We start from the raw sequence: 144,179 nt of genomic DNA on the forward strand, positions 1-144,179 counted from the left end.
GTTGTAGGGAACAAATGGTTGTTGAATTGATAGCCGTTGTAGGCATCCTACAATACATTTCTTGTGAGTTGACCATTTTGATAGTAGCTATATGCATTCTACAATACATTGCTTGCCAGTTCACAATTTTGGCTTCCTATCTTATAGCTTTTAAAAAAAAATTTGGTTAATAGAATAGATTATAAGTTTGAATATAACTATTATTGTTCATATTTCTAATTGTAGATAGGATTGTCAAGGTGCTACATATAATAGTAGGGTTGTTCTTCCTCTCAGGTATTTTGGCTATCTTAAAAGATTTTTTTTTGCAGTGAATGAAAAATTAAAATGGTTATATTTTTATTCAAACCCCTCCATGAGATTCAGCAACAAGATCAACATCAAACAAACACACGCCAACATTTGGTTTCGTAGAACATCAACAAGAACTTCAAGGGTTAAGGAAGAGGAATTATGCGGAGGGAAATGCATACTTCCCTTGAAATATTGATAGCATAAAATAGCCATAAAGATCAAATAAATTATCAAATCCATCCCCTTGATCTCTATTAGCACTTGTACAACAATCACCTTCTAAAAAATCTCATGGACTAAGGCCTGATCAATATCAATGGTCTAGATTGGAGAGGAGTGATGTGTGTGTTGGCAACATTTCGCCATCACTAATATAGTTTTAAATAGATGAGCATGATCTCAAGGTACTCAATCTCTTCCAGCATCGCAAGTACCATGCCAAAGCACATCCCCTTGGGATAGACAATTTTCAACCCCATGGTCTAAACAAAGGCCTAGTCTTACAAAGGAGGAAATGCCGATGGAAGAAAAGCTTGAAGAGTTTCTCGAAAATGTGGAATAAAAATTGTCAGAGTATGTTTCAAAGGCAGCAACTGTTACCGGGAAAAGTGTCTATTTAGAACTTCTCTATCCCACTAAGGTGTGACAGCTGCCTTAGAAACAAACAGAGAAAACTACTTTTGTATTTCCTTTATGAATTAAAGATAGAAGGGGATAGAAATAACCGACCTGTGTCTTGCGCTAGTCCTTTGATCCAATCCCTCTCTTCTTTGACAGCTTCCAGCTACCTGCTCCCTTACTTGCCCAGCTTCACCAAGTTCCTGTAAGATCACAAAAGAAGGAAACTACACAAAGACATGGATCTATATTCATAAAAAGCTTAGGATCAGATTTAAGCTAAACATACAAATGTAACAAGCATCAATGGTACACAAGAATGTAGGAGAAACTCAAATAGTTTTATTAATATAACAAGAAGATCTAGGAGGAGTTACAACCGATGATTCCCGATCTAGCATCAACCTCCCAGCAAAGAAGCCCCTTTTTCACCTCCAACAAAGCATAAATCACCCAATACTCTGATATATATCTCAAAACCAACAGCAATTCTTTGCAATGTACAAAATTCCAACCCTTGGATCTCTGGGATGAGGGATCAATATATAGATGTATGCAAGGAGGATGAATCAGCTTATGATTTGACTAGTGTCTTCTCTCTGTCAGTTCTTGCTTCCACTTGGAGACTGAGAGCCTCTTACTCATCCTTGGTCGAACTCAGTGAGGCAAGTGTCATTGGAGAAGATTCTGGAAGCTTCCATTGTCTTTCCACCTCGCGGAATGGCACTGCCATTTGTCATTTCCCGCTCAACGCACCCTGATAGTGCATTTAGGTGTGTTGCAATGCACCTAGCTAGTGTATTTAGGTGCTATGCAGCGCAGCTAGCCAGTGGAGCAGCTGAAATGATCCTGATTTGACTGATTCTGAGCAGTTTCTGGTGGAGAACTTCTGGGAGAAGCTGTAATTTGTTGACCTTGTTCCTTTAGGGGTTGGAACAACACTTTTAGGGACTTAGGAGCCCTTGGTTTATGGACATTTCATGCTTGGTGCTGCAAGGCACAAAAATGTCTATAACAGTTGCCCCCTAAAGTATGAGGTTGTTAATCGGGTGAAACTCTTTATTATGAGGATCCGAAGTTCTTTCAATGTTGGGAGGAGACATGTAATAAGATACAATACAATACATTATCTTCATATTGTTTTTCATGATCTAGCTGAGGCGGGCATTCCCATGCTCAGCTTTATAAATTCATTTTCATGTACATAGGACAGACAATCGTCTGAGTGTAGATTGATGATTCTGATAGAGCCATCATCCTTTTGGTAGGATTATTATCTGCGCTGCAATGCTATACATTTAATGTCTTTATTTTCCTGAATATATATCGCAGCCCGGATGGATGAAACTAGATTCGGGGTCTTCAATCTCGTCCGATCTTCACTCGAAGTACAAGTCGATCCATGTGAGAAATGTTCTGAAGTCGAACATGGAAAGACATCGCTTGATTACCAGTCAATGATGTAAACGGTTAACAAGCGCGAGAGGAATCACCGATAATGATAATGACCCTCAAGGTACTACAGTACAATTCACGTGGTGTGAATAAAGGACTTGGCGTCGAACACCACGCAAAATCTTTCGGTCGAAGGCCATTGATGTAAACCTGTCGCTGGAAGTGAGAAACTTGCCATTAAGGCATGCAAGCTTCAAAGTACTGAATGGGGGTGTTCCTAGATCAACTTCTTGTATAATGAGCTGATGTCGACAAGAAGCGATCCGTCAAAGGAGGGCCTTAATGAATCCCACATCAATGACATGGAACAGAGCAAATGATTTTGATGGAGGTGAAAACAATCTGATGATATACGGTTCAGGATGGCGGTCATGAAAGAATGAAGTATAATGTATGGTAGTGGATGGGACACAGGTGACTTCTCTGGATGACTTCTCTTGAACATGTCGGCGACACTTATGTGATGGATTGGTAGCATTTACCCCAAATGTGTATGGTATGGCGTGACCATGGTGATGTGACCGGTGAATGAAACAACCCAACCTAACTCGGACACGGAGTGGAAGTGTCATGTTCAAGAGCGACTTGCTACCAATAAAGATTCTTTGAGTTTTCTTCCCAATTTTTCCCCAGTAATTGCTGACCAGTACCTCTTTATTTTTGTCAAGCTTGAGGAGGATAACATATGCTTGTTCTATAATTTTCCCTTCAGGCAAACCCATCGCTATGTTTTAATGAGCCTAGCAATAGTGAAACTCGTTCTCGTCTAAAGACAACTTTGTTGCTATTAATCTTTTTAACGAGTTTAACGACAAAGATAACTCGATCCTTTTCATTTTTAGAGAGTCTAAAAAGGTACGTAAAGGTAACTCCAAAATTCATTTTTCTTCATCTAATCCCTTAAGTCCGAAAAAGTATAAACCAATACAGAAGGGATGAATTTTCGATAGTTTTAACGAGCCGAAGAAAACAAGCGCTCCATCATTTTGTGCAATAATCCCTTAGGTCCAAAAAGATTAAAATCTAGAGGAGGGATAGCACTTCCTGTCCCTTTAACGAGCTAGAAGGCCAAGGACTCGGCAATCTTTTCATATTTTACGAGTCAATTGAAAAGAGCTTAAAGAAGACTCTTCTTTTGAGGAACGAGTGATAAAATGGGTAGCAGCTGGTTCCAGGTAAGGTTTGGAATTTTCCAATCACGGTAGTGTCACAAGGATGGCTAGTGAAATCACTCTTCGCAGTTGTTCCTAAAAATGGGTAAACAATCAAATGGAGGTGAATGATCGGCCAATGGAAAAGTGGAGGTGACGGTGCAAACACGACCAAGGCTTTAATGGCTGAAGTACTACATTCACGGTGGTTATTTACCGGGGAATAGTTCATTTTTTAACGAGCTTAAACGCGGGTGGAAACATTTGCTCGGTCCGGGTTTATTTTTTAACGAGCTTGAACCTCGCAGTAAACACTGCTCGATTAATCCAGTCATATGATAAGAATGTCTCATATAAAAATGGCAACTTTTAGAGTTTTGCCCCACATCCTTTCTTTATGCAAGTTAGGAGACGACCAATCCTACGAGTTTAAAGGGTTAGAGGTCCTAAAAATTTAAAAAATAAATAGTCGCTCTTCGCTTGCATTCCAAAAGGTTTGCATGCCCCCAGGTATAAAACAGAGTTTCAAGGTTACCCCTTCTTTAGTCCGTTAAAACATTTGTTTTACCGAGAGAGGCCTACCTCTTACAGGTTACCCAAAGATTGTTCTATTCGTGGCGCAAATAAAACACTTCTTCGGCGATATCTACCTAGATAAACAAAGGCGAGTGGCGGCGCTCGCCAACTCACATAAATTTGACAAGAGAATCTTGTTCTAGAATAACCCCTCTTCCAATCACGGACGGGGTACAGACTAGTCATATTCTCCCGCGGAAACCTACCCTATACCTGAAGTTTTCCTGCCGAAGCAGACCAGGATGCATGCCCCCTGGGTTTCAGTCATATCCCTCCGAATTACTCGTGCTCATCGAGAGGACGGATTGGTGATTGAGACATTTCTTGCGTGAAAAGACCATTTAGGGATGGTATATGACTATTTGCTATGCTTGATCTGGGAAATGAAAGCTGGTCCACGAGCTTGACCACTCTTCCTTCGTGCGGAAAACACATTACTCTAAAGAGTGAAGAGACAATTGCTCCCATGCAATAAATATAGTCTCGTCCAAGGAGTAGATTGTAATCCAGGGGTCCTTGAACTACCATTACGTTCAGGTGAACGATTTTCCCTCTCAATGTTATGGGCACATCGGGAAGGATCCCTAAAGGTCGACTGGTTCCTTTATCAAAGCCTGTCAGATTTCTCATCTCAGGCAAAAGCGATGGCGAACCAAGCGCTTTCCAAGCAGTCGAGGAAAGGATACTCACAAAAGCCCCCTCATCTATGATGGTACCAGCCATGACCATTCTATATATTTGAACGATAATTCGGAATGGTACGCTTGCTGGTAAACGGGGTCTGCCTAGTTGATTCCAGTTGAAGGAGACAACTAGGTTGCTTGGACGTGGGACCGAATAGACGGCCGAGTACGGCTCTGATGAACTTCCTTCCTGCAGTAAAGGAACGGGTATATTTCCCCCATGTTCATTGGAGTCTGTGTTTATGAAGAGAATTTGGACAGTGTCATCCTTGTTCTCCTCAGTGACTGTATCATCTAAAGATGAAACCCCTGAAGGCAAGACCGGGTCAACTGCTGCCTCAACCTTTTGACTTTCGTCTGGTATGGATCCAGATGGTTTATCTTCAATGATAGGCGCTTCAGCCGACCACCTGAGCGGGCCAGCTGGATTTTTGACTAGTGATGGACTCGGCAAGAGTTTTTTATATCCAGGAGGAAGTCGTAACGGTGAAACCGGACGATCATCCAAAACTATTTTAGCTTCGTCTAAGAAGAGAAAACGGTGGATGGCATGATCGCCTTCGCACAGTTTGTAAGGAAATCTATATTTTCCTTTTTCTCTTGGGACTTCACTTTCACTAGTCGATGGTGTGCTTTCAACATGATCATCAGAGGTTGATGACACCGAGTTGTGCAATCTAGGAGACCAGTCCTTTAATATTCGAGGGATGCAAGGACAATCTCTGTGAAAGTGGTCTCCTTTGCAAATGACACATGGAAATTTAGGCCTGGTCGGTGCAGTGTGTGGATTTTCGTTAGACGACACTCGTTTTCCCCCATTCGCCCTTGGCTCCTTCTTCTTCTTCTCTTTCTTCTTCTTTTCCTTCTTCTCCTTAGGAACTTGACTTTTGGCTTTACCAGCCCCATCAAGCGAAGAGGAAGGAGGAGAGGAAGAATTAGAGGAAGTAGAAGGTTGGTGGGTAACTCTGGACTCATCTAATTGCGGATTCGATTGTTCAAGAATAGTGGTATTCTGAATGACAGTGGTTGAGAAGAGCCATATAGGCAAACCAATTGTCAGTCCTGGAAGCGACAATGTGGCCATATGGGGTGCACCAACATCTCCCCGAGAGGAGAAGGGACTAGGCTTTCCTCCATAGGGAATTCCTTGGTTGGTAGACTCCATTTTCTCAACCCAAGATCAACGTAGGAAAGGGGTAATGAATATTCCGTTTAAAATAAATTTTTAGATGCTTTGACACAACTTGTTTTTTCAGTTTTAAAGAGTCAAGAAAAAACAAAAGATGACTCTAGTCTCCTTCGATTTTTAATGAGCCTGATGTGACAAGTGCTCAGATGGACCTTTTCCGTTAAGGAGTCTGAAAAGGAACGAAAGGGACTGCTCTGGAGATCTAGGTAGAGGGAGTACCAAACCAATCGAAAAACTGCAGAATACTTTTTACGGTACGGCAGTCAATCTTCCCAAATGCTGTGTTCAGTGCATTGCGATCGATAGGGCGGCAGACACGACTTCCTATGGATAAAGGATTTAAGCCTATAGGGGTCTCCCAATATATACTCGACGGTACGTGGGAGCACAAGTCCGTACTGGCACTTATTGTCTCAAAGTGGAGGAATCACCCAACCATCAGTGAGGACAACAGTTACCAGGCTTTATGACGCCGGAATACGTCTCTAGCCTAGACCTCTAAATGTTGTGAGTTAAGTTCCAAAGCGTTGTTAGATTCATTGAATTTATTTTAAGTTGATATTTCTTATGAAGTTTGCCTTTTGGGTTCACCACGAGATGTAGATGTAATTCCTAAAATGCAATCTAAAGATGATAAGCAAACTTTTATCTCTTTTCAGCAATGAAAATCCTGGCTACAAGGGGAAAAGAAAGACACAATCTTTTCACAAAGAGCAAAGAGCACACTGTAAATGCACTTTCCTAGATCAAGCCAAACAGACTGTCAATATGCAAATGCACATGTGCATGTATTTTTTTTTGACTTTCTTAATATTGATGCTAAAAAAAAAGTTGATGTACAAATCTGAATTTGCTTTCAAGTGACAAACACAAACAAGCTTCTTTTCGAAATCAAAAGATAAAGACGATTACGACGCTTTACGATTTTGAAATAAACACTCGTTTTTGACACTAGAAAAACATAAATTCAGACCAAAGGCAAAAGTAAAAGTATAGTCAACCATCAACAACAATCAAACTTTCTCCTATGATCGAAATCGACACTTGCGACAGATCTAAATCAAAGGACGACAGTACGACTATTCTACTTTTGCAATGGAAAACTGTAAACGACTCAACAAACACACAAAAACATCTACAGTTCTTTTGTACAAAGGAGGCGGAATTACAGCAAGGAAAAGGGGTTTTTAAACAGACACATACACTGATCACAGGCTGCAAAAATCAGAGACAAAACTGGAAAGAATGAAGCACAAGAACCTCAGCTGCATAAGGCTAGTTTGATCAGCACACCTGTAACACAGAGAAACTGGATTGCAGCGCAGGTTGCCCTTTCGGTAACTGCGCTGAAATGCAGGAACTATTCACAGTACCTGTGCTGGGGCAGAAACGAGAATTCTATCCCGGTTCTGGCTCACGGTTTACAGTTTAATATTTGGTTTTTGGCCGAGTAAAAGCAATCAGTAATGCACAATCAGGGGGTAGATCTAAGGAGGGTCTAAGAGCTATCACAAAGGGCAATCAGATCATTTGTGAATCAACTGTTCAAATCATAAACAAATCCAGTGAATGTATTGAAGTAGCAGATGTCTACTTTGCATTTGTTATGGCAAATGCAGTTCGAATGCTACTTATAAGTTTATGAAACAAACAACAAAAGATACACAAACAAACTAATTAGACAAACTTCCCCAGTGGAGTCGCCATTTTGTTACCGGGAAAAGTGTCTATTTAGAACTGCTCTATCCCACTAAGGTGTGATAGCTGCCTTAGAAACAAACAGAGAAAATTACTTTTGTATTTCCTTTATGAAGTAAAGATAGAAGGGGATAGAAAGAACCGACCTGTGTCTTGCGCTAGTCCTTTGATCCAATCCCTCTCTTCTTTGACAGCTTCCAGCTACCTGCTCCCTTACTTGCCTAGCTTCACCAAGTTCCTGTAAGATCACAGAAGAAGGAAACTACACAAAGACATGGATCTATATTCATAAAAAGCTTAGGATCAGATTTAAGCTAAACATACAAATGTAACAAGCATCAATGATACACAAGCATGTAGGAGAAACTCAAATAGTTTTATTGATATAACAAGAAGATCCAGGAGGAGTTACAACCGATGATTCCTGATCCAGCATCAACCTCCCAGCAAAGAATCCCCTTCTTCACCTCCAACAAATCATAAATCACCCAATACTCTGATATCTATCTCAAAACCAACAGCAATTCTTTGCAATGTACAAAATTCCAACCCTTGGATCTCTGGGATGGGGGATCCATATATAGATGTATGCAAGGAGGATGAGTCAGCTTATGATTTGACTAGTGTCTTCTCTCTGTCAGTTCTTGCTTCCACTTGGAGACTGAGAGCCTCTTACTCATCCTTGGTCGAACTCAGTGAGGCAAGTGTCATTGGAGAAGATTCTGGAAGCTTCCATTGTCTTTCCACCTCGCAGAATGGCACTGCCATTTGTCATTTCCCGCTCAACACACCCTGATAGTGCATTTAGGTGCGTTGCAATGCACCTAGATAGTGTATTTAGGTGCTATGCAACGCAGCTAGCCAGCAGAGCAGATGAAATGATCCTGATTTGACTGATTCTGAGCAGTTTCTGGTGGAGAACTTCTGGGAGAAGCTGTAATTTGTTGACCTTGTTCCTTTATGGGTTGGAACAAAACTTTTAGGGACTTAGGAGCCCTTGGTTTATGGACATTTCATGCTTGGTGCTGCAAGGCACAAAAATGTCTATAACAGCAACACCTTCAAACCAAGGTCTTACAACACCATCACCAAGCCTTCATGGAATAGGTGGCAACACTCCAAGTCTTGTTCCAAATTCACGATCTTTCTTTGGCACTCCAAAAAACACCTCCCTGAGGATAGTTAGGATGTCTCCAATCTCACAAAATTTTAATGCACCACCTAAACAAGGAGATGGTGACCTCCCCCCTTCGATGTCATTGGAGAAATCCATGGAATCCTTTCAAAACTTGGGTGCTTAACCTCATATTGAGTAATGGAGCAATCATATATGGAAGTGGTTATCTCAAGTTTTGCTTAATCCTCTTGTTCAAAAAATTGAAACTAGTCATATCCAAGTAATATATTGCTCAAAATATACTTACTCTCAAATGTATGATTTTAATTTTTTACATATCAAATTTGATTTTGAATATTGATTTGTGTTATTTCCAAGATAGGTTATGCAAACAGCAGCAAAGCTTGGGATTTCTATCACCTTAACATAAGTAGGTAGTAATGTACCAAATTTTGGAGTCTCTTTTGTTGCTTCATCTGATAATGTTGCTAATGAGTGGTAGACAATATTTACCATTGATGAGGATGGAGTTCCTCATCAATTGTGTGCTACTCACATACAAGCACGAGATGCTCCTCTGAGTAATTTACATTACTTAAAAGTGTTGGGTATGTATTTTATGTTGTTAAAAGGTTGAGAACTTCATTATAAGTTAGTCTAAAACCTCAATGTTTCTATCTATGGTGAGTTCTCTGCAAGCTCAATGTTTAAGTCCTTGATGTTGGGTCACTTTTAGGATTGAAATGTTTAGATTTCAAGTAAATAATGCAATGCTCCACCTTTGAACATTTTTTTTTGTTTAACTTATTTTAATAATTTATATTCAAATTGTATTCTTTATTTCTATAATGATTGCGTGTTGCATTCTATCTTGAATGTAGTTCCACAACCATCTTTACTAGGCCTTCAACCTCCAAAAGTGAAACCTTCCAATCCTCTTGTTCAAGAATTTTTTTATGTTGTGATTGAGCATCAAAGGTTGTGTGCGTTAATGAAAGGAGAGTGGGTTAAGGGGTTATTACGACAATGTAGTGTTTGTGCAGATTACACAATACATCGGATTAAAGGTAAAACGTATATAAGTGTGATTTTGAGTAATGCCAACCAGGCTTGCTAAATTTCTCAATCATTCCGAAGAACAATTTTAATTTGTATGGGGAAATGTGTAGAACTTGCAAAGGAACATGTGTGCGAGTTTCAGGGAAGAGGGGAAACTTATAACAAAGTAAACAAAAGATGGACTTTGGAACTGCCCACATATTCATATCTTCTTATGTATCTTTTCTGTTCACTTTTGGAGCATCTACAGTGGATGTTGCATGTGGAAACTACCTTTTATCCAAATACATAGTCAATCAATAATCCTTTATTTGTCAGTATCCTGCTGCCCAAAGAAATATTTCTTGAGAAGTATGTTATATTTTTGTCCTTTGTTCCTATTATTTTTCATCCTAGAGCATGTGTGCTAGTAGTGGGAAAGAAAAGATGTCATGTGTTTGCACTATACTCGGATAAAAACTTCCAGTTCTCTCTTCAGGTACATTGACCAAAGCTAAATTATCTAAGGACTGGTCAATATTAATGGTCTAGATTGGAGAGGTGAGATGTGGGTGTTGGAAACATTTCCCCATTCACTACTTTGGTTGCAAAGAGATCACCAGGATCTCAAAGTACCCAATCCCTTCTAGGATTGCAAGTACTGTGCCAAAGCACATACCCTTGGGACAAACAATTTTCAACACCATGGTCTAAACCAAGGCATAGTATTACAAAGGAGGAAATACTAATGGAAGAAAGTCATGAAGAGTTTCTGGAAAATGTGGAAGAAAAATTGTCAGGGTCTATGTCAAAGGTAGCAACACCTTCAAACCAAGGTCTTACAATTCCATCACCAAGCCTTCATGGAATACTAGTCTAGCTTGCTGATTTTCTCAATATAGTGATAACTGCCAAAGAACAGTTCTAGTTTGTATGGGAAAATGTGCAAAACTTGTAGAAGGAACATGTGTGTGAGTTTGAGGGAAGAGGGGAATTTTATAAAAAAGTAAACAAAAGATGGAATCTAGAACTACCCATAGATTCACATCTTCTTATGCATCTTTTTTGTCCACTTTTGGAGCATCCACAGTGGATGTTGCATGTGGAAACTACTTCGTATCCAAATACACAATCAAGCAATAATCCTTTATTTGTTAGCATCCTTCCACCCAAAGAAATATTTCCAAAGAATTATGTTGCATTTTTTTCCTTTGTTCCTATTATTTTTCATCTTGGAGCATCTGTGTTGGTAGTGGGAAAGAAGAGTCGTCGTGTTTTTTCACTATCCTGGGATAAAAGGTTGCAGTTCTATATTCATGTACATTGACCAAAGATAAATTATCTAGTTTGAATGAGATCAATTCGCTCACATGCAATTGGAATAAATCCCTATTGGATTCTGTATAAATTATACTAGAAAATATGCCCAGAAAAGCTCCAAAACATATAACATGTAGACTACAACTTGTATATATAGGGTGAAGGTAAGACGATTGACAATGATGTTAAGGATCTTATGTGAAACTACAACATGGTTATTTTTATTCAGCATCAAATGATAGATAGATGAAATTTTCATTTTTTCTTTATTATTTGTGTCCTTTCTGTTATCAGCTAAATATAGGCATTGAATTTGAGCCAAAGTACAAATTCAAGAGACCAAAGTTTATGTACATTTCTATGTATGACATGTATGAAACTTATACATATGAAACAAGAATATAGAAGTTAATGAAAGAAAATATGGATAATATTTGCAGAATGACTCTTCCAACACAGAGAAATATACTCATCCTCCAAATGCATCTCCCAATTTGAATCATGTTTACGAAAAATGGCTCTTGCACAATGAATTATTTTGTCACTAGGTATACGATGCACAAATCCCCCTTCCCTACCTCTAGTATCCCACTTCAATTAACTCTCTTTTCTCTCCATATGAGAAGTATTGTCATATCCTACATTATTAAATAATCCCATGCTAGCCTCACCTTCAACCATAAACCTCTCCTTGTGCTATTTCCCCTTCAAACATATGCTTTTGGAATCCAATAATATCCATAGATGATCTACAAATTTCTTAAATATTTCTATGAAATCAAGAGATGAATGGTCTATATCATTATCAATCAAGAAAAACACTTGGGGATTTAGGTCCTTTATGAATTTGATGAAATTGTCATGAGGGTCAATTGATATTAGCTTATTGTCTTTTACTTCATTTTTTTCCAAGCCCTCTCCTAAGAGTTGATGAAGATGAAATTGTGCACAAATAGCTAATGCCTTGTCTTCTTTGACCCCAAAAGATTTCACTGGTAAGGGAATCTAGGGGTTGTGCAATGACATTGACTTTCATATCAAGATTCAAAGTCTTTGCATACCTCTTTAAATGGTTAGGGAAGTTGTTGGAAGGAGTGTTAGCTAAAAAGGGTTCCCCAAGAGTGTCTAATATGATAGTTAGCCTTTGGAAACTAGGAGGCTCACGTGGTCTTCTAGCCAATGCCTCCATGAATGTGGGCCATTGTATTCCATGAGAAACACCAACATCTATTACATCAAGAGATTTATTGTTCTTGTCTTCAAAGGCTTCGAGCAAATATTTACTATCTATGGTGTACAACAACTAATACCATGGAATTACCTCATGAAACATGATGAGAGCCCTATGTAAAAACTTTGTATCTGTAGAGAGGAATTCTAAGCAAGGAAGAGACACCTCAAGATGCATGATCTCAGCAATGAAAGCTCTTAGCCCATGTGTTGCAAGCATATGGTTCGCATCACCTGATATTGATGCAATATTATGGAAGACCCATATGAGATGTTGAATGCAAACAATGTTATTGTTGACTATAACTACTACACAAGAGTTTAGTAGTTTGTCAACCCATCTCGATTCCTTGGGAAGATGAGGTGGACTACTATGGCATCCACCTAATCTACCTTTGTTGTTACTATTACTATCGTTGTTATTATTGTTGTTGTTGTTTCCTGTGGTGTCCAAACATAATTGATTTTATTATTCTTCTCCATGCATAGAACTTAGTTTCTAGGGTCGGGAATTGGTTTCCATGACCCTAACTCTCTCATGTGTACACATTGCGCAAGAACATTTAGGTGAGAAATTTATACAGTACATGTTTTTTAGATCTATGTAATTAATTTCGATTAATGCACTATGCTAGATGAGATGTTGTACACATTAAATTCTACAAGACTTATTATTGATTTCACTTACTTGGCAGGGTGGTATGAGTCAAGTGTGATTTCAAATAGGAGTTGGTATACTTCTTATGGCCACTATAAAAAATGTTGTACCATTTTTTGATGTTGAGGCTGAGTATTATTTGCATACTTTATAAGTATGTCTCTCTTATCTTGCGTTCTGTTGGGTCCCCATAATACTAGTGATTACCCCATTACTATTGTAGTTATACCCCTTATTAATATTGTTGTGCCCCTATTTCCCCCATATTGTTATTACTGTGCCCCATAGAATCCCTCTATTGTTATTTTTGTGGCTTTATATTATTATTGTTAGGTCGGCTGGATTATATTTTGACTCCTTAGACTCCTATATATAGAAAGGAGGTTTTGTCATTTGAATCATCCAGGAATTGTTCATTTATGTAATGTAAAGGAGGTTGCGCCCTCGAAGAGGCTGAATTCTAAGGCGTTGATCTATCTTTTCTGTCTTTTCTTGAGCTGGTTTCATAACATTTGGTATCAGAGCTTTGGATTCTAGGGTTTTGCTGCTCTAAACAGGTCATCGTGCAATTTTTGCTATAACTTTTTTCTATGATGTTTCAGAAGTCACAAAAAAAAAACCCATTTGAGAAGAAATTGCGCTGAACCTTGGGTCTGAATTTCAGAGCTTTTCGCACTATATTTTCCGAGATATGATCTGAGGAAGTTGGTCTTTTTGCAGACTCCTGGATTACATTCAAAACAGGTGACCTAGGGAAAATCTTCATAACTTTCTTTCTGAGCATCGGATTGAAATTTCACAAGAAGGTATAGAAAGAGGATGGACTTTACTTTTCTTGTATATATTTTTAGAGTCAAAGGTTGAAACAGTGACACGTGGCACTTCATACAAGTTCACTCTACTGAACTAGTCTACAATCAGGTCACTGCAGGAGATTGTGCATAACTCTTTCTTGGAGAATCCAATTTGGATCAGACTAGTGGCATTGGAAAGAGGACATAGAACGCTACTACAAGTCACAATTTTAGAACTGGATGATTCGAAATTACAGAGATACATCAAATTCAATATCAGGCTCTACAAGGTGAAAAAAGGTGTGTAGTTTTTTTTCAAATTTTTGCGTAAACTTGGTTTGAAGGAATTAAAAGGGCATAGTAAAGCATTATTATCGGTAATTTATTCCCCGAGGAAAGAAAATGCAAACACCTAGTAAGCAACCTGAAAGCTCTAGCATGACTTATGAAGAAGAGGAAGAAATGCAACATGATATAGCAAAATTACGAGACCAAGTGCAACAAGTGTCACTTGCACAAAAAGGAATAGAATCTAAGATGGATGGTTTAAAGAAAAGCGTAGAAGCTAAGATGGACAATCTGAATATATATTTGAAGATAGACATGGAAGAATTGAAGAAGTTGCTACAAGAAAGTGTCACTAATGGTGAAAAGGTAGTAAAGGAAACTCATGATGAGAACAAAAGAAATGTTAATCATAATTCCATAGACTCTAATGTTGGATTGAAGACCCACCATGTTATCACTCAGGTTGTCCCTCAGGTTGGAGTAAAAGGATACGGCCGAGGTAACCACAAACCAACTTTGGACTGCAGGTTCTAGCCCACCTACAGTCAGAGAGGGCTCTCTCTCTTTCTGATTTAGCTTTGTTGATGATGATTTCAGGCTAGCTATTGAGCTCGGGGGTATTGTTTGTGTTTTGGTGAGAAGATTAATGTTTTCAGGTAAAGAGGCAGTGCATATTCTAGTAAGTTTCAAACCATTGGGCATGGAGTCAAGGAGTAAGACTGCTGGTGCGTTTTCTTGGTCACGGGAGGAATAAGGAGCAAGGTAGCTGCACATAGAACAATTTTTCAAGTTTAAAGGATGGAAAGAATGCTAAGGGAGGAGAGGAAATTAAGAATCTCTCAGTCAGCTTAATAGAGAAGGGCGGATGAGCTCTATCTAAGGGCAGTAAAGAATCCCTAGATAACTGTCAAACACATGTGAATTAGGGTAACTATGAGCCAGGGGGAATTCATATTCATGTCCAATTCATTTTAGATGAAAATATAAAGAAACAACAGAAATTGAGCCTAGGGTGCAGTTAAACAAATTCTAAGCTAATCATTCTTTCTATTATTTAGAGGGTGAAAAATGAAAACAGAGGTAAGAGGCACTTATTGATTCATGTTGCAGCACAAGAATTCCATCATTCAGTCTCCAGAGACCATTAATAACACATCAGACAGTCATTCCTCCAATCTCTTCAGCAATCTTTGATTAAAGAAAAAGTATCAGATATACGGTGCGAGTCTCTAATGAAAAGCTATCAATCGACCAACCCTTGAAACAATGCAGAGGGTGATATATATAGGAAAAATTCTCCAAAATTGTTTATTACAGCTGTGACCTAAACAGGTCTGAAAGTAAAAGATTACTTTAACCTAAACCTATCAGGAATAAATGCAAGAAAATATCTATGGGCTGCACTGAGGGTAGCCGTATCAAAACTGAATTAAATGCGTTGTCCTTGCTAGCTTGGTGCAGTGCCTCTGCAATAACTGTGCATGGACGTCTGCTCCATTGTAGTTTAGTGGCTTTAAGTGCTTTAATTGTGATTTGAAAGCTGGGATGGGCTTGCACCATCTAATTTGACTTTGTTGGAGGCCATTCAATGCTGACTTGCTTTGGGAACTGAAGATTTCTATTAAAAATTCAACTGATACTCTTTGTCGCTTCATCTTTCCTCTGATACTCTTTGACAAATGAATCGGGTCGGTTCTCTTCTTCGCTGTGGGTCAAATCAAAACTTAATGGCCACTGTTCAGCACTTTGTTTCCTTTAGAACTGTCTTTTGATCCCTTCTGCATGCCTCGCAAAGAAAAACAGGTCATTCGGCGCCTTTCGGGCTTGCTGGGGGCTGCGCAATGAGGGGTTTTCCATTTCGGTCCTTTTCCCGTATCTATGCCCGATTAGCGCTAGGCGCTAATCTCGCATGAAAAACTGCCTCGGAATTTTAATTCGGGCTTCCTAAGCACGATTTTCGCCTTTTGCTCCAAAAATTGATGATGACGTCAGCAGGCGGGACCCAGTATGGCGGATTACGTCATCATGATGACGTCAGCAAGATGACATCAGCATGTACAGAGGGTGACGTGGCAGCGACACGGTGGCAGTGACGTGGCAAGGGTGACTCGGCAGGAGGCCGATGCTGTGCAGACGACGCGGTGCGGTGACGCGGCGTACACGTAGAACAGGACAAGTGACATGGGGCGCGCGCACAGAAGGCGGAAAGCGGTTTCATCGGACCGCTTTCTGTATGGGAGCGGCATCCGTCAGAGCCCTTCCGATGCAATAGAAGGCGAACAGGTGTCTTTGGTACGGTGGAGAAACCGCCTCGCCATCAGAAGCTAACGGCCGAGCAGCGGGGCGCCTCCGAAATCGCCGAGAGCCGTCGGATGGGGAGGGCCCGATCCGATGGTGGACAGAACAGGTGAATCAGCGGGGGAATAATGGATCGGCGCGCGAATATTCGGATTTTGATATAGCGCGGCGAGGAGGGTAAAAACTTAGGAAATGTGGGTTTTCGTGGGTTAGTTTAGGCGGGTGGGGGCATAACTTAACATCTAATCAAGCTTTTGAACTTTAAGCTTTAGAAAAAGACTGCGGAGGGGTAAAATGTGGGGTTTTAAGGGGTAAAGGGGCGGTGAAGGTTGTTATTCTGACCAGGTGTCAAAGTAACTCCTGCTAGGACATGGATGGGTTAAAAACGGCCCCAGATGGACTGTTTTCTCCTAGACTTAGGAGAATAGGGCTATAGTGCCAGGGAGGGGATATTTAATATATTTTTTGGGGATTTTTATACATAGTTTTAGTAGGGGAAGGGGAAGAATCTAGGGAGTTAGATAATAGAATTAGTAGTCAATATGGAGATGATGAGAAAGCACTAAGGTAAGGAAGCTTGGGCTATTTTGGGGGAATAGAACTTTGTAACAGAAGAGTGGAAATCCTTGAGTGAGGCATGTTAGTGTCAGTCTTCCCAGCCTTCCTCCAGTGATCAAATATGCTCTTACAAAGTGGTCTCAGAGTTTCCAAATCAAATTTTGTCATTTCAAAGAGTTTTCAAGCAAAATTTGGTCACTAGGCATTAGGTCTAGGGTTTGCCTTAACTCCTTCTAAAGTTGTCAAAATGTTGGTCCATGTCACCATTCAGCTGACTCTATCATCATTCATAGGGTTTTCATTGTCATGTCAGTGTCGAATGAGTCATTTTACACCTTATTCATGCTTCAGTTGCGCCCAGGCAAGCTCATTTCCCTCTCCTAGGGTTTTGAAGGCAATTTCTCTTGGATGGTCAAATCACTGGAAAAACTTGTAGCCAGATGCTCATACACCTTCCCCTATCCTTAAAATAACTTACTAAATGCTTCCCATCCCTTAGATCCGCCAAATTCCTCATTTTTGCACAAACCCTAGTTTCTAGCTACAACCTGGCAATTTTCTAGGTTTGGCCTGTGTTTTGCCCTTTTCGACCCCTTCCCCTCACTCAATCTCGAAGATTCCACTTTCCCCTGCTTCCTAACATCCCTCCCCACTCCCAAAAATTTCCCCAAGAATTTAGAAGCCCCCTATCCCCTTCATTTCGCTCCATTTCGACAAAATTCCTTGTTTCACACATCGGGACAAGTCGCACTCAAATGATGTTCCAGAGCAATAAAAGATGAATTTTGGAAAACTAAGAGAGATTTTTGTCCAAAACATGCCAACGAAGAAAAACCTCCTTCACTTTTTGCACAAGTGTCATCGTTTTAGAGAAATGTCAAAATTACAATCGCCGGATCCAAGGCGGTTGGCGAAGGCACAAAAACAGAGAAAGAAGCCAAATCCCCTCCGTATCTTAGAGGAGGAATCCCTAAAATATCATGGCACTCACTAGCTCAGCCACAGCACAAATCCCAAAAAAAATTGAGAATTTTGGGTAATTTTGGCATTTTTTGGAAATTTACAGGTTTTGGCTCCTCAACGGGTCTCACCCCCGGTGAGACCCTTTGTCATGACAGCTCCTTTTTGCAAAAACTCAGCATTTCTAGATTTTTTATGCAAATTTACATATGCCTATGGATGGACTTGAGTTTTTATGGGGTTTTGGGCCTCCAGAAGGTCAAAATACATGCAGAATTTGACTTTCTGCCCCTTTTTTGAGTTGCAGAAGTAGTCTTGGGAGAATTGAGTTTTGACTAGGCCAATGAACTCCAAAATCAAAAACTCCAGTTGGGTTGGAAATTAGACTCGCAGAACTTTCCAACGAGCTATCCTGCACCCAATTCTGACACCTGGAAGTGCCCCAAACAGAGCTCCAAAGTGCGCGACCCGTTGAGAAAAGGGGTGCGACTCGTTGAGGAAATTTTGCCAGATTTGACCAGTTCAGCCCAGAAATTGCAGATTTGACTCTTTTCGACTTTCTGAGGTTAATGATGGTCTTCATGGATGTAATTGTGACACTTTTTGGATACTTTTACTCTTGTTTAACATTTCTAGGAGATTTATTCATGTAAAGGGTAAAAATTGAATGTAAGAACTGTTTTCCAAGTTTATAGAGGCAAGTTGTTTTGACTACCTAGTTTGTAATGCTTAGTTTAGAAGTGGTTGAAACAGCTCCTAGGATAGTGACATCGACCCATGGAGGTAGGGAAACAGGTTAGATCATCTATATTATGTACTTTCTTGCTCATTTTCATGGTTGGACGGTTGGACTCTTGAGGGAGAAGCTATCATTGTATTATTTCACTTGTATCTCTGCAATTTTTGGCTAAGGAAGACCAAGGTTTTTCAGTCCTCTTTGGGATTCTTGTGGACTCATGTGTTGATGGTGTGTTTCTCAATGTTCTTGTAAGCTTGTTATGTGATTCATTTCCTTTCTTTTACTTCTGCACATTAAACAAATGAAGTGTTAAAGTAAGAATTCATGCTTGCCATGCTCTGCTTTTAAGTTTGTTTAATTTCAATGTTTTCTACTGTCTAAAGAGAATTCAAAGTTATTTTTTGCTCTCTTTAGCTCTTCACCTTTCATTCTTGACCATCCACCTCAATCAAAGGCATCAACATTGTCTCCTACCTTTCCCCAAGGAACCCCCTGCAGAAACTGTGTCCAATCCCCGCACCCAAAATTGCAATTCCTCAATTTGCCACCAAAAACCCAAAAACCCCAAATCAACCCTTTGATCAGTTTACTAGCCTAATATCAGTGTTACTTTGTTGGTCATCTCATCTCATTGAATATCTACCGAGATTGACCGGAGAGAGCCTTCTCCTGCCCCGTAGGGCTAGCTACGAGGCTAAATGGTTTGATGTAGCCTTGAGGTTTGCCTTTTTCAGCCTGAGGTGAAATTTCAAGCGCTAACATACTGGCGACCATACTGGGGAGAACAATTGATCATTTGTTCATTGACGTGTTATTTCATAAGTCTTAGACGGAGCCTGAAGTTACGCCAGGTAGCCTTCGAAAACGCTCTTGTTTTACATCAGCGTTAGTAGATAAACGCTGCTTCAGTCAATCTCCGTGAGCTTGTGGATACAGCACTTCATTCGCATTTTACCCCAGTACATGTATCAAGTTCAGATCTGATTGTTGATAGTGGACAACGATCAGACACTTGAAAGGCTGAAATCATTCACTTGGCGACTCTAAATCAGTTTCGAGATCAGATCCAAAGACTCCACTGGAGGATGATCCCGACCAGCAAAAACATGAAAGGAGAATATGGCAAGATCAGGTATTCAAGTTGGAATTTCATCCAAGACATTTTGTTCTTTGTCATAAATTATTTCTTCTCTTTTCCCAAGAATGTCAAGAAGGCTTTGCAAAGTATACTATGCTTGAGAAAAGATCCTCGGCCTGCAGTTGATTCTTTTCCTTTGAAGATTGTGAGTACCAAAGATTTGCATACCTTTGAGCTTGATCAAGATCCTTTTTCCGAATTTTGTGATGACCATCTGCAAATTGATGAATCTCAAGAGACCAAGACTGATTATATACCTGCTGTACATACCCCTACACCTTGTAAAATTCCAGATCGGTATAAACCTCTTGTTTTACCTTCTTTTCTTCATCCTTTCCCCAAAAACTATGATCTATACTTGCCGATGTTTGATAGTGAAAGTAAGAATGTCAATGCTGAGCAACATGTGCAGAATTTTGAGAATTTTCTAGATATTTTTGAAGTTGATGAAGAAGATGTCAGTATTAGGCTTTTTTCTCTTTCTTTGCAAGCCAAAGTGAAGAGTTGGTTCAAAGCCTTGCCTGATGCAAGCATTTCAGATTTCCAGCAGTTTGTCAAAGTTTTTCTCGACAGGTGGATGATCGGGCAGAACCTTCTCTTGATCGTAGAAGAGTATAACCAGCTGAAAAGATTTTCAGGGGAGACAGTACAACAGTTTTCAGCCAGATTTAACCAAGTTTATTATTCAATGCCAGTTGATATAAGGCCTACTACTAGATGTGCTCTCTTGCACTATCCGGGTGCCTTTGATCCGGATATGGAGTTTCAGCTGAGAGAAAGGGATATTGCAACACTTCATGAGATGCAAAACAGTGCAGTAAATGTAGAGGCTCATCTGCTGATCCGAAGGGCAAGGTTGAAGGAAGAAGAGATGAAAAACATAGATCCAGAAAAATCAACATCTCTAGAGGTAAAGCTTGACATTTTGGTAAGTGCCGTGGAAAAGATGATGGACAAGATCAACACAAGAAATGCTTATGATGTTCAAGCTCATGGCTCGCTGATTGAAGAAGAACAAGTTGCTGATCCAAAACATTTTGTTTCCCATCCTAGTTGTCATAGCACTGATAATGATTGTTTTGTAGATCATCTTGGAGAAGAAAGAACTGTTGATATGACCTGCATGCTTGATGATATGTTTTATACCGATGATTTGCCTCAGTATGATCAGTATGATGATGATTATGTTCTCCAAAAAGAAGCTAATCTTACAGACAAATCAGCAGCTAGTTTGTGGGAGGAAAAAGTTCATTTTCAGCAGCTTGAATACAATGTTCAGCCATCACATATCAGCTTTGACATTGACGAGGAAAGTGCAGCAAATTTTGAAGTAAGTGAAGGATCTTTGCCTTTTTGCTTTGATTTGTTTCAGTTCATGAGAGATAACTACCATGCAATCAGAAATCAAATGTCAACAAGTCTTGATTTGGACCATCTTGAGAGTAATGAAAATTTTGTTCAAGACTTCTCATATTCAGATTTGCAGCCCCCAAATGCCATTGGTTTTCAAGTTGCAGATGAAAGCATGGAAGCTGACATATTTGATCAAATGATACAAGAAGGTGACTCCGTACCATTTTGTTTTGAAGCATTTCAGTTTATAAGGAAGAATTCTCATAAAATCTCTCACGAACAAGATGAACAGCTAGAAGGATGTCATACATTTTCAATGGATACATTGCAGCAGTCTTTTCAAGTTTTTCATGATCCAATAGCTGATGTTTTGGATGAGGTTTGCAGTCAAATTCTTTCTCCATTGACCACATGTGAGCTTGAAACATGTGCTGATATGAATGTGATCCGGCAGCCGGTTTCTTTGTCATTTTCAGCAGAGGTCTCATCACAAGGCTTAGATCAAAGTTTGCATTCATGGTATGAGGAGAAAAGTAATCCATTGGATGAGCTAAGTTCCAGTGTGCATGAACTTCAAGATCCTTATGCAGTGTTTTTGGAGGTGGATAGAGAATTCATATCTTTCAACGAATCTGTTTCTAAGTTGTCATGGGAGTTGCCTTTCAGTAGTTCTCTCTTGTTGTTCATAAGAAAGCACTTGTGGAGAATTCGAACAGCAGATGGGACACTTACTTGGTTACATTGGTTGTTTCATTTCACTTAACCAGGTGATGAATGAAACTGTTAGAGTAGGTTGTGATGAATAAGCTCCACTTTGAGCATCATTTTCAGTTTGTCGGTTGTGTTCAAGTATCGAGTGAGTTTTTAGTTGAGTGAGAGTCAATTTATGTTTTCAAGTCCTCTGTCTTTAGTCATGCATTTCAGCTTGAGTTTTTGACTCCATTGCCCAATGGTTGGAAGGCACTAGTCTACTCTCCCAGAGGTCTAAGGTTCTTGGCACCTCCAAGGAGCTACCATCGCCATTGGAGCCAATGTTAGTGTCGGTCTTCCCATCCTTCCTTTAGTGATCAAATATGCTCTTACAAAGTGGTCTCAGAGTTTCCAAGTCAAATTTTGTCATTTCAAAGAGTTTTCAAGCAAAATTTGGTCACTAGGCATTAGGTCTAGGGTTTGCCTTAACTCCTTCTAAAGTTGTCAAAATGTTGGTCCATGTCACCATTCAGCTGATTCTATCATCATTCATAGGGTTTTCATTGTCATGTCAGTGTCGAATGAGTCATTTTACACCTTATTCATGCTTCAGTTGCGCCTAGGCAAGCTCATTTCCCTCTCCTAGGGTTTTGAAGGCAATTTCTCTTGTATGGTCAAATCACCGGCAAAACTTGTATCCAGATGTTCATACACCTTCCCCTATCCTTAAAATAACTTACCAAATGCTTCCCATCCCTTAGATCCGCCAAATTCCTAATTTTTGCACAAACCCTAGTTTCTAGCTACAACTTGGCAATTTTCTAGGTTTGGCCTGTGTTTTGCCCTTTTCGACCCCTTCCCCTCACTCAATCTTAGAGATTCCACTTTCCCCTGCTTCCTAACATCCCTCCCCACTCCCAAAAATTTCCCCAAGAATTTAGAAGCCCCCTATCCCCTTCATTTCGCTCCATTTCGACAAAATTCCTTGTTTCACACATCGGGACAAGTCGCACTCAAATGATGTTCCAGAGAAATAAAAGATGAATTTTGGAAAACTGAGAGAGGTTTTTGTCCAAAACATGCCAAAGAAGAAAAACCTCCTTCACGTTTTTCACAGGTGTCATGGTTGTAGAGAAATGTCAAAATTACAATCGCCGGATCCAAGGTGGTTGGCGAAGGCACAAAAATAGAGAAAGAAGCCAAATCCCCTCCGTATCTTAGTGGAGGCATCCCTCAAAGATCATGGCACTCACTAGCTCAGCCACAACACAAATCCCAAAAAATTTTGAGAATTTTGGGTAATTTTGGCATTTTTTGGAAATTTACAGGTTTTGGCTCCTCAACGGGTCTCACCCCCGGTGAGACCCTTTGTCATGACAGCTCCTTTTTGCAAAAACTCAGCATTTCTAGATTTTTTGTGCAAAGTTACATATGCCTGTGGATGGACTTGATTTTTTATTGGGTTTTGTGCCTCCAGAAGGTCAAAATACATGCAAAATTTGACTTTCTGCCCCTTTTTTGAGTTGCAGAAGCAGTCTTTGGAGAATTGAGTTTTGACTAGGCAAATGAACTCCAAATTCAAAAATTCTAGTTGGGTTGGAAATTATACTCGTAGACCTTTCCAACGAGCTATCCTGCACCCAATTCTGATGCCTGGAAGTGCCCCAAAAAGAGCTCCAAAGTGCGCGACCCGTTGAGAAAAGGGGCGCGACCCGTTGAGGAAATTTTGCCAGATTTGACCAGTTCAGCCCAGAAATTGCAGATTTGACTCTTTTCGACTTTCTGAGGTTAATGATAGTCTTCATGGATGTAATTGTGACACTTTTTGGATACTTTTACTCTTGTTTAACATTTCTAGAAGATTTATTCATGTAAAGGGTAAAAATTGAATGTAAGAACTGTTTTCCAAGTTTATAGAGGCAAGTTGTTTTGACTGCCTAGTTTGTAGTGCTTAGTTTAGAAGTGGTTGAAAATCTCCTAGGATAGTGAGCTCAACCCATGGAGGCAGGAAAAGAGGTTAGATCATCTATATTATGTACTTTCTTGCTCATTTTCATAGTTGGAAGGTTGGACTCTTGAGGGAGAAGTTATCATTGTATTATTTCACTTGTATCTCTGCAATTTTTGGCTAAGGAAGACCAGGGTTTTTCAGTCCTCTTTGGGATTCTTGTGGACTCATGTGTTGATGGTGTGTTTCTCAATGTTCTTGTAAGCTTGTTATGTGATTCGTTTCCTTTCTTTTACTTCTGCACATTAAACAAATGAAGTGTTAAAGTAAGAATTCATGCTTGCCATGCTCTGCTTTTAAGTTTGTTTAATTTCAATGTTTTCTACTGTCTAAAGAGAATTCAAAGTTATTGCTTGCTCTCTTTAGCTCTTCACCTTTCATTCTTGACCATCCACCTCAATCAAAGGCATCAACATTGTCTCCTACCTTGCCCCAAGGAACCCCCTGCAGAAACTGTGTCCAATCCCCGCACCCAAAATTGCAATTCCTCAATTTGCCACCAAAAACCCAAAAACCCCAAATCAACCCTTTGATCAGTTTACTAGCCTAATATCAGTGTTACCTTGTTGGTCATCTCATCTCATTGAAGATCTACCGAGATTGACCGGAGAGAGCCTTCTCCTGCCCCGTAGGGCTAGCTACGAGGCTAAATGGTTTGATGTAGCCTTGAGGTTTGCCTTTTTCAGCCTGAGGTGAAATTTCAAGCGCTAACAAGATAGATCTTCACCAAGGCCAATGTTATAGAAGATGATGAAACTAAGAGGCTCAAGCATATCTTGATCTCTTCAAGGAAGTTAGTGAGTGATTTGGGGAATAAGAGGAAGGGGGAGTTAGTTATGTCCAGTTTGATTTCCTCCAGATGAAAAACTGCATCATGACTATGATCTGAAAAGATATAACACTTTAGAAATACAAAATTGATCATGCATGAACATTCTACAACCTCAAAAACTACCTACCCAGCCTACTTTCCTAGCATTTTTTCTTCTTTTTAGATTGGGTGCACTTAGACTTGCAGACCCAGCTTTACAATTTTTTCTTTTTTGTGTTCTCCTATCTACGCCTACACTTATTTCTGCCAAGGACCCAGATTAAGCAGTTGGGCTCCTTTGATTCTCTACCTATCTACAAATCTGCCAAGATTAAGTTGTTTGGACAGATATCATTCTCTATATTTTAAAACAGGAAATTGAAACCTAGGGAGACCAAGCTTAAGCTGTTTGGCCCTCCCTTTTATAGAACATTCCTTTAAAAATGGTTAAGTTATCAAAATTGGAATTCAGCAGTGGCATTTGGACTGGCACACTTTCATAGCATCTTCTTTGACCTCTTTTGGAAGTATGGAACCTTGCAGCATGAAAGATGACATATTTGGCATGTAAAAATGTCAATCATGAAACATGAACACCTATTGCAACAGGAGGCGAACACACCATATTCCAAAAATCGATATGAGGAAGTTTGATGGCAAGGAATCCGCAACATGGATATTACAGATGGAGCAATTATTCAATCTGATTAATGTGCAAAACACACAAAAGGTACGTATGGAAACTTTATATTTGGAACCAAATAAGTTTGTATGGTATCAATGGCTTTGCTCTTGTAAACAATTTATCACTTGGGCAATTTTTACGGAAGAATTGATATCACATTATGAGGATACAAAAAGCAAGACTTTTTTTAGCCAATTGATAAGTCTCAAACAAAAGGGTTCAATAATGGAGCACATTGAGGAGTTCCAAAAATTGAACATAAGGGTAAAAGATATTCCAGAGGAGCATAGGATTGATGTGTTCATAGGGTCTTTAAAGGATAATATCCAACATGATGTTCGCCTTTGGGAACATGATTCATTAGAGAAGGCATTCAGGTTAGAAAGAAAAATGGAAAGCAAAATTATGGCAACCAGGAAGCATACCACTCACAACTATAAAGACGGAACTGTTGTTGCCCCTAGTCTTCCACAACCTATAAGGTTGACACCACAACAATTGGAAGAAAAAAGAGCAAAGGGGCTTTGTTACAGTTGTGATAACAAATACACTAAAGGTCATAAGTGTGCTGAGAAGAAATTATTCTACAGAGGTTGTGAAGAGGAAGAAGAAAAGGAGAAAGAAAGGTCAAAAGAAGAGGATATACTCCAGGAACAAAGCCTAGATGAAGAACAAATTAATCTGACCATATCTTGTAATGCATTGGCAGGAATTACCACTCCTCAAACCATCAAGATAGAAGGACAAATCAAGAAGAAAATGGTAATAATGTTGATTGATTCAGGAAGCACACACAATTTTATTCATTGTAAGGTAGCAAAAGAATTGAATTGCTTCCTATATCCAGCACCAGAATGTCAAGTGATGATTGCAAATGGAGGAACAATAAATTGCTCTAGAAAGTGCCGTAATATCAAGCTATCCATGGGAGAAAATGTATTGACTAGCCCAATGCTTTCCATTCCAATGGGAGGTGATGATGTTGTACTAGGAGTCCAATGGCTACAATCCTTGGGTACAATAGCTTTTAATTTTCAAGAACTTTTCATCAAATTTTCTATGGAAGGAAAGGAAGTTGAATTAAGGGGTATTGCAGGGAAACGAGGAAAGATAATCAGCTCTAATGGTATGAAAAAGCTTGTAAAAAAGGAGAAAAGAGGTGTAATTGCACAATTATGTTCGCTAGATGTTTCGACATCGGAATCATCTATTTCTCCAGAACTCCAAAAAGTCCTGGACAATCATTCCAAGGTATTTGAGACTCCCAAAGGTCTCCCACCTATGCGTGATCATGATCATGCTATTCATCTGATTCCAGTAAGTGTTCCTCCAAACATCACGCCGTACAGATATCCCTATGTCCAAAAGAGTGAAATTGAACGTATGGTTGCAGAAATGCTAGAGGCTGGTATAATTCAACCGAGTCAAAGTTCTTTCTCTGCTCCGGTAGTATTGGTGCACAAGAAGGATCGATCATGGTGCATGTGTCTGGATTATAGGGATCTCAACAAGCTCACTATTAAAGATAAGTTCCCCATTCCTATCATTGATGAATTAATGGATGAATTGCATGGATCAATTTACTTACCAAGTTGGATCTTCGTTCAGGATATCATCAAATCATAACAAAGATTGAAGACATTCCGAAAATAGCATTTAGAACTGATGAGGGTCATTATGAATTTTTGGTCATGCCTTTTGGCCTTACCAATGCACCTTCAAAATTTAAAGGTTTGATGAATTCAATTTTCAAACCATTCCTTAGAAAATTTGTGTTAGTATTTTTTGATGATATACTAATCTACAGCAAGTCATGGAAGGATCATGTTGAACATGTTGACAGGGTGCTACAACTATTGGAGGAGAAACAATTATATGCAAAAAGATCCAAATGTTTCTTTGGAGTCCAGGAGGTGGAATATCTAGGTCATATTGTATCTCATGAAGGAGTTAAGGTAGACCCTAGAAAAATTAAAGCCATTAAGGAATGGAAAATCCCCACATCCATAAAGCATCTGCGAGGATTTCTCGGGTTGATAGGGTATTATCGCAAGTTTGTTAAGAATTATGGGAGAATAGCAGCACCGCTAACAACATTATTGAAGAAAGATGCATTTTCATGGACTCTGGAAGCAACAAAGGCCTTTGAACATCTTAAAGAGGAAATGTGCCAAGCACCGGTCTTAGCTACACCGGACTTCACAAAAACCTTTATTGTGGAATGTGATGCTTCAGGAAATGGAATTGGTGCTCTTCTAATGCAAGATGAAAGACCCATTGCTTTTGAAAGTCGTCCAATCAAGGGAAAATTTTTAAGCGAAGCTATTTATGAGAACGAAATGTTGGCAATACTCCATGCACTTAAGAAATGGCGACCCTACCTAATGGGAAGACACTTCAAGGTAAAAACGGATCATGATAGCCTTAAATACTTTTTAGAAAAAATATTATCCTCTGAAGAGCAACAAAAGTGGGTCACAAAGATATTGGGTTATGACTTTGAAATCATCTACAAAAAAAGGGAAGCAAAATGTGGTGGCAGATGCACTCTCAAGAAAGGATGAGGATGTGGAAGCATTATTGTGCGACATTTCTATTATCCAACCAGATTGGATAAATGAAGCAAGGGAGGAATGGAAGAATGACGAAGAAGTGTGGGCACTTATTTGAAAGTTACAACAAGATTCTAGTACGTCTGATACATTTAGCTGGCAAAATGATTCGTTATGGTACAAAGATCGCTTATACCTCTGTAAGAATTCCCAGCTAAAACAAAAGATTCTTATGGAATTGCACACTTCTCCCTTAGGAGGGCACTCAGGATTTTTAAAAACTTACCACAGGGTTAAGAAGGAATTTTTTTGGGATGGCCTTAAATCAAATATTGAAAAGTTTGTGGCAGAATGTTTGGTTTGCCAACAAAATAAAGTTGAAACAATTAAGACATCGGGTCTATTACAACCTTTATCCATTCCAAGCCAACGTTGGGAGGAGGTTTCAATGGATTTTATCACAGGTTTACCCAAGTCTGAGGGAAAGAGTGTCATCATGGTGGTAGTTGACAGACTTACCAAGTATTCACACTTTTGTGCATTATCACATCTATTTAAAGCCAGTACAGTTTCTACTGCATTTATGGAAACAATTCAAAAGCTACATGGAAACCCAAAGATTATGGTAAGTGACAGAGATCCCATTTTCACTGGAAATTTTTGGACAGAATTATTTTCTTGTCTTGGTACTCAGTTAGCTCATATCTCATCTTATCATCCTCAATCTGATGGGCAAACTGAGATAGTAAACAAATGTTTGGAAGGATATCTTCGTTGCTTTGTATCTGATAAACAAACACAATGGGTCAAATGGTTGCCTCTGGCTGAATGGTGGTATAACACTTCCTTCCATACAGCAACAAAAATGACCCCATATATGGCACTTTATGGGCATCAACCACCATCCATCACATCATATTTAAGAGAAAATTCTAAGGTTCAGGTAGTGGAACATCACATTGAACATCAACAACAAGTCCTCCAACTCTTAAAGGATAACCTCATGTTGGCACAGAATAGAATGAAACAACAGGCGGATCAACATCACAATGAAAGAAGTTTTGATGTAGGTGATTGGGTATTCCTACGGCTAAAACCATATAAGAAAATGTCCCTCAAGCTGTTGGCATTATGTTTCAAGTGTTGTCCTTGATGGCAACTCACTCAGAGGTTGGTACAGGTGCTCAGAGGTTGGTACAGGTGATGGCAACTTGATCAGAGGACAGATCTCAGTACAGCAGGACAAGAAAGAGATATACGCAGGTTCAGCAAGGAGAATCCGCGTGTACACGCAGGTTGGCTTCAGTAAAAGCGTGTACATGTGAAAAGTACCTTTGGTCCGTGGTAGTTAGACCTTGGAAGTTGTGCCTATGGTTTTGGACCATAATGTCTCGACGGACGTGTTGATCCCTAGTTTCGAGGTTGATGGTATTGTGTTTCTATGGTTTTGGCTCTTGGTATTGAACAAGGCCTAAGGCTATATAAGGAGAAGATCACTAGGCAAAGAAGTATGGATTATGAGTGTCTGACGCAGTGAGAGGATCTGGTATTGCTGGTTATCTGTTCGGGACGCTTGGTAAGGGTCGGATCTGACAGCGAAGGCAGAAGTAATCATTTCTAGATCTGCACGCGGGTTGCCTTTGGAGAAAGCGCGTATACACGCGGTTTTGGTACAGTGAAGTAGCGTATGCATGATAAGGGTTAATATTTCAGGTTGCTGCTGATTCTGGTGGTTGTTGCAGAGTTCTGGATTCTGGTTTGGGTTCTGTGTTCGTGATGACAGGGTTTCAGTGATACGGTATAGGGTTGTTTAATGAATTATGATGCAAGTATAAGTTGATGATTGTATTGCGGTAATGTTTGCTTTGTACTCTTGGATCCAGTCTGAAAATTGATGAAACGTGGTCCCTGAAGGTTGTAGGGTCAGCACCTATGTACTAGTAAATGGATCAGCTAGTACAAGAGCTGAGGGGGTTGTAACTCCCTTCCAGAAGTAGTTGGAAAACGAGAGAGGGTTGTAGCCCTCTACAGGTTGTAGCCTGCGTACTGGTAAAGGACTGCACCAGTGCATTGTAAAAGAAGTTTCTCATTAAAGAAGAAAGAGACGAATTGCAGCAGGTGGTTTTCACCCACATTGGGTTTCCACCTTATATCATGGTGTTCATGTGTGTGGCTCTTGTGTGATGTTCTGTTCTGTTATACTGCGCCTGTTTACTGTTAAATTGCTTAATAATGTTCTGATGCATTTACTGAAGATTAAGCTAACTGAATTATAAGATCTCTGGGTATACGCTAGTTGCATTAGACACAGTCGCGTGTACACGCGGGTTCACTTATCTGAAGTCGCGTATATGTTTCTGAGTATGAAATTGAAAAGTTTTATCTGATCTGATAATACTGATTCACCCCCCCCCTCTCAGTATTATTTCCAACAATTGGTATCAGAGCAGGTCCTTCAGAGGAAGCTTGATTGCTTGAAGGAAAAGATCCATCAAAATGGCTAATCCAGAAAGAGAGGCACACATCAGGCCACCAGTCTTTGACGGGAACAATTTTACTCACTGGAAGATAAGAACCACTGCATATCTACAGTCTCTTGGAGCAGAAGCTTGGGGAATCGTAGAAGGAGGATACAAATTCCCATCAGCAACTCCTACAGATCCAGCAGAGAAAAAGCAATATGAGCTCAATGCCAAAGTAGTTACTGTCCTATTGAGTACTTTGACTCAATCAGAATTTATGAAGATCATGCATTTCAAATCAGCTAAGGAAATATGGGACAAAATCGTTACAAGCTACGAAGGAGATGATCAGGTAAAAATAGCAAAGCTTCAAACTCTCAGAATCCGGTATGAAACTCTTAAGATGCGAAGTAATGAAAGCGTAGCTAATTATTTCCTGCGTATGGATGAGATTGTGAATTGTATGAGGGATCTGGGTGAAGAATTTGAGGAAGTTGTCTTAGTTCAAAAGGTTTTGAGATCTCTGTCTACTAAATTTGATTCTAAAGTATCTGCCATAGAAGAAAAGGAGAATGTGCAGAAAATTACCATGTCACAGCTTCACGGGATCTTAACTGCTTTTGAAATGCGACAAGAGGTACCACCAGAGGCCGCATTCGAAGTGTCATAGGAAGAAGATGAGGTAAATTTTGTCAAGAATCTTGAACGGGGAACTGGACGGTTCAAAGATAAGCTACCTTTCAAATGTTTTCTATGTGGTAGAGTTGGTCACTATGCTGCTAGATGTCCTCATAACAAAGGAAAGATATATGAAGAAGATGGTAGAAGCTATTATACCCATATTAAAAGTACATTAAATGATAGTGAAGATATTAGAAGTCTCATGGCACATAAGAAGAAGAATGCTTCATCCAATAATAGCGAGGATATTAAAAGTCTCATGGCACATGAAGAGAAGAATGCAGAAACTGAAGAAGTTGCCAAATTAAAAGAACAATTGGAGACAGAAACCAGGGTAAGGGAGAAATTGCAGGATATAGCAAAAGATCAGAGCACAACTATTCAGAGACTTGAATCAAAGATCCTCTCTCTAAAAGAAGATCTTGAAGATCAAGAACATGAAGTGATCAAACTAAAGCGACAAGTGGAAGAAGGGAGAAAAGTTGAAGAAGACCTAAGGAAGCAGTATCTGAAAAAGAAAGAAAAACATCAAGTTGAGGTAAATATCTTGAAAGGTAAACTAGAAGAAAAGGATAAGCTCTTACGATTTCAAGATAGTTCTAAAGTCTTGGATGATATTCTTAATAGTCAAAGATCTCCTGCTATCAAGACTGGTCTTGGTTTTCATGAATATGTTGAAGGTGAATCTAGTTCACAAGGTGAGGCAAGAAACTCTAATGAGAAATCTGAAATGCTCAAGGAACAACCAAGGAAAGAAATTCCTCAAGGAAGATCCTTTACTCCTAACTATGGACGTGATAGACGATTATTTCCTCCACTGGATAATTTTGAATGTTATGTATGTCATAATCTTGGACACGTTGCAGCCAGATGTAGAAGTCGAATGGTTCAAGAAAGATCATCGCATCCCAGGTATTTCAGAGGGTATTGCTTTGCCTGCAATGCATATGGACACAAAGCAATTGATTGTGATAGAAGGAACATGAAAAATATAAGGTGTTATACATGCAACAACTATGGGCATAAAGCAAGGGAATGCAGGAGCAGATTTCAAAATTCAAGACAAGGGGACCATACATCATCACGGTTGCAGGAATTGAAGAAGACAGAAACAGAAAGGTGTGGGATAACTCAGTCAGCTGACATAACAGACACAGGGGAATCTGAAAGTGATGAAATTCAGTATTCCATCCTGCATACGCTGATATAATGAAGACAAGTCGCGTATATACGCGAGTTACAGGCTACAAAGTCGCGTATATGGAGAAAGGGCAGCAGAACAGACCCAGGTTCAGTCATGGTTGGCTCAGGCTCAGGGGGAGCAGAACAGACTCAGGAAATGGTTCAGACATGGTTGGCTCACACTCAGGGGGAGAATATTCTTCAAATAATTCATTGTTGGCACTATGGTTAGAAGTTGATGATACATCTTGTTGTTTGATCAAAGGAATGGTATTGCAGGCTGATGCTTATGATACAGATCTGAATGGCTGGTCTTAGAACTTGCATCTGCTCAAGGGGAGCGTGGATAGATTGGTACACTTTGGCATATACAAAGGGGGAGCCAAATCAGAAACTTCCGCATGTACTCAAGGGGAGTATGGACAGCAGTATGGACAGTAGAAGGTATACCAAAGAAGAGCATATCTTGGTACGCCCTTTGCCCTTGATGTCAAAGGGGGAGAGTGACTTGGTGTGGTGGTTGCCATCAAGTCCAAAGGGGGAGATTGTTGGCATTATGTTTCAAGTGTTGTCCTTGATGGCAACTCACTCAGAGGTTGGTACAGGTGCTCAGAGGTTGGTACAGGTGATGGCAACTTGATCATAGGACAGATCTCAGTACAGCAGGACAAGAAAGAGATATACGCAGGTTCAGCAAGGAGAATCCGCGTGTACACGCAGGTTGGCTTCAGTAAAAGCGCGTACATGTGAAAAGTACCTTTGGTCCGTGGTAGTTAGACCTTGGAAGTTGTGCCTATGGTTTTGGACCATAATGTCTCGACGGACGTGTTGATCCCTAGTTTCGAGGTTGATGGTATTGTGTTTCTATGGTTTTGGCTCTTGGTATTGAACAAGGCCTAAGGCTATATAAGGAGAAGATCACTAGGCAAAGAAGTATGGATTATGAGTGTCTGACGCAGTGAGAGGATCTGGTATTGCTGGTTATCTGTTCGGGACGCTTGGTAAGGGTCGGATCTGACAGCGAAGGCAGAAGTAATCATTTCTAGATCTGCACACGGGTTGCCTTTGGAGAAAGCGCGTATACACGCGGTTTTGGTACAGTGAAGTAGCGTATGCATGATAAGGGTTAATATTTCAGGTTGCTGCTGATTCTGGTGGTTGTTGCAGAGTTCTGGATTCTGGTTTGGGTTCTGTGTTCTTGATGACAGGGTTTCAGTGATACGGTATAGGGTTGTTTAATGAATTATGATGCAAGTATAAGTTGATGATTGTATTGCGGTAATGTTTGCTTTGTACTCTTGGATCCAGTCTGAAAATTGATGAAACGTGGTCCCTGAAGGTTGTAGGGTCAGCACCTACGTACTAGTAAATGGATCAGCTAGTACAAGAGCTGAGGGGGTTGTAACTCCCTTCCAGAAGTAGTTGGAAAACAAGAGAGGGTTGTAGCCCTCTGCAGGTTGTAGCCTGCGTACTGGTAAAGGACTGCACCAGTACATTGTAAAAGAAGTTTCTCATTAAAGAAGAAAGAGACGAATTGCAGCAGGTGGTTTTCACCCACATTGGGTTTCCACCTTATATCATGGTGTTCATGTGTGTGGCTCTTGTGTGATGTTCTGTTCTGTTATACTGCGCCTGTTTACTGTTAAATTGCTTAATAATGTTCTGATGCATTTACTGAAGATTAAGCTAACTGAATTATAAGATCTCTAGGTATACGCTAGTTGCATTAGACACAGTCGCGTGTACACGCGGGTTCACTTATCTGAAGTCGCGTATATGTTTCTGAGTATGAAATTGAAAAGTTTTATCTGATCTGATAATACTGATTCACCCCCCCCTCTCAGTATTATTTCCAACACAAGCAAGCTAAGAAGGATAATAAATTATCACCAAAGTATTATGGTCCGTACAAGGTGTTGCAAAAGCTTGGTACTATGGCATACAAATTAGAGGTTCCTGCAGCTTCTCGATTGCACCCAGTTTTCCATGTTTCATGTTTAAAGAAGGTTATAAGCGACAAGCTCCCAGTTCAAACAATATTGCCAGAACTTGACGAGGAAGGAAAAATTATATTGGAACCAGAAGCAGTCAGAGAAACAAGAACTCGACAGCTACAAAATCGATCAATTTCAGAGTATCTTATCAAGTGGGAGAACTTATCCGCTAAAGATTCCACATGGGAGGATGAGAATTTTATGCAGAAGTATCCAGAACTACTCAAGCGTTGAGGACAACACTTTTTTGAAGGAGAGGGGCATGTTGGGTCCCCATAATACTAGTGATTACCCCATTACTATTGTAGTTATACCCCTTATTAATATTGTTGTGCCCCTATTGCCCCCATATTGTTATTACTGTGCCCCATAGAATCCCTCTATTGTTATTTTTGTGGCTTTATATTATTATTGTTAGGCCAGCTAGATTATATTGTGACTCCTTAGACTCCTATATATAGAAAGGAGGTTTTGTCATTTGAATCATCCAAGAATTGTTCATTTCTGTAATGTAAAGGAGGTTGCCCCCTCGAAGAGGCTGAATTCTAAGGCGTTGATCTATCTTTTCTATCTTTTCTTGAGCTGGTTTCATAAAACATTCACATTTAGTGCTTTTTTATGCACACTAAACTTCTATGTAATATTGGATGAATATTCTGAGTTTGTTGATTCTCTTAGTTTTTCCTAAATTTGTTTACTTAATGTATTTGCAATTTCCACATGTGATTCTTGTATCTTCTAATTTCTAAAATATATTTTGGAAATATCTTCAGTGGTTGTAAACATTTATCAGATTTAAATAAATAAAGGCTTGGAAATGATTAGTATTTTTAATATATTGATTATTTCAGAGGCATACAAAGCTCATGCACTCAGCTTGTTGGGAAACAAGTGGAGAATATTTTGTGGCTATAGTATTGTCTTTTCATTTTGGAAAACAAGGTGAACGTGTACATGAACTAAGCTATAGTGGAAATAAATTCCATTCATTGTTCTTTAATACAAGCTATCAAAAACTTTTGGTAATTGGATGTCAAGTATTTTTCTACCTTTAAAAATTAAGAGATGGTTCAATTATCCACTCTCAAATAATGCCCATTAAGGGACTTGCAAGATAGGTTTGCTTCAGATCTTAGCAACAGATTTGATATATTGTTGCATTTGTTTGATGATCAGGGGCCTTGCATGATAGGTTTCCTTGAGATACAAGAAGCATATTTGATATATTGGTGTAGCTTTCTAATATTGTTTTCTTCTTAAGGAAAACAATTCATCCTCTCATAAAATGATGCTTGGCTTATTCATTTTCTCTTGTACTTTTGTGACATAATGGGCTTATATTTTTGTTTGCCTCCAGATATTAGCATTGATTTTTTTATAAATTCAAGAAAATTCTTCCATTCAATGTGAAAATACATTTATTGCTTAATTAACCATTTCATAAATCCTAAGCTCGATTTAAATAAATTCTAAGTACTCTAGTTTCTAGATGATATTCATTTAGCATGTGTTGTTGTTGCATTGATTGGGTTGCTTTGGTAACTTCTTGGCACATGCAGGCATTTGAATTTTATTTTATTTTAATTATTAATAATAGATTTGGGTGGAGCTAGATGGCCATTATAAGTTGATTGCATCCAAGCATTTACTCAATGGGCATTCTCTCTTAAAGAGTGGTTGCTCCCAAATCTTGTATTAGACAGGTCAAATCATTCTAACATATTGTTATTTGTTACATCCAAGCTATTCATAGACAATGTTTATTGGTCATTTAGGAATTTTTGTCTCTTGATTTCCATCCAAACAATGATTTGCTCTGCTCTTCTGACGGACAAAATGAAATATGTTATTTTAGTGTCAATCAACGCATTTGCACAAGAGAATTTAAGATGGACAATTTATAAAGTATATGTTTTATAGATCTATGTAATTAATCATGATGAATGCACTATTCTAGTTGAGATGTTCTACACATTAAATTCTAAAATAATTATTCTTGATTTCACATACTTCACAGAGTGGTATGAGTCAGGTGTGATTTCAAATAGGAGTTGGAAGACTTCTCACAACCATTGTAGAGAATCTTGTACCAATTTTTGATGTTGAGACTTAGCACAATTTGAATTTTTTACAGGTATATTTTGTGTTATCGTGCATTCACATTCAGTATTTTGTTACACACACTAAAATTCTAAGTAATATTAGATGAAGATTCTTAATTTTTTGATTAAATTTTTTTACACAAGGTATTTGCAGTTTCCACATCTGATGTTTGTATTTTCAAATTTTTTAAATATGTTATGGAAATATCTTCAGTGGCTATAAATATTGAACAAATTTAGAGAAGTCAAGGCTTGGAAATGATTAGTATATTTAATATATTTATTATTTCAAAGGCATACAAAACCTGTACACTCAATTTTCTAGGAAACAAGTGGAGAATATTTTATGGTTGTAGGTGAGGATTTTGTTAGGGTGTGGTCTTTTCATTCTGGAAAAGAAGGTGAATGTGTGCATGAACTAAGCTATAGAGGAAATAAATTATATTCATCTGTCTTTCATCCAGTCAATCGAAAACATTTGGTAATTGGATGTCAATTGCTATTTTACCTTTAGAATTAAAATATGGTTCAATTATCCCCTCTCAAATAATGCCCATTACGGGAATTGCATGATATGTTTGCTTCAAGTCTTAGCAACACATTTGATATATTGTTGTGGCTTTCTAATGATTAATGGCCTCACATGATAGGGTTGTTTGACATCTTAGCGACATATTTGATATATTGTTGTAATTTTCTAAAATTATTGTCCTCTTAAACTTTGAAGACGAACAATTCATCCTCTCACGAAATGATTCTTGACTTTTTCATTTTAATTTGTATTTTTGTGACATAATGGGCTTAGAATTTTGTTCTCCTCCAGATCTAGCATTGATTTTGTTATAAATCAAGAAAAATCTTCCATTCAATATGAAAATACATTTCTTGCTTGATTTACCATTTCAGAAATACTAACCTTGGTTTAAATAAATTCTAAGTACACTAATTTCTAGATGATAGCCATCTAGCACCTGTTTCTGCTTTCATTGGTTGGAATGCTTTGGTACCTTCTTGGCACATGCAAGAATTTGAATTTTATGTTATTTTAATCTTTGATAATAGATTTGGGTGCAGGATGTCTGTTATAAGTTGATTTCATCCAAGAATTTACTCAATGGGAATTCTCTCTTAAAGAGTGGTTGCTCCCAAATCTTGTATTAGACAGGTCAAATAATTCTAAGATATCGTTATTTGTTATAATCAAGTTATTCATTGACAATGTTTACCAGTCATTTAGGAACTATCATGTCTCTTGATTTCCATCCAAATAATGAGCTGCTCTGCTCTTGTGATAGATAAAATGAAATGTGTTATCGTAGTGTTAATCAGGGCATTTCCACAAGAACTTTTAAGTTGGACAATTTATAAAGTATAAGTTTTTCAGTTGTGTAATTAACCACAATGAATGCACAATGCTAGATAAGGTCTTGTACACATTAATTTTTGAAACAATTATTCTTGATTTCACTTACTTCACAGGGTGGTATGAGTCAAGTGTGATTTCAAACGAAACTTGGCAGACTTCTTACAGTCACTGCAGAAAATGTTGTATCAATATTTTATGTTGCGATTGAGCACAATTTGCATTCCTGACATGTATGTTTTGTGTTATATTGCATTCGCAGTCAGTCTTTTGCTATGCACACTAAAATTGAAAGTAATATTGGATTAAGATTTTGATTTTGTTGATTCTCTTAGTTTTGTTGAAATCGGTTTACTTAAGGTATCTACAGTTTCCATATGTGATCCTTGTATCTTCTAATTTAAAAGAAAAAAAAAAACTTGAAATATCTTTAGTGGTTATAAACATTTATCAGATTTAGATACAAAAGCTCTTGGAAATTATTATTATGTTTAATATATTGATTATTTCAGAGACACACAAGGCATGCGTACTTAGTTTGTTGGGATAGAAGTGGATAATATTTTGTAGTTGTAAGTGAGGATTTTGTTAGGGTATGGTCTTTTCATTCTGGAAAAGAATGTGAATGTGTACATGAACAAATCTGTAGTGGAAATAAATTCCATTCATGTGTCTTTCATCTAAGCTATTCAAAACTTTTGTTAATTTGATATTTATTAGGTTAGTCACATACAATACTTGATTTCAAAACTATTACTTATTTACTATGGATTTTTTTCCTTTTAAGAGTTGGTAACTTTTGGTAATTGGATGCTATTAGGTTAGTCATGTTTGATGTTTGACTTTGAAACTATTACTTATTTAATATGAGATTTTTCCTTATAAGAGTTGGTAATGATAGATATTGTGATTGAGATATGTGATTTGTTGATCTTTATTGTGTTTGATTGCAATCATTGGAGCTATGGAATATGGCAGAAAATAAGAGTATGACCCTTCCTGCACATGATACCCAAACAAGAATTGAAGAAAGAGGATAATAATAACATTGGAGTGACAAATGAAAAAAGAGAGAGAGAAGAGAACAAGTTTGTTCATACCCTTAAAGCCAATATCTCGCATGAGACACACACATACAAACTGATGGTTATGTCTTTAGAGGTGGTGAATTCACCTACAATGTTATGTAACCAACTTAAGAAAAGATAGAAAAGATAGATCAACGCCTTAGAATTCAGCCTCTTCGAGGGGGCAACCTCCTTTACATTACATAAATGAACAATTCTTCGATGATTCAAATGACAAAACCTCCTTTCTATATATAGGAGTCTAAGGAGTCACAATATAATCCAGCCGACCTAACAATAATAATATAAAGCCACAAAAATAACAATAGAGGGATTCTATGGGGCACAGAAATAACAATATGGGGGTAATAGGGGCACAACAATATAAATAAGGGGTATAACTACAATAGTAATGGGGTAATCACTAGTATTATAGGGACCCAACATGCCCCTCTCCTTCAAAAAAGTGTTGTCCTCAACGCTTGAGTAGTTCTGGATACTTCTGCATAAAATTCTCATCCTCCCATGTGGAATCTTCAGCGGATAAGTTCTTCCACTTGATAAGATACTCTGAAATTGATCGATTTCGTAGCTGTCGAGTTCTTGTTTCTGTGACTGCTTCCGGTTCCAATATAATTTTTCCTTCCTCGTCAAGTTCTGGCAATATTGTTTGAACTGGGAGCTTGTCAACTATAACCTTCTTTAAACATGAAACATGGAAAACTGGGTGCAATCGAGAAGCTGCAGGAAGCTCCAATTTGTATGCCATAGTACCAATCTTTTGCAACACCTTGTACGGACCATAATACTTTGGTGATAATTTATTATCCTTCTTAGCTTGCTTTAGGGACATTTGCTTATATGGTTGTAGCCGTAGGAATACCCAATCACCTACATCAAAACTTCTTTCACTGCGATGTTGATCTGCCTGTTGTTTCATTCTATTTTGTGCCAACACGAGGTTATCCTTTAAGAGTTGGAGGACTTGTTGTTGATGTTCGATGTGATGTTCCACTGCCTGAACCTTAGAATTTTCTCTTAAATATGATGTGATGGATGGTGGTTGATACCCATAAAGTGCCATAAATGGGGTCATTTTTGTTGCTGTATGGAAGGAAGTGTTATACCACCATTCAGCCAGAGGCAACCATTTGACCCATTGTGTCTGTTTATCAGATACAAAGCAACGAAGATATCCTTCCAAACATTTGTTTACTATCTCAGTTTGCCCATCAGATTGAGGATGATAAGATGAGCTATGAGCTAACTGAGTACCAAGACAAGAAAATAATTCTGTCCAAAAATTTCCAGTGAAAATGGGATCTCTGTCACTTACAATAATCTTTGGGTTTCCATGTAGCTTTTGAATTGTTTCCATAAATGCAGTAGAAACTGTACTGGCTTTAAATGGATGTGATAATGCACAAAAGTGTGCATACTTGGTAAGTCTGTCAACTACCACCATGATGACACTCTTTCCCTCAGACTTGGGTAAACCTGTGATAAAATCCATTGAAACCTCCTCCCAACGTTGGCTTGGAATGGATAAAGGTTGTAATAGACCTGGTGTCTTAATTGTTTCAACTTTATTTTGTTGGCAAACCAAACATTCCGCCACAAACTTTTGAATATCTGATTTAAGGCCATCCCAAAAAAATTCCTTCTTAACCCTGTGGTAAGTTTTTAAAAATCCTGAGTGCCCTCCTAAGGGAGAAGTGTGCAATTCCATAAGAATCTTTTGTTTTAGCTGGGAATTCTTACAGAGGTATAAGCGATCTTTGTACCATAACGAATCATTTTTCCAGCTAAATGTATCAGACGTACTGGAATCTTGTTGTAGCTTTCGAATAAGTGCCCACACTTCTTCGTCATTCTTCCATTCCTCCCTTGCTTCGTTTATCCAATCTGGTTGGATAATAGAAATGGTGCACAACAATGCTTCCACATCCTCATCCTTTCTTGAGAGTGCATCTGCCACCACATTTTGCTTCCCTTTTTTGTAGATGATTTCAAAGTCATAACCCAACATCTTTGTGACCCACTTTTGTTGCTCTTCAGAGGATAATCTTTGTTCTAAAAAGTATTTAAGGCTATCATGATCCATTTTTACCTTGAAGTGTCTTCCCATTAGGTAGGGTCGCCATTTCTTAAGTGCATGGAGTATTGCCAACATTTCCTTCTCATAAATAGCTTTGCTTAAAAACTTTCCCTTGATTGGACGACTTTCAAAAGCAATGGGTCTTTCATCTTGCATTAGAACAGCACCAATTCCATTTCCTGAAGCATCACATTCCACAATAAAGGTTTTTGTGAAGTCCGGTGTAGCTAAGACCGGTGCTTGGCACATTGCCTCTTTAAGATGTTCAAAGGCCTTTGTTGCTTCCGGAGTCCATGAAAATGCATCTTTCTTCAATAATGTTGTTAGAGGTGCTGCTATTCTCCCATAATTCTTAACAAACTTGCGATAATACCCTGTCAACCCAAGAAATCCTCGCAGATGCTTTATGGATGTGGGGATTTTCCATTCCTTAATGGCTTTAATTTTGCTAGGGTCTACCTTAACGCCTTCATCAGATACAATATGACCCAAATATTCCACCTCCTGGACTCCAAAGAAACATTTGGATCTTTTTACATATAATTGTTTCTCCTCCAATAGTTGTAGTACCTTGTCAACATGTTCAACATGATCCTTCCAAGACTTGCTGTAGATTAGTATATCATCAAAAAATACTAACACAAATTTTCTAAGGAATGGTTTGAAAATGGAATTCATCAAACCTTGAAATGTTGAAGGTGCATTGGTAAGGCCAAAAGGCATGACCAAAAATTCTTTATGACCCTCATGAGTTCTAAATGCCATTTTTAGACAATGACAGGAATGGGGAACTTATCTTTAATAGTTATCTTGTTGAGCTCCCTATAATCTGGACACATGCGCCATGATCCATCCTTCTTGTGCACCAATACTACTGGAGCAGAGAAAGAACTTTGACTTGGTTGAATTATACCAGCCTCTAGCATTTCTGCAACCATACGTTCAATTTCACTTTTTTGGACATAGGGATATCTGTACGGCCTGATGTTTGGAGGAACACTTCCTGGAATCAGATGAATAGCATGATCATGATCACGCATAGGTGGGAGACCTTTGGGAGTCTCAAATACCTTGGAATGATTGTCCAGGACTTTTTGGAGATCTGGAGAAATAGATGATTCCAATGTGGAAACATCTAGCGAACATAATTGTGCAATTACACCTCTTTGCTCCTTTTTTAGAAGCTTTGTCATACCATTAGAGCTGATTATCTTTCCTGGTTTCCCTGCAATACCCCTTAATTCAACTTCCTTTCCTTCCATAGAAAATTTGATGAAAAGTTCTTGAAAATTAAAAGCTATTGTACCCAAGGATTGTAGCCATTGGACTCCTAGTACAACATCAGCACCTCCCATTGGAATGGAAAGCATTGGGCTAGTCAATACATATTCTCCCATGGATAGCTTGATATTATGGCACTTTCCAGAGCAATTTATTGTTCCTCCATTTGCAATCATCACTTGACACTCTGGTGCTGGATATAGGAAGCAATTCAATTCTTTTGCTACCCTACAATGAATAAAATTGTGGGTGCTTCCTGAATCAATCAACACTATTACCTTTTTCTTCTTGATTTGTCCTTCTATCTTGATGGTTTGAGGAGTGGTAATTCCCGCCAATGCATTACAAGATATGGTCGGATTTATTTGTTCTTCATCTAGGCTTTGTTCCTGGAGTATATCCTCTTCTTTTGACCTTTCTTGCTCCTTTTCTTCTTCCTCTTCACAATCTATGTAGAATAATTTCTTCTCAGCACACTTATGACCTTTAGTGTATTTGCTATCACAACTGTAACAAAGCCCTTTTGCTCTTTTTTCTTCCAATTTTTGTGGTGTCAACCTTATAGGTTGTGGAAGACTAGGGGCAACAACACTTCCGTCTTTATAGTTGTGAGTGGTATGCTTCCTGGTTGCCATAATTTTGCTTTCCATTTTTCTTGCTAACCTGAATGCCTTCTCTAATGAATCAGGTTCCCAAAGGCGAACATCATGTTGGATATTATCCTTTAAAGACCCTATGAACACATCAATCCTATGCTCCTCTGGAATATCTTTTACCCTTATGTTCAATTTTTGGAACTCCTCAATGTGCTCCATTACTGAACCCTTTTGTTTGAGACTTATCAATTGGCTAAAAAAAGTGTTGCTTTTTGTATCTTCATAATGTGCTATCAATTCTTCCGTAAAAATTGCCCAAGTGATAAATTGTTTACGAGAGCAAAGCCATTGATACCATACAAACTGATTTGGTTCCAAATATACAGTTGCCATACGTACCTTTTGTGTGTTTTGCACATTATTGAGATCGAAGAATTGCTCCATCTGTAATATCCATGTGGCGGGATCCTTGCCATCAAACTTCCTCATATCGATTTTTGGAATATGGTGAGTCTTCGATCCAACATTAGCGTCTATGGAATCATGATTAACATTTCTTTTGTTCTCATCATGAGTTTCCTTTAGTACCCTTTCACCCTTAGGGATCATTTCTTGTAGCAACTTATTCATATTTATCTTCAATTCGTCCATGTCTGTCTTCAAATCTATCTTCAAATCATCCATCTTAGCTTCCATGTCAATAATCTTAGCTTCTACGCCTTTCTTTAAACAATCCATCTTAGCTTCTACACCTTTCTTTAAACCATCCATCTTAGCTTCTACATCTTTCTTTAAACCATCCATCTTAGATTCTGTTCCTTTTTGTGCAAGGGACAGTTGTTGCACTTGGTCTTGTAATTTTGATATATCATGTTGCATTTCTTCCTCTTCTTCATGAGTCATGCTAGAGCTTTCAGGTTCCTTACTAGGTGTTTGCATTTTCTTTCCTCACGGCATCAGTTACTGATAATAATTCTCTATTATGCCCTTTGAATTCCTTCAAAATAAATTTTCAAACCAAGCTTAAGCAAAAATTTAAGAAAATCTACACACCTTTTTTCACTTTGTAGGAGCTCGATATTGCCTCTGATGTATCTCTGTACTTTCCAATCATCTATTTCTAAATTTGTGAGCTGTAGTAGCCCTCTGTGTCCTCTTTCCAATGCCACGATTCTGACCCAAATTGGATTCTCCAAGGAAGAGTTATGTGAAATATCCCACAGTGACTTGCTTATAGACTAGTTCAGTAGAGTGAACTTGTATGATGTGCCACGAGTCACTGTTTTGACCTTTGGATCTGAAACATGCAAACAAGAAACTACAGTCCGTCCTCTTTCTGTACCTTCTTACGAAATTTCAATCCGATCCCCAGAGAGAAATGTATGACGATTTTCCCTAGGTCACCTGTTTTGAATGTAATTCAGGAGTCGGCAAAAAGACCAACTTCCTCAGATCATATCTCCGCAAATGTCGGGCGAAAAGATCTGAAATTCGCACCCAAGGTTTAGCGCAATTTCTTCTCAAATGGATTTTTTTTTTTACTTCTGAAACGTCACAGAAAAAAGTTATAGCGAAAATGCCACGATGACCTGTTTGGAGCAGCGAAACCCTAGAATCGAAAGTTTTGATACCAAATGTTATGTAACCAGCTCAAGAAAAGATAGAAAAGATAGATCAATGCCTTAGAATTCAGCCTCTTCAAGGGGGCAACCTCCTTTACATTACATAAATGAACAATTCTTCGATGATTCAAATGACAAAACCTCCTTTCTATATATAGGAGTCTAAGGAGTCACAATATAAACCAGCCGACCTAACAATAATAATATAAAGCCACAAAAATAACAATAGAGGGATTCCATGGGGCACAAAAATAACAACATGGGGGTAATAGGGGCACAACAATATAAATAAGGGGTATAACTACAATAGTAATGGGGTAATCACTAGTATTATAGGGACCCAACATACAATGCCTTGGCAACACAATGATAATGTTTTGAAGTGATGGAACAATGTTTCATGTGTAAATTGTAGTCCAACCAATATTTAGTTGGAAACTCATATTATAATTATACTTAACATTTCATACAATACAATTTATGTGGTTAAAGTTATTTGTAGTTGGACTTGATATTATTTAGTATTGTAATTAACATATGTAATTTTTTGTTTTCATATTAGATGAACATCTACATTGTATGACCTTTTTCTTTTTTAATCACAAAATAATACTAATTAATTTATGTTGATTAATAATGAACATATAAAATCAATCTAAAAGTATTAAATTAATAGTTTATATTGACTAATGATTAATACAAGTAAAATGAATACACAATGACTAAATGAGTAATTTATAAGCACTATTAATGAAAGAAAACGAAATAAATATAAACTATTAAATCAGTTGTTTATATAATGAATGTGAAACTACTAAAAAAATATAAATTACTATTGTAAATGATAAATTTATGATTACAAATGATGACTAAATTTTGCATATATATGACTATTAGTAGCTAATTTACAGTATCTTATAACACAACTCAAATTTAATCATATTTCTTTGGTCACGAATTTGTTTCAAACGATGACTACAATTTGCATATATATGACTATTAGTAGCTAATTTACAATATCTTATAATGTGATCAAAATTTTAGTCATATTTCTTTAGTCATTAATTGGTTTTCTCAGGTGGTCATGTAGTAGTATATTTTGTTGTGTATTTTGTCATTAATTGTGACAATTAATGACTAAATCAATGATTAAATTTATGACTAAATATATTACTAGACGATAAAATTGAGATGACAAATTAATAACTAAGCTAAATACGACTAAAAGTTGGTCACGTTATAAGATACTGTAAACTAGCCATTATTGGTCACCGACAGAAAAATGGTCATTTATATGAGAATTTTAGTTGCTTTTTAGTAACTAATTAGCCATTTTGTACTAGTGCATAAGAAAATTCTTACTATTGATAATCTAGGAAAGAAAAGTATATCGAGTCCCTCTCATTTTCCATAATGTTGTTCAAAGAAGAAACAATGCCCCATGTTTTTCTCCTTTGTATGTTTTCTAGAGAACTTTCGAATTGTGCCCTTCAATCTCCTTCAAGTTGAGTTCAATGGCCAAATTTGATCAAGCAATTCTTTGACTCCTAGAAAAAAATTACCTGGGAAATTTTTAAGGCAAATGATTATATCAAATAATCTAGTGTTCGCTACCTAATTGTGTGTATTTGAAAATTTGGCTGGAAAGGAATAAGGCTATATTTGAAAATAATAGTGCACACCCACAAGAAGTTGCTCTAAGAGTCCTATCACTATTTGGGGAGCACTAAAAATCAACAGTCAATCTAGATTCATGTCTGAAAGGGGTGGATTGTTATAGCATCTTGCATAACTCCTATAGACCAAATGCTCTTATATGGCCTAGGTAGTTCCCTATCCCTATATTTTTTTGGAATTTTTTTTGTCTTTTTCATATTATAAAGCCTAAAAGATAATAAAGGAATTCCTATAATACAGTGGAGGGAACAAGTGTCAAGTTGCAAAGGCTAATGTATGCATTTCTTGATCTTGCAGAGAAGTCATGGTCAAAAGTGGTTTATACAAGAGACAAATTAAGCCAAATTAAGGCCAAAAGGGGATACAAGTGGTCAATATGTAATACAATAGTGCAACTCAATAGATGGGACCCTCTAGGGTATAAAGTCAAAACAAGAACAAGGAAGAAGAATGAGGCTTCAATGAAAATTCATGACAACACTAAAGAGGACTCTTAATCCTATATGAGATCTACAGCATGGGAAACATATGCTAGTGAGGTTCTAACTAGTAAGCCCATGGAAAGAAGGATCTACCACTATGTTATGACTTTACAAATCGAAGAGTGAGAAAGTTGAAAATGTCATAATAAGTGGGGTCATCCCTGTGGATAAGTACTACAAAATGAGGTCAAGGTGCAATGGAAAATGGTTCTAACCTATATGCTTGTTAGAGTACAATAGATTCCATAATAGGTCAATGATCATGGAATCGAAACAGTAGGAAAAAATCACTAAGTGATAAAATAGGTCTTCATTATCTTCGAAAAAACCTTCCCCAACACTTCAAGTAAGGTCAAAAAGTCATAAAACATAAAATAAAATAAAATAAACTTTTTAGAACTATCAAAAAGTGGGTTGTGTTTTATTGACATAAAAACAAAATTAGAACACAACATTTTCATTATTACCCTTACAAGTGTTGAGAAGTGGTCTTTGTAAAGAAACTTCGACGAGAGAATTTGAAAAATTTACCCAATGAAATTGGAAATTGTGAGCTCCATGTAACCCTTAGTCACATTCTCTTTCATTTAATTAGATTTTAGAGCAAGTAGATTAGATTCAAGTTTGTTTTTAAATTAATTTTAAAAATGATTTTGTGTATATGCAGGTTACCAATTATCAGGTCTTGTATACAATGACCTATACCCAACATTACAATAGGAAAATTGTGTATATACGCCACTGTCGACAATTAAACTCACGTATGCATAGATTCAAAACTTGAAATTCAAATTTAATAGTTGAATTTCTAAACTTGCAGGACGGTGATTGAATGGCATGAAAGATAAAATGATGAGATAGATAGCTTGGTCTTGGAAGACCAAGAATCATTGGATGCTTTGAAAAATTGTGGCTTGCTCAAATTCTTCGTGATGAAAAATATGAGGGCTAAAACAAGATTGTTGAACATGCTAATTAATTATTGGGATCCAAAACAAGGGAAATTCTTCATTGATTCAATTCCTCTATAGATTGAGGTGGAGGATATATATTTTACTACAGGCCTTTCCAAGAGAGGAGAGGTAGTGCACTTAAACTATAAGGCTAGAGGAAACTTGAACGTAGATTATTACATCATTGTTTATTTTGAACCAAGGACACAAAAATTTGGTTCCCAAATCCTAATAAAAAATATCACTAAATTGGAGATAAAAATCCTCCTTTTTACAATTTCAAGAGTGTCTGGATCAACCTCACTTGATCAGGATTCGTGACCCACAATGTTTTTAGCAATGGAATGCTTAAGACATGTGGTCTGTGATTGGTGTACAATGCTCTTAGGTGATATGGAGATCCAACTTACATATTTATGACAATGGAAGAACAAAAAATTTAGTTATGGTATCATACTTTGTTCATTTTTCTTCAAGGATATTCCTGCATTAGGACCCCGGGTAGCTCCTTCCATCAGCAACCCGAGGGACTCTCAGATGGCTAGGTGGGAGGATATGATGAGGACACTTGGAGGAGGCCAAGTCACTCAAGTGGCTTTTGATTATGAGTTCTTCCACTGGTGGGAGGAACAATTCATAGCTATAGAGGACTACCCCTATGAAAGTATTCACTTCAAAGAAGATCCATAGTTAGTACTTCCTGAAGGAGTTGCAAGGGGTGACATAGGTAATGAATTTTTATCTAGTTTTTAATTATTATTTTTTAATTATTTTTTCTTTTTTTTTTAAACATTCTCTGATGAAATTAAACATTTTTTTCATAGAAAAAAACTCCTAACAAGATTAAAATGATAATCATGTAGATGTGGGACCAGTGGGCATGAGGGTTTTCCTAGGCACAGGTGTCGAAGAAGACATGTCGAAGGTGCAGTAGCAAAATCTGAGAGGGTCCTAAGAGTTTTCCAGAGGAACTTGGAGATCTTAACTCACCAAATTCCAATGGAAACCGTAGAGGACCTACTAGAGGTCGTATAGAGAGGAATGGTAGGAGTACCGTGAGATTGGGTGTGTCTCTTTAAATGAGTGGAAAATTCCATCGTCTACTATGTTAGTATCCTATAGTCATAGTAGTCAAAAATAATGTTTTGTCAAAAACATAAACGTGTGGCTATGATCTTGTGTAAGAACAAGCTGGAGGTCTTAGGTGGAATAAAATTATTATTTTTCATTGCAAATATGTCAAAGTGTGTCATGAGCTACAAACATGGTATTTTTATCCCAAGGGCTCAAGGTACATCAAGTAATCATTAGAAATATTGTGCTACCATTCTTTGTCATCATTGTCATAGAATGGTAGGTGTCTTGAGTGAGTTTACATGTCAAATCATGATTAGTCATGACATTAGAAAGAGTACAATGGTCAATAGGACAATTGCTATGATTTTTCCAAGTGCTACACTTTGGTCATTCAAATTCAAATCGTGACTATTGACATCAAGTCTGCTCTCAACCGCCTTGGGAGGTTAAATTGCATGGTTGTCTTCATACAATATATTTTATCTCTCCATTATTACTATTGGAAAAAATTTTGTGAGGTCATTCTTAGTTTTTGTGCAAAGGACACAGGGGAGCACTGTGTTTCTAGACAGTGTTGTCTTCCTCTCAGCCCTGGTAACAAATCGCTCCCACATGTGCGAATTCCAATTATCTTATTTCCTTGGTTTTTAATGATTACCTAATTTCATGCATGAACTAAGGAAATAACTAGGAAACCTGCAAAAATACTGAATTTCCTCATCGCTACACTTTCTCCTCATCGATGTACTTCTACTAATTGTTGTGTTTTCTCTCTGTGTTGAATTCATGTTCTTACCTTTGCCAAACTGCCAGAAATTTGATTCGGATCCTCCATATAAAGAGTATTTCATGCCATTAAAATAAATTGAAGCTCCATACCATAATTTTTGTGTGATTTAGAGCTTTTGGTAGCTTGTTTTCTGATGCATTGCACTTCTAGAGTTGTGCCTGTCTTTTTGAATTTTATGCCACTACAAAAAAAACATGAAGTACAGTTGTATTGTGGTTTTCAAAAGGAAATTTGTGCTAGTGGTTCTATGTTACAAGGTTTTATTCTTGATTATCATCAAATGGTTAATTTTAAGCCCTTCTTATTATTTCCCTCACACTTGTTGCATAAATTAAGTTTGCATTAAAACCCTAGAGTATCCCTCGTTGCAAAAAAGAAACCATGCCAACTCCAGAGGGAATAAAACACAATGGAGGTGCTACTCACATTCATTAATGCAAACCAATCTATCAAAGTTTCTTTTGAGCAGGTGGGATGTATTAGGATTTGTGAGAAAATTTAAGGGTATAATGCACAACTTAGTAAGGAATTTTCCATGAATTTTAATGGGTTGGAGGCAAAGGTTGGAGTACTCACCTTTTGAGTTACATAGGTCACAATATCAGCTACAATCGAGATTCCCATTTAGGGAGTGTAATGGTTCAAGGCCACACCACATAATATTTCCCATTATAAAGGTTTTTTGAATCGTGAGTATAGAGACAAGGAGTATGGGTCCATTCTTCCTAAATAGTATCTACTTGAACATCACAACAAGTTTTTTCAAGAAATTAAGTCGTATTTCACATGTGAGGATAGGTTTGGAAGGATTTCTCAATAACATTTCAGACTCTTGATGCATTTTATTGGGAAGAGCCCCATGAATTTTCCCTTTTATCTATAAAGGAGTCTTAATAATATGGTAGATAAAGTGTAGGGAAAACAAAGTCAAGTGGAATCTAGCATTTTCCACTTTTCCTTAACTAAGTTGTTGGTATTGGAGGAGATGAATAAAATAAATCAATCGTGCTAGACACTTGTTGATTCTTCAAACCTAGTGGATGATTTGCCAACTAGTTCCTTGAGCAAGAAAGAAACACGCTTAGCAGTGGAAAAGGCCATTCAATCCGTAACTAGAAGTTTAGTGAAGAGGTCCTCATCTACAGTGCAGAAAACAGAAAATAAGAAAGGAAAGAAGTTACAATTTTCTCCAGAAGTGGTGGATGTCCCTAAAAATCCCCCCACTAGTTCTACTACAAGAAGACTTCCCTTGGAGTAGACATTTGGAACCTTGGAGACCATACCAAAAGATGAATTTGTTGATGATAAAGTCAAAGAGATTGCTCAATTGAAAGAACATTTGAAGAAGGCCCATAGGGTTGTTTCATAATTGCAATAAGAAAATAGGTAATTAATGTAAATCATTCTAGAAAAAAAAAGTTGAACCTAGTCAGGATGTGCCAATGGTTAAAGATAGATTAGTTGTTGCCAAATCCAAGGGCAAAGAAAAGGTAATGAAAGAGGATGTTAAGAAGGAAAAAATTACAACAACTAAGATTGCAATATCTTCATCTAGGAAGATACAAATCCCAGAATAGAAGACTGAGATAGATGAGGGGAAGCACACCTTAAATAGGTTGAGAACGAAACTGAAAGAGGCTCATAGAGAAATTTCTGAGCTCAACTAACAGGGTGAAATGGACTGGAAAAAAATGAGTGATCTTCTAGACATCTATCAGCCATCTGTTGACAATGCAAAATACATGTTGAGAAGATCTCTTCCACTACACAGGAAACTGAAAAATGTATGCAGGAAGAATATATCTATGAGGAAATAATTAAGAGCCCCCAAAAAGCAGTTAAAGGAGTTACACGAGAAATATAGAGGAAAATTGGACATATTGGTTGAGGCAACCAAAGTTTGAATGTTCAAAGGGGTGAAATAACAGTTTTTATTTTTGATGTTTTACTAAAGTATGCTTTCTTATGGGGTTGAGTTTCCAGGTGATAATGTTTTGCATGAATTCCCTCTTGAAAATACATTTAGTTAGAACTTTGAAATTATTTTTGAAGAAGTATATTTTATATCATTTTGTGCCCTATTTAGCATTAGGGTTACGGTTTTTGATGTGGAGATGAATATTTCGCATTTTTGGTGAACACAGGCTTGAAAGGGGCATATGGAATGATTATTGTAGTGTCAGTATCATCATCAATGTGTGTAGCTTGTCCAAAAACATCATTTTCACTCAAGCTATAAAAACGTATGGCGTTGTGCTTTTGAAACTGGCATTGCGTTTTGGATATAGATGAATTTGTCAAAATTCGAGGCTTTGTGTGGCAAATGAAATATTCTAAGGGGATGGATATCCATGTTCAGGGTTAATCATAGATACAAGATGCATCAGGTAGATTAGAAATCAACTGTAGATATCACAACCAAGGAGTGTTTTGTTTCCTCGCTATGTTTTGGCATTTCTGGAGAATTAGGGAGTTGTGCAGCGCTGGCACTACGCTTCTAATAATTCAATGACTCAAAAGCCTAATTTGGGGTTGAGAAATTAATGTAAAATTCTAATAAAAGATCTAGCTAAGTAGTCCCTAGTCTTTAGTATTCAGTTCTATTTTCATTGCAAAAGTTACAAATAGAAATCCTAATAACAAATTCGACACTGGAGGTGGGAAATTACTTTTTTTTACTATTTATGATATGAATGTAATTGAAAAAAGGGTTGGTTAGGTTCAAGAGAAAATACATTGTTTACTGCACTTATTTTGATATACTTTTATAGTGAATGCAATACAGAGGTGGAATTTCCAGGGATTCTTGAGTTATTTTTCTTTGGATATGTGCTTCCTTTCTGTGTAATATATCTTATACGACAATCAGGCCTTGAATCTATCTTCTTATTTAGCTAAACAAATATTTGATTCACAATTTGGTTTAAATAGTGCGTTGTCTCAGTTTGCTAGACATCTATGTTTTCTGTTAAAATGACAGTTGAATTAATCTTGATGCTTGATGCTATTTTATCATTTTCCATTTCCTTTTCACTCACCCTCCTGCAACAAAATCAAACTAAAAAAATCTAAAGAGACTACCTATGTCACCCATGTATAAGCTCTATTTTCTCTTCATTTCATCAGTGGAAACATAATGAGGTAGACATGACTGCATGCCAAATGGAAATTTCTCCTTTCCCACTAGAAAATACTTGAAAATCATGCCCCATTTAGCACTATAACTAGCATAACATCTAAGTAATTTAACATATTTGACAAAGAGATCCCACTCTAAAACTAGAAGGGCTAGATTCTAGCTTACTAGTGGTTTTGTAGTTACGTCTTATTTTCTTTCCTCAGGTTAGGGAAATTAGAGAGAACTAACATTCTGGCATCATTATTGGGGATGAAAGGTTTCATCTTCTATAGGAAAGATCATCAAAGTTTCAGATCTAATTGCTGATGGTGGACAACAGTAAGACACAAGGAGGTTGTACCATTCACCTGGTGATTCCAATCAATGTTACATTCAAATTCAAAGCTTAGTTGACAGATAAATGGAGGGATATTTCAGAAAGACTATGTATCAAAGCTTTAGCTTTTTGCAAGAAATCTTATTCTTTTTCATCAGATACCTCTTGTCCTTTCCTGAACATGTTAAAATAATTTTTCTTTACTTGTCACATTCTAATGATGACCATAAATCTACAATTGATATTCCCTCTTTTAAAATTGTAAATACATCCCCTTTTCCTTTCACTTTTTATGTTGAAAAGGATTCCAATGATGACTATGATTGGTTTTATGAACCTCATGTGATCCAAGCCATTTTCATACCCCCTATACCAAATCCTATCATTTCCAAGTTTTAAGAGATATATAAACCACTCAAATTAGCTCCTGTCCTTCAAGAATTTCTAGCAAAGCATTATAACTATCTGCCTATGTTTGATGGAGGATTTGACAAGATTTTAGGCGAATTACACATCCAAGGTTTTGAACATTTCATTTACCTTTTTGAGGTTGAACAAGATGATGCAAGTATGAGAGCTTTTTCTCAATCATGGCAATGAGAAGCTAAGAGATGGTTTAGAAGTCTGCCAGCGCAGAGTATTGCCAATTTTCAATAGTTTGAGCACACTTTCCTTGATAGATGGGAGGTTAAGAGAAACCCTTTCCAAATTATCATTGAACATTAGATTCTAAAGACATATCCAAGTGAGGCAGTTCAAGAGTTCTCACCCAGATTTAATAAAGTTTATAATTCCATACCTCCTGATATAAAACCTCCCCTGGGGTTGGCTATGCTTCATTACCTAAATGGCTTTGATGCTGAGCTTTCCTATCAGCTAAGAGAAAAGAATCCAGTCACTTTGGAGGATATGAAGAAAAATTCTATTAGTGCGGAAGCAAACCTGCTGGCCAAAAAGTCCAAGATGAAGGTTGAAAGGACGAGAGGTGTAAAGGAGGAGCCATCAACATCATTAGATACCAAGATGGATACTTTGGTGAAAACAATGGAAAAGGTGATGGAAAGGATGACTTTGGGAGACAAAGTTGTTGTTGGAGAACAAAAGAACCTAGGAAATCAGTAGGAGATAAGACATCGTTTCCAACCAAAGTTTGCGGAAGAAGGAGAGGTTGTTGGCCCAAACTATTTTGTTCTTGATTCATGTCACCATGAGTTAGACACTAGTTGTTTTATATATTCACTTGAAGGCAGTTGTGAAGAGAAACCATCAGTGTGTCCTCGGCAAGAAAATGCTCAGTTACAATAGCTTAAAGAAAGTAGTCGGCTTGCCTGTGTCAATTATGAAAAAAATGAAGAACATGAAGAAAATACCAAATCAGGTGAAGGGACTTTACCCTTATATTTTTCTTCATTTTAATTGTTGAAAGAAAATTATAATAATACTAATCAAGTAAGGAAGCAAGTTGTTAACAACCTAAATTGGCAGCATCCTTCTCATCTATTTGATGACCCTATTACTTGTCATATGGAATACTTTTTCAGTACAAAATCGCATCAATTGACTAACCATGAGGTCAAAGATGTAGTTGGAGGGTTTAAACATGAAGATCATTGTGAATTAATTCAAGGTAGTTCTATGCCATTTAGTTTTTCTTCTTGTGAGTTCTTGTTGATAGTGTTGGACCCACAAACATTCAAGGTATCTCCCCGATATGAAGTCCCAATCAGACTTCACACTATTTGGTGTAGGAGTCCCATCTAGTATAAAGGCCTAGTTTGCCAAATCCTTAAAGATTTTCCTTGGCTCTAGCTATCAGCACAAGAGAGTGATGCAATGGTGTCTTCAAAAAGGAAGGGGAGTGTGCCTGGTGAGTATGTAGTGCAACTGTGTCAACGTTATTCTACTATAAAGGAGGGGGGAGAAAAGTGAGCCTCTAATTGAGAGGTAATTGTACCACCCAGGAAGAGACACACATGAACTAGAAGGACCCGTCTAACATCCAACGAAATATTCCATAGTGGAGGCAATATTCGTTACAAACAACAAAAAAGGAAAGATCCATCTAACATCCAATGGAATAGTCCACAGCGAATGTGATGATCGTTACAACCAATAAACAAAGAAAGATTTGTCTGGTATCATGTGGAATATTCCACAAGGATGGGACAACGATAACAACCATTATAGCACATTCTCAATAAGATAAGCACTAAAATAACCAAAATAGTTCAACTATATTAGTACATATGAAAGAAGACATGAAATAAAAATGTCCACATAGTAGTCTTACAAACATTCATAGTCCATGCATGAAGAACGTGATGGCCTAAAAGACTTTTGTTATTAAGAAAATGTTGCAAGACACATGTTTACAATGTACATCACTAGCCCCAATAGTGGGAGATTGGAGCCACTCCTTGCTCCTCAAAGAACTAGCTGATCAGACATAGTTACCTATCAAACAAGAAAATTACCTAGTACCCATTTTTTCAAGGTAGAAAAAAAACACCCAATTTTAAAAAGTGGTTATCGAGAATAACGTTTATTTTTTTAGCATATTTTTGGCACTTTAAATTTTCTTATGTAACATTTTTTTTAAATGTTAATGATTTTCATGCTGATTTTGAAAAGTGTTGATACAACATCAACCCATTTTTTTAGACTTATTTTTTACACTTTAAACTTTTTATGTATCAAGTACGAACATTTGTTTTAAAAGGTTAGAGATTTTCATGCTTTTTTATACTTTAAATGTTCTAATGTATTAAGTGTGGATAATTTTTTTAAATGTTGGTGAGTTTCATATCGGTAATAAAACACAAAAAAAATAAAATAAAAAGAACATGACAAAAATAAAAGAATATATAAAAAGGAAAAAAAAGAAAACATAAAATTGTAAAAAAAATATAAAATTTACTTGTAAAAATAAAATTAAAAATTAAAAAAAGAAATAATTTCAAAAAAAAGACACCTAATTAAAAATAAAAAATAAAAAAAAATCATCAAAAACAATTTTTTAAATTAAAAAGAAAATAAAAAAACCTACATAAATAAAGAAATAATAATAAACAAATATAATATATATATATATATATATATATATATATATATATATATATATATATATATATAAAGACTTAAAGTTAAAAAATAAAAGTAATCGAAATAAAAAATTTAAAATAATTAAATAATAATAATAATTTAAAATAACTTTATTAAAAAAAAAAGTTAAAAAGAAACTTAAAAAAAAAATAAAAATCGATCGGTTGTAGGGGCTCCACCGAGCGAGCAGGCAAGTTGCCTGCCAGCCAAGGGTCAAGGCCCCGTGGCCACCTGGACAAGGGATGGTCGATTCCAGGAATCGTCCTAGCCCCATGGCCACCTAGATAGGGGATGGTCGATTCCAGAAATCGTCCTCCCCCCACCTAGGCAGCCGCGAGGGCTCAGCCGTAGGCAGGTGGGACGCTGACTTAGCTCCCTGCCCGCCCATGGCGAAGCCCCCTTGGCTACCTGGGCGGGGTAGGTTGATTCCCGGGATTGAGCTCACCTCACCCAGGTGGTCGAGGGGGCGCATCCTTGGGCGGGCAAGGAGCTAACTCAACTCCCTGCCCACCCAGGGCTGAGCCCCCACAGCAAGTCGATTTTAAATTTATTTTTTTATATATTTTTTACTTTTCTTTTTTTGGATTTTTAATTTTTTTAAATGTTTTTTTTATTTTTTAAGCATTTTGTTTCGATTATTTTAATTCTTGTTTTTAATTTTTTAATTTTGATTTTTTAATATTTGTTTATTTATTTTTATTTGTTTTTATTTTTTTATTATTACTTTTTAGTTATGTAGGTTTTTTATTTTTATTTTTAATTTAAAAAAAATGTTTTTGCTTTTTTTTCCTTTAAATTATGTGTTTCTCTTAAATTTTTTCTTTTCTTCTTTCATTTTTTTACCTTTCATTTGTTTTTATTTTTAATTTTTGTTTAATTTTTTGGTTTTTACAAGTAAATTTTGTTTTTTTAGATTTTTTATGGCTTTTTCTTTTTTTCTTTTTTCTATATATTTTTTTTATATTTGATATTTTTTTTGTCATGTTCTTTCATTATTTTTTTGAATTTTTTTTTAGTGTTTTTTTTTTAAGTTTAATTATATATATATATATATTAATTTTTTTTTTCATGCTTTTTATTGTGTTTTTTCTAATATATATATTTTTTTTATTTTAAATTTATCTCATCAATATTATTAATTTACTTTTTATGTTTTTTTTCCAAATTTTAAATTGTTTTCTTAAATTATGTTTTTTTTATATTTTCCTTTTTTTAATTAATTTTTTATGCTCCTATTATTTTTTATTTCTTTTTTTTTTAATTTTTGTTTTATTGTTTTTTAGAATGTCCACAATGCAACAATGAATTACAAAAATAATGTAGGTTGTATTCAATCTCCCAAAGTTGATATTTTGATTAAAAGTAAAAAAATATTAGTAGTCATATTGCCATGATATTATTTATTGTTATCATATGTTCATATTTTGATTAAAAGTAAAAAATATAAGAAATGAATGTTTAATTCTTAGATTATACAGTGATATTGTCATGATATTATTTATGGTTATCATTTTTCATGTTTTGATTAAAAGTTAAGAAATATTAGAAACTTATGTTCAATTTTTAAATTATATGGTGATATTGCCACGATATTATTTATTATATAATTTGTTCATATTTTGATTAAAAGAAAAAATATATTAGAAATTGATGTTCAATTTTTAAATTATACAATGATATTTCCATGATATTATTTATTGTTATCATTTGGTATAAGATACTTTTAAAAATGTTAAAAATTTAATGCCTCATTGAAAGGGGGCACTTCGTTTTGATGGTTGATTTATAGGTTTATGTTATAATAAGATAAGTTGTCTTAGGCTAAGATTTAAAAAGAGATATATTTTTAGCCTTTAAAATAAAAATTACTCTTGGAATAATGAATCTTTCATTTACTTGTTCATTTTTAAAAATTGTTTTAGTGATATAATTTGTCAATAACTTCATGGTTCAAATATGTTAAAAACTTAAGGTTTTCAATTTCATGGTTGAAGACTTGTCAAAATATTAAGGTTTTCTAAGTTATGACATTTAATCTTTAATGCTATGGTTGAATACAATTACAATTTTAGGGTCTTTTAGAGTCAATATGTTTTATCCTTAAAAAGATGGATGAAAATTGTTGGAATTATAATCCACATCATGTCTGAAAATTGTTGGAATTTTATGGTTTTTCAAAGTCCTAATATTTAATCTTTAATCACATTGCTAGAAAGTACGCGACTTTTTTTTGTTATTCCAGCATCAACACTTTTTGTTTCAAGGGTGTTTTTCCAATAATTGGTTTTTAATAAAATGTTGAAAATTTACCCTTGCAAAAAGCATTGTTCTAGAATACACACTTTTCGTTTTTGGGTTGCTTTTCCATGTTGTTTTGGCATTTTTGGGCTATAGTTCTCATTTTGGGGTAATAGTTCTTGTTTCATCCGTAACTTTTTTATCTCTCTAATGCCTTGCGGAAGGAGCCAAGGTGAAAAGTCCTCTGCTCATACAATGACGGGGTATATAAACAACCAAGGGGTGATGCTTACCCCTTGTGACTCTTTGACTACCCTCATGATTGTTCAACTTCATATGACTTTTCAACTTACATGACTCTTCATATTCACGCGTGTCCTTTGGACTTCCACTTTACGATGCATTTGATCACAATATACATGGTCCATAGTACTGATCTGGCATATGAAAACTCATGACATGACTTGACATGACACTGCTGACATAGACTAGCTTGATGATGTGGCAATGTCAAGTCACTATTTCTGTTGAGTGCTAAATGTCTTCTTGGATATGCTTGATTTTCTCCTCCGCATAGCTTGGTGATGTGTGGTCTTCAATGATCTTAAGTCTTTCATGGTAGTTGAAAATGTGTGCCCCTTTGCTTCCTCTTGATAGATCCACTTGTAAGTTTTGTTGCAAGAGATTATTTAGTCAATGCTTCCCTCCTCCTTCTCCTTCTTCATCATCTCGCCATGACTTTACACTGTACCTGTTCCTGTAATTCACTCATGACAGGACAACATCAATATGAAAACTCCCTAGTCCAAGATGATGCATTATTATCAATGAATTAAGCCTCAACAAGTGACAAACTAGGAGAAAGGGCCCAGTGACTACGCATTATGCAGTTCTAGTTGACAGGGAGAGATCTTAATCATTGAGACTACACAAATTGAAACTCATGCTTAACTAAGGAACCTTCTACACACTCCTCACTGAGGAAAAAAATTGCGCAGTTCCCATTGAGGGATAGAATTGTGCAGTTCAAGCAAGCAGTGGTTGCTACGAGATGAGTCCCTAGGAGGAAAAATTGCACATTTTTAATAGGCAAGGGGACAGGGAAGCAGAGAGTCTTAAAGGGAAGATCTGCGTAGATTCTAAAGGCAGTGAGCTCCGGCTAAGGGAAGGGCACTAAAGGAAACATATACACAGTTTTGGAGGCCAAGGGAGGTTGGTATCTTTGTGCATTGCACAGTTTCAGCATGTAAGGGGAAGGCTTGAGGGTTAAAGGTGTGAAGGATGCAGTTCAAGGTAAACTAGGAGGCACAACTGCACAATTCTAGAAGTCAAGGGAGGTTGTTGGATTCATTGTGAACAACAACATCCATTGAGGACAATGATTGTGCACTGTGTAGTTCCAAGCAGTATGGTCACATCCAAGAGGGATAAGACTACGCAGTGTTCAACTTAGTCAGGGCCTGGTGAAGCTAAGTTTCCTGGTCAGGAAGATTTTCTGAAAATGGCTAAGTGCGGGAAGGGAGATGGACTCGTGATGAACTTGAACTATGATCACACACTTAGCATACTTTGATGAAATGACAACATAAATCATTGGGGCAAACAAATAAAGTATCCCTCTCCATGTGAATGCCTCATGACAATATGAAACAAGTGCGACACTTAAGATATACTTTGGGTGACCATGACGACACTTGTGTGATAACGCTGAAGACTGTGTGTATGGATGCCACAGATGTTTCCATGGTTAGGACAACTCATATACACAAAGATTTACTTTCAATGCCACTAGAAAAAACTCACAAACATTACATAACAGTCGCACATGCCAAAAGATTATAGTTAATCCAAAAAGGAAAAGGGACCAAAGAACTTCAAGAATTCTCATGAAATGAGCTTGAGTGTTTGCATCAATAAAGGAAAATACCAAGGTTGGCTTTGAAATTTGAGTGGAAGCCAAAATTTTGGAGGGTGCTGCAGTAGTGCCAACACTTGGTGACACACTAGTTGAACTCCAACTTCTCTGTCTTGGTTAGTTTCTTCAGTGCAGGGCCTTGGTTCCACGGGGAGTATTGATTCATCATGTAGATCACTTTGGTCTTCCTATTTACCCCATGGGCATACATGGTCCCTTGTATACCTTTTCAATCAAAGATAACATAAGGTTCAACATAATCACAATTTTTCAAGTTGGGAAGGCTAGTTTAGTTCGCGAGCTTAAGATTTTAATAGTATAGTTTGTCATCTCTGGTGTTTTTCTTCTGCTAGCAGGCCTGGACAGTACCTTGATGGAGTCATGCAGGAGCACAAACATTGATTCATTGCCAGTGAGACTGGAAATTATCCCGATAGAGTTTCTTACTTCACCTCTCTGCTCAAGAAGCCTTTCTCTTATTTCTCATTTATTTATTTATTTAAAGAGAAATGTGCATCGACACTTATTTATTTTTGGGAGAAAGAGGGATCCCGACTTATTGAGAGCAGAAGAGGTTCTTCCTTTAGAGAAGCATATAGATACCTATGATTTAGGTTCACTGGTTTAGATTTTACTCTTCTTTATTTCTACTAATTAGATAAGCTTGACAACACCAGCAGAAAAACTGATCATAAGCATGAAGGTTTCCGGACTAGCCAATGGGTTCATGTTTGGAACAAAACTCTCCTAACAGACAGATCATATTTTTTTCGGAACTTCATCGCCCAAAAGATGTAACCAACACAAGGAACACAGACAGAAGGCTAGCCAAATATTGCACTGTCAGAAGACTCTTTAGACTTCAGCCACACACACACTTAGAAGCCAAAATGCAATCAAGAAGAACACTTAGTCACATGACAATACAAACACAAAATTCAAGCAAAGAAACAAAAAAACCAGCCCCTAATTTTCATTGAAAATATTGTTTTAAGTATTGGTCATTGATAGGGAGAGAGTCAATCTTTTCATCAAGTGATTGAAGATGATATGTGTGTTCTCCAAGCTTCTCATGTACTATGTATGGTCCAATCCAAAGGCACTGAAACTTAGTGTGTTTTCCTTTGTCATCGTGGGGTTTATCCCACTTTAAGACTAAGTCACCCACACTAAAGTAATTTTTCCATGCATACTTCTTGTCAAACCACCTCTTGACACGACTCCGGTGAAGTAAAAAAAATTCTTTGGCTTTCAACCTTTCTTCCTATAGCTTATGCAAAGTGTCCATCCTATGCTGAGCTCTTGCCTTGGGACTCTTGTGACAATTGGAGAGCAGGAAAGTAAATGTTCGATGGGATGAGGGCTTCCTTTTTGTACACCAGGAAGTAAGGGGAAGTGTTCAGAGAAGGATTAGGAATGACTCGGTCAGCCCATAAGGCATTCACCAAAGAAGAGTGTCAGTTTTTCTACTCAGATAATATGATTTTTTTTATAATACAGATAATTTTTTTTGTTTTTGGATTCAACAAGACAATTCCCCTGCGGATAATAATTAGCTAAATGTTTCAATATAATACCATTTTCCAATGCAAAATCATAAAGTATTAACGATGAAAAATATGTTGCATTGTCAAAAACAAGTGATGTAGGAATGTCAAACCTAGGAATGATGTTATGTTGCAAAAAGTTGATTACTTCCTGATCCTTCACCTGTTTTAGTGGAAGTTCCTCATTCCACTGTGTGGAATAATCTATAGCCGTTAAAATATAGCGGTGTTTCTTTGACAAGTGTGGGAAAATTTCTCCAATGATATCCAATCCACACTGTTGAAAACATTCTTCCACTGGATCGAGTTACAGTGGAGCTCCTGACTTGTGTTTTCTGTCGGCACATATTTGACAGACTGGACACTTGCAAGCATAGGCATGAGCATATTTAAACAATGTAGACCAGAAAAATTTGGCCTGCATAACCTTATGTGTTGTAGTGTTTCTTGTGAAGTGTCCCCCGACTAGACCATCAAGGAGATCACACAATACCTTTTATGAATTGTGTGCCTCTGAACACCTGAGTAGTATTCCATTGTGATGCTTTCTAAACAGCACCCCATGAGCCAACTGATATGATAATGCTTTAAGTTAGAGTGCCCTCTTCTTTCGTGTGGAAATGTGAGAGGGAGTTGTGTCATGCTCAAGGTATTTGTTTACATCCGTGTGCAAAGGTTTTATGTCTATAATGGGGAAGGCTCACTCAACGTTGTACATTTCAATCTCTTTCTCCCACCCTGTGATGTATTCTTCTTCCTCCTTCGCATTCACTTCTTCTAGTTCTAATTGGAAAATACCATGGCCCTTGATTGTGTCAAATGGTTTGATGTCTAGATCATACTCTTGTAACCCTATCATCCATTTTTCCCTCCTTTCACCCAGCTCTTGTTGAACAAGCAGAGATCTGACTGTTGGGTGTTGGACACAAATAACACAATGATTCTTTAATAGATAGGGTCTGAAGTGCTTTACAACCTTGTATACTACATAAGCATGTTTTTCCATGATGGGTTAATTAAGCTATGGCATATGCAGACTTGTGCTTATGAAGGAGATAGGTCATTCATTGTTTAACTCATCCTTCTGAGGAAGTACAACAACAAGAGAGGTATCAAAAGCAAAAATGTATAGAAATAAGTATTTTCCAAAATCCAGGTTATATAACATGGGCGGTTCTGCTATAGATATTTTGATATGGGTGAATGAATCATTTTCCCTTTTGTCCCATCTTTAAATTTCATCCTTCTTCACCATCTCCTGTATCAGTTTAACAATATGAGCATAGTTAGAGATGAACTTGCGGAGGAATTTGATATTCACCAAGGACTACATGGCTTTCTTATTCACTCGGAAGGGAATCTACATGATAGTCCTGACCCTATCTGGTTCTACCTTCATCCCACTTTTATCAATGATGTGTCCCAAGAGATTACCCTTGGACACTGCAAAGATACTCTTCTTGGGATTCAAGGATATCACATATTTACGACATCACTAAACAATATTCTTCAAATGGTGCAACTGGTTTGATCTTTGTTTAGAAAACACTATTACATCATTAAGATAGACCACTACACTCTAGCCAATGATCCCACAGAAGTCGATGTCCATTTCACATTGGAAAGTTGCACCAGCATTTTCTAGCCCAAATGACATTCGTTGAAATGCGAATGTGCCACATTTTGTTCTAAAAATAGTTTTTATTCTATCAGGCTCTACCACCAGAACCCGGTTGTATCCTAAAAAACTCATCAAGAAAAGAAAAAATTTTGGACCTCGATACTGTTTGCAGTATTTTCTCCATGGACATCACGCAGTAGTTATCCTTGTCTAAGGCACGATTGAGATTCCAAAAATATACACACCCACAAATCTCCCCAGGCTTCTTCCTCATGGGAACTAATTTGGATACCCACATCGAATGTTTCACCTTATATATGATCTGAACATCCAACAATTTTCTCAACTCCTTTTGTATGAGGGGCTCAAGCGTTGGATGAACTTCCCTCATTTTTTGTTGAAATGGTTTGGCCCCTTCCTTAATTGGTATTACATTTTGGATGATTCACATGTCATATGTCTTGAGTTCATCATACGTCCACGCGAAGACATCATGATATTACTTGAATAAGAGAATGAAGGCTTTCCACTCTTGTGGTGTGTAGTAATTACCAATACTGACATATTTCAGATCTTTCTCAGTTCTAAAGTTGATTTTCTCATGCGATCGAGTGGAATTGTCGGTCTTAGCATTAATGGGTCCCCAGAAGTGGTTCTACAGATCATACAACTTCTCCAATGATACCACACCCTTGGGATGAGGATCCCTTTAATTGGATTGGCTTCATCCTACAGTGCCCTTTCGTGCTCATCCTCATCAATCGTTATGTCTTTGAACATGTTAGATTTCACCATAAAATACAGTATATGTTGGTCATCATAAAAAAATGCGTAAGTTAGTGATATTATGAAGGACAGAAGTTTTATACATAATTTCAATAGAAAGGTCATCACCTGATGGTGATATCCTAGCAGCAACATTTTCCAAGGAATCCATAGCTACTTTACGCATTCTTGGAACAGAAATAATATTAAAAGTGTGGAAATGTGAGATGAGTCACCATACCTATTGTTGATAACTTTTAAGATGAGGTGACACACAATGTATGGTGTTGTGTACCTAATGCACCATGATTTCTAAATCACCTACCACTTTTAGAATGGCAATGTTGAGGTTGATGGCTTTCTATAAGCCCAAGATTAGTGCTTCATACTAAACAGTGTTATTCGTGCATTCAAATTTCAAGCGGCTAGAGATCAAATGTTTTCTCTGCATTGGGTCTATTAAAATGCAACCAGCTCCAAAGCCCTCCTTCGTTTTGGATCCATCGAAATGTAGTCCACATGTAATATGTACAGGGATTGTTAACTTCACTAGTACTACTACTAACTGTACATATTTCATTATCGCGAGTTGGACAAGGAAGTATATCCAACTGTGTGTCTAGTGGGACTGGGGATGGCTTTGCATGATAACACCTTAGGAGAGTTTCCAGAAAATAATTTCCAAATAATAGCTCTATAAAATCCATTGGTTCATTGTGTCCATTCAAGGGAGTAACTATGTGCTTCATGTATCTCTCTGATTCTACCAATATCTAATTGTTCCTGGCCCTGTATGGAAGCCATAGGGGTGACCAGTCTGTGGAAAAGTATCCTTGAATATTTCTTGACTAGTATCTGCTTAGTAACACTCTATATGCTTCTGGAATGTCCAAAATCACTATGTTGATACATTGGTGAAACCCTCCATCAGATGATAAATGGATGATGACATCTTGAGTTCATCGATTGCATGGACATGAATTTTGTCTTGGTAAATAATATGTGCATCTACATTTTCCCATTTAGCATTGATTTTCTTACCAACAGATAGCAGCATGAAATTCACTGATGCACCCGAATCAACATGGTAATTGTGTACATTCAAATTAAAGATTTCGAATGTTAACAAGAATGGTGGGTAGAGTGTGTTTCCATCCATCGTGAGTGCATTAAGTATAGATGAGAGAGTATCAAGGGACCTACTAGATCCCTTGTCCAAAGAGGTAGCATTACCTGTAGAGGTTTGCCCAAGTGCCCGTAGCAGGATGCCCCGGTGGCTCGTAATATTTTTGAGTTTTAAAATGGAAATGTTTGCACGAACCTTCTTCATATCATGCATAATGTTATAATTTATAGTGGGAAGACTAATTGAGGTGTCTAGGGATGGAACTTAGTTTGTGGTTTCTGGAGGTATGGTTTTGTCCTTACTATTGTTGAAAAAAAAATTCATTGAGACTGCTTTCCCGGACATTCTTTGAGTGTTTTGTGATGAGTTAGCCAGTGGGTTTATTTTCCTTAATAGGTTTTCTTTCAATTTTTTCTTTGGAAACTCAATTATAGTGGTCAGCCCTTGATTCTTAGGTTGTATCAATTGCTCTTATTCTAGGCTGGACTGTCATTCGGAGGCTACTTATCATCAGTACTATTTTGGGATGTGAGAATTCAATGCAACATGTTCACTGCATGCCCAACACTTTGATCTTCATCAATTGAAGTAGCTTCCTACTTCCCTTCATCAAGATCAATCTTCTCATCTTCCATGACTGAATCAACAAACTGCATATCCATTCTTCTCATGAGTTGGTTCCATTGTGGGAACATCTTTTATGAATGATGTTCATTAGGAAATGTGCAATACAAATCTGTGCCAATTTACTCAATATTCAAGACAACATTGGAACTCTTTGTAGACATTGTTGGTTGGCTATTGCTACTGCTAGACTTTGAATTCCTTCTAAATAGGAACTTGGGGGGCTTGTTGCTCATGGTAGTCTCTCTTGTTATATGTTTGAGTTCATCCATTTTAGTGGTCAGAGACTTGACGAGACGAGTCAAGCTTTCAAGATCATTTGGTTATTTCTCGTTAGCCTTGCTCATGGAGGGCTAAGACCTCTTACCCATGTCCTTGGAGTCTTTTGTTGATTCATCATCTGAGATGGTTCCAATAGTGTGCAAGTCCTTCTCAATGGCAATAACCTCTTCATATTTTTATGCAAATGTTTGTCTCAAAGTTCGCTTTACAAACTGCGCAATATTTGTTGCCAAGGAAGAAGTGTAGTTATCTATGGTGATGGAGTCATGGGGTTTTGTATTGTCAGAAAAAATTTTCAAGATGTGATTGAACCCCTGATTGAAATCATTTTTTTCCTTATTATCCATATTAAGATTACACAGCTCCTTTAATAATATGGCAAGGGTCTTATCTTCAGTAAATTTTTCAAGAAAGATATATTTTAATCCCCTCCAATTCTAGATGGATTTTGGGGGAAGGTTATGATACTATACAATTTCTATACCATCCAAGGCACATGGAAAAATTATGCATGGAACATCATCATAATGTACCTCAAGTGTTTGCAGATATAGGTAAAAGTTGTGGTCTTCATCCTTCACTTTCTTATCACGGTCATACTTTTTCATGAGCTTCTTTGCATTCCTTGGCATCTTCTGCAAGACACCCAGAAGTGTCGGTCAGCCCTGAGTCATCTAGTATAGATTTTGATATTTCATGTCTTCCTCTTCATTTTCCTCCTCTTCCTTTTCTAAATCTCATGGTTCTTCTTCCCCTTCTTCTTCCTCTCCACCTATCCCACCAAAAGTCAAGCCTAAGAGCAAGGTGTTTCCTCTATTACCTCCATGAAAGAGTGAAGGCTCTTCTTCCCTTTCCACAAAGTCTACTAATTCTTCAAGAGTGGCGAGAACCACTTATTCAACAGATGAGACTACTATCCCTGTGGAGGTGGTCTTATTCTTCTTTGGAGAATATGGAAGACTGATTAATCCCTCAATCAATCCAACAACTTTTACAAACTGACAGGTGATGGGTTGAATAGGCCAAAGTTGCTCATACGAGATTTCACATTCAGGCCTTGGCTAGGAAGAGTTACCAACTTTAGAAGCATCAGTAAGGGAAGTGGAGTGATAGTTGTTGCCTTGAATACAATATGGATTAGTGGGTTCGATGGGTTTATTAGTCGTAATATACTGGTTTCCCTCCTTCTAACACCAAAAATGTTGATGATGTTGGACCCGAAAACATTCAGTGGATCTCCTGGATATGAAGTCCTAGTCATAACTCACACCATTTGTTGTAGGATTTCCATCTAGTCTAAAGCCTCGGTTGCCAAATCCTTAAATATTTCCCTTGGCTCTAGCTATCAGCACAAGAAAGTGATGCAATGGTGTCTTCAAAAATTAAGGGGAGTGTGCAGTGCAACTACATCGAGTTTCTTCTACTATGGGCGGGGGGAGAGAAAAGTGAGCCTCAAAGTGAGAGGTAATAGTACCACCTAGAAAGAGAGACACATGAATGAGAAATACCCATCCAACATCCATCATAATAGTCCATAGCAGATGTGATAGTAGTTACAACTAACAAACAAGGAAAGATATGTCTAACATCCAATGGAATAGTCTGCAGCGGATACAATGATCGTTACAACCAACAAACAAAGAAATATTTGTCTAGTATACTATGGAATAGTCCATAAGTATGGGATGGCGATAAAAACAATTACATTGTATTCTCAATAAGATAAGCACTGAAATAACTGAAATAGTTCAACTATCTTAGTACATGTGAAAGCAAACATGATATATGAATGTCCACATAATAGTCTTACAAACATTCATAGTCCTTGCATGAATAACGTGTTGGCCTTAAAAGGCTTCTAATATTAAGAAAAATGTCCAAGACACATGTTTACAATGTACATCATTAGCCCCAATAGTGGAAATTGGAGCCATTCCTTGCTCCTCAAAGAATTAGTTGGTCTCTCTAATGCCTTGCAAGAGGAGCCAAGGTGAAAAGTAATTTTCTCATACAATGAGGGGGTATATATAACAAAGGGGTGATGCTTCCCCCTTGTGATTCCTTGACTACCCTCATGACTGTTCAACTTCCTATGACTTTTCAACTTACATGACTCTTCATATTCATGTGTGTCATTTGGACTTCCACTTTAAAATACATTTCATTACAATATACATGGTCCACACTAGTGATGTGGCATATGAAAACTCATGACATGACTTGACATGACACTACTAACATGGAATGGCTTGATCATGTGGCAATTTCAAGTCACTATTGTCATTGTGTTAGATGTCTTATTGGATATTCTTTATTTTCTCCTCCGCATAGCTTGGTGATGTGAGGTCTTTAATGATCTTATGTCTTAGACGATAGTTTCAAAATTGTGTCCCTTTTCTTTCTCTTGATATATCCACTTGTAATTTTAGCTACAAGATAGTCTTTAGGAAATGCTTCCCTCCTCCTTCTTCATCATCTCACTATGAATTATAAGTGTACCTATTCCTACAATTCACTCATGACGGGATCACATCAATCCGAAAACTCCCTAGTCTAATATGATGCATTATTATCCATGAACTTAGCCGAGGACAAGTGAGAAACTGGGAGAAAGGGCCTAGTGACTGTGAATTTTTCAGTTCCAGCTGACAGGGAGAGAGCTTGATCATTGGAACTGTGCAGAGCATATCTCAGCCTTGAGTGGGGAACTTTTCTGCATATTTTCAAGAGGAAGGGGGGACTGGGTAGTAGGGAGGTTGTAAGGGTGGATTTGTGAAGTTTCTGAAGGCAGCGTGCTTCGGTTGAAGGAAGGGTACTAAAGGAAGCATATGCCCAATTTCGGAGGCTAAGGGAGACTAGGTTCTATGCAGATTGCAAAGTTCTAGGACGCAAGGGAAAAGCTTGAGGGTTAATGGTGTGAGGTGTGTAGTTCAAGGCAGACTGTGAGGTGCAACTGTGCAATTTTGGCAGTTAATGGAGGCTACTAGATTATGGAACTGTGCAGAACAAAAGCCTCGGAGGAAATTGACTACACATTGTGCAGTTTCAGGAAGAAATGTCACATCCAAGAGGGCAAATACTACACAATTTGCAGCTCAGTCAGGGCTAGGTGAAGCTAAGTTTCCCAGCCAGGAAGATTTTTTGAAAATGGCTAAGTGCGAGAAGGGATATGGACTAGTGATGAACTTGAACTATGATTACACACTTATCATAATTTTACAACATGACAACATAGATCATCAATACAAACAAGCAAATTATTCCCCAATGTGTGACTGCCTCATGACAAGATGCGACAACTGTGACACTTAAGATAGACTTTGGGTGACCGTGACGACACTTGTGTGACAATGCTCAATGTTTTGTGTATGGATGTGACATATGTTGACATGGTTAGGACAACTCATATACGCAAAGATCGACCTTTAAAACAACTAGAGAAAATTCACAAAGATTACATAACATTCATACATGCCAAAAGATGACAATTAATCCAATAAGAAAAAAGGGCCAAAGAACTTCAAGAAAGTTCATGAAATGAGCTTGAGTGTTTGCAAAAATCAAGGAAAATACCAAGGAAGGCTCTCAAATTTGAGTGCAAGCCAAAATTTTGGAGGGTGTTGCAGCAACTACAATAGTTCCTCAACAAAATTTTTAAAACTATCACTAAAGCAAAGGTTGGTGATCCTATGAATGATCATATAGTCTCCTCAAAACCAATACGTGACAATAAATTGCAGCAGTATTCTCAAGTTTTCAATGATCCAATAGCTAGTTATTTGGATGATTTATGTTGTCAAAGTTCTCTTCCTTTAGCTAGATGTGAGCCTAAAACTAGGGGTGATGAAGACTTAATTCAGCAACCAGCATCATTGTTTTTTCCAACAAGTGTTTCATTACAAAATTCAAATGAACTTTTATAGCCCTATCATGGCAGCTATAAAATGAAATTGCATGAAAGCAAGGATACCTATAAAGGTTTGTATTCATGGTATGTAGACCACCTAGAGCAGAATTTCAATATGTCGAATGAGCCAAAAGTCTTTGTTTATTCATTTGAGGATCCTTTTGTAGCATTCTTGGAATCAACAAGTGGGCCTAATTTCTTAAATTATATCAAAGTTGAATTTCTTCGAAATTTTTTACTAGAGTTGTCATTTAGGAGGTTTTCTATTTTTTCTCGTGAGGATGCACATGTAGAGAACTCAAACAGTGGATAAAGTGCTTGCATGGTTTCACTGGTTGTTTGAATTCACTTCATCAAGCAGCTTGAGGATTAATTAAAGTGAATAGGAGTGTGAATAAGCTCAACACTCTAAGCACATTTTTCAATAGTGTGATAATTTCCAGTAGTTTGTTTTGGAAGATTGGTACTTTTCAAAGTTCATTTTCATTTTGCAAGTGTGGGCCCATATTTTCCTGAGTTGTTGCCATATTTAGTGTAAAAAATTCATAGTAAGTCGGAGTTAGTCTTGGTCGGTCAAAGAATTAATAAATCACAATGGATTAGCAACATGGTCTATGGTGTTCTTTTCACCTCATAGGGAGTATGTCATCCCCATTGGGGCCAGTGTTAATATATCATAGTCACAGTAGTCAAAAATAAATTTTGTCTTTCAAATTTTGTCAAAAGCATAAAAGTGTGGGGATGATCTTGTGGAAGATCAAGCTCGATGTCTAAGGTGGAAGAAGTTTTTTATTATTAATTGTAAATATGTCAAAGTGTGTCAAGCATTACAAAGATGTTCTTTTATCCCAAGGGGTCAAGTTAGCGAGGTCTATGGGTTAAGTTACACCAAGTAATCATGAGAAAGATTGTTGTAGTGTTGTTTTATCGACCTTAATTAACTCAGACTGCAACATTAATTATCAACCCAGGGTAGGTCTTGTTCTTTCAATGGAGTTTGCACTATCTGTGCTTACACACTTCATTCAAGCATAAGAAATTGTAGAAAAACTATAAAAGGTGTCGTTGATCTAATTTACTGAATCAATCATGTATGTAGATATAAAAACCATCCACAGAATCAAATCACAACTCGCAAAATTTGAAATAAAGGCACGCCACACCTAGAGCTAACATCTATTCCAGTTAGTTACTATTCCTCTATTGTTTAACTCTGTGTAACAGCATAAGATAATTAAAAGCAACAACTAATGAAATCCACGATATGTGCAGTAAAAGTGAGAGACTATATATCAATAAACTGAACTGAAATGTAGACTACCTAATCACTACAATCCATGCCAAAGAGGAGGGACCTTCCTCCTCAGTAGGTCACAGGAAGACACAAAAAGTGATTAATAGATCAATTGAGAAACAATAACAACATCACTATGCCAATCGATATTAAAATAAGTTTAGGAGTTATAGAAACAAAGTAACAGTGCTCTTCTATATGCACATATCTGATACATAAAAAGCCAGGTCTTATACAACTATTACATCCCGAAAATTAGAAAATAGATCAGCCATGAGAATCTCTGATTCTCATGCTGATCCAAAATAAAGAAGTTGCAACCTAGTGCTAAATAAATATACATTAGTTACAACTACTTGAGTCATTAACAATGTACTGCTGACAATTGTTATGTGGAATAGTACCCACATTTCCAACTATGGTGCAACGGTATTGAGAAAATGATGGTTCGAGCTGACGTGGAATAACTAAAGACAACATTGTTGGTGTAACGGTGGATCCATGCGAGGTGTAACAACACCCGATGTGTAACAGCAACCTGTTTTAGCATCGATGTGTAGTAGCGACCTATAACAGTAGCCACCTGTAACAACAACTAGTATGTAGCGGCGATATGTAATAACATTCAAGGTGTAACAACAAACTATTCTACCCTTTCCTGTATCTAAGTCTTGTTGCCTGTCTGCTTCCACAAGCCAACACCTAAAAAAGATAAACTTCCCGACATGTTCCCTCAATGCTCGTCCAATTAGCCTCAAAACGAAATAAAGCCTCATATTTATTCGGTAAAATACAGTAAAGTAACATGACAGTAAAATGGATGAAAAATGTAATAAAATAGGGAAGTTTGTCACATAAGGGCACAACTGTGAAGGACATAAAGGTCAAAATAAGGGAAAGAAGATGTGGAAAATGGGTGAAAAGCCACACCCAACATCTCCCCCCGATTGAAGCCACTGCATGTCCCCATGCAGAATCTCAAACCCTTCAACTGTGCCCCCGATGGAAATTTTTAAAATTGTATGCAGCAGCAGTTTCATTGCTTGGAGCTCTGAATCCTTGATCAAACATTAATTCACGTGGCCAAGATTCTTCTTCGTAATCACATAACTAATAATTGGGCTAATATTCCTCCAATGGCAACTAAATTAGAGGGAATTTGAACCTAAGGCTAATCTAGAATGCCCCTAGTGTCAACACATTCTCAGCATATTCCAACACCTGTGAAATAGTAGCCACAAAGTTCTTATACTCAAATGGGTCCCCTTCCTGCAATTCTGCACTACAAGCCTTAGTGCGCTTGAGACATCCGACTAGTTCTTGGCTTCTCATGGTTGCAAATAAGTTAAGGAATACCCTCACGATCTTTCTTTTGTAGATGGCCAAATGGTCTCTCCTTTCCAGAGTGCTCAAGAACTACCTAATATCTTGACGGAGTTCATAGGCCATTCACGGTTTAGCTCAGACCCATAGTGTTGTCCTCTCCTCATCGGTCTCTATTGTCTTCTTAGCCAGTTTCCACTCAATCTGGTTCCTGATAAATGAGAGGAATGCCCGCAATTGCAAATCTCCCATGTAAGAGAGGATAATCACCACCATATTTGCACTCACATATTCACACATCATGTTGTGCAGGAACAGCTCGCATAGCAAATTTTTAACATAAAAATCATTGGACTGAAAATTTTCCAAAAAGGTGCAGGTAAAAGAACCTAAATAGGATCTTTTCTCATAAACTGCTCTCAACCGAAATAAATAGTAATATTCCCACAGGAACACAGGGTATGACGGGGATGGTTGCTTGCATGCTAGCAGGTTTATAGTGAGGTCGCAGAGTTTGGTCTTATCAAATTAGGTCAGAGGCCTCCCAATGCAGCTGATAGAACTGTTCATCCTTTTCCTTTATCATTTTTCTATGCCTTCGTGCCTCCTCTTTTCTTTCCCATTCTTCCTTCAACCATTTCTCTTGCAAGGAATCCATCATATTCTTATGCACATTGAGTGGAATCACTCCCTCCTGTAGAGAGAGTGCAAGCTTCTTCCACTTTTGCAGCTCTTCCAACAACAACAATTTTTTATAATGCCATCCTTCAATAGGACTTGGAATTCTCCCACATGTTTCATCAACTAACGGTGTAGCATCCTCCTAAGTATGAAACTATCCCACCACGGCTACTGGTTCTTGTGTAACATCGGCTTCATCAATGGGTTTCACCACAATTTCTTTATTTTCCTTGTCAGTCTCCAATCTTACTGTTGGTTCTTATGTGGCTGCTGTAATATCCATAGGTTTTTTCTCATCGTTTACCTTCGGACTAGCTTCGGTCTCTGCTGCTGGTTCTTGTGTAACAGTGGCAGTGACCATTGGCTCATGGATGTTATCTTTTTCTTCCTCCACTTGGTTGATTTCCTCCTCCATTGTTGTTCCAGGTGAAACAAGAGTGTTAGCAAAGGGTTCTTGTGTATCCATTGCTTCATCACTTTCTGTGGATTGCACTGTCTTGGTTGTTGGTTCTTGTGTATCAAGAACGTCCTTGACAGGTTCAGGTGTAACAGCTTCATAGTTTTCAGTTTAAGTCTCCCTTGAGGTAGCATCTGCTACACAAACTTTGAATTTGGCTTCCACTAACTTCCCAGCACAAGCTGTACACATATTTCCCAGGATATTTCCCCTTCTATCCCTGTCCACAACCTCCGCCAAAGTATCTAGCCCTGGAGCTCTCGTCTTTGCCTTTCCCTACTGCTAACTGTTCCCTTAATTTCTAAATCTCTTTTTCTAAAATTCCAATTTTCAATAGCAACGACTGGGTTTCGCTCTTACCAGGTGAAGGAGGTTTTTCTGGCTGAGCTCGCTCCTTGTCCTTATGTTCAATTTCTTCCTTGTTCTTCTTCGACACAAATGGGGACTATAGGTGTCCGCTGACCCTTATCCTCTACTTTGGCCTTCTGTCACCAATTGGTTTATCAACCGACTTCTTACTGATCCTCACTGTCAAGGGTTGCGGTTGCTCTTTTGTTACCTCTGCAGTCTCCTCAGCCATCTCTATTTCCCTTCTGCATGTTGTCCTCGGCCTTTTTCGCATGAACTCTTCCCAACTTTTTCCCTATTAGCTTAAGGCACCTAGCATGATGAGTTCAATAAGGTCATGGTTTGTGACACATGTTTCTAGATGTGCAGCTGTTTTTACAGCTACGGCCATATGTCTAACATTGCCTAGCAAGAAATACGGCAGATTAATCCACTGCTTATGGCAGAGATGGTTCAGCAATGGGAAATGGTAATTAAACATGATTGTTTCTATTCCCTCACAAGTAATGTACTTAATGAGGAAGAAATCAACGCCTACCCATGGTTGGGTGAGTGACAGCCTATCAATTCCCCTACCCTTCTTAACCAACAACTCACTTTCCTGAACAAAATCCCCTTTTAGCGAGGGGTCATTAACCTTCCTAGTGAACCATCTCTTCCCCTATGCCTGCAATCCTGTTACTCTGGAAATAACTTCTTTTGTGACCTCCAATTTTAGTCCTCTGACTTCCATCTAGTTCCTTTCCAGGTTCTTTGTGAATTCCATGGCCATTCAATTGTCTAACCCTTCAAATTTCTCAAAGAATTCAAACCAGCCTACGTCTTTGAAGACCTGGCATGCCTCAGGACAACCTTCCAAGGCCTCTGTAGTTCTTGGCTAGTTTCATGTCACTGCTCCACCCATTGCTTCTACAATTCAAATGTTGTTTCACCTGCTTATCTTTCCTCCGACACACACTATATTTGTTTCAACCTGCACTTCTACCTTCCTTCTCTCCAAGCACTCTGAATAGGGATTCAGTGCATCCAACAGGTGTAAATGATAGGGTGGTAGGGTCACGCAGGTGTAGATTTTGATTAAGATTTGGCATGCATGGCTCATACAACTTAATGAATTTTTCTTTAATGGTGAGTCATGGGGAGGTCTCATCAATAGTGCACTTACCCTTTTTGGTATGATTTGGTATGAAGTAACAATAACTCTTGGGTTGCATGCCTTAATTGATGGACTTCCCAATAATTACAAATCATGCGACAGTCATGTCATGACATGATTTGTTCCCCCCCCCCCCCAGTGTAGTTATGATAGTCGTCCTCGGCCGTCAATTAGTCATGTTAACTTACCATAATTACAAAAATAAATGGAATGTGATATTACCTTTTTTATGACGTACCTAAGTGACATAGGGCATGGTGATGGGTGGCGCAACGTCGAATCATACTCGGGCAGCGAGACACATAGACTTGGATCTGCTGATGAGGCTCATTGTGATGTCCTTCAAAGTGCTACATGCAATTCTTGAAAAAAATTCTATAAATCTTTTGTAATACCCTACATGACCTAAGAAACTGCGTACCTCTTTCTGCATTTTGGGGTTGGAATTTTTAGGATTACCTCTATTTTTGCATGGTCTACCATGATTACACCAGTAGAAATGTAATGTCCAAGCAACCCTTCAATCATAATCATGTGACATTTCTCTGTGCTCAAGGCGACATTATTCTATACACATCGTTCTAACACTTTTTCCAGATTGACTAATGCTGCTTCATGATCATCTCCATAGGTGTGAAATCATCCATGAAGATTTCCAGACAGTCATTCAATAAGTCAGAGAAAATTCCTAGAATTTCCCTTTGAAAGGTTGTTGGTGCATTACAGAGCCCAAAAGGTAGCACTCTGTATGCATAGGTTCCCCAAGGACAAGTAAATGTTGTTTTATCCTAGTCTTCTGGGGTAATCTATATCTAATTGTAGCCACTGAATCCATCCAAAAATGAAAAGAATTTCTTTCCAGAGAGAGTATCAAGGACATGACCTATAAATGGTAATGGAAAATGGTCCTTCTAAGAATCCTTGTTGAGTTCTCGATATTTGACACAGACCCTCCACTTGCCATTCCTTTTAGGAATGATGACAAGCGGTGACACCCACTAACTATCAAATATTGGATAAATAAAATTAGCACTCAGGAGATTTTATACTTCCTCTTTCACCACTTCCTTTAGTGCAGGGTTCATGCAGCGTTGTTGCTATCTGACTGGTTTCTAGCCATCCTTCAAATAAATACGGTGAGTGCATAGGTTAGGGTGGATCCCTTTCATATCCATATAATCCCATGAAAATTCCTTTTTATACTTCTGCAACAGCTGTAAAAGCCATTTATTCTATTCAGCAGTCAAATTGGGGTTAACATTCAAAAACTTTCCAACCTCAATCTCAATTGAGCTGCTAGCGATATTCGGATTTGTCCTCATTTTTTCAAAATTTATATCTTCCACCTCTTATTCCTCATTTTCATTTTCAATAGAAGAAACAAACAGGGAATTACTAATCAAACCATTAATAACATCATCTTCTACTTCGTCTTTAAAATACTGGGCTTTCCCCAAAGTGAGGAGTGGTAGGGAAAGATCTGACTCAGGCTCAAACTCATCCCACCAAGGGTTCTACACATCCATATTTGGGTTTGGGGTTTAAAGATTAAGATTTTAGGTTTCCTGGCCGTCCGAGATCACCATGGTTCCTGTCGTACAACGTATAAATGCATCCGCAGTGGCCAGCCAAGGTGTCCCTTGGATCAAAGGATTCCCTCCCAAATTGGATTTGGGCTATAAAATAAGGAAATCATATGGGTATCTCCAGGAAGCTACCATAATCACTATATCTTCTAACATCCCCTCAAGTTTAACATGAGACCTATCTTCTAATTCCAGCACAATAGGGGTGTGTCTAAGTCCTTGTAGCCCAAGAGCGATCAAGAGATCTTTCATCATTACATTAATGGTAGCCACGAGATCAATTAATGTGTTGGCTATGGGTTGATCATTAATGTACACGGTGACTGTAGGCTTGCTTGGATCATTGTGCTTAGTAAGGAGAGGTTGAGCAGGCATTAAATTGGATAACTCTCCCATCATATGTATGGTGGCAGGGTCTTTAGGCTTTCTTCCTAGTTTCTTGATGCACAAATGTCTCACTGTCTTGGCATAGATAGGTACTTCCTTAAGGGCTTGTAACAAAGGGATTCATACATACAGATTTTGCAACTCCCTGAGGAAATCAGATTCAGGATAGGAAATCATCCTCGGTTCAGCCAGTCTCTGAGGATACAGGAGTTCTTGCGTAACACCAGTTGAATCTATTGTTATAGGTGTATCAGCCTTCCCTGAAGTAGTTGTTATAGATGTAATAGTTTTTCTTGGGTTGGATGTTATAGATGTAATAGCTTCCTCTATATCAGCAATTGTAGGCACAGTAACTGCCTCAGAGTCCACGGCTTCTCCCCTGGATGGTTCAAGGTCTTCTAATTCCATCACAATAGGGGTGTGTCTAAGTCCTTGTAGCCCAAGAGCGGTCAAGAGATCTTTCATCATTACATTAATGGTAGCCACGATATCAATTAATGTGTTGGCTATGGGTTGATCATTAATGTACACGGTGACTGTAGGCTTGCTTGGATCATTGTGCTTAGTAAGGAGAGGTTGAGCAGGCATTAAATTGGATAACTCTCCCATCATATGTATGGTGGCAGGGTCTTTAGGCTTTCTTCCTAGTTTCTTGATGCACAAATGTCTCACTGTCTTGGCATAGATAGGTACTTCCTTAAGGGCTTGTAACAAAGGGATTCATACATATAGATTTTGCAACTCCCTGAGGAAATCAGATTCAGGATAGGAAATCATCCTCGGTTCAGCCAGTCTCTGAGGATACAGGAGTTCTTGCGTAACACCAGTTGAATCTATTGTTATAGGTGTATCAGCCTTCCCTGAAGTAGTTGTTATAGATGTAATAGTTTTTCTTGGGTTGGATGTTATAGATGTAATAGCTTCCTCTGTATCAGCAAGTGTAGGCACAGTAACTGCCTCAGAGTCCGCGACTTCTCCCCTGGACGGTTCAAGGTCTTCCTCCGTAACAGTAAGGGAGTGACTAGGGTTAATTACCATTCCTGATCGTAATTGTATTTCGTTAAATTCCATAGGGGTAATAAGGTAAGTCTGGAAGGTCGTAGTGACTTGGGTTTAGGTTAGGCTACACAAGTAGTTGAGGTCGCATAGGTGGAGGAGGAGCAAAAGCTTGGAAAGGAGGTAACTGCAACTGCTGCTACATGGATGGTGCAAGAAAAGTTGAATTTTGGGCATTTCCTCTCCAGTTCTCGTTCCACGGGTATGGTTGGTATTGAGGATATTGGATAGGAGGAGATGGAGACCATTGGTTCCAGGGCGAAGGGAATTGAGCTGAAGGAGGGGTAGAATATTTCCATGGATATGGTTGATTATTATCTGCGTTGTTCCATGAACTGAAAGAGGAAAACTCTTAAGACATACCTGGAGGTCGCAGTTTCCATGGCCTCCGTGGTGCAATTAAGTAAGAGGAATGCGCCTCTTTACTTAATTCTCTAAGTGTTGCTTGTAGTCTAGGAAGCTCCGGACACTTCTCTGTTGAATGTTCTAGCTCGCAAATGTTGCAGAGGCTGACATTGTTTAGTTCGCATTCCCTGTAAGGATGTTTCTTCTGACAAGTCGGACAGAACACAGCTAGGGGTGTATCAGCTTTTGGTTGTGCCTTTTTGATCTATGTTGTTTTTATTTGGGCTGAGAGAGTAATAAGGATATCGGTCTTGAAATTTTCGAATAAATTTCTGATCTCTGTTGTGGTTACTCCTCCGCATGTAGATTTTTGTATACAAACAAAGGTATCCTGAATCATACTTCTTCCTCTAGATGATCATCGAGAGCATTGTAGGCAGAGCTTGATAATTTCTGCAAATGGATCTTACGATATATCCCCCTTTCCTAACAGGTTCAAGGTATTAAGGTAGTCGTCCCTCATTCCTTTGATGGATATAGTCTTCAAGATTTATGGGTCTAAATCACTCTGTTTAGACCTCTGCAAATTGTAGTGGAACCATTCCACATAATATTCTAGGCTTTCTTCCTCCTTCTATGTCATTCTACATATCTCTTCCCTCAATCCCTGGTCCTATAATAGTCGTGGTACTTTGACAAGAACATCTCCTTCATATCATTCCATGTTGAAATGGAAGCAGGGCCTAATCCCATGAACCATCTCAAGGATACTCCTTTTAAGGTAGTTGGGAATAGTTTTAACTTTTGAGCATCTATTATATAATCATAACTTCTACACAAGAGATCAAACTCAGATAGAAATGTATCTGGGTCTTCCACAGTCATCCCCTGAAAGGATGGTAAGGATGATAGAGGAATATTATTCATAGGAGCTTCACCCTGAGATTCCCAATTAGGAGTTCAAAAGTGGTAGTGGTGGTGTCTATTTTAGCATTGTTATCATTGTTGTCACCCTTGATTAACTCTTCTAATCCTTCCTATAGTGGATATTTTTCCAGATGTGTTTGCGATGGCCCTGCAGACGTAATTAATGCCTCATATACTCCTCGAGTTGGTTGTTTCGCCGCACTACCTGTATCCGGATATTGATAAGTCTCTAAGTGCTTATCCTTCTTAGGTGTCCGATGTCCCCCCTTGGTTTCTCCTTGGTCCTCAGTCCTCAAATTTCTGGCTACTCACTTCCCCTTCTTGATCAGGAATCAAATCCTTGGTCTTCAAGGTATGAGTGCTGGCCTTAGAATGATATGGTCCCGAGGTGGAGGGATTGGAGGTTTCTGCTTTCATTATGGGAGTAACAGCCTCCTATGGCCCTGTCTTCCTTATATTCCTTTGAGAGTTGGACTGTTCTTTTTCTTCCTTGGAGATTAATTCTTGGATAAATGTCTTCCTTCCCAAATCTTCACCCTTCGTTTCCTTTTTATGACACGTCATTCCTGTGACTTATTAGAGTGGGGGTGATTTTAGTTTCTTTGTAAGTCCTAAGAAGTACACACATGGACCTTATCTGTATTAAATCAGATTCTAGGTATCTTAGCCTTTGACAGTGGTGAGCCCGCCCAGGTATGTTAGAGCAATGTGCAGGTTCTTACCTCTCGTCTCACTGCCCAGCAACTAAAGAGTTGAAGACACACTAATCAAAGCATCAAAATATCCTAAGTTTCCTAGTGATCACAATGGTGAGCCCACCCAAGTGTGTTAGAGTGATGCGTAGGTTCTTACTACCCAACAGCTGTGGACTAGGAGCACTTCTATATTAAATAAACTGCTTGACTGACTATATCATAAACTTGCCATCCCTGGAAACGGCGCTAAAATGTAGTGTTGGTTTATCAACCTTAATTGACTCAGACTGCAACATTAATTATCAACCCAATGTAGGTCTTTTTTTTTTAATAGAGTTCACACTATCTGTGTTGATACACTTTAGCCAAGCATAAGAAATTGTACAAAAAATGTAAAAGGTGTCGCTGATCTAATTTACTGAATCAATCATGTATACAGATATAAAAACCATCCACAGAATCAAATCACAACTCGCAACTATTGAAATAAAATCGCGCCACACCTAGAGCTAACATCTATTCCAGCTAGTTACTATTCCTCCAATGTTTAACTCTGTGTAATAACATAAGATAAATAAAAGCAACAATGAATGCAATCAACAATATGTGCAGTAACAGCAAGAAACTATAAATCAATAAACTTAACTAAAATGTACACTACCTAATCACTACAATCTTTGCCAAAGAGGAGGACCCTTCCTCCTCACCAAGTCGGAGGAAGACACAAATAATGATTAGCAGATTAGTTGAGAAGCAATAACAACATCACCGTGCCAATTGATATTAAAATAAGTTCAGGAGTTACAGAAACATAGTAACAATACTCTTTTATATGCACATATCTAATACACAAAACGTTGGGTCTTTTATAACTATTACATCCCAAAAATTAGAAAACAAATCAGCCATGAGAATCTCTGATTCTCAAAGATTCTCATGCTGATCCAAAAATAAAGAAGTTGCAACCTACTACTAAATAAATATACATTAGTTACAAATGCTTGAGTATTGTTGCCTCAAAAATAAATAATCTACTACCGATAGTTGTTATGTGGAATAGTACCCACATTTCCAGCTTCGGTGCAACAGTATTGAGCAAATGATGGTTCGGTTAGATGCTACATAACTGAAGGTAGCATTGTTGGTGTAACAATGGATCCACGCAAGGTGTAACAACACCCGATGTGTAACAGAAACCTATAACAGCAACCTATAACATCACCAATTTGTAGCAGCAACCTGTAACAGCACCTAGTACGTAGCAGCGATATGTAACAACATTCAGGGTGTAATAGTGAACTGTTGTACCCTTTCCTATAGCTAATTCCTACTTCCTATCTGCTTCTGCGAGCCAACACCTAAAAAATATAAACTTCCTGACATGTTCCTTCAATGCTCGTCCAATTAGCCTAAAATAGAAATAATGCCTCACATTCATTTAGTAAAATACAGTGAAGTAACATGACATTAAAATGGATGAAAAGGGTAAGAAAACGGGGAATTTGGTCACATAATGGCAATGTTTGAAGGACATAAAGGTCGAAACAAGGGAAAGAAGGTGTGAAAAATGGGTGAAAAACCACACCCAACAATTGTGCTTCCATTCTTTGTCATCATGGGCACATAATTATAGGTGTCTTGAGTCATTTTACATGTCAAATCATGATTGGTCATGACATCAACAAGAGTACAATGGTCAAGAGGACAATTTCTACGCTTTTTCCAAGTGCTACGCTTTGGTCATTCAAGCTCAAATCGTGATTATCATCATCAAGTCCACTGTCAGCGACCTTGGGAGGTTAAATTACATGTTTGTCTTCATACAATATCTTTAAGCTCTCCATTATTCCCATTAGAAGTTCATTGTGAGGTTATTCATGGTTACTGCGAAAAGGAGGCAGGGGAGCACTGTGTTTTGAGATAGTTTTGCATTTCTCTTACCAAGGGACCAAATCACTCCCACAAGTGCAAAATCCAATTATCATAGTTCCTTGGTTTTGAATTATTACCTAATTTCGTGCATGAACTAAGGAAACAACAAGGAAACCTGCAAAAATACTGAATTTCCTCATTGTTGCATTTTATGCTAATCATTGCGCTTTAGCTAATTGTTGTGTTTTCTCTGTGTGTTGAATTCTTGTTCTTACCTTTGCCAAATTGCCAAAAAAATTGATTTGTAGTGTTCATATGCAAATTTTGTCCTTCCATTAAACTAAATTGAATCTCCATACCATAATTTTTGTGTGCTTTAGAGGTCTTTGTAGCATGTTTTCTCGTGCACCACGCTTTTGGTGTTGCGCTTGTCATTTTGAGTTTTCTGTGACTAGAAACAAACATGCAGTAGTTGTATTAGGGTTTTCAAAAGAAAATTTGTCCTAATTGCTATGTGTTATAGTGTTTCCTTCTTAATTATCATCAAAGGGTTAATTTGGAGCCCTTTTTATTATTTCCCTCAGACTTGTTGCATAAATTAAGCTCGCATTAAAACCCTAGAGTATCCCCTGCTGCAAATAAGAAAAAATGTCAACTTCAGAGGGAAGAAAACACAAGGGAGGTGTTATTGTCAGATTTTAACCACAAGACCTCACATTCATCAATACAGACCCAACTATCATAGTTTCTTTTGAGCAAGTGGGATGTATCGGTTTTTGTAAGAAAATTCAAGGGTATAATGCACAACTTACTAAGGAGTTTTCCATGAATTTAATGGGTTGGAGGCTAAGGTTGGAGTACTCACCTTTCCAGTTACATAGGTCACAATATCATATACAACAGAGATTCCCATTTAGGGAGAGCAATGGTTCAAGGGCATGCCTATTGATATTTCCCATTATAAATATTTTTTTAAGCCTGAGTATACAAATGAGGAGTATGGGTCCATTGTTCATAAAGAGTATCTACTTGAACATCACAACAAAATTTTACAATTTATTCAGAGGTATTTTGCATGTGAGGGTAGGTTTGGAAGGATTTATTAATACCATTTCAAACTCTTGATGAATTTTACTAGGAAGAGCCCCTTGAATTTTCCCTTCTATCTATTCAGGAGTCTCAGCAAGATGACAGATAAAGTGCAGGCAAAGAAAATTTAAGTGGAACGTAGACTTTTCCACCTTTCCTTAACTAAGTTGTTGGTATTGGAGAGATGAACAAAAGAAATCAATAATGGAAGTCATTTGTTGATTCTTCAAACCTAGTGGATGATGTGCAAACTAGTTCCTTGAGAGAGAGAAACAAACTCAGTAGTGGTAAAAGACGTTCAATCCCCAATTGGAATTTTAGTGAACATGCCCTCATCTACAGTGCAAACAACATAAAAGAAGAAAGGAAATAGGTTATATTTTTCTCCAAAATTGGTGGATGTCCCTAAAAATCCATACACTAGGTCACTACAGGAAGATTTCCATTTGAAGAAACTATTTGAAACCTTGGAGACCATACCAGAAGATGAATTTTTTTATGATAATTCAAAGATATTTCCCAATTGCAAGAAAAATTCAAGAAGGCACATATGGTTATTGCACAGTTGCAGCAAGAAAATAGGGAATTAAGGAAAATAATTCTAAAAAAGATAGTTGAACACGTAAAATTGTACCCGTGGTTAAATATACACCAGTTGTTGCCAAATCCAAGGGAAAATAAAAACGAAAGATGATGTTAAGAAGCCAGAAGTTCCAGCAGCTAGGATTGCCATATCATCGTCTAGGAAGCCATAAATCCAAGAAGGGAAGACTGAGATAGATGAGGGAAGCACACCTTCAACAAGTTGAGAAGGCAACTGAAAGAGGCTCACAAAGAGATTTTTGAGCTCAAGCAATAGGATGAAATGGCCAAGAAACAAATGAGTGATCTTCTAGACATCTATCAACCGGCCATTAACAATGCCAAATACATGTTGAGCAGATCCCTTCCATTTCACAAGAAAATGAAAAATGTGTGCAGGAAGAATATATCTATAAGGAAATAATTAAGAGCCACCAAACAACACTTAAGGGAGTTATAAGAGAAAGGTAGAGGCAAATTGGACCTCTTGGCTGAGGAAGACAAAGTTTGAATGTTAGAAGGGGTAAACTAACACAATTTTGATTTTTGAATTTTTCCTAAAGTATTCTTGTTTATGCGGTTGAGTTTCCAAGTGATAATATTTTCCAAAAATCTGTTAGGTCCCCATAATACTAGTGATTACCCCATTACTATTGTAGTTGTATCCCTTATTAATATTGTTGTGCCCCTATTGTCCCCATAGAATACCTTTATTGTTATTTTTGTGCCTTTATATTACTATTGTTAGGTTGGCTGGGTTATATTGTGACTCCTTAGACTCCTATATATAGAAAGCAGGTTTTGTCATTTGAATCATCAAAGAATCATTCATTTGTGTAATGTAAAGGAGGTTGCCCCCTTGAAGAGGCTGAATTCTAAGGCATTGATCTATCTTTTCTATCTTTTTGTGAGTTGGTTTCATAGCATTTGGTATCAGAGCTTTGGATTCTAGGGTTTCACTGCTCCAAATAGGTCATCGTGGCATTTTCGCTATAACAAAATTTCTGAGACATTTCAAAAGAGAAAAAAAAAAACATTTGATATGAAATCACAGTGAACCTTGGGTGCAAATTTTATAGCATTTTGCTCTATGTTTGTGGAGATATGATCTGAGGAAGTTGGTCTTTTTCAGACTCCTGAATTACATTCCAAATAGGTGACTTGGGGAAAATTGTCATAACTTTCTCTCTGAGCATTGGATTGAAATTTCGTAAGAAGGTAGACAAAGAGGATGGATTGTAGTTTCTCGTATATATTTTTTAGAGCCAATGGTTGAAACAAGGACACATGGCATGTCGTACAAGTTCACTCTACTGAACTAGTCTATAATCAGGTCACTGTGGGAGATTTTGCATAACTCTTCCTTGGAGAATCCAATTTGGATCACACTGGTGTCATTGGAAAGAGGACATAGAGGGCTACTGCAAGTCGCAATTTTAGAACTAGATGATCCAAAATTATAGTGATACATCAGAGGTAATATCGAGCTCCTACAAAGTGAAAAACGTTGTGTAGATTTTTTTAAATTTTTGCTTAAGCTTGGTTTGAAAAATTATTTTGAAGGAATTCAAAGGGCATAGTAGAGCATTATTATCGATAACTGATGCCCTGAGGAAAAAAAATACAAACACCTAGTAAGTAACCTGAAAGCTCTAGCATGACTCATGAAGGAGAGGAAGAAATGCTACATGATATATCAAAATTACAAGACCAAGTGCAACACATGTCACTCTCACAAAAGCTAATAGAAGCTAACATAAATGGCATGGAATCTAAGATAAAGGGAATGGAAGCTAAGATGAATGGCATAGAAGCTAAGATGGACGATTTGAAGACAAATTTGAAGACAAGCATGGTAGATTTGAAGACAGATTTGACAAATTTTCTACAAGAAATACTTACTAATGGTGAAAGGGTAGTAAAGGAAACTCATGATGCGAACAAAAGAAATGTTAATCATGATTTCATAGACTCTAAAGTTGGATCGAAGACCCACCATATTCCAAAAATTGATATGAGGAAGTTTGATGGCAAGGATCCCGCAACATGGATATTACAGATGGAGCAATTTTTCAATCTCAATAATGTGCAAAACACACAAAAGGTATATATTGCAACTTTATATTTGGAACCAAATCAGTTTGTATGGTATCAATGGCTTTGATCTTGTAAACAAATTATCACTTGGGTAATTTTTATAGAAGAATTGACAGCACATTATGAGGATACAAAAAGCAACACTTTTTTTAGCCAATTGATATGTCTCAAACAAAAGGGTTCAATAATGGAGCACATTGAGGAGTTCCAAAAATTGAACATAAGGGTAAAAAATATTCCAGAGGAGGATAGGATTGATGTGTTCATAGGGACTTTAAAGGATAATATCCAACATTATGTTCGCCTTTGGGAACCTGATTCATTAGAGAAGGCATTCAGGTTAGCAAGAAAAATGGAAAGCAAAATTATGTAAACCAGGAAGCATACCACTCACAACTATAAAGATGGAAGTTTTGTTTCCCTCGTCTTCCACTACCTATAAGGTTGAAACCAGAAAAATTGGAAGAAAAAAGAGAAAATGGGCTTTGTTACAATTGTGATAGTAAATACACTAAAGGTCATAAGTGTGCTGAGAAGAAATTATTCTACATATATTGTGAAGAGGAAGGAGAAAATGAGCAAGAAAGGTCAAAAGAAGAGGATATGCCCTAAGAACAAAGCCTAGATAAAGAAGAAATGAATCTTACCATATCTTGTAATGCATTGGCTGGAATTATCACTCCTCAAACCATCAAGATAAAAGGACAAATCAAGAAGAAAAAGGTAATAGTGTTGATTGATTCAGAAAGTACCCACAATTTTATTCATTGTAAGATAGCAAAAGAATTGAATTGCTTCCTATATCCAGAACCAGAGTGTCAAGTGATGGATGCAAATGGAGGAACGATAAATTGCTCTGGAAAATGCCATAATATCAAGTTATCCATGGGAGAATATGTATTTACTAGCCCAATGCTTTCCATTCCAATGGGAGGTGCTAATGTTGTACTAGGAATCCAATGGCCATAATCCTTTGGTACAATAGCTTTTAATTTTCAAGAACTTTTCATGAAATTTTCTGTGGAAGGAAAGGAAGTTGAATTAAGGGGTATTGCAGGGAAATCGGGAAAGATAATTAGCTCTAACGGTATGACAAAGCTTCTAAAAAATGAACAAAGAGGTGTAATTGCACAATTATGTTCTCTAGATGTTTCCACATTGAAATCATCTATTTCTCTAGATCTCCAAAAAGTCTTGGACAATAATTCCAAGGTATTTGAGACTCCCAAACGTCTCCCACCTATTCATGATCATGATCATGCTATTCATCTAATTCTAGGAAGTGTTCCTCCAAACATAAGGCCATATAGATATCCCTATGCCCAAAAGAGTGAAATTGAACATATGGTTGCAGGAATGCTAGAAGCTGGTATAATTCAACCTAGTCAAAGTTCTTTCTCTACACCAATAGTATTTGTGAACAAGAAGGATGGATCATGGCGCATGTGTCCGGATTATAGGGAGCTCAGCAAGCTCACTATTAAAGATAAGCTTCCCATTCCTGTCATTAATGAATTACTGGATGAATTGCATGGATCAATTTACTTCACCAAGTTGGATGTTCATTCAAGATATTGTAAAATCAGAATGAAGATTGAAGACATTCCAGAAACAACATTTAGAACTCATGAGGGTAATTATGAATTTTTGGTCATGCCTTTTGGCCTTACCAATGCACCTTCTACATTTCAAGGTTTGATGAATTCCATTTTCAAACCCTTCCTTAGAAAATTTGAGTTACTATTTTTTGATGACATACTAATCTACAGTAAGTCTTGGAAGGATCATGTTGAACATGTTGACAGGGTACTACAACTATTGGAGGAGAAACAATTATATGCAAAAAGATCCAAATGTTTCTTTGGAGTACAAGAGGTCGAATATCTAGGTCATATTGTATCTCATGAAGGAGTTAAGGTAGATCCTAGCAAAATTAAAGCCATTAAGGAATGGAAAATCCCCACATCCATAAAGCATCTACGAGGATTTCTCGGGTTGACAGGATATTATCACAAGTTTGTTAAGAATTATGGGAGAATAACAACACCTTTAATAACATTATTGAAGAGAGATGCATTTTCATGGACTCCAGAAGAAACAAAGGCCTTCAAACATATTAAAGAGGCAATGTGCCAAGCACCGATCTTAGCTACACCGGACTTCACAAAAACCTTTATTGTGGAATGTGATGCTTCAGGAAATGGAATTGGTGTTGTTTTAATGCAAGATGAAAGACCCATTGCTTTTGAAAGTCGTTCAGTCAAGGGAAAGTTTTTACACAAAGCTATTTATGAGAAGGAAATGTTGGCAATACTACATGCACTTAAGAAATGGCGACCCTACCTAATGGGAAGACATTTCAAGGTAAAAGCAGATCATGATAGCCTTAAATACTTTTTAGAATAAATATTATCCTCTGAATAGCAACAAAAGTGGGTCACAAAGATGTTGGGTTATGACATTGAAATCATTACAAAAAATGGAAGCAAAATGTGGTGGCAGATGCACTCTCAAGAAAGGATGAGCGTGTGGAAGCATTGTTGTGCGCCATTTCTATTATCCAACCAGATTGGATAAATGAAGCAAGGGAGGTATGGAAGAATGATGAAGAAGTGTGGGCACTTATTCGAAAGTTACAACAAGATTCTAGTACATCTGATACATTTAGCTAGCAAAATGATTAGTTATGGTAGAAAGATCGGTTATACCTCTGTAAGAATTCCCAACACAAACAAAAGATTCTTATGGAATCGCACACTTCTCCCTTAGGAGGGCACTCAGGATTTTTAAAAAATTAGCACAGGGTTAAGAAGGAATTTTTTTGGGATGGCCTTAAATCAGATATTCAAAAGTTTGTCGCGGAATGTTTGGTTTTCCAACAAAATAAAGTTGAAAAAATTGAGACCTCGGGTCTATTACAACCTTTGTCCTTTCCAAGCCAACGTTGGGAGGAGGTTTCAATGGATTTTATCACAGGTTTACCCAAGTCTGAGGGAAATAGTGTCATCATGGTGGTAGCTGACATACTTACCAAGTATGCACACTTTTGTGCATTATCACATCCATTTAAAGCCAGTACAATTTATATTGCATTTATGGAAACAATTCAAAAGCTACATGGAAACCCAATGATTATTATAAGTGACAGAGATCCCATTTTCACTGGAAATTTTTGGACATAATTATTTTCTTGTCTTGGTACTCATTTAGCTCATAGCTCATCTTATCATCCTCAATCTGATGGGCAAACTAAGATAGTAAACAAATGTTTGGAAGGATATCTTCATTACTTTGTATTTGATAAACAGACATAATGGGTCAAATGGTTGCCTCTAGCTGAATGGTGCTATAACACTTCCTTCCATACAACAACAAAAATGACCCTATTTATGGCACTTTATGGATATCAACCACCATCCATCACATCATATTTAAGAGAAAATTCTAAGGTTCAAGCAGTGGAACATCACATCGAGCATCAACACCAAGTCCTCCAACTCTTAAAGGATAACCTGGTGTTGGCGCAAAATAGAATGAAACAACAGGCAGATCGACATCACAGCGAAAGAAGTTTTGATGTAGGTGATTGGGTATTCCTACGGCTACAACCATATAAACAAATGTCCCTCAAGCAAGCTAAGAAGCATAATAAATTATCACCAAAGTATTATGGTTCGTACAAGGTGTTGCAAAAGATTGGTACTATGGCATACAAATTGGAGCTTCCTACAGCTTCTCTAATGCACCCAGTTTTCCATGTTTCATGTTTAAAGAAGGTTATAGGTGACAAGCTCCCAGTTCAAACAATATTGCTAGAACTTGATGAGGAAGGAAAAATTATATTGGAACTAGAAGCAGTCACAGAAACAAGAACTCGACAGCTACGAAATCGATCAATTTCTGAGTATCTCATCAAGTGGAAGAACTTATCCGCTGAAGATTCCACATGGGAGGATGAGAATTTTATACAGAAGCATCTAGAACTACTCAATTGTTGAGGACAACATGTTTTTGAAGGAGAGGGGCATGTTAGGTCCCCATAACACTAGTGATTACCCCATTACTATTGTAGTTGTATCTCTTATTAATATTGTTGTGCCCCTATTGTCCCCATAGAATCCCTCTATTGTTATTTTTGTGCCTTTATATTATTACTGTAAGGTCGGCTTGGTTATATTGTGACTCCTTAGACTCCTATATATAGAAAGGAGGTTTTGTCATTTGAATCATCAACGAATCATTCATTTGTGTAATGTAAAGGAGGTTTCCCCCTCGAAGAGGCTGAATTATAAGGCGTTGATCTATCTTTATATTTTTTTGTGAGTTGGTTTCATAATAAAAACTCTCTTGCAACTACATTTAGTTAGAGCTCTAAAGTTATTTTTTAAGATGCAGCTTTTATAGAATTTTTTGCCCTATTTAGCATTAGGGTTAGGTTTTTTCATGTGGAGATGAATATTTTTCATTTTTAGTGAAGGCTTGAAAGGGGTATATGGCATGATTATTGCAGTGTCATCATCATCATCAACGTGTGCATCTTGTCTAGAAACATTGCTATCACTCAAACCATAAAAATAATGGTGTTGTGCTTTTGAAACTTCCGTTGTGTTTTGGCTATAGATGAATTTGTCAAAGTTCGAGGCTTTGTGAAATATAAGAAGTATTTTAATGGGGTAAATATCCATGTTTTGGTTTCTTCACACATACAGGATTCAATAGGAACCTTAGAAATCAATCATATATATCACAACCATGGAGCGTTGTGTTTCCTTGGAACATTTTTTCATTTCTGGAGAAGCGATGTGCTTCCAGAAATACATACTTTTGAACAAGTTAAACTAGTAAAAACTTGTTGTACTTTGCTTTCATGGTGTTATTAATTGTAATAAATCATTTAGCGACTCACAAGCTAGATTTGGGGCTGATAAATTAATGTAAAATGCTCAGAAAATATCTAGTTAAGCAGTCCCTAGTCTTTAGTAGTTAGTTCTATTTTCATTGGAGAAGTTAGAAATAGAAATCCTAATGAGGAATTCAACCCCTGGAGGTGGTAACTAAATCATTTTTACCTATTTATGATATGAATGTAATTAAGAATGGTTGATTAGGTATAGGATAAAGTACATTTTGTACTGCACTTATTTTGATATACTTTTACAATGAATGAAATAAAGAGGTGGAATTTGCAGGGATTCTTGAGTTGGTTTTCTTTGGAGACGTGTTTTCTTTCTGTGTAAGTTATCTTATATTACAATCATTCTTGGAATGTATCTTCTTGTATAGTTAAAAAAAATTATTTGTTTCAAAAATCACTTTAAATAGTGCTTTATCTCAGTTTGCTAGACAACTATGTTTTCTACTAAAATAATAGTTAGAATTTACCTTTATGCTTGATGCTCATTTGTCATTTTCAATTTTGTTTCACCCTCCTACAATTAGCTTAAATTAAAAAACTCTAAAGATACTACCTAGCTCACCCTTGTAGAAGCTCCATTTTCTCTTCATTTCATCACTGGAAACATAATCAGGTAGACATGACTCCATGCCCAATGGATTTTTCCCCTTTCCTACCAACAATTCTTTGAAAATCATACCACGCTAAGGATTATACCTACACTAACATTTGATTAATTGAACATATTTGATAGAGAGAGCCCTCTCTAAATCTAGAAGGGCTAGATTCTATCTTACAAGTGATTTTGTGGTTACCTCTGATTTTCTCTCCTCGTCCTAGGGAAATTACACAAAGATAACATACTACCGTGACTCTCATCTAAGGCAATGCCCTCAAGCTTAGATATTCTAGATTTGGACTGATCAAATAGAGAAATTATAGAGCATAATCCCTAATTGTGTGGGCCATTTGTCCACATTTTCTAATAATTTTGAAGTTTAATTATTTGTATATACAAATATTTTGGGATGATGTTATCATATACATAAATGAATGTATGATGTTTTGGTTGAATGTGATTAATAATTAATTCTCCAATCCAATGCATGGTTAGCTATAGAATCATTAAATGAATTATCGAATCTTGGAATATGAATGTATGTTATAAATTTAAAAGATCATTCAAGTAATCTCACTCTCAAAAATTGTTGATGCAATGAAGAATCCCTCACACGATAAACATTTTTTAATTAATACACCACCAGTTGTGAGTCCAAGTAAACTACTATAGATTGAGTACCATAAGGTATCACCCGTAAAAGTAAATTAATAACGAAATTGTGTTCACCCATATTATTAGAATTAAGACCTATATATATACCTGTTGTGACCAACAATCGACCAAATGGATAATGGATTACCCAAGATGTGGAAGCTAAGTTTCTAGTGTGCCAACTAGCACCATCAAGGAATCCCAAGTACATCAGATAACCCATCGATTCCTTCCAATGCAAATCAAAAACACCATCATCACCACAAAACTCATAGATAGAAACTAGAGTTATATACAATATTTACAAAACAAAGCAGATGCTTAGGCAAGAACCTAAGCATAACTTCTTGATATAGAACCCATTTTTTAGCTTCGACAACACATCCCCTTCGAAATCAACTGGCCCATAAGAACCCTTCTTCAAAACACATTTAACAATATATGGATTGTACCACATAGGTATGAATTTTCTTTCCCCCAAGGTGTATTTATCTTGGTCATAGAGAAATACAAATACACATTCATAGAAAACCTTTGGTCATGTGAACTTATCATATTGTGCCTTAATTCTATTTTTATTAGCCTCATTCGCTATATTAGAATTCAACCCTGCTCATCAAGATGTTCTACGTGAAAAAGAAACTCTTCTAAGCTTAAAGTGTCTAGAAGAAGTTGGATTGCCAACTTAAGGGATGAAATCTGGCATTCTATGGGAAGAATAGATTTGCTATTCAACCAACTCACAAAATAGAGTGAAATATAGATCAACGACTTTAAAATTATCCTCTTCGAGGGGGAAATATCCTTTATATTACATAAATGAACAAGTTTTCAATGATACAAATTATAAGACCTCCCTGGTATATATAGGAGTTTAATGCATCACAATATAATCAAATCCTACATAAAAATAATAATGTAAGGGCACAATAATAATAATAGTGGGCTTTTGTGGGGAAAAGCAATAAAAACATGCGGAATACATGGGCACAACAATAACAATAGGTGGCTACACTAACAATAAAATAGGGCAAATACACTAGTATTATAGGGACCTAACATGCCACTCTCCTTGAAAAAAGTGTTTTCCTCAATTCTTGAGTAGTTATAGAGGCTTTTGTATAAAATTCTCATCCTCCCATGTGTAATATTCAGCGAGTAATTTCTTCCACTTAATGAGATACTCTGAAATTAATCAATTTTGTAGCTGTCAGGTTCTTGTTTCCATGACTTCTTTAGGCTCAAATATGATTTTTCCTTCTTCGTCAAGTTCTGGCAACATTTTTTGAACTAGGATCTTGTCACTAATAACCTTCTTTAAGCATGAAACATGGAAAATTGGGGGTACTCAGGAAGATGCAAGCCACTCCAATTTGTATGCCATAATACCAATCTTTTGGAACATCTTGTAAGGAACATAGTGCTTGGGTGATAATTTATTATCCTTATTATCTTGCTTGAGAAACATTTGTTTGTATGGTTGTAGCCATAAAAATATTGAGTTTCCTACATCAAAACTTCTTTCACTGTGATGTTGATATGCCTGTTGTTTCATTCGATTCTCTGCCAAAGTGAGGTTATCCTTTAAGGGTTATAGAACCTTTTGTTGATGCTCAATGTGATCTTCCACTGCTCAAACCTTAGAATTTTCTCTTAAGGATGATGTGATGGATGGTGGATGATATCCATAAAGTGGCATAAATGGGTTAATTTTTGCTACATTATGGAAGGAAGTGTTATACCACCATTCAGCTAGATGTAACCACTTGACCTATTGTGTTTTTTTATCATATATAAATCAACGAAGATATCCTTCCAAACATTTGTTCACTATCTTAGTTTTCTCATCCGATTGAGGATGATAATATGAGCTATGAGCTAATTGAGTACCAAGACAAGAAAATAATTCCGCCAAAAAATTTCTAATGAAAATGGGATCTCTATCATTTATAATAATCTTTGGGTTTCCATGTAGCTTTTGAATTGCTTCCATAAATGCAATAGAAACTGTACTAGATTTAAAAGGATGAGTAATGCACAAAAGTGTGCATACTTGGTAAGTCTATCAACTACCACCATGATGACACTCTTTCCTTCAGAATTGGGTAAACCTATGATGAAATCCATTGAGACCTCCTCCCACCACTGACTTGGAATAGCTAAAGGTTGTAACAGACTCAGGATATTAATGTCTCAACTTTATCTTTTTCAAAAACCAAACATTCTGCCACTAACTTCTGAATATCATATTTAAGACAACCCTAAAAAATCCTTCTTGACCTAGTGGTAAGTTTTTTAAAAATCCTGAGTGCCCTCCTAAAGGTGTGTCCAATTGCAAAAGAATATTTTCTTAAAAAGGAAATTCCTACAAAGATATAAGCGATCTTTATACAATAATGAATCATTTTTCTAGCTAAATGTATCGGACATACTCAGATATTTCTACAACTTTTGAATGAATGATGACACCTCTTCATCGTTCTTCCATTCATTCCTTGGTTCAGTCATCCAATAAGGGTATATAATAGAAATGACACAAAGCAATGCTTCCACATCCTCATCTTTTCTTAAGAGTGCATCTGCAACAACATTTTTCTTACCTTTTTTGTAGATGATTTCAAAGTCATCACCCAACATCTTTGTGACCCATTTTTACTACTCTTCTAAATATAATCTTTGTTCCAAAAAGTATTTAAGACTACCATGATATGTTTTTACATTGAAGTGTCTTCCCATTAGGTAAGGTCATCATTTCTTTAGTGCATGTAGTATTTCCAGCATTTCCTTCTCATATCTAGGTTTGTGTAAATACTTTCCTTTGATTGGAAAACTTTCAAAAGAAATAGGTCTTCCTTCTTTCATTAAAACAACACCAATTCCATTTACTGAGGCATCGCATTCCACAATAAAGGTTTTTGTGAAGTCTGGCATAACTAAGACCGACACTTGGCACATCACCTCTTTAATATGTTCAAAGGCTTTAGTTGCTTCTGGAGTGCAACAAAAAGCATATTTCTTCAGTAATATTCTTAGAGGTTTTATTATTCTCCCATAATTCTTAAAAAACTTACAATAATACCCTGTCAACCCGAGAAATCCTTGAAGATGCTTTATGGTTGTGGATATTTCCATTCCTTAATGGATTTAATTTTGTTAGGGTTTACCTTCACACCCTCATGAGATATGACCCAAATACCACCTCCTATACTGCAAAGAAATATTCAGAGGTTTTTGCAAATACTTATTTCTCCTTCAATTATTTGAACACCCTATCAACATGTTGAACATGATCCTTCCAAGACTTTATATAGATTAGTATATCATCAAAAAATACTAACACATATTTTCTAAGGAAGGGATTGAAAATGGAATTCATCAAACCCTGAAATGTGGAAGGTGCATTATTAAGGCCAAAAGGCGTGACCAAAAATTCATAATGACCCTCATAAGTTATAATTGTTGTTTTTGGAATGTCTTCACTCTTCATTCTAATTTGATGATATCTTGAACGAAGATCCATCTTGGTGAAGTAAATTTCTCCATGTAATTCATTAAACAATTAATCAATGATAGGAATGTGAAATTTATCTTTAATAGTGATCTTTCTGAGCCCCTTATAATCTGGGCACATTCACCATGATCCATCCTTCTTGTGCACCAATACTATCGGAGTAGAGAAAGAACTTTTAGTAGGTTGAATTATATGAGCCTCTAGATTTTCTACAACCATACATTCAATTTCATTCTTTTCGAAATATGGATATCCGTAAGTTCTGATGTTTGGAGGAACACTTCCTGCAATCCAAGGAATAGCATGATCCTGATCACGAATAGGTGGGAGGCATTTGGGAGTCTCAAATACATTGGAATGATTTTCCAAGAATTTTTGGAGATCTAGAGAAATAAATTATTTCGATGTTTGAACCTCTAGTGAGCACAATTGTTAAATTACACCCTATTGTTCATTCTTCATAAGATTTTTCATGCCATTAGAACTTATTATCTTTCCTAGTGTCCCTGCAATACCCGTTAATTCAAATTCCTTTCATTCCCCAAAAAAAATCAAGTAAATTCCTTTAAAAATTAAAATCTATCATCCCCAAAGATTATAACCATTGGACTCCTAGTACAACATCAATAACACCCATTGGAATTGAAAGCATTGGACTATTCAATACATATTCCCCCATGGTTACCTTGATATTATGGCACTTTCCAGAGAAAATTATCATTCCTCCATTTGCAACCATCACTTGACACTCTGGTGTTGGATATAGATAGAAATTCAATTCCTTGGTTATCTTACAATGAATAAAATTATGGGTACTACCCAAATCAATTAGAACTATTACATTTTTCTTCTTGATATATCCTTCGATCTTGAAAGTTTCAAGAGTAGTAATTCCTACCAATGCATTAAAATATATGGTGAGATTCATTTCTTCTTTCTACGGGGTTGGTTCCCAGTGTATATCCTACTCTTTTGATGTTTCTTGTTCCTTTTCTTCCTCCTCTTCACAATATATGTAGAATAAGTTCTCCTTAGCATAGTTATGACCTTTAGTGTATTTTCCATCACAAATTTACAAAATCCATTTTGCTATTTTTTCCTCCAATTGTTGTGGTGTCAACCTTGTAGGTTGTAGAAAATTTGGAGTAGCAACACTTTCATCTTTATAGTTGTGAGTGGTAGACTTCCTTGTTTCCATAATTTTTCTTTCAACTTTTCTTGCCACCCTAAATGCCTTCTCCAATGAATCAGGTTCCGAAAGGTGAACTTCATGTTGCATGTTATCCTTTAAATTCCCTATGAAGTCATCAATCCTATGCTCCTCCACAATATCAGTTACCCTAATATTCAATTTTTGGAATTCTTCAATGTTCTCTGCAATTGAATCCTTTTTTTTTAGATTTATCACTTGAATAAATAAGGTGTTGTTCTCTATATCTTCATAATGTGTTATCATTTCCTCTATAAAAATTTACTAGGTGACAAGTGGTTTACAAGAACAAATCCATTTATACCATACAAACTGATTTGGTTCTAAATATAAAGATGCAATATGTACCTTTTGTGAGGGTTTCACATCATGTAGATGAAAATATTGCTCCATCTGCAGTATCCATGCTACCAGATCCTTGCCATCAAAATTGCTCACATCAATCTTTGGAATGTGGTAGGTCTTCAACCCAAAGTTAGAGTCTCTAAAATCATTTTGTTCTCATCATAAGTTCCATGGAATACCTTGTCGCCATTAGGAATCATTTCTTGTAGCAGATTTTTCAACCCTTCCTTCAAACCTTCCATTTCTCCTTTTAAACTATCCTTCAAATCTTTAATTTTTTATTCTAAGGCAACCATGTTCCCTTTTAAGCCATCCCTCTTAACATTCATCATCACTTCCAATTCATTTTTTTTTACTCTTTGTGAGTGTGAAATTCGTTGCACTTGGTCTCATAATTTTGACATATCATGTTGTATTTCTTTCTCTTCTTCATGCATCATCAAAGACATTTCTGGTTGCTTACGAGGTGTGTCCATTTTTTTGTTTTGAGGATTTTTTGAACCCAACAATGATATCTATGCTTCTTTATGCCCTTTCAATGACTTCAAAGTGATTTTTCAAAAAAAAATTATGGAACTTTTTTAAAAATTACACATTGTTTTCTTTTTTCTTAGGAGATCAATATTGAAACTATTGTATCTCTATAATTTCAAATCTCAAAGGTCTAAAATTTCATCCTGTGGCATCCCTCTAGGTATTCCTTTCAACCCCATAAGTTAGACCGAGATTGGATTCTTCAAGAAATAGTTATGCCCAATCTCCCACAATGGCTTGATTAACAACTAGTTCAGTCAAGAAAACTTGTACAGAATTCCACATGTTAGCGTTTTGACCTTCAGCCCTAAAAACAATACAAGAAAAACTACAGTCTATGAAATTTCAGCCACTTTTTACAAAATTCAAATTTGATATTTCGAGATAAAGTTATGATGATTTTCTCTGCATCTCCTATATGAGATTGAATTTTGGAACCTGCCAAAACAGTAACTTCCTTGGATCATATATCCAAAATTAGATTGAACCAAGATCTGAAATTCATACATGAAGTTAACAAATATTTTATATTAATTTGGTTTCAATTTCAACTTCTAATGCCTTGTAGAAAAAAATGTATAGCGAAAATTCCAAGATGACATGTTTGAATAAATGAAACCCTAGAATCCAAAGCTTTGATACCAAATCTTATGAAACAAGATCACAAAATTGAAGAAAAGATAGATCAATAACTACAAAATTAGCCTCTTCGAGGGGTAAAGCTCTTTTGCATTACATAAATGAATAATTCTTGTATGATACAAATGATAGCACCTCCTTGGTAGATATAGGAGTCTATGGGGTCACAATATAATGAGAGCCTACGTAACAATAATAATGTAAGGGAACAACAATAAAAATAGTGGACTTCTATGGTGAACAACAATAATAACATGGGTGATACATGGGCACAACAATAATAGGGGACTACACTAACAATATCAATAATATGAATACACTAGTATTATAGGGAGCTAACATGATTCCATACCATATACTAACTGAAAAGGAGTAAATATTGTGGTAGTCTTAACAAGTGTTCGATATGCACATAAAGCAAGATAAATCATGATGTGCTAATTAGAATTAGCTTGATTGATAGTCCTTTGTAGGATAGTTTTGAGAGATTTATCAATAGCTTCAACTTTCCCATTAGCCCGAGGATAATAAGGATATGAATGTTCCTACCTAAATCCCGACTTCAAAGCCAATTCAGACATCATATTATTTTGAAAGTGATTGCCATGATCAATGATAATCTCTTTAAGGATAATGAAATATGATATCACTTGATTGAAAAGGAAAAGTGTTTTTGTATCACCATCATTATTGGAAGTAGGCATAGCTTCGACCCACTTTGTAAAGTAGTCAACTACTATGATAATGTACTTATGTCCCTTGGCCAAAACTGGGTGACATGTCGTAAAATCAATTCCCCACTTTGTAATTAGATAGAAAAGGATGACAAGAGAAATTAGAGCTAGATGAGCGCATGTTAGGCTCCTATACTACTAGTGTAACCGCTTATTGTTATTAGTAAAACCGACTTATTATATTGATGTACCCATGTAGTACCCATATTGTTACTATTGTGCCCCATAGAAGCCCACTATTGTTATTATTGTGCCCTTACATTATTATTGTTATGTCGGCTCTAATTATGTTATGACCCCTTAGACTCCTATATATAGAAAGGAGGTCTTTTCATTTGTATCATCCAAGAATTGCTCATTTGTGTAATGTAAAGGAGGTTTCCCCCTTGAAGAGGCTGAATTCTAAGGCGTTGATCTCTCTTTTCTATCTTTTTGTGAGCTGGTTCCATAACATTTGGTATCAGAACTATGGATTGTAGGGTTTCGTTGCTCCAAACAAGTCATCGTGGCATTTTTTCTATAACCTTTTTTCTGCAACGTTTCAGAAGCTAAAAAACAAACCCATTTGAGAATAAATCGTACGAAATCTTGGATCCAAATTTTAGAGGTTTTTGCCCTATATTGGCAGATATATGATCTAAGGAAGTTGGTATTTTTACAGACTCCTAAATTATATTCCAAACAAGTGACCTGGGAAAAATGTTCATAACTTTCTCTCTAAGCATCGGATTGAAATTTCATAAGAAGGTACAGAAAGAGAACAGCCTGTAGTTTCTTTTATATCTTTTTCAGATCCAAAGTTCGAAATAGTAACACGTGGCACTTCATACAAGTTCGCTCATCTAGAAAGGTCTATAATCGGGTCATCTTGGGAGATTGTGCATAACTCTTTCTTGGAGAATCCAATTTGGATCAAACTGGTGGAATTTGAAAGAGGACACAGAGGGATACTACATATCACAATTTTAGAACTTAAAGATCCGAAAGTACAGAGTTAGAGTCATTTCAAGATCAAGCTCCTAAAATCAAGAAAAAGCAAGATGAGAAAGTTTGATGGCAAGGATCCGGTAAATTGGATACTTCAGATGGAGCAATATTTTGATCTACATGGTGTACCACTGTTACAAAAGGTATGTATTGCATCTTCATATTTAGAACTGGATCAATTTTTATGGTATGAAGGGCTTTGTTCTTGTAAACAACTTGTTACGTGGTAAATTTTCATGGAGGAAATGATAGCACATTATGAGGATACAAAGAGCAACACCTTCTTTATAGCAACACCACAACAATTGAAAAGAGTAAAAGGGCTTTGTAACATAGTGGAAAGCAAAATTATGGAAACCAGGAAGCATACCCCTCACAACTATAAATATGGAAGCGTTGTTTCTCCTAGCCTTCCATAACCTACAAGGGTTACACCACAACAATTGGAAGAAAAAAGAGAAAAAGGGCTTTGTTACAATTGTGATAGAAAATGCATTAAAGGTCATAAGTGTGCTGAGAAGAAATTATTTTACATAGAATATGGGGAGGAGGAATAAAAGGATCAAGAAACATCAAAAGAAGAAGATATATGCCAGGACCCCACCCCACAGAAAGAAGAGATGAATCAGACCATATCTTGTAAAGCATTGGCAAGAATTACCTCTCCTTAAACTCTCAAGATAGAAGGACATATCAATAAGAAAAAGGTGCAAGAAGTGAAATATCACATCAAGAAAGAAGAAATAATCCAACCATATCTTGTAATTCATTGGTCGAAATTACCACTCCTTAAAATATCAAGATAAAAGGACATATCAAGAAGAAAAATGTTCAAGAAGTGAAAGATCACATCGAGCATCAAGAAATGAATCCGACCATATCTTGTAAAGGATTGGAGGAAATTACCACTCATCAAACTCTAGAGATAGAAGGACATATCAAGAAGAAAAAGGTTCAAGCAGTGAAATATCACATCGAGCATTAACAATAAGTTCTCCAACTTTTAAAGGATAATGCCACTTCAGTGCAAAATCAAACGAAACAATAGGTAGATCAACATTGTAGTGCTAAATGTTTTGATGTAGGCGATTGGGTATTTTTACTACTACATCTCAAGCAAGCTATTTATGAAAAGGAAATGTTGGCAATACTATGTGCACTTAAAAAATGGTGACCGTACCAAATGGGAAGACTTTTCAAGGATGAGGATGTGGAAGCATTGTTTTGTGTTATTTCTATTATCCAACCAGATTGGATAAACGAAGCAAGGGATGAATGGAAGAAGGACAAACAAGTATGGCCACTTATTCAAAAGTTGCAAAAGATCCAAATTCAAACAATATTTCCAGAAATTGAAGAGGAAGGAAAAATCATATTGGAACCTGGATCAGTCATAGAAACAAGAACCCGACAGCTATGAAATCAATCAATTTCAGAGTATCTCATCAAGTGGAAGAACTTACTCGCTAAATATTCCACATGGGAGGACAACAATTTTATACAGAAGCATCAAGAACTACTCAAGGATTGAGGACAATGCTTTTTGAAGGAGAGGGGCATGTTAGGCCCCTATACTACTAGTGTAACCCCTTATTGTTATTAGTACAACCCACTTATTATATTGATGTACCCATGTAGTGCCCATATTGTTACTATTGTGCCCCATAGAAGCCCACTATTGTTATGATTGTGCCCTTACATTATTATTGTTATGTCGGCTCTGATTATGTTATGACCCCTTAGACTCCTATATATAGAAAGGAGGTCTTTTCATTTGTATCATCCAAGAATTTCTCATCTGTATAATGTAAAGGAGGTTAACCCCTCGAAGAGGCTGAATTCTAAGGCGTTGATCTCTCTTTTCTATCTTTTTGTGAGTTGGTTTCATAACAGTGCACATTATCTAAGTATAGACTTGACAATGGTGGCATTTTTTGATGACTTCAATACAATCTTCGAAAATTGAAGTCCAAAAATACCCTAAACACAAAATATTCTAAGTTGTTTCCAACACAGATAGGTGACCACCACAAGCTCCATTATGAAAATAATTTAGAAGTGACCCAACCTCCTCTAAGTTCTAACAACTTCATAATATTAAGTTAAGCCCACGATGATATAGATTATCACCAATAGTAAGATAATTCCTAGCAAGGTGACACAATTTCCAACGATCATCCTTAAAAAAAGACTATGGAAAAATTGATGTCTGGAGATATACTATAATGTCCCCATACCAAGGATCTGGTGAGATGATTATAAAAATATGTTCATCAGAAAAACATTCTTCATAATGAGAATCTCCTTCACAAGGAAGTTCCAAAATCAATTCAGGGAAAACCAAGGAATTCTTTGATTTGCTTACACCAATTCAAGATCAGACTCCTGCAAAATCACAATACAATTTTTATGTTTTCCCCCAAACACTCTCCTATAGAGAAAAAATTGAAAAGGATTGACATCAGCTACTACGATGGTTTTCTTTAGAAAAATGTAATGATGGAGCCCCTGAACAATAAGAATTGTTGCTAAAGCCAATTTATCGACATGAGAATATGATATTTTAGGTTTGGCTATGTGATGAATTAGATAATAAATCACATGCTCTTTAAGGGCATCGTCTTCCTGAACCAGAACCATACCTATGGTAGATTATGTCGATGTAAGATACAAAAGGAATTCTCTTTTATAATCTAGTGCACTAAGTAGAGAAGCAGAGGTTAATGCTTTTTTAAAGCATCAAATTAATTTTGAGAAAATTCATCCCAAAAGAATGGAACTCCTTTCTTAAGTAAACACATAAATCCTTTTGTTATCTCTTCATAATTTATGATGAATCTCCATAAAATATTACATTTTCCATAAAGACTTTAAAGTTGTTGTATGTTATATGGGGAGGGGGAATTTAAGTATTTCCTCAAGCTTAAAGGGATCAACCCTAATCCCCTCATTGGAAATGATGAATCCCAATAACTGACTTGATGTCACAGGTAAAACACACTTATCAGGGTTCAATCTGATCTTATAGTAACAACATATTTCAAAAACCAAGCAAAGATGTTTTGGATGCTCCACTCTCTTTCAAGAGACAGTGACTAGATAATCCAAATAAGCTTCTATAATGTGCTTGGTGTCATGGAAATCATATGACATAGCCTGCTGGAAAGTACCTCCAACTTTTTTAAGGCTAAAAGGAATTTTCCTATATGTGAACGTACCATAGGGAAAAATAAAAGTTGTCTTACGTTGATCTTCAAGATGAAATGTAATTTGATTGTATTAGGAGAATCGATCCATGAAGGGGAAAAATTAATTTCCAATACACTCTTCAATAATCTGATCTATTAATGGAGTGGGGAAATTATCCTTTGGACAAGATCTATTTAGATCCCTAAGTTTGATACACACTCAGGTTTTTTCTTGCTTCCTGTCAACTGGGACCAAGTTTTAAACCCATTAAGTAAGAGGAACTAGGTAGATGAATCCTACTTTAAGAAGTTTCTCCACATTTACCTTAATAGTTGCAACTTTCCTAGGGTTAACTAGTCGAAGCCTTTGGCATACTGGTTTCACATTCTCATAGGTTTTGATCTCATTTTGAACAATACTAGGATCAATTCCAGGCATTTCCTCATAAGACAAAGAAAATACATTGCAAAATTCCTTAAAGAGGGTCGTATAAATATTTATTTATTCAAGGGAACAATCAGCTCTGATGAAGACATTTTCCATAACTTTGGGATTCTTGGAGATGTTCACAGGAATATTTTGTGAAATATCGGCCATATTACCTTCAACAAAAATATGTGTTGGAGCCAAAGGGTTTGGAATCCTATGAACACTTCCATGAGAGGAGGAAATAGACAAACTTGACTCAACATTTTGCAAGTTGGGGAGAAAATAAGATCGATGATGTAAATCATCCCATGGTCTCTCTACACCTATCATTACTTCCAAAATTTCCCCCTCAGATGGAAAAATAATGTTGAGGAAATCCATAGCAATGGTCATTCATTATTCGAGTTAATTACCACATCATTATCTAAATCCATAGATGAAACAGGAATCAAATTTGAGTCCACAACATTTTTAATGATACCCTAATATGAAATTTCTGCCACAGACATAGGGTAATCCATTCTAATCATATGCCTCCTTTCTAGTGTGGCAGTAGGAGGAGGCAAGGTCCAAGGTATCTCAAAGATTGGATTTTAAAATAACGTTCACGAGGGAGTACCTTGGATGATGAAATGGCATTAATATATCCAACTGAAGGTGGAAGATCAAAAGTACCCATCAATGATGAATACATTCCAACCCCAAAATTCTCAATAGGTTGCTGAGAATTTTTAACCAATGGGATAATAGAGTTAGAAGATTCATTAGGGTTATTGAGAGAAAAGTCTAATTGATCGATCGTAACAATTCTCCCTTCATGAGGAAAACACAATGTGTAAAGCAAAGATGAAACAAAAACATCCATCGCATATACACAATTTTGACCCAACAAAAGGTTATAGTCTAACTTAGCATCAACTATCTCTACTTCCACATTAACTACTTTGCCATTAACTCTAACTGGAAAAGTGGGAAAAATCCCATGAGGCCTACGATAATTTCCATCGAATGTTGTTAAAAGCATTGGAGATGGAACCACTGTAGGAGACCCAATTTATTTTCAACATGACATGGACATCACACGTGTGGAAACTCCTTCATCAACTACGGTACGAAATATAAAATTAGTACTATATGTATATTTAATTGAAAATCCATATTATGAGGGAATCTCTTTTTATATTTGAAGTATACAACGTAATCACCAGAGAATTTTTGGATCAAATACTCTGATCACAGTGAGTATGCACTCCTTTATGTAAGGAGTACCTGGAGTACCTCTAATGTTGACATAACACAAGGGATCTGAGCTAAATCTTCAACAATTTAATGGTTATTAGAAGCCCTAGGTTCATATTATAAGTTGAGTGTTTTGAGAAGCCTTTCGATGTTCGAGGTATAGACTCAACTACGTGATTCTCTATATGAAGAGGTTATTTTGTATCAAAAGAAGTTTTAGCTTTAGAGGATTTTGATTCTCCAACTCATGAGCTCTAGTTGAAATATCATCATGACACTTCAGCATATATACATTCGATGGGGATTCCCTTTCCACCTAGATGCCCCCTGAAGGGGTTCGATTGTTATCATTTGCGCCAGTGAATAATTATTGGCCTATGGGTTACGATTGCATTGGTTGATGTGGGATGCCTTAATGTCTTCCTTCCATTAGATCTCTTCCCATCAAATCCAACTCATTACTTTGGGAACAAGGTCTAGATTTATTTCTCAGTACCTTAGGTTTTGCAATTATCATGGGAAGAATCCTTCACTATTGATAGCAAGAATACATCAATGTATCATGATTTATAGATTCTATTCACACTTGTTAGATTATAATGGACTATCTTGAAACTGATTATCAATATTGGTGAGTTGTCTCGTGTTTTTAATGGTATACATCAATGGTCGGTAATCAAATGATTTCTCACATGGTTGACTTCAGCTCATTTATTCCCATAGTGTAGAAATGTCCCATCTATAGTTAGAGACCTTAGGTTGTGTCCACATCTCAATTCATTGACAGTTCCTTCAGTTTTATACTAGTGATACCTCCAACTTTATATGTTTCACACTTTCTCATCAACATCCTATATGTTGGCACCCAAATTTTATGAAGTACTACTACTCTATCGACATGACTTGGTACTTTTAAGAGGATCCATTCTACAACATATCTTGTACAATATCCTCCTATATGATACTAAGACATAGCTTCGTTTTGTTCTTTCATGGCTATGATCTGATTTTCCATTAGGTAATTTTCTTATCACATTAACACTTATGTATACATCATGGATCCTCTTTATAATTGATCATCGAACATGCTTTATTATCCTTGAGCATTGGTATGCCCACCTCAGACATGAGTCTTCTTTTTGACTCCTTCCTCGGATATTTAATTGACTAGAATATGATGATATCCTCCCAAGTTTTTCAGATGACTCCTCTCTTATACTTAATGTGTTTTGACCATCAGACCCCTTCTAAATGGATACATTAGGGGGGAATCTAATATACCACCTTTCAGCACTCTTATAGACCACATGCTCTTATATGGAATGGGCAGTTTTGTTTTCCTTACAGACTTGACTTGATCTTAAAAAGGTGTTTTTCAAAATCCATACATGACTCTTCCCACTACAAAAGTGCGTACATATGTAGTTCCTTTAACATTTTAAAATTTGAAAAAATAAGTAAAAAACTATTTTTCGAGCAAGGTTTACAGGTTTACCAAAATCCCACCTACAGAATCCTGTGGCCTAACTTAAATAACCAATTTGAGGTGGTATATATACACACCTTGGGTAGGCCTAATACATATAATATGAGAGGTATTGATACTATACCCAAATTCCACCACATCAAGTTTGCATTTTTCCTGGGCCTCCTGCAATCCTAGTCTATAGGAAGCCCTTGTTTCCTTGCATAGATGTTCAACTCTCCTATCAAGTATCTCCTTTGAATTTATTATAAAAGAATTCTATGTTGGCTTGGGCTAAACAGATCCACAAGAAGGTTTCATTAGTACCTTCGGCTTGGATCAGGTTGTAGTTTTCTTGTACTTGTTACTATTCATTAATGAAGAATCTCGTGTCTTGTTCTTGAAATATGTTTTCATATTATGAATATTAAAGTATCATGTTTCTTATGATGATCTAAAATATCTATATGCATGTGCTTTGAATTCTACTATATGTCTATGATTTTGTAATTGATTTGTACTTCTACACATTTTGGAGGAAGTAGAGGGTTTGGACCTGTTGAAGCCTCGAAAATCGTTGCTTACAACATTGGGGGAAAACCACCCAGTCCAGACCTTGGTTGGAAGCTCCTTTTCCGTTTGGTGTAGTGGCTCTGGGTGGGGGTAAAGGGACCAGTTTCCCAATATAAATTATCATAGTGCTTATAGGGTGATATATGATAGTTCAATGAAATTTTTAAGGTAAAAGTAATGTAATATAAACTAATAATCACATGCATATATCCTAATTTAATCATTATTTCACTATGACTATATCCGGGAGTAAAATTGACACTTGCGATCTATAATAATGTCCTAAAGAAATTGATAATAAAGATTGTTCAACTGCAATAAGAAGTGAAATCAGTTTAACAATAATCGTTTCGGATAAATAGTTAGTTGAAACAATTGTCAAAGATATATCACATAAGACATTATTCATATGTTCAGCATAAAATTTAGGTCATCACCACACAAAAGTGCAATAATGCTAACCAAGCTTTATACTTTCATACATAAACAATTCAAAGAAAAATTATTGCTTAATACATAAACAAAACAAAATCATGAGATAAAAGTATCATTTGTAATAAGTTATGCTCATCTGTTTCAACAATATCGACCTACTTCCATTCAATCCAACACCATATAAGAGTACAAAAGTGCAATTTCAGTAGAAGATGCCAGATAAGATAAAAATAAATCTTGTTTCATTCATTTCACCAGAACTTCGTCAAAGGGATAGAAGTGCATGTTTTGAATATTGTTTCTGATAAAATTTCTGGACCCCTCTCTAAATTCTTGAGAGGGGTTTAAATACTAAACTATAAATCCTAATAATAGATTATTACAAAAATAGTTGAGGAGGTTTAAATGACCTTCCTCAAATTGTGCAAAACAAAACAAAAATGGAAATTGAAATATGGTGACTAACTCCTTTGCATTCAATCTTTAAGATCACATATTCTCATCATGAGTTTGAGTTCTGTCGATTGGCTTATCACAGATTTCAACTACCCAGTGAACAAGGTATCAACCAGTGCTAGCAGCATTTTTTGCATGGAAGGGGTTAGGCATCGCAGGGTCATCCACTAGCTATAAGGTTTAACTAAATATTACTAGTACGCTTCCTAGTTTAACCTGGTCATTTGCCTAATTGCTTCCTCTTTTTCTCATGTTGCCTACCTCCATTGTTGTTCGAGTTGTTTGCCATTCAGAAGAAAACCTAGTACAGACTCTGCCACCAAGTTAGCGTTGTGTATATTTTCATTGATGTTTTCAATAACATAGTTTGTTGTTGCTGCTGCGACTATTGTTGCCTTTTTTGCTTGCCTAATTCAAGAATCCCAGTCTGCAAATAAAATTTCTTTGTGTGACTCCTCCAGTATAGGAAAATCGGCCTTCCTCCCATCCTCTGAATTCTTCCAAGTGATGAAGTTGGAAACTCTTTTCAAGACTTCATCATATTCAAGTCTCATGTCAATGAATTAACTTGTTAATTTGTCACTAGTCTCACAATAAGGAGTCAATTGTGAGACCTTCTGGCATAGAATTTATTTTTGATGCATTAGCTGGGAGTTTAGGTTAAGCGCTTCGATTATAAACTGATCAATATTTGGATTGTCCTTATACTTATCTGTTAATTCTTGTATTTGCGCTTCTTTTTTTACTAAACTAGCTTGAAGTTTTACTTGCATCTTCTCAAATTCTTGCTAAAGCTTGGCTATATGCAATTTCGCTTGTTGGTTAGATTTTTCTTGCTCTAACTATTGTTCCAACAATAGAATTTTATTTTCCTTTTCCTTGAGAAACATTTGTGCTTTTGTTACTTTGTCAATGGTCGTTGTAGTGTAGGATCTTTCAAACTGAGATAGTCTAGTAAGGTTATCAGATGGGTCAATGAGTGAGTCTTTCCAGAAAATATCCATTGGTTCATTATGAGGAGTAGTAGCAGCTGTAGCATCCAAATTCCTCTTTTTCCTCTTCCTTTTGACAATAGCTTTATGGGTTCGGATATATAACACATCTAGAAGAGGAGTCTCCTCAATTCTTAAAACAATTTCAGAGGTAGGAGTGGCAGGAATGTGCTCTACCTCTTGAGTACTTACAGTTTTATCTATTGTAATTTCTTGAGTTGTTTTGAGTTGCGGAGTCTATGGCTTAGGTGCTTGTTTCTTTTTATGAAGATTTTTATTAAAATTCTCCCATTATTTCTCTAAATCAATCACCGGGGGTTTTGTTGACTGGGTGGAGGTGGAAAGAATTTCAGCCTATTTTCTAGTTTAGGTTTGCTCAGCTATCTTTTCTATAGATTGGATTGTATCCTTTTCTAACTCCTTGCTCTTTCTTTCCCCGTTCTGTGACTGTTGTTCTGATTTCTCTAACTCCCTGGTATACTTCTCTTGGGAATTTGCTTGGGAATCATCTTTATAATTTCCTCTGGAGCTTCCTTCTAGGCTTACGTTGGGAGTTGGATCCCTTATTGGTTCAATCAATAATTTTTCCAACAGGACCGTTAACAATCTCCTTTCTCTGTATTGATGAAAGTCTTCAAGCTCTTATTGATCAAAAATTAGTGATGACATGTGCTTCACTTCTGTGAATGTATCTTTCTTTAGGAAGATGTCATCAAATGCATCTTCCTTAGGACTGAATACCTTCACTTTTACCATGGTAATGAAGTCATTGGCAGTGCCTTTTGGGTCGTACTGGCGACCTGGGAATTTAGGTAATTTCAAAGATTTAATGATCTCTACCTCTTTGAATGCATGGCCCAAATCGTGCAGTGCAAATCCTCCACACTGTAATGGAAATGTGGGCCAAATGGCCTTTTTCACTTCCTTTAGTCCTTTTCTTAGCCCAACCTCACTTGTTGTTTGATAGGGTATCTCTCTAACCATCATTGTTTCTAGAACATATGAATTTTTCCTCCCCAAACCATCTAGCCACTTGGAGGATATCTACCTTGGCTTCCTTAGAAAATCTAGGGTTGTCTCGGTTGAAAACCTGTTTGTGGATAGGTAGCATGACCTCATGACAAATTTTATAAAAATGCGAGTGAAAATGTGACTCCAACATGTCCTTATGATATATATGAATGGGAAGTGGATCTTTCACAGTCCACTTCCATCCCATGATAGGAAATTTTGAACCAAAACAAATTGCATCCATCACATAGGCACTCATAAAAAATGGAGGGTAAACCCTCGTTGAGACACTCCTTTTCCTCCTATAATCAATTATTGCCTTTGCTAAATTATTAGAAAAAAATTGGGCCCAATTCATTATGGTTGTGTTTATGACTGCATCTATTAATGGTAGACATTTTGGGGAAAATTTAGTGCTATCCAGCTTTCCAAACATCCTACATAGCATGGCTGCTGCAAAACTATGGGGGTGGAGAAATAGATGCAGTAGAGTACATACCCACTTTGTCCTTTTTGATCTTGCCCTCATTATTTGACCAAGTTCGGGTGACATCTGCTGCGTCCTCGTTCTCTTTGGAAAGCTTCTCAAGGAAATATTTGTTGTAGATGGCTTGTGGCTCTGGTAGATGGTACATAAGCCGCAAGCTGTCTTGCGGAAAAGATCCCATAACCTCTTGGCTCCTATTCTTAAATTCTCGATTTGAGATATCAACTTGATCAATAATCCACTTGACCATATCTATGTAAGAGATTATCTTTGGGCACGCAACTATGCAATGCAAAAATGAGCATGTCATCTCAAAAATGGTGGCATCTGAGGAAGTATGATTGTCAGTTGTGACCTTTGTTTCCAGAGATCTTGGTTTCTCTTCCTCTAATAAATCATACATGGTTTCCCACGTAAATGTCCCTCCTTCTCTATTGCATGTAGTATCTGAGAATAAAGGAGTCACTTCTGATTTCTCAGATGCAACTACCTTGCCCATCTTTGCCATCACTCCCAAAGACTCCTTCTGTGGATTTTCCCTGAAAATGTAGAAAGATTGTAGCTATCGGATATACAAAGATAAGAATGATTGTAAGCTGGGATAATACAGATAACTTGAAAAGATGATAAGAAAGGAGTTTTATTTGAACACAAGTGAGAATATATCATATCACCTTGGATGTATTTTCACACATAAATGCCATTAACTTTTACTAAATGCCCACTAATGGTTCGTTATCGCTTAGCTTTAATTTTCATTAATGTCTGCATCGTAAGTCAAGAAGAAATCTTCTACGGTGATGAGCCTTTAAATCGCGAAAATGGTGATTTTGTGATTTGCGAAGAAATCTCGCAGATTGCATTATCGCGTTATGTATGTATGCTTTCCTTGTTGTTTCTACGATATGCGAGATGTGGGTTCCTTAATACTGTTTCTAGGGCATAACTCATCAGTCAGGTTTTCTTGTGTAAAGTGATTTTCACTAAGCAACTGACCTAAATACTTGTTTGTGACGTATCCAGGAGTGAGTCCAGGTTTCTATCGCATTTCGCAATTTCGACAGATGGTAAGTTTTATGGTTTTCCTTTAAATGTCCTAAATGCAATGCAGCAAAGGAATTTTTGTTATCACAATTTCGCATCTCATATATTTTTAAGGTAACTCATTAAGGTGTCCCTTCTAAGAATAGCGATATGTGATGTGGGCGTTAGTTTTAATAAAATGCCTTAGGACTTAATTTATATAAGAAATGTACTAGTTTCAAAGTATTAAAGCATGGAGTCTTCTTTTGACCGCTTTTTGCTAGATTTAGTGGATTAGCAAGGCTTTCAACCATGCTTGATCGTGCGATATGGGAGAAAAGGGAGGCATTTAATAGTTTTTTGAAAAGGTGTTTGACTTATATCTTTTTTTATTCCAAAAACTAATAAAGAAAACGCTTAAATGATAAACTTAGTTTTGGAATGACTTTCTAAAAGGTCCCTATTTATTAATGTAATATTTTATACTACTATTAACAAATGGAGGGTTGTTGAATAGTACAACAACTGGCGACTCACTTGGCAGAACCAGTTATCTCTGAGATTTTTTTGAAATTTCTAAAACTTCCAAAATAAAGATGATTTAGAAAATAAAATTTACATGAAATATAAGATAAGTCATACTCCTCTTTGAATATTTAAACAACATCCACTTAACTATCATCCTTTTGATTATCCTCTCCTCATAAGAAATTTACTTTGTCTACATCAGTCATTACTTGGTTTTAAAGATAAAAATAGGGAGGCTCCTCTCAAATCAGTTTTTGGTATACTCAGTTGTCATAGGTAGAGCCTCTACTGCCAGCAGGCGTTCATAGCCTCAACAGTGTTACCTTTTAACCAGCAATGATTCAATATCCCACCAAGGTTAGAATATAAATTTTAAATATAAGATCAGATTGTAAACTTATTTTCATTTATTTTCTGAAATAATTCTTTTTTTTTCAAAATTTCATTTTTTATCCCTTAAAGGACAATGTCTTGGTTTGGTGGCCAAAATTGACAATGTCATTCACTTGATTATAACTTTAACTGAACAAGCTGGCTCTTGATGAGACCCCTTGTCTTTTGATTAATACAATCTCAAGCCATTACCCTATTTTGATATGTAGTATTGGTAATGTCAACTAGTTACAACCTTATGATCATGGTAAGATGGCTCTTGATGAGACCTCTTATCCTTTAAGTTTTAAGTATATTTTAGAATTACACTCTAAAAAATGTAAATTGAATTGATGGGGAGAATCATTGGCTCGCTAAGAGCTTCTGGATGACAATTGTAGAGTTTTAAAGATGCTTTTCTGTAGAGAGACTCTATTTTTTTATTGATACTTTTCTTGACTGATGTAGAGGCAAGGTTCCTTTCTAAAGTTAATTTTTATCAAAGATCAAATAATTTTGGCAGAGAACAAGAAATTTGAGAGTAACATGACTTAACCCTATGTTTTATGTGTGAAAGTTATTTTCATAATAATCTTTACTTATACAAGCGAAAAGTAAAAAATAAAAAGAGACTATTATTTTTAAAGCCAAAATTAAATGTTCTTCAACTCGTATTATTATTTCTAGAAAAATAAAATAAAGGCAAAAAATATATAGTGAAATACAAGAGATCATCTTCTATGGAAAATATTTCTTTAAGGTCTACCCATTAATAGGTAGAGATTCTCTCTTGCCTGATAAATCCTGCAATAAAAAGGTTGATGGGCCTATTTGTTCGACAATCTAAAATGGGCCAAGCCACATTTGTTGGAACTTGGTATGCTTACCTTTTTCCTCGTGGGATTTATGCCATTTCAATACTAGGTCTCCAAGTTGAAATGATTTTGAACTTACAGAATGTGAATCAAAGGAAGCTTTGACTAACTGTTGATGATGTGCGTGTCAGATTCTGGCTTTTTCCCTTTCCTCTTTGAGATTAAGGATTCATAACTATCTAGATTACATAGAAGAAGAGGGAGTTTCTTCAACGAACTGAACTAGGGATAAAGAGGGAATAACAACATTTGTAGGTAAATCTCTTCTTTCCCATAGACCAAATTAAAAGTATAAGTGCCAATGGAGGCCTTCTGAGTTATTCGATCTGCCCATAGAGAGAATATTGAAGACTTATGCCAGTTCTTCTGATTTTGGTCAACGGTTCATTTAATAATCCTTATGAGATTTTTGTTTGTAGATTCAGCTAACCCATTTCCCTGTGGATAATATTTAGCAAAGTGCTTGAACTTGAAACCTCTTTTAAGAGCAAATTCTTTCATAGCATTGCCTGAAAAATAAGATGCATTATCAAACATCATGGTATATGGTAGACCAAATCTGGGAATGATAAATTGATCGATGAATTCAATGATGTTTTCATAATTGACTACCTTGAGTGGAATTGCTTCCACCCATTTTGTGAAGTAATCAGTTGTTGTAAGAATATATCTATGTTTCTTAGAAGAATGAGGAACGATCTCACCTATTATGTCCAATCCCCATTGCTCAAATGGTTGTTCAATATTAACTGGCTGTAATAGTAATGTGGGTTTTCTCTATCTCCCAGCAGCTATCTGACAAACTTTACATCTCCTTACATAACTGTGTGCATCCTTGAATAATGTTGGCCAATAATAGCCAGCATGCAAGATTTTATGCACAATGGTATCTCCTCCAAAATGTCCACCAGCTGGTCCATCGTGGAGTTCCTGCAACACCTTTTCCACCTCAAATTTTTCAAGACATCTAAGTAAAACAGAATCATAACTTATTCTAACTAGCACATCATCGATGACTTGATATTATCTAGCTCTTAGAATCAAGGCCTTTCTCTTCTTATAGTTTAAGTCCGTTGGGGCATATCCATTTCTTAAGTACAATATGATATCAACATAACTTGACTCAGTGTCGTTAAGGCTTACCTCATAGACTTGTACATCATCACCTAAGTCTTGTAGTGTTGATAAATCATATGCTCCTGCTAACATCCTGCAAAAACGTTGACCTTTTACAATTTTTGCTGGTCTAATTTCAATCTCATATTCGTGTAGAGTTGTTACCCAATTTTCTCTCTTCTCCCCTACATCCCTTTGTAGAAATAGATTTCTAACTGCTAAGAATGGCACTATTACTTTGGTGTGGGTTTTAAGGAGAAAAGGTCTGAAGTGTTTTATTAATTTGAAAATAGCAAAAGCTTGTTTTTCAACATTTGAATAATTCAATTCAGCCCCTTGCAAATTGGAGCTAAAGAAAGAGATTGGGGCTTCAGCTTTTTCTTCATTGACTTGTGTCAATATGGCTACATCTGATTTCTCGGAAGTGAAAGTATATACAATGAATGATTTGAAAAATTTGAAGTCGCTAAAGTGGGCACATTAATGATTTCTTGTTTAATCAAATCAAAAGCTTCATGTTCTATGTCCCTATTTAAAAAGGGAATTTTTCTTTATCATAGATTTAACAGGTAAAACAATCTGTGAGAAGTCAGGGACAAATCTTTTAACAAAATTAATCTGACCTAGAAAATATTGCATTGATTTTTTGTTATGAGGTAAAGGAATTTCAAAGACTTCTCTTATTCTATCAGGGTCAATGTGAATCCATACTTTGGATAAAATGAATCCAAGGAGTTTTCCTTCACTTAAAGTGAAAAAAGATTCCTTAGGATTAAGAGAAATTTCGTACCTTTGAGAACACTCAAAAATTTGTTTTAAATCTCTCAGATGATTACTACGCTTTTTTGAATATATAATTATATCATCCAAGTAGATTACTACTGATTTGTTTACTAAACTTTTGAAGTCTATGTCCATGGCTATTTTGAACATAGCACCAGCATTGATTAGGCCAAATGGCATCTTCTGATAATCATAAGAGCCCCATTTTGTCCTGAATGTAGTTTTCAGCTGGTCATCCGGATGTACAAGGATCTGATTATAACCTAAGAATCCATCCAGGAAAGACATTAGTTCTGAGCCTGCAAATTATTGAAATATCTATTCCATAGGAGACAATGGAAAGTTATCCTTTTGACATACTTTGTTTAGATTGCGGAAGTCTATGCATATCCATATATCGCCACTCTTTTTTTTGACTAGGACAAGATTGGAGACTCACCTAGAATGTCTGACAGGTAAAATAATCTTAGCTTTTAGCAATTTCTTTAGTTCAAATTTAATCTAGTTTTATAAATTAGGATGGATTTTTCTTAATTTTTGTTGAATAGGCTTCTCATCTGATGTCATGGGGATAGTATGTTGAATCATAGAAGTGTCATATGTTTTAAGATCTTCATAGTTCCATGCGAAGATATTCTTATTTTTTTTCAACAAACATATAAAGGTTGATTTCTCATCTGACGTAAGTCTGAGGCCTAGATTGATATTTTGAGGTTTCAGGTCAATTCCAATATTAACCAATTCAAACTTCAAAGTTGAACTCTAAAGTTTTGAACTTATGGGTCATTTGAATCTTCCCTTAAGGTCATATAAATCTTCCAACATAACCACAGACTTTGGTATAGCATTATTAGCTATTTCTTGCTTAAGTTGGTTGTCATGCTCGTCTTCTTCAACTATCTGGTCATCATAAGAGCCTTATGATGTCAAAAAATTTATGATATCCAGATCACTATTAAAGACTCTCCAGTTGGTGATATTGTCGGGAATAGAAGGCCTAAAAATCAATTCGATAGAAAAGCAGTCAGGACTATAATCTCCTGGTGGAATAAGCTTAGAAGCCACATTAGCTAAGAGATCGGCGCTTACATTTAGGAGTCTCGAAATAGGGGAAATATTAAACGTTGTAAAGTGGGAAGTCATCTCTTGGAATAACAACTGATAGTGTTTCAAATGTCCTGACAGATAGTGTATAGTATCTCTTACCTGCTTTATCATAGTTTCTCAATCTCCAAACACTTGGAGGTTTTTTATATTAAGGCCAATGGCCTTATAAAAACCTTGAACTAATGCTTCATATTCCGCAGTATTATTTCTACAATCAAATTCAAGTCCACATGCTAACATTGTCTTTTCCATTTCTGGGCTAACTAATATGTATCCTGCTCCTGCTCCATCATTGGATTTAGATCCATCAAAAATAATTTCCAAAATAAAGAGCTAACTATAGGTTTATCTACAAAATTTACACACTTAGAAGTATTTGTTGGGGAAAAATTTTCAACTTGAGATACTACAGAGTTTTCCAAGAAAGGTGAAGTATAAACATTAAAATTTCCTAGAAATGATTCTACTCAGTAGTTTCTCATGATATTATTGTTATACGCCACTGGTTCATTTTCTCCTTCTAGCTCTGCAAATATGTACTTTTGATGTTTCTCATGATCAACCCTTATCTGATTTGGCTTGCCATTATAGGGAAGCCACATATGAGACTAGTCAATCACAAAATATCCATGAAGCTTTTTTGACCAGTCTCTACTAAGGATTAAGCCATAGAACTTTGGAATATCAGCTACAAGAATGTCAATGACTTGATAGAATTTGGGATTTGATGAAATTCTAATGGTTACTTGATTAAGTTCCCCAACAACTTCGACTTGAGACCGATCTATTTGCACAATGTGTACAACAGATTTTTGAGGTTGAACATTCAACTTTGCACAAACTATTCTAGGTAAAATGTTAGATGAAGCTCCTGAATCAACTAAACAATTATGTAAATTATTATTAAAAACTTCAAAAGTAAGGAGGAATGGGGGAGTGTGAGATTTAGATCTTCCTCCAATCATGGAAATGTTAGTTGGATCAATTTTATTCAAAGAGGCGCTAAGGGGTTTTCCCATTTCTTAAGCAGCTTGTGAGATCACAATAGCAGGAAGAGGTGAAGTAGGTACTGCTTTGAGCTCTTTAAGGAGTAGCTTTTGTTGACGTTTTAATATTCTAAACTCGTGAAAGGTGATTCTTTCCCTAGTATTTTTCATATCATCAACAATATTATATTCCATTTCATCTGATACTATCAAGGTTTTAGTTGAAGATGAAGAGTTCAACTGAGGAGGAGTAGTTTGAGTGGATTTTGGTGAAGATTTCTTAACTGTTGTTTTGTCTTTGGAGGGTGTCATTGAAGCCTTTTTCTTTGGATTTGTTCGCAGAAATTCAGTAGGGTGTTTACTTCATGTAGTAACATGCAGTGCTTCTTGTGTTTCTTCATTGGGAAGTATAAAATCCCACAACTCTGACAACTCTTCATCATCTGTTTGCTCTTCATTTGTTGAAACTTCATCTTCATCTCCATATGATTCAGCATTTCATATAGCATTTGGAGGTTTAGGTTCAGAAGGGAAATTTCTTTTAAATGGTTTAAAAGATTTCTTAGAGGAAGTTTTTGCTACCTGTTTTTTAATATCAACCATTTCGTTAGACATGGTTTTGAGGACTTTCTGCAGACCTTCAAGATCAAATGGATCTTTTGATGGTTTCTTCTTGGATTCATCCCTAAAAGTCACTTTCTTGGATTTCCGTTCCTCTAACACATTTTTCTTGCTAGAATACATTTTTATATAGTTATTACCTCTTTCATATTTTCTATCAAAGTTAGTTTGGTAGCTCTATCGACGAAGATAGTTGTGTTTGAAGGGAGAATGGAAATATACCACTCATTTTGGACCTCATCTCTGGGCTTAGATGTCACTGGTATCTTATTCAGTAATTTATTGAAGCGAGAGTTGAAGTCTTTTATTGGTTCTTTAGGTTCAGCTTTCAAATTGGAGAGATCATTAATTAGGGTAGTTGTGGATCTATCATCTCCAAATTTAGTTAAGAATTTCTCTTGGAAAGCATCCCAACTATTAATGGAACCTAATGGTAATTAGAAATACCATGATCCTACTACTCCTTGCAAGTTATATGGGAATAATCTTACAACTTTATCTTCTTCTACTACTTCATTCAAGTTAATGGACAACATAAAATTGTTTATGTGTTCCTCAGCCAATAGGCCACTATTAGGATTGAACTTTGGTAACCATTTCTCTGTATGGGGTAGCAACGGATGTAAAGGTGCAACCATCTTAACAAATCCTAGATTTTTCCATGGCCTTTGAGGAGGTTGAGTCATTATTGGTATTAGAGAAGAGGAAGATGTGGTAGTGGTTGAAGGTGATTGGGTAGAGGAATATTGAGTTACAGTACCTGTGTGAATCATGATCTGGAGTGGTGAGGTGGATGATTGGTACTTTGATGATATGGATTGAATGAATGAAGATGATAATTGTGTTGATGAAAGAACCTCGTTGTGAGATTTAGATGGTGTCTTCTTAGCTTTCTTATGGCTTGGTAGAGGAAATTCGAATGGTGGGATTCCAAGCTTTTCTCTCTATGCTCTAGTTAACTGATGAGATGGGGTAAACTAAGAGGTAACACTATCTTGGGATAACTCAAATTCCTCTTGAGATATCGAAATCCCCTATAACTTACGAATCAAAGGTTGGACTTCAGGGGCTTCGGTAGAAGAAGAATGATCTAGGTTCTTTGGGATTTCAACAGTGGGCTCTGTTGTTGTTTTTACAACTTCTCGCTTAGGATTAGGAGATTTTGAATGCGGTCGAGAAGTTGGAGGTGATGGTGAGGTTGTTTTACTCTTAGAATGGCCTGTTAATTTGGATTTACTTGCCATTCACAGTCAAGTCCTCCTTATAGCACCAAAAATGTTGAATCCTCAAAAATCGTTGCTTACAACATTGGGGGAAAATCACCCAGTGCGGACCTTGGTTGGGACTCGCATGGAAAATTTTAGGGGTTAATGTTCGCCCAGTGGGCTAATTTTCCATGATTTTTCCACAAAAAAGATTCGCCAATTTCCAATTTTATAAAAGACGATTCGCCCAAATTTTAGAATATAAAATTATTTTACCTTAAAAATCGCCAACATTATAGAGAGACTATATATAAAATAATTATAAATTTGATTAATTTTACAAATATATCAATAAACGTTTATAATTTGCATATTAGGGATTAGTGAGATTCGCCAATGTTTTAAACTTCAAGAAAATTTTCCATCCTTAAAATTTTCCTTGGTTGGGAGCTCCTTTTTTATTTGGTGTAGTGGCTCTGACTGGGGGTAATGGGACCAGTTTCCCAATATAAATTATGATAGTTCTTATAGGGTGATATATGATAGTTTGGCGAAATGTTTAAGCTATAAATAATCTAATCTAAACTAATAATCACATGCATATATCCTAATTTAAACATTATCTAACTATGACTACACCCAGGAATAAAATTGACACATGCAATCTACAATAATGCCCTAAAGCAATTGGTAATAGATATCATGCAACTGCAATAGGAAGTGAAATCGTTTTAATAATAATTATTTCGGATAAATAGTTAGCCAAAATGATTGTGAAAGATATATCGCATAAGAAATTATTCATATTTTCAGCATAAATTTAGGTCATCACCACACAAAAGTGAAATAATGCTAACCAAGCTTTATACTTTCATACATAAACAATTTGAAGAAAAATTATTGCTTAATACATAAACAAAACAAAATCACGAGATAAAAGTACCATTTGTAATAAGTTCCACTCATGTGTTTTAGCAATATTGACCTACTTCCAATCAATCCAACACCATCTAAGAGTACAAAAGTGCAATTTTAGTAGAAGATGCAAGATAAGATAAAAATAAATCTTGTTCCATTCATTTCAATAGAACTTCCTCAAAGGGACATAAGTGCATGTTTTGAAGATTGTTTCTGATAAAATTTATGGACCCCTCTCTAAATGCATGAGAGCGATTTAAATACTAAACTATAAATTCTAATAATAGATTATTACAAAAATAGTTGAGGAGGTTTACATGACCTTCCTCAAATTGTGAAAAACAAAACAAAAATGGAAATTAAAATATGGTGACTAACTCCTTTGCATTCGATCTTTAAGATAGTAGATGTCTGTCATGAGTTTGAGTTGTGTCGGTTGGTTGATCGTAGATTTCAAATACCCAGTGAACACGGAATCGGTTAGTGTTGACACCATTTTCTACGTGGAAGAGGTTAGGCATCCCAAGGTCATCCACTGGCTGTAAGATTTAACTAAATATTGTCAGTACACATCCCAGATTAACCTGGTCATTTTCCTAATTTCTTCTTGTTTTTTCCTGTTTCCTGCCTCCACTATTGTTCGAGTTGTTTGAAATTTGGAAGAAAACCTAGTACAGACTCTACCACCAGGTTTGTGCTGTGTAGATTATTGTTGATGTTTTCAATAACACAGCTCATTGTTGCTGTTGCAACTATCATTTCCTTTTCTACTTTCCTAATTCGAGAATCCCAGTCTGCAAATAAAATTTCTTTGTTTGACAGCTCTAGTATAGGCAAATCGGCCTTCCTCCCATCCTCTGAATTCTGCCAGGTGATGAAGTCAGAAACTCTTTTCAAGACTTCATCATATTCAAGTCTCACGTCAATGACTCGACTCATTAATTTATCACTATTCTCGAAATAAGGAGTCCATTGCGATACCTTATGGCATAGAATTTCTTTTTGATGCATTAGCTAGGAGTTTAAGCTAAGTGCCTCAATTATAAACTCATAAATATTTGGGTTGTCCTTATACTTATGTGTTAATGCTTGTATCTGTGCTTCTTTTTCAGCGAAACTAGCTTTATGTTTTATTTCCATCTGCTCGAGTTCTTGCTGAAGCTTGGCTATTTGCAATTCCACTTGTTGGTTAGATTTTTCTTGCTCTAACTATTGTTCCAATAGCAAAATTTTATTTTCCTTTTCTCTGAGCAACATTTTTACTTTGTTGCTTTGTCAATGGTCGTTGTAGTGTAGGCTCCTACAAACTGAGACAGTCTAGTAAGGTTGTCAAATGGGTTGATGGGTGAGTCTTTCCAAACAATATCCATTGGTTCATTATCAGAAGTAGTAGTAGCTGTAGCATCCAACTTCCTCTTTTTCGTCTGCCTTTTGACAACAACTTTGTGGGTTGGGTTACAGAACACATTTATAGGAGGAATCTCTTCAATTCTTAAAACAATTTCAAAGGTAGGAGTGGCAGTAATGTTCTCTACCTCTTGAGTGCTTACGGTTTTCTCTACTATAATTTCTTGACTTGTTTTGTGTTGTGGAGTCTATGGCTCAGGTGCTTGTTTCTCTGTATGGATATTTATATTAAAATGCTCCCATTCTTTCTTTAAATCAATCACCAGGGGTTTTGTTGATTGGGTGGAGGTGGAGTGAATTTCAGCCTATTTTCTAGCTGAGGTTTTCTCAGTTGTCTTTTCTGTAGATTGGGTTGTATCCTTTTCTGACTCCTTACTTTTGCTTCCCCCATTCTGTGACTGTTGCTCTGATTTCTCTGACTCCCTGGTAGACTTCTCTTGGGACTCTTCTTGGGAATCATCTTTAGAATTTCCTCTGGAACTTCCTTCTAGGCTTATGCTGGGAGTTGGCTCCCTTATTGGTTCAATCAATAATTGGTCCAATGGGACCTTTAACAATCTCCTTTCTTTGTATTGATGAAAGGCTTCAAGCTCTTCTTGGTCAAAAAGTAGTGATGACATGTGCTTCACTTCTATGAATGTCTCTTTCTATAGGAAGATGTCATCAAATGCATCTTCCTCATGACTGAATACCTTCACTTTTACCATGGTAGTGAAACCTTTGTGATCCAAAATGGATCCAAATACCCTATAAGTCTTCAAAAATCGCTTAAAATATCAAAACAATCGCATGAGAAAACACTATTGGAACCCAAAAACACCAAGAATATAGTGAAAAGCAGGCTTATCGGCGGTCAAAGGAGTGATGCACAGGAGTCGTTGGATCTGGCCGATCAATGGTCCACATCCGATCAGAAAATCGCATTCATCAAAGGCTATCGGAGGCGGCTATATGGGAAGCATGATAGCAGGCAGTGCGATCAAACGAGAGTCGTTGATCTATGCACGCAAATCAACAGTCTAGAGTCAATTGCGTTATCGCATCGCTGATATATATATATATATATATATATATATATATATATATATATATATATATATATATCTATATATATATATATATATATATATATATATATATATATATATCTATATATATATATATATATATACATATATCTAGATATATATATATATATATATATATATCTATATATATCTAGATATATATATATATATATATATATATATATATATATATATATATATATATATATATATATATATGGACTTAACCATGGCCCGGGAGGATCAGCGACATGTGATTGCAATATCGCAATATCGCATCGAAGCTATGCAAAGGAGCGGGGCCGATTATGACTAAGACTACAATAAATCGAACCCGATAAAAATATAAACACTATTTCATAAGATTTGAGATCCGTCAAATGGAATTTTTAATGTATTTTCACATATTTCGTTTATTAAACGAAATACAAGGGGAGCACCGATGTGATGAAAAGTGGACCCGAAAGGGTTTGGGAATGAAAATGAATAATATTTCAAATCCTCCCAAAACCATTTTTATTGGATTTTTCAGTGTTTTAACGTATTTTCAAAATGCAAAGGAAATCCACAAAACAATTGGGATTTCAGGAGGAACAAAAGTGGTAAGTGGTTGGCCATTGGATGCCACGTGTCCAGGTTGAGGAGAGAGAAAACCACCCTTATCTGGCGATTAACCCCTGTACGAAAGGGCGGCCCGAAATGAACCACAATCATTGGATCTAGGAGATCCCAGATCAATGGTGGAGATGCGATGTCGACATAAAGGCGGATCTGATAAGAGTATAAGGCATTTTTGAAGATTTCAAGTCTGATGAATAGTGTTTTGGCAGAATTTTCCTGTGTTTGAATGCATTTCTCTATGTAAACAAAGAATGGTCGTTTCAAGGATTTCAAAGGCCCGATGCACTCATCTGTTGCAGAATAGGTGGCCACCTCCCAAAAAGGTGTTATGCCATGATTGCTAATGCTTAAAAGAGGGATTCGAGCGGACAGAGGTCGGGAGACAGAAATTCATGAAGAGGAAATGAACAGGTAGTGCCAATTGGCTTTAAAGCCATAGAATAGAGCAAACAGAGCTAAGTAGTGCTGAAATAGAGAGAAAATAGAGACAAAGAATCAATGAGGAGAGTCTGTGTACTCATAAAGACTTTGGGGATCCAAGAAAGCCTTGTTGTTTTGTATCTATTGTGTGAGACTCAATTTGAGCTCATTCTTGCAAAAGCTCTGCTTCTAAAGACATAATAGAGAGGTCACCTCTGAAGCCTAAACCAAGAGATGTATCCCAGGAGTGTTGGGTGAACTCCTTATTAAAGTTGTTGTGTTTATGTCTGTTGTCTATTGCACTTCTTTACTACTTCATTGTCTATGTATTTCACAATCTTATCGATCCATTGCATAAAGTAACATAGGAAAATCCATGCAAATGAGTCTGTAATACCTTAATAATTGTCTAAGATCTCATTTTTAGATCAAGTGGTATCAGAGATTTAGGTTGCTAAGGTTAGACAGGCTTATGCTGGATTGTTGAATGCTAACTAGGTCAAAGCTCAAACTACGAGAAGGAGAACTAGTTGAGACTAACCCAGAAATTGGAAGAGTCTATCCTAAGAGGAAAATGATAGAAGAAATTCCCTTGGAGTCAGACTCTTAGTTCATGGACAATTTCATGACCATGAGAGCCATGGTAAAAGGGATGTATCGAGAATTTAAGAAACGTCGAGGGGAAAGCCCTTCAGCATCTCAAACAAGCAAAGGAGTAGAGGAACCTCTTCTAGTTGCCATTCAAAAGGAAAAGGGAAAGGGGAAGAACCTCCTCCATTAACACCTCCTTCTAGCCCTGAAAATAAAAAGAAGAAGACTTCTGTGATTAAATTAGATGTAAAATTTGATTTTCCAATATATGATGGAGAATTAAATGCAGAAAATCTAGATAACTGGATTAGATAGATTGATGTATATTTCAAGGTGCAGAACACCAATTCGGAAAGGAGAAAGATTCAGCTTGCGAGCCTTCGCCTTGGAGGAACTGCCCTAGTGTGGTGGGAAGGCAGGACACAAGATGATTTAAAGAAGCATGGTAAAATTCTTTCTATCTAGAGTGAATTTGTTTCTGCCATTAAAAAACAATTCTATCCACTAGCTTATATGTAGCAAGTGAAGATAAGTTGGCAAACTCTTCACCAATTAAAGGGGCAAAGTGTACAAAGCTATACCCAGGAATTTAGAAAAAGACCTTTACTTCTAGGCATTTATCTAGACTCACTTGAAACTTTGCTGAAGGATATAGGTGGTCTGCATAGCTATTTGAGGCACACCATTCTAATGTTTAACCCTACTAGCATAGATGAGGTATCTGTTCAAGCTACACATCTAGAGGCTAGAGGCAAGAATGTGAACCGAGAGATTTTGGGATCATAAAAACCCACTGTAGGCAAGAACAAGGAAAAGATGAAGCATAAATGGACAGAGAGGAAGGCAAACCTAGTACAGAAAAACAAACCTTCATGCACTCACTACAAGAAGGATGGACATGATGATGAACATTATTGGTCTTTGCATCCAGAGCTAAAGCCCAAGAAGTTCGATGGTAAGAATAAGAAGATTGTTGCTTCTATACAGAAGGATTTGGGGTCAGACTCAGGTGATGAAACAACAATCGCAGCTACAGGTATAAAAGGTAAAAATTCTGAAACATCTACTAGTAATTCTGCACAAACTATTGATACATTTGAAGAAAATGAGAGGAAAAGACATGAGCTTTTTCATATTAGAGTTATTTCCAAGCATCAAAAGATTGATAATTTATTTGATAGTGGCTCACAAGCAAACTTGATTTCTGAAGAAATTGTAAAGAAGTTGGGATTACTACCCACACCTCACAAGAAGCCATATCCATTAGGTTGGGTATGTGATAAAGCAAAGCTACAAGTGACTAGACAATGTAAACTTAGGTTTTCTTTTGGGTCAACATTTGTAGATGAGGTTGAGTTAGATATCGTTCCCTTGGATATATGTGGAATTGTTTTAGGAACTCCTTACTTGTATGATAGAAAATCCATTTTCTATAGAGCTGAAAATAAGTATCAACTCACCAAACATGGAATAGAATATATTGTAAGAGCTCATAAACTCAAAAATAATTACACTCTCGTAAACTCAGGGCAGATGAAAAGAATTGTAAATTCATGCATGCAATTTTTACTGATGGTTGTAAAGGAAAAGAACCCTGATAAAACCAATGTATTTGAAGGTTGTGATGCTAAACAGAAAGCTGATTTAGAAAAAGTTGTTTTAGAATATGATATCCTATTTCAAGAACCTAAAGGTATGCCACCCAAAAGGGAAATTGTACATGATATTCATTTGTAGCAAGATGCTTCATTGCCTAACATTGGAATGTACAGGTTATCCACTTTAGAGAATACAGAGATCAAGAAGCAGGTATGGGAGCTGCTCGAGAAAGGGTTCATAAGACCAAGCACATCACCATGCGGATCTCCAATCATGTTGGTGAGAAAGAAAGTGGTTCGTGGAGGACGTGCATTGGCTAAATAGCACTGAATAAAATAAGGATAAAGAATTTTTATCCCTTTCCTCACATTGATGATCTACTAGATCAGTTGAAATAAGTTGTTTACTTTTCCAAGTTGGACTTGTGTAGTTGCTACCATCAGGTCAGAGTAGCAGAACAAGATGCATGGAAGACTGCTTTCAAAACAAAGCAAGGGTTGTATGAATGGCTACTTATGCCTTTTGGCTTAACTAATGCTCATGCCACTTTCATGAGAGTTATGAACGATGTATTCAGGCGTTTTATTGATGATATTGTAATTTTATACTTAGATGACATTCTTTCTTTCAGTAAAACATGGGAAGAACATTTAAAGCATGTAAAGCAGACTCTAGATGTTTTGAAAAAGTAAAATCACTATGTTAAGTTATCGAAATGTGAATTTGGCAAAACATCTTTGAATTATTTGAGTCATATTGTAGGGGTGGTGAATTGAAGATAGGTCCCTATAAGGTCGAAGCCATTGTTAACTGGCCTAAACCCAAATCTACTACAAAAGTTAGAAGCTTCGTAGGAGTAGCACAATATTGGAGAAAGTTTATTGCTAGCTTTTCCTTGATTGCAACCCCCTTACATGCTTTGACAGGATTGAAAAAGGTGTTTCAGTGGGGAGGCAAACAACAAAAAGCCTTCGACACCTTGAAAGAAAAAATTAGTACAGCACCAGTACTAGCATTGCCAGATCAAAGACCATTCGAGATTGAAACAGATGTCAGTGACTAGGCCATGGGAGCAGTGTTGATGCAACATGGTATACCCATATGTTATCATTCTGATACATTTAATTCTATAGTAGTCAATTATCCCACATATGATAAATAATTGTATGCATTAGTACAGAGTGTGAAAAAGTGGAAACATTACTTAATGGGCAAAGAAACAGTTATACACACTGATCATCAACCACTTCAGTATTTGCACTTACAAACTAAATTGCAGCAATCAAGACACTATAGGTGGATGGGTTTCCTACAGCAGTTTCATCTAGTCATCAGATATAAGAAACACATATACAATAAAGTTGCGGATATGTTGTCCAAACTAATCATAAATGCATCTATTATACTTAAGCATAATTCAGTATTGCATGAAAGCTACGTTGAACAATATGCTCAAGATGTAGATTTTAAAGATGTATATGAAACTTTAAGTCATCGAAAACAAGTAGAAGAATTGGATTATCATGTTAAGGACCAACTCTTATATCATTTTGGAATGTTATGCATTCCTCAAACGGAAAGAGTTAACATAATCTGAGAAGCACATACTTCTCTAATATTAGGTCATTTTGGTGTAAGTAAAATAGTTGCACAGCTGCAAAGATTTTGTTATTGGCCAAGAATGCATGGGACAGTTTCTAGATATATCAAAGGGTGTAGCATGTGTGCTAAAATCAAGCCCAGCAATAGAAAACTAGGCTTGTACACTCCACTTCCAGTTCCTTCTCATCCTTGGGAAAGTGTTTCCATAGACTTTGTTGGAGGATTGCCAAAGTCTAGAAAAGGTCATGATTATTTATATGTTATTGTGGACAGGTTCAGCAAAATGTGTATTTTAATACCTTGTAACAAGCAGATTATAGCTGAACAAATAGAAAATTTGTTCTTTCAGCATGTATGGGTTCATTTTGGGTTACCCACTTCCATTGTATCCAATCGAGATTCTCGATTTGTTGGGAAATTTTGGTAAGTCTGTGGGAACTGATGGACACCAGACTGAAGAAGAGAACAACCTTTCATCCACAATTAGATGGCTAAATAGAGGTGGTCAATAGGACAGTGATCCACTTGCTCAGGGAATATTGCAGCAAACATCCCAAGCTTTGGGATGAACATTTGTGTTATGTGCAACATGCTTACAACCATGTTAAACATTCCTCTACACAAAGATCTCCTTTTGAGACTTGTTTTGGTTTTACACCAAAGTCTCCCTTGGATTTTGTCTTTAGTAAAGACATAGCGGTTGATGGACACAGTGATGCAGATAAAGCAACCAAGTTCATTAAATAGATCTAAGAAATTCACCAGGCAGTGCAAGAACAACTGGAACAAAGCCAGGCCAAGTATAATGTAACGGATGATAAGCATCGAATTGAGCATAGCTTCCAAGTTGGTGATCAAGTTTTGTTGTACATCAGCAAAGACAGAATGCAAGGTGAAGGAAAGAAGTTGAAGCTAATAAGGTATGGGCCTTTCAAGATACTTGAGAAAATTGGTGTGAGAAAATTGGTGAGAATGCTTTTCACCTTGATTTTCCAGCTTACATGCACATCTATTTAGTATTTAATGCATAGAACTTGAGATTGTTTGAACCTTCATTGATTGAAGATCCTAAAGAGAAAATTCAGTTGCCTTCTACTAATGATCTTTTGCTTGAATATCTCAATGAGTTGCAGGAAGATACAATTTTAGATAGAAAGGTGAGAACTACACGCAGAGGGGATGTCGAGTACATAAGAATTGGACTCAAAGGTTTAAAACCGAGCAGTGCATGATGGATGGAAATTAGGTATGTGAGGGAGTTGTATCCTCATTTGATTGATGCTTAAAAACCATCTTTTGGTGGTCCAAAATCTTTTTTCAGTGGGAAGGCATGATCCAAAATGGATTTAAATACCCTCTAAGTCTTCAAAAATCGCTTAAAATATCAAAACAATCGCATGAGAAAACACTGTCGGAACCCAAAAATCACCAAGCAAATAGTGGAAAGCAGGCTTATCGGCGGTCAAAGGAGTGATGCACAGGAGCCATCGAATCTGGCTAATCAACGGTCCATATCTGGTTGGAAAATTGCAATCAGCAAAGGCTATCAGAGGCTATCGAAGGTGGCTATATGGGAAGCGTGATAGTAGGTAGTGCAATCAAACGAGAGTCGTTGATCTATGTGCGCAGTTCAACGGTCCAGAGTCAATCGCGCTATCACATTGCTGATATATATATATATATATATATATATATATATATATATATATATATATATATATATATATATATACATGGACTTAACCAAGGCCTGGGAGGATCAACGACATGCGATTGCGATATCGCAATATCGCATCGGAGCTATGCAAAGGAGCGGGACCGATTATGACTAAGACTATGATAGACCGGACCCGATAAAAATATAAACACTATTTCATAATATTTGAGATCCGTCAAATGGAATTTTTAATGTATTTTCGCGTATTTCATTTATTACAAGAAATACAAGGGGATCATCGATGCGATGAAAAGTGGACCCAAAAGGGTTTGGGAATGAAAATGAAAAATATTTCAAATCCGCCCAAAGCCATTTTTACAGGATTTTTCAGTGTTTTAACATATTTTCCAAATGCAAAGGAAATCCACGAAACAAGTGGAATTTCGGGAGGAACAAAAGTGGTAAGTGGTTTGGTCCGAGATCCACCCAAGCCCATACATTTGCTACCATGTGTCCAGGCCAAGAAGAGAGAAAAGCACCCTTATCAGGCTTTTAACCCCCATACAAAAGGGCCACCCAAAATGAACCACAGCCGTTGGATCTGGAAGATCCTAGATCAACGGTAGAGATGTGATGTTGACATAAAGGCAGATCCGATAGGACTATAAGGCATTTATGAAGATTTGAAGTCCAATGAATAATGTTTCAACAGACTTTTCCTGTGTTTGAATGCATTTCTTTTTGTAAACAGAGAATGGTCGATGCACTCATCTGTTGCAGAACAGGTGGCCACCTCGTCAAAAGGCATTATGCCATGATTGCTAACTTTTAGAAGAGGGATTCGAGTGGATAGAGGTTGGGAGACAGAAAGCCGAGAAGAGGAAATGAACAAGCAGCTCTGATTGGCTTTAAAGCCATAGAAGAGAGAAAACATAGGCAAGCAGTGCTAAGATAGAGAGCAAATAAAGACAGAGAATCAGTGAGGATATTCTGTGTACTCAGAAAGGCTTGGGGAACCCAAGAAAGCCTTGTTGTTTTGTATCTATTGTGTGAGACTCAAATTGAGCTCATTCTTGTAACAACTCTGCTTCTGAAGACATAATAGAGAGGTCACCACTGAAGGTTGGACCAGGAGATGTAGCCTAGGAGTGTTGGGTGAACTCCTTATTAAAGTTGTTGTGTTTATGTGTGTTGTCTATTATGCTTCTTTACTACTTCATAGTCTATGTATTTCACAATATTATCGATCCATTGCATAAAATAACATAGGCAAATCCACGCACATGAGTCTATAATACCTTAATAATTGTCTAAGATCTCATTTTCAGATCACTTTGGTAGTTCCGTTTGGGTCATACTAGTGACGTGGGAATTTAGGTAATTTCAGAGATTGCATGATCTCTGCCTCTTTGAATGCATGGCCCAGATCGTGCAATGTGAATGCTCCACACTGTAACGGAAATGTAGGTCAAATGGCCTTTTTTGCTTGCTTTAGTCCTTTTCTTAGCCCACCCTCACTAGTTGTTTGATAGGTTATCTCTCTAGCCATCAATTTGTCTGGAATATAGTATGGGAGGACATGAGGTGAGGTGATGCTCTGAAAAACCCTGATATATGTGAATGTTTCCTCCTTAAACCATCTGGCCATTGGGAGGATATCTACCTTGGCTTCCTTAGAAAATCTAGGGGTGTCTCAATTGCAAACCTGTTTGTGGATAGGCGGCATGACCCTATGACAAATTTTGTAAAAAAGCTGGTAAAACTATGACCTCCACATGTCCTTATGATATATATGAATGGGAAGTGGATCTTTCACAGTCCACTTCCATCCCATGATAGGAAATTTTGAACGAAAACAAATTGTATCCATCACATAAGCACTCATAAAAAATGGAGGGTAAACCCTCATTGAGACACTCCTTTTCCTCCTATAATCGATTATTGCCTTTGCTAAACTATCAGACAAAATTTGGGCCTAATTCATTATGGTTGCGTTTACGACTACATCTATTAATGGCAGCCATTTTGGGGAAACTTTAGTGCTATCCAGCTTGCCAAACATCCTACATATCATGCAAAGCTAGATGCAGCAGATTACATACCTGCTTTGTCCTTTTTTATCTTGCCCTCATTATTCAACCAGATCTAGGTGACATCTGTTGGGTCCTCATTCTCTTTGGCAAACTTCTTAAGGAACTATTTTTTGTGGATGGATTGTGGCTCTGGTAGGTGGTACATAAGCCACAGGTTGTCTAGTGAAAAAGATCCCATAACCTCTTGGCTCCTATTCTTAAATTCTATGTCTAAGATATCGGCTTGATCAATAATCCGCTAGACCATATCTATGTAAGGGATTATCTTTGGGTGCATGGCTATGTGATGCAGAAATGAGCATGCCATCTCAAAAATGGTGGCAGCTGAGGAAGTACGGCTGTTAGTTGTGACCTTTATTTCCAGGGGTCTTGGTTGCTCTTCTTCTAATAAATCATACATGGTTTCCCACGTAGAGGTCCCTCCTTCTATGTTGCATGTAGTATCTAAGAATAAAGGAGTCATTTCTGATTTCGCAGACACAACTACCTAGCCCTCCTTTTCCATCACTCCCAAAGGCTCCTTTCGTGGATTTTCCCTGAAAATGGAGAAAAACAACAACTATCAAATATACAGAGATAAGAATGAATGTAAGCTGGGATAATATAGATAACTTGAAAAGGTGATAAGAAAGGATTTTTATTTGAATGCAAGTGAGAAGATATCATATCACCTTGGATGGCATTTCACACATAAATGCCATTAGCTTTCACTAAATGCACACTAATGGTTCATTATCTCTTAGCTTTAATGCTCATTAATGTTTGCGTCGTAAGTCGGGAAGAAAGCTTCTAGGGTGACAAGCCTTTGAATCTCTAAAATTGTGATTTATTTGCAAAGAAATCTCGCAGATCATATTATCATGTTATATATGTATGCTTTCCTTGTTGTTTATGTGATATGCGAGATGTGGGCCGCTTACTACTGTTTCTAGGGCATAACCCATTGGTCAGGTTTTCTTGTGTAAAGTGCTTTTCATTAAGCAGTGGACCTAAATACTTGTCTGTGATGTATCTGAGAGTGGGTCCAGGTTTCTATCGCATTTCACAATTTCGACGGGTGGTAAGTTTTACGGTGTTCCTTTAAATGTCCGAAATGTGATGCAGTAAAGGAATTGTTGTTATCGCAATTTCGCATCTCACACATTTGTAAGGTAACTTATTAAGATGTGCCTTCTAAGAATAGCAATATGAAATGTGGGTCTTAGTTTTAATAAAATGCCTTATGACTTATTTTATATAAGAAATGTACTAGTTCCAAAGTATTAAAGCGTGGAGTCCTATTTTGATCGCTTTTCGCTAGATTTGGTGGATTAGCAAGGCTTTCAACCATGCTTGATCGTGTGATATGTAGGAAAGGGAGACATTTAATAGTTTTTTGAAAAGGTGTTTGACTGATATCTTGTTTTATTCCAAAAATTAATAAAGAAAATGCCTAAATGCTAAACTTATTTTTGGAAAGATTTTTTAAAGGGTCCCCATTTATTAATGTAATATTGACTACTACTATTAACAAATGGGGGGTTGTTGAATAGCACAACAGAACCCTATATGATCTATCTCAAATGTAGGACCCATGGGTACATCCCCTATCCAAACTTTTATGAATTTTAATGTTTTCCACACTTGCATGGGTATGATTTGTTGTTTTTCTATTTCAATATGTTGGATTTTTCAACTATACCTCTTAGGAATCTTTCCCCCTAACATGGATGCAGTGGGAAAGAAATGGCTTTCCTTGATATTGGAATCATCTCCAAGCCCTCTACTAGGATGTAATCCTTGTCTCCTTAGGGAAGAGAAATGGAAAATTAAAAATTCACCTTCAGACTTCAAGAAATGGCTATATTTGAGAAGAGGGCTTATATTCTTCTTTGATGGATCTACAAAATCAAACATAGGGGTGGAAGGAGTCGGAGTGGTTTTTCTTCAGCCTAATAAAAATATAGAATCAACCTTCTCTAGGAGGTTGGGGAAAGATGAAATAATTACGCTAAAGCATATTCTCTTTAACATGGACTAACACTATTGATTCGACAACAAATTCAATGCTTAACCATCCTAGGAGACTTTCAAAGAATTATTCAAATTGTAAGAAATTCTTAGATTCCAAAAAATATCCACCTGAAGGTCAATGTAAAAAATCTAAAATGGCTTCTATCAAGGAGGGAAAACTATGAAATCTACAGAGTCCTTAAGCAACATAATCAATTAGCAGATTCACTGGAAAATCAAGGATATGGGTTGCAACAATTTTGTGAACAATGCACAATACCATGAATTTAAAAAATATATTAAACAAGAATTTCCCCTAAATAAGAGTGATTTAAATGGTTTCCCCTCTCTGAAGGGGACATGAAAGTTCATTCCCCCTTGTATATTATAGATACGCTCCATCCTTGATTGTGAAATCCCTCTAGCATGTATGGGATTCAAAAGGTTTAGTTTGGTCTGGGAAAGAATTACTTTTGTATGACACGCAACAAACAACTAAATGTGGTTTTTGTGACTGAGAAGGAAAGTAACAGTATGTCCGCCATGGATTAGAATACCCAGGTTAGTTCCATTGTATCAGAGCTCATGTGGAGGATGTCTATAATGATGCTAACACAAGCTCTATTTATGAATGATGCCTCCCAAATCGTTAATGGGAATTGAAAATAATTGAGTTGTTTGTTATATGTATTGTATCATATGTGGCCTCAATAAGAAAGCCCTTCGTTCTTATGGGTAATACATCTCACGACGAGCTTTATCAAGAGTATTTAGGTTTAATTAAACAGAAAGCACATTTAGCTTAGCTGAACTCATAACAATGAAGTGCATTTTACCTATAAATCATGCCAGGAGGTAAAACATAGGCTACAAAGGTTCCCTAAGTATAGTTATGGCACCAAACATATACAGTTGCTTCCCCTACATGGAAATAAATTATCCCCTTCATGGTTGATAGTTTTGTGGTCTCACTGGTGGCCAGGACTTTGTCCCTTGGAGGTCAGTTGTCTACAATTGGCTAATCTTAGCCTACATAGTTCTCTCTCTTACATGGTTTCTATTCAATTGTAAGTCTGGTCTTCCATCCTAGTATTTGGAAGTTCTACATTCTACCTAGTTCCATAGAAGGAGAGAAATTCTCGTGGAATTGTATTTGGGGCTTCAAATGGCCAATCCAAAATACAAATAAATTACACAAGTATGGGAAAGAGTCTATCAAATGCAGGAGTAAATTTACTCTTTGTAGCTAAACCAAAACAAATTTGTCTCAAGAAGAATAGTAGTGATGGATATTTTGGTGGAACAAAGCAACACTATTAAGAGAAATGAGGATGAAATAATATCCCTCCAGCAACAAGTAGAAAATATATCACTACAAGTGGATGGACATCCATTTGGAGAATCTCATTCTAGCAATAAGCAAACCATAATTCCTCAACAAGTTCCAAACTTGAATATCATATAATCATCCCACCAAGAAGCAATCAAGGAAAAATATGGTGTTTTTATCTAGATTTCATATACATACCTTTGTAAATGTTGTTTTATTTTAAAATATATTTGGAATATACATGCTTCTAGTCATAGTAGAATAACTCGGAAGAAATTTTCTAATTTTGGGGATAAGGGTATTGAAATTAACCATTGTTTTCAAAAATCTAGTTGACTTAGGTCCAAATTTTTGTTAGACACTTCTACTATAATAGTTGTGCTTCTTATGCAAATTTTAAGGAATAGAAAATATATTCTTGTTCTAGTTCAAAATAATAATAACATGTGTGTGTGTGTGTCTTACAATGAACCTTAAAATGCGTTAAAATTTGAGACATTGTTTCCAACTTTCATGTCATTTTTTAGATTTTTTTATTTGCAATTTTTTTATCAAAATGGGATCACTATAATGTTTTCATCATCTTGATTACTTCAGAGCAGAAAAAGTGGAAGAATAAAATGTTAGGTCCCTATAATACTAGTGTAGCCTCTTATTGTTATCAATGTGCCCTTACATTATTATTGTTATGTAGACTCTAATTATATTGTGACCCCTTAGACTCCTGTATATAGGAAGGAGGTTTTGTCATTTGAATCATCCAAGAATTGTTAATTTATGTAATGTAAAGGAGGTTTCCCCCTAGAAGAGGATAATTTTTAAGTTATTGATTTATCTATTTGTGAGCTAGTTGCATAACATTTGGTATGAAAGCTTTGGATTCTAGGGTTTCTGCGAATATTTAGAAGCTAAAATTCTAGCCACATGGAGACAAAATCTTGGTGAACTTTTTTTATGAATTTCAAATCTTGTCTCATTATATTTTTGGAGATATGATCCGAGGAAATTAGGATTTTTGTAGGCTCGAGAATTCCATCTCAAATAGGTGACCAAGGGAAAATCATCATAACTTTCTCTCTGAGAATTGGATTTGAATTTTGTAAAAAAGTGAGAGAAAGAATATGGATTTTAGTTTTTTTGGGTATCATTTTCAGAGCTGAATGTTGAGACAATGACACGTTGTACTCCATAGAATTTCCCCCTTACTGAACCTGTCTATAATCAGGTCATCATGGGAGATTGGCATAATGCTTTCTTGAAGAATCCAATCTTGGTTTGACTTGTTGGGTTGGAAATAAGACACAAATGGCTACTATAAGAAGGAATTTTAGATCTTGGAGATTCACAACTACATATATACAACAGTTGTAATATCTAGCTCCTAAAAATCAAGAAAAAGGTGTGCTTTTTTAAAATTTTGCATAACATTTGTTTGAAAAATCAATTTGAAGTCATTCAAAGGGTAGAGTAAAGAATATATATCATTGTTTGTTTCCAAAATTCCTCGAAACAAAAGAAATGACACACCTAGTAAGCAACAAAAGATATCTTCTATGACACATGAAGAAGAGGAAGAAATGCAACATGATATATCAAAATTGTGAGATCAAGTGCAACAAATTTGACTATCACAAAGAGTAACAAAAAATGATTCACTCGAAGCTAAGATGGATGGTATTGAAGAAAAAATGAAAGGAAAAATGGGAGATTTAAAGAATGGTTTAAAAGCGGAGATGGAAGGTTTGAAGGAAGGTTTGACAAAGTTGCTATAATAAATTCTTCCTATGGTGAAAAGGTATTACATGAAACTCATGATGAGAACAAAATAAATGTTAATCATGATTTCATAGAATCTAACATTGGATTAAAGACCCATCATATTCCAAAGATCGATATGATGATGTTTGATGGCACTGATTTAGTAACATGGATAATACAAATGGAGCAATATTTTGATCTCCATGATAATGTGCAACACACAAAAGGTACCCATTGCAACTTTATATTTAGAACCCAATCAGTTTGTATGGTATACATGGGCTTTTTCATGTAAACCACTCATAATTTGGTTAATTTTTACATAGTAAATGATAACACAGTATGAGGATAGAAAGAGAAACACCTTCTTTAGCTAATTGATAAATCTCAAACAAAAGGGTTCAATTGTGGAGCACATTGAGGACTTCCAAAAACTGAATATAAGGATAAATGATATTCCAGAGGAGTATAGGATTGATGTTTCATAAGGACTTTCAAGGATAACATCCAACATGAGGTTCACCTTTGGGAACCTGATTCATTGGAGAAGGAATTCAAGTTGGAAAGAAAAATTATGGCAACAAGGAATCCTACCACTCACAACTATAAATATGGAAGTGTTGCTACTCCTAGCCTTCCACAACCGACAAGGTTGACACTACGACAATTGCAAGAAAAAAGAACAAAAGGGCTTTGTTATAGTTGTTATATAAAATATACTAGAGGTCATAAGTGTGTTGAGAAGATATTGTTTTACATAGATTGTGAAGAGGAGGGAGAAAAGGAACAAGAAATTTCAAAAGAAGAGGATATACACTAGGAACCAACCCTAGAGAAAGAACAAATGAATCCTACCTTATATTGTAATGCATTGACAGGAATGACCACTCATCAAACACTCAAGATAGAAGGACATATCAAGAAGAAAAAGGTAATAGTGTTGATTGATTCAGGTAGTACCCATAATTTTATTCATTGTAATATAGCCAAGGAATTGAATGGCTTCCTATATCCAACATGAAAGTGTCAAGTGGTGGTTGAAAATGGAGGAACTATAAATTTATCTAGAAAGTGCCATAATATCAAGCTAACCATGGGGGAATATGTATTTAATAGTCCAATGCTTTCCATTCCAATGGGTGGTGTTGGTGTTGTACTAGGAGTTCAATGGTTACAAACTTTGGGTACGATAGATTTTAATTTTCAAGAACTTTTCTTGAATTTTTTTGGGGAAGGAAAGGAGGTTGAATTAAGGGGTATCGAAGGGAAACTAGGAAATATAATAAGATCTAATGGCATGAAAAAGCTTCAAAAGAAATAACAACAGGGTGTAATTGCAAAATTAGGCTCACTAGAGGTTCAAACATCGATATTATCTATGTCGCTAGATCTCCAAAAAGTCTTGGACAATCATTCTAGGATATTGGAGACTCCCAAAAGCCTCCCACCTAATCGTGATCATGATCATGTTATTCATTTGATTCTAGGAAGTATTCCTCCAAAACATTGGGTCTTACAAATATCCCTATGCCCAAAAGAGTGAAATTGAATGTATGGTTTCATAAATTCTATAGGCTGGTATAATTCAACCTATTGTTTTGAGGCTTCTGCGATTAGTGATTTGTGTGTAGTTTTCTTCCAGAGTTCTCACATCCATAATTGTTTGAATTGACATTTTGAACCATCCACCGTGGCTCATCATCAAGATAGATCAATAACTGTGTAAGAGAGATCTCATTGGAATGAATAAATAGGGTTAAGAGATGTAAAAGGAATGGAAGCCAACCCTGCCATGATTGTTTTATAATGTTTGGATTTAATTTAATTAGGTAATAATAAAAGTAAAAATATTTAAATTGAAATATTTAATTATATGATAAGAATTTTAATTATTTTCAATTTATTGAGAATAATTATTTTCTAATGCCTTAGCCATTGCCTTTGCCAATTTCCTTAGCCATAAACACCAAATGAACACCCCCTAGGATGTGTTTCCCAACATTTAGCTTGGAATAAGTGTCACATTCATCCGTGGTTATTATTTTTATCTTTTATTACATGAAATTTTCACTAGGGTTGTTAGTCATAATGCCCATAACAAACTCATAATGCCCATACCTAGCCCAGAATGCAATATTGTATATGTCCTCTTTTTTGATGCATACATGATGGTATCCAAATCTCAAGTCAATCTTCGAGAACACTACTGCTCCCTTTAGCTGATCCAAAACGTCATCAATCCTTGGCAAAGGCTATATGTTCTTGATATTCACTTTTTTCAACTGCATATAATCAATACATAATCTGAGGGTACCATATTTCTTCCTCACAAACAAGACTATTGTGCCCCAAGGTGATACACTTGGCCTAATGTATCCTTTGTCCAACATTTCCTTCAACTACCATTTTAACTCAACCAACTCGGGTGTGCTCATCCTGTAAGGTTATTTTAATCCTGGAGCTTCCCCTGGCACTAACTAAATCGAAAAGTATACCTCCCTGTGAGGTGGAAACTCTGTAATGTCCTCAGAAAATACATCCTGAAACTACTACAACACTGGGTACCTATTCAACACATCTACATCCTCAACCTCCTTACCCTAATCACTATAAATTTGTACTACAAATAGCTTGCACCCTTTCCTGTAGCTACGCTTTTCTTGCATAGTTGTCAGCATCATAACTTATGTGTCTTTCTTCTTACCTTGCAAGACTCTTGGTTCTCCATTCTCGTCAACACACTCAATAGCTTTTTCATAGCAATCAACCTTGGTTCTATGTAGATACAATCAATCCATGCCCAATAACATACTGTATGAACCCAATGGTAATACATTCAAATGTGTTGTAGGCATACCATTCAAGTCAAATGCACAAGCTCTTACCTAATGATGAACTCGCTTCTTTGTAACTATAGCCAGCTGCACTAACCAAGACTCTACATGCAACTCCTTATTCAACCCATACTTATCCACCAAGTTAGGACTAACATAGCTATAATTAGATCCAGGGTGAATCAAAATAGAAAAAACTTGATCACAAAGCTTATTGTCCATCTCAATGATAGATGCTTGGTGTTCTGCTTTCCTGTTGTCCACTGCTGCATAGATACATGGAATACTCTAACCAACATCCCCAACATTCTGCACCTCTTGTGCACTATATATCTTAGGCCTTCCACCCTAATGTTGCAAACAATATCTCCTAAGGTGCTCCTCACCACATGTCCAACACTCAAACCGACAGGTGCCCTCACCTCTATGTTGTTTTTGTTGTTTCCCATGTCCCTATCTACGTTCATTAAATTTCTTTTGTGGTGCCACATTTTCTTTCCCATCTGCAAGTTGAGGCCTTGTCCTCTTAGGCTACCATTTACCTCTACCTTTGTATTTTCCTTTCTATCCATGCTGAGGTTCATTCTTACACTTTGATTGATCATAGAAATGTTTCAGCTTCCCGATGACTTCCTCAAGTGACCGAGGCTCATCATACTCAATCCAATCTCTAAATTCTAATGGAAAACCACTAACAAATCTCTAAAATTTATCCTTCTCATCAGTAAGATACAATACATAATGAAATAACTCAAGAAACTTGGTCATATACTCTTTGTCTATCATTGACCCCATCTTTAGCTCATAGAATTCTTTAGCCTTGATGTCGTAGTACCTTTCTGACAAGTACATCTTTCTGAAAATCATCTTGAATTCCTGCCAACTCAAGTCATCTATCCTGATGTCTCTAACCCGCTTAACATCTTCCCACCAAATGTTTTCTTTACCTTTCAAGCTAAAGATAGTTATTCGAGCCTTCATGTTATCTGTGTACTCATGCAACTCAAAGAATATGTTCATGCCAAGTATCCAAGCCTCTGCATCTTCTAGCTTCTTCACATATCCATCAAAGGTGGGTGGTTTTACTTTCTTGAATTCATCTGGCAAGTACCCCCTATCATTCCTCCTATAATGGTGATAATAATGATGATCATGATGTCTATCATAACCAAAACTAGAATAATACATGTACTCATCGCCCCTCATTTTCAGAGTGTCCAACAACCTATGATCTCTCACTTTGTCTTATCTATCTAACCTGTGTCTACTAGGAGATCTGTTTCCATATGCTCCATTAGTTCCATCCTCATGTGCATGGCTAATCTGAAGCGGTGCTTATCGTTGCAAGTTCGACAAACTCTGAAGAAGTATAGAATTAACTTGTGCTTGCTTCTATTGTGCCTGTATGATCTGGTCATTATCAACCTTACAAATCCTTATCTCTTCCTTCAAGCTCCTCAGTGTATTGGCCTAATCAGAAGTATGCCCCACATCACATTGCTCATCTGATGCATAGGGAGATTCTAAGTAGTCTACCACCTTGCCACCCATTTGATCTCTTTCTTCCTGCAATGCATAATATGTCAAATATACCAAGAAACAATAAATTGATGTACCTTAGTATAGATAGGGAAGGATACCTTGTCTACAAGATCGCCAAATCAGCCTAATACATGTATAACATAATCATAACAACGTATAGACATACACAAATAAATGTATCAACACATAAACATCACTCTAACTAGGATCTAGTCATCAATGCAAGGCCATATCAACAACGCATTCTCTGACATCATGCATGACAAAAACCATTACTCCATTATACACATTACTTCATGCAACCAACAATGTGCATAAGAAATGCCTAACCAACTACAAATACGCATAAACACATGTAATCGAACATAATCGATTAGTTCTTGTAATCAGCATACAAGGCTGATGCATGTAATCAAAATATTCAAAATGTAACCTAACATACAAGGATGTAAGTAGGCGACATAAAATCAACATGTAAGTGGCAAATAACCATATACAGTCAGTCATATACTCATGTCAAATATTCTTCATGAAATCAACATCAAATTCTCCATGCTAACCATACTACAACCCTAATCCATCATCAAGAAAATGAAATAAGTATATAAGTGTAAGAGACACACATGCAACTAACATGTATTCATGACCAACACACATTCAACCAATTCAGTCTGAGAGTTGAACCAAGCTTTGATACCACTCTATAACGCCCTCCTCCCACATCCACCCAAGTAATCATCCCAACTCGGGTAAACATGAGACGAGAGGCTACTATGATCAGATTTGACCTCCTAGGTAACCTTAAGGAAGTGGAATCGATGGAACATCACATGCAGCCATCCAACACCATCAACAGAACCCTCAGGAGACAAGTCAGCTACTCAGACAGCCTATCCCTATGTCTCACTACTGTTTTGGATAATTTAAGGCTCGGTCACTCTCATTTTATGGGAAAAATAATGACGAGAGACCTAAAGTTTCTCCCATGGACCTACCTGCTAGGGACTATGGTCCAAACTTTCCAGTTTTGTGCCAACGACGATGGGACTTGAGCCACTTTTTTAGGCCTAGAGCCCAGGCCACTACCCAAAATGGAATGAAAGCTCGTAATTAAGTAAAGTATAGGGAAACAATGATGAAAAAGTAAATAATTGATCAAGCCCTTAACTAAACCCCTACTAGCCATGACAGACATTTCATAAAACATATCATCGACATGTAACTTACTAGTGTAAGAAAAAAAATTAAGTGTAGGGATCTCTTACTTATATGAAAATCCCCATGAACCATTGTTTCCTCTTGTCATTTGTTGCCTTATCACTTATTAGGTCATAGATACAATATCAATTCAAATACAAGTAAAAACATGTTGAGAGCCAAACATAGTTGGTGCCATAAAATGAACATATAACCAACATAATAGGAATAGAATTACAATAAACATATCAACCATCAAAATCCATATATACACTAGTACATTTACACATGAAAATCAATGGAATGAATTTCTCATTAATCAATGTAATGAATCGAACAGAGATGGGACTACCAAGTTCCACCCGATCATAGATTCGTTGCGCCAAGTCCCTCTTAAGCCAATCACACCCATAACATATTCCAAGCATGAACGTGGGACTCATAGAACACATCTAAAACACCAACCAATGTGGATGCCACTTGAGTTGTCTGCCTACACCGTGACAAATTTGACTGCCTCCTAGTCTCTCAGGATTTACTGTGCATCCGCAGTCTGATCTAGGGATCACTAGGCCCTACATCAAGACATACTCTCCAGGATTTACTGTGCATTTCATCCCATAATCATTAGGCCCAATGGCTAAAAAATACACCTCTTTGCTTTACCATATAGCCCGCCATTCACCGGCAACGATTCCTAGGCACACGAAGGCACACAATTTGGCTTTACTGCAACCCACATTCTAATTCAGGGGTTACTATGCTAGTGGCTTCGTGCATCCTCAGTTTCATTTAGGGACCACCACCACCATGTGTTTGTTAATTCAGAGATCCATCCCACTCAGCTTCAAATCCAATCTGGCCATCCTACATAAACTGCATGAGAGAACCCATCTCATCAAAGCTATTAGGAAATGGCAAGGCTAGGCTGAATATACTTTCACACTTGGAAAAACCCATGTCACTGTAGAAAAGAAACACATGTAATCCCATGAATGCAAAATCTAGCAAGGAAAATGCACATGCAAGTTGATACCTACAATGATGCCTATTGTAGTTGTTTTATCATACCTTTCCCTGCTTGATCTTTACTTCCTCTTGCCTTCTTTTCCTTTCTTGCTCCAATTCAAAAATTCTCTAAGAAAACTCAAAGTGTCCAAGAGTATGAGAGAGAGAGAATAATGAGACAACTCCAAAGCTAAACTAACAAAAGGTTACCAACTGGTCCTCAAAATCCTTTTTATGAATAAGGCCTCTATTTTCTTCATTTTCCATTATTTTCCTTTGTTTTTCTCCTCACATGAAACCTGTGACATTTCACCTCCTTTTTCTCCTAATTTCCATTATTTTAATAAATAAATGTGTCAAAATTTCCATTTTTCCTTTCCAAAGCCTTAGCCATTGCCTTTTCCAATTTCCTGGGCCATAAAAAACCAAATGAACACCCCCTAGGATGTGTTGCCAACATTTAGCTTGGAATAATTGTCCCATTCATTCGTGGTTATTTTTTTAACTTTTATTACATGAAATTTTCACCAAAGCTATTACAGAACTGGTCTTAGCTATGCCAAACTTCACAAAAACCTTTATTGTGGAATGTGATGCCTCATTGATCCGGATCTTGGGAGGAGGCCCCAAAGATCTGAAAATTGCATTGTCGCAAAGAAAATGAGAGAACACACAGTAAATAAAACCACAAAGAAACTTTTTATTAAAACAGAGAATAACTGTAAAAGCTACATCGTGGTGGACAGTCTATCATTTTACAAAATGTAACTTGTTACTTATAACATTTTTCAGTTACAATACCACCGGTAAATTCCATGGGTGAATGAGTACCATGGGTGAATGAATACCATGGGTGGATGTCACAATACCATGGGAAAATACCATGAGTGGATGCCACTTACAATACAATGGGTAAATTTCATGGGTTGATACCATTTTCTATTTGGATAATTCCTCCATCGTTAAGAAGAAATGGTCCCCATTGTGTGAAGTTCCCTCCTGCGAAGCCTTTGCTAAATATGAAGAGCCATTGAAGAAAAGGGTTTGTTATGGTTAACCAATAACCATGATGAACGAATATTTAAGGATAGAGATACCTTGTAATTCTTGTGACCAACTGTGATACTGACAGTGTGCGGCCTAGCAAATGGACTTCGATGAAGTGTGGGCTTGTGGATGACCCATAACCATGATGAACAAAGATCCGAGGATATAGATACCCTATAATGCTTGTGACCAACTACGATACTAAGAGTGTGTGGCCTAGCAAATGGACTTCGATGAAGTTTGTGTTTTTGGATGACCCATAACCATGAAAAACGAAGATCTGAGGATAACGATACCCTGTAATGTTTGTGACCAACTGTGATACTAACAGTGTGCGGCTTAGCAATGGACCTAGATGACAATGATTTTGTGTGGTTGACCCATAACCATGACATTGATTGTTGATGAAGTAGTAGGTGCCTACATAGTCTGGTGTGAAAGGGTACGTCTTCAAAGAACCCAAGCTGGATGCTTCTATGTTGATACTAATGAATGTGAAGTAGATGCCTACTAAATCAAGTTGGAAGGGAATGTCTCCAAAGGGAATGATGAGCGCCAATATTGCAGCAAGGATGTTGCAACTCCTGGGCTACCAGCTTTACTTATCAACCTAGGGTTCATACAAACTTAGAGGTGACAATGCTATATGCACAAGTAAAAGTGAAGGTCCTG

The 144,179-nt window shown here is 36.7% G+C and overlaps 1 pseudogene; it reads right to left on the reverse strand.

Annotated features, from left to right (window-relative positions):
* Positions 1 to 11,547: 11,547 nt before the first annotated feature.
* On the reverse strand, positions 11,548 to 74,245 carry LOC149145191 (protein NODULATION SIGNALING PATHWAY 1-like; annotated as a pseudogene).
* Positions 74,246 to 144,179: the final 69,934 nt, after the last annotated feature.

Source organism: Pinus tabuliformis, chromosome X, assembly GCF_031772625.1.
Source record: "Pinus tabuliformis cultivar Carrire ecotype Pingquan chromosome X, CPIR1, whole genome shotgun sequence".
Taxonomy (NCBI): domain Eukaryota; kingdom Viridiplantae; phylum Streptophyta; class Pinopsida; order Pinales; family Pinaceae; genus Pinus; species Pinus tabuliformis.